Consider the following 144,179-nt stretch of genomic DNA (forward strand, 5'->3'; position numbering starts at 1 on the left):
TGAGGCCACGTTTTCTGGCAGCTCCTTTCTCCGTTCCCACATTCTTCTAAGCATGGCAGCTCTCCCTGTTCCTGTTCCTTCCTCGTGGTCCCGAACCCTGGGAAACCTAAGCCCCACCTATGTCTCCTCTGCCCAACTATATTGGCTGCTGGCATCTTTATTTGCCAACTAGAATTAACTGGGAACAGGGTCCCTCAGTGTCTTACCTGCAGACTTTCTTGTACAGATAGTTTTGGGGGCCCCAATTAACATTAGAATACAAGCAGCATTAGGCCTAACCCACTACAGATTGTTATATTTATGGACACTGTGCTGTGAATATATGCATATAAGCATCCATAGGCAATACCTGTTTCTTAAGTCAATGCTATTATCCTATACTTATTGCCATATTTATTAGTATTTTGGGACCTAGCACAGGACTAGGCACAGGCAAAGCTCCCTGTGATAGCTGGGTACTGTCCCATTATTTGGATAAACCAAATGATATCTCTTCCCTTTCTTCATGATGGCTATTGAAATAATTTCTGTCTCTTCCTTACTGAAAGTGAGTCCTAAATATCTTTTGTATATCTTCTTTGAGGTTATTAGTTCTGTAAGAGAGAAACTTAAGGTTGTTGAAGGCAATCATATTAGGCTTTTCCAGTTTCCTCTTTATAAATCTTTGCAAACCCAGGTTTTATCTCCTGCCTTGGCACGTGATGGGAATGTTTGTATTAGAGGCTCACCAAGAACTTAATCTTGCTCCATTATGCAATTTTTATCAATCTGATGGCAAAATAATAAATCAAATGGTTTTAATGCCTTTGCTCTTATTTTTTTCTTTTTCCTGTCTCTGCAAGTGATTCACCTCTCAGTGACTTTACCCACTCTCCTCCATGATGTCATTACCAGTGTGAATGGGTCCATCAAGCTCCTAACAAAAGCATAGTTTTCTGATCACTCATCTCTCTCCACTCTCAGAAAACTAGCCCTTAACGATGCTGTAGGAATACAAATTGACCAAGCTGTCTTATCAAGCTTGCTTTGCGTAACTGTGGTTTTACAAGATGCCTGCATAACTTAGTAATGGTCCGTGGCAAGAGAGATTGTCTGCTTTATTACCCTGTCATCAAACTACTATTGGTAGCATGATCCACTGTATTATTCGAAGCCAAGGTTGCTGGAGAGATAAGTCAGCGGTTAAAGTATGCACACTCTAGCAGAGACCTGAGGTGAGTTCCAGTCCCAGTACCCTTGTTGAGAGCCTCAGAGTTGCCTATAACTCTAGCACCATTCAACAGCTTCTTCTGGCTTCCTCAAACACTGTGTTCCTGCACACACACACATTCACACACATACACACACACACACACACACACACACACACATACACACACACACACACACATGCACACACACACAGACACACACACACACACACTCACACACATACACACACACACACACACTCACACACATACACACACACACACACACACACACACACACACACACACACAAACACACACACAAACACACGTGGGGCAGGTCGCCTGTGTTAGGAACCCTGATTCTTGATTGAGACCGGTTGAAGCCCCAGAGTACTAAACAAGATGGCAGGAGCTTCCCAAACTCTCGAGAAATCAGAAATGCTCACACTGCCATAAACAGTGCATGGTCCCACAGGGCGATGGCCACACCCCAAGTCCCTCCCCTGCACATAGACTGCACATAAGCTCTAGGAAGAATCAGGACTGCCCCATAATATGTAGACAAGGTCTTCCCAAGCTTTGGGGCCAAGCCAATAGGAAGCTGGTTGTCAAACTCCAAACCATTTCAAAAACTGTACTTATATGGAAGCTGGGTGCAAAAGTAAAGCAAGGGCATGTAGAAATCACTCCTCTGCCTGAGTTCCTTCGTTCTAAAGAGCTGGTAACACCTCTGATTGAGTAGAGATTTTTTTTTCTCCCGAAATTTCTTGCATCCTGCACCGGAGCCTCTCACTGGCCTGGTTCAGCTTGGCCTGACACCCAGTGCATCCTGCAAAGATCAGAGACAGAGCCCTGTTCTTACGACTCAAGCCTGAGTGATCTCACATGCCCTGCTGAGAACTGATCTCACATGCCCTGCTGAGCATCAGTCTCCTGCCCACCAGTCAGACCTAGTGGTGAAGGTAGCAAGGGCTGTACTCTCTCTCTCTCTCTCTCTCTCTCTCTCTCTCTCTCTCTCTCTCTTTCTCTCTCTCTCTCTTTCTCTCTCTATCTATCTATCTATCTATCTATCTATCTATCTCTGTCACACACACACACACACACACACACACACACACACATTCTAAAAACCACTACATACTGAGTGTTTTTGCCTTTTCATTTTTTTTGTTCACAAGTGATCAGTTCCTTTTATCTTTTCCCGATTCCTGGTAGCCACTGGTCTCTACCTCATAATTCTGTGACTAAATGACTAGATGCTAAATGACTCAATCCAGGTAAAGTGCACGTGTAGGGCAGGAGCTGGCAAGCAGTAAGCTTGAGCCAGTGAGAACTGTTACTAAAGGAATGAAAAGCAGGCTTATTTACTATATCTACAGTGTCCTGAGTTAATGCAATAAATATGTTGTGACACTCCTGCCCTGAGCACTTATCTCAAAGTCAGCTAGGGGTCCTGTGGGCTCTGCAAGGGCACATGGTGGGCTAAGAGGCTAGTGCCTTGTGGGAGGACACTGCACAATGAACCTAAGAGTTAAATTCTTCCTCTTCCCCTTCAACTCTCAAGTATAGCCTCTAGCAGAGTTTAAAGGAGCTTCTGTTTGTGCTCGTGGGAGAGTTTAGGGGTGCTTCTTAGGTCCTCTTTGTTCCAGCCAGTTGCTTTCCCTCCCCTGGGCCTGCCTCCAGCATCAAAATAGCTGGACCAGCTCTAGTCTACCTCAGTTTGCACCTGCTTTTGGCAGCCAGTTTGCACAGGCCTTGAATTCAAAATTTACTTCTCTAAATATTTTGTCTACCCAGGAGTTCCCATTTTGGGGAGAGCAAAGATTAAAAGGTTAATTATAATTAACTTTGCTTTTGTTTTTGTAGGACCTGGAGAAATGGCTTAGAAGTTAGGGGTATATACTGCTGTTGCAGAGGACCCAAGTTCAGTTCCCAGAACCTGTGTTGGTTGGTTCACAACCAGCTGTAACTCAATCTCTGGAGTGTCTTAAAACATCAGCTCTCTGAAGGTATCTGTACACAAATGTACATATAGACACATAAATAAAATAAAACTTTCCTGGATTAAAAAACCTTCCTACTACACTTTGTAAGCATAACCACCTCTTCAATATTGATAGTTTCTAAGAGTCATTTTCTGTAACAAAATTGGCTTTCCTGGCCTGGAGTGAAGCTCGGTGGTAGAGCATTTGCCTCACATGCCTGGGTTCATACCCAGCATTAAAACTGGGGAAAGGGGGACAAGATTCACTTCCATTCATTTTTGTTTTTTGTTTTCATATTGTTTAAGCTCAAACAAAATTCTATTAGGCTCCATCCTGAGTCTCCAGCAAGAGTCACGGAACTTATTAGAAATACATTAGATTGAACACTAATTAGACTTTTAAAATGGAATAATTAAGCAGCATACGATAGTTTAAAGTGAAAAGGAAGTGTCAGGCTTTACTCTGCACTGTTCTAACATCACACCTTACTAGACTGAAACAGTGTGAGTACTGGACCAAACCAACATCCCTAGCACGCAATGCTTCGTGGAGGAGAAGTGTCCTGGGAGACGTGTCATAAAGTGATTTTGTCACTGTGTGAACATCATAGTATGTTATGAAGAGCAGATGTCTTCAGTGTCACTGGGCAACAGTATCTCACGGGGTTAACTTATAACATCTGTTGTAACACTGCCTATGATTGATGTCTTCATTAAAGTTTCTATTGCTGTTGTGAAACATGACCAAAAAGCGTGTTGGAGAAGAAAGGGTTTGTTTGACTTATACTTCCAGATCATAGTCCACCATTGGAGGAAGTGAGGACAGGAACTCAAGCAGGGCTGAAACTTGAAGGCAGGAGTTGATGCCAAGGCCATGGAGGGGTGCTGCTTACTTACTGGCTTACTTCACATGAACTGCTCAATCTGCTTTTTGATAGAACTCAAGACCACCAGCACAGGAATGGCGCCGCCCACAGTGGGCTGGGCCCTCCCCACAGATCACCAATTGAGAAAATACGATTTCATGGAGGGTCCGTCCTCTCCGATGACTTAGGTTAAGTTGACACACAAAGCCAGCCAGTATGATTGATCAAAATAACATCCTCATGTAGTTCACAGCTATATACAAATATTAACAAATTCACACACGTGTTCACATACACACAGAGATGCACACATACTTCTTTCTTATTCAATACATACATGTATTACCACTCACTATTAAGGCAACTGCCAGCACTATTAGTCATTTCACTTTTCAAGAAAATTTGAAGGTCTGGAATGGCTATTCATTGGACATCGGTGCTAAATACTGGCCACCACAATGTGCGACTTGAGCAATCTGAGGGGTGCTAGCTTTATGTGTTTTAAAATTACTTTTATATTTTAATTTTTTTTTCAGTGCTGGAAATGCGATCCAATGCCTTGAACATAGCATGCAAGTATTTTCTAGCTGAACTATACCCACCAGCCCCAAAGCTCTGTCTCTGTCTCTCTCTCACTGACTCTGTCTCTGTCTCTCTCTGTATCTCTCTGTCTGTCTCTCTCGCATTATACTCTGCAGCCCTGCCTAGCCTGTAGCTTATTATGTACACCATGTGAGCAACACCTTGTGGTAAACCTCCCTCCTCTGCCTCATGATGCTAGAATTACAGCATGTGCCTCCACGCATGGCTTCCAAGAATACCTTTATATTCACAACACTGTTGCCTCTCAGCTTGTATTCTTGACTTGTTTATGGGATGTTAACAGATGACCATCTTAAACAGTGATCACGTTTGGAGAAAGATAAGAACTTACATTACATTCAGTTACACTTTAAACTCTGTCCATGTCCCCCAAACAGAAATAGCTGTTGATGAGAAGAGCTGCCTCCTCTGAAGCAATATGGTTAGACTCAGTCTGACCCTCTTCTCTCTTGGGCAATCCTTCATGGCGCCAGCCTCAGTTCTCTCAGCTCTATTACACGAGTTTAATGGTTAGTAATATCCCACATAATGGTATCTTGTGGCTTTGTTTAATGCATTGGCAAATAAGTTAGTTTCCATTACAAGGGCAATATTCTTTGCTTCTGTACAAGTAATGTTGCTGTGTTAAAGAGGAAGTTAATATGTATCTGTTAATATATAACTGTTACATGTATCACTGCTTTGTTTGGATGACCACACATCATCCAAACATCCAGTCTAGAAAAACCCTTTCTCCACACTGTGAGTAAATCAGGGTACTAACAAATCTTGTCCTCTGTGTCCACTGGATGGGTCCTCTTATTTGATTTATAATTCCCCACGACCAGGGTTCTACATCTTTTGGTGTCAAGGTCATTGATTTTTGCCACAAAGCATCTTTCCACGTATGATGCTTTCTTTTTGCTTACGTTTTCCTGACAATTCTTAACAATTTAAAGCCTTGTTTAAACAGCCAGTTTACTTTTAGTTAAAACATCTCTCAATTTGATCTCAGCTTCAGTTATGGTTTAATTCACTTAATTTTTAAAGTACAGCAAAGTGAGCCATCTAGTTTATGACTCTCAGAAGAATGTGCATGTTTTCTTCAGATGTTCTTCACAGTAGCACGTGTTAGTATAACATTTCACTGCTGGGCAAATTGTATCGCTAAGATGTTTAAAGACCTGCCCAAACCCACAAAGACAATATTGGGTCTGGATCTCAAGGTGCCCAGATGGCTTTCCCAGCCAGCCAGCCCCACTTTTCTTCCAAAGGGGACTTTCAAGTCACAAGTCCTTCCTAGCCTTTGAAGGAAACAATGAAGAGGTTACAAACAATTCAGTTGGAGATCGACTTGAAGAGGAGTGAACCTGGGCCGCTCTGACAGAGGGATGTCATTCCACACTTTCCCACGGGCCTGGTTGCCTGTTTCCAGAAGCTGCCGATAGTATTCCTGTCAGTTTCTTGTCTATTTACTGATGCCGGGCTCGAGCTCAGGTCCTAGCACGAGCTAGGTAAGCACACTCTTACTGTACTGTTGTTAGACCTCGTTCTACTTCTTCATTTTGAAATGATGGGAGGGTCTCGTTCAATTTCCAGGCAGACCATTAATGAGTGATCTTCCTCCTTCCACCTCCGTAATCTGGATTATATTAAGGGAAAGCTGGGGTCTCCACCTTGTGCCAATGGATGGGGCTGTCTGCTGGAGATGTATATCTCCTAATAGCTGGGTATCTGGAACCAAATCTAACACTGGTTTTAGCTTCTTCCTCCACGCCAATCTCCACACACTTTCAAAGTTGTCTCTTCCTTTACTCTGCAAAGGCATTAGCTAGTCAAGGCCAAAAAAGAAATGGGAATCGCTTCAGCTTATGTTATCAGAAGCAGACATCCCTTCGCAGGTTATCTGAACTGTCACCGGTGGGTACCCCACCTGCCTAATCTCCACAGCCGGCTTTTCCACATTCTCCGGGCCACCCAGCAGAATCCCCCTAGGAAGTCGTTTGCTATGAAAACTGCACGGTTTCACTGGAGGGGTCGAAAGCACCTGAGCACCAAGGAGAAAACACCCAAATACCTTAAGCTAGTTGGTTCCTGGCCCTGCCCAGAGCCTGCTGCTGCAGAGCGGGAGCTTCCTGAGACCCGCCCAGAGATGACGCTTACTGCGCAGGGCTGGCGTTAATCTACAGACCTGCCAATTTCAAGAAAGGACGGAATTGTCTGCGAGCAAAGACCAATTCTGAAAGAGAGGCGAAGCCCAGGGGCGGGGCTCCAGGCTCCGCCCAAGGCCCGGTTTTCCGCCCAGCAGAACCAGTGCAGCACTGCTGGGACCCTGAACGCTGGCATAATGGACCTGTCCTGGGCCACGCAAGAGAGTGAGGCAGTGGCGGAAAAGGTGCTCCGGTACCGGCGGGATACGTCGGGCTGGAAGAAGTGCCGGGAAGGCGTGAGTGAGGGACTGGGCGGGAAAAGGAGTCTGGAGGGCTTGAAGTCCTCCAAACTCCCAGGTTTCTACTCTCCCCGAGATTATCCGCACCCTGGACCCCAGAGGTGGATTGAAAGAGCGATTCCACTGCGAGTGGTTGCTCTCTTGGACTCCTGGACATCCCTGCCCCTCTCATTTCGAAACTACTCAAGGTCATCTGACTGCTAGGAGGTTAAGGATTGGACCTGAAACTCCAAGTACCAAGTCTTTCCTCCGTTCTTTATTGCAGAATCCCTCCCCCGGGACAGCCAGGGAAATAGTTTCCTTCCTTGATGCTTCTGATTTTTAAAAAAAAAAAAAAAAAAAAAAAAAAAAAAAAAAAAAAAAAAAAAAAATCCCTAAATTGCTTAAGAAAACAAAAGTTTTTGGTGGCATTTAAGGGACTGGAGAGGCTCCCACAGCTCCAGGAATCATCCAGCCAGGATCTCTCCGCTCCTCACCTGCTGTAGGGGCAGCTACATGCATAATGAATCCCATCTGTACAGGAACAGGTTGGGTGACCTTGGAGAATCGCGTCTTGAGATCGTATCTCCGAGATTTCCTCTAGCTCTAAAATTCTATAATCCTATGCCTTTTAACAGAACGGAGTTTCAATTTCCTGGAGGCCATCTGAGGAGTTCCCAGGGAATCTGTAAGTGCATACTTTGAACAAAGTTTGTTGGAACCTTGACTCCCTTCCTGGTGTTGCCTAATGAAAAATTCCAACCCACTCTGGCCTTCGGTGAATAGTAATCATCTTCCAGAAAGGAATTAGCTTGTGTTTTGCATTGTTTCTAGCAAGCTGTGTTCTGTGAGGGCTTTGTACCTGTTTGTGCAGGCTGGAAGGGAGGTGGGCTAGCACATTTTAGGGCCTTTCCTGTCAGCCAGCCCTAGAACTCAAACAAACATGTAATAGTCCTGAAACAAAACCGTCAGATAAACAAATTTAATTGATGCTTTGGGTCAAACTCCTCTCTGTTCCAGGTACCGGGGAGAAGGGATCCTGTGTGGGACACCAGAGGAAGTGTGGGATTGCGTAAAGCCGGTTGCCGGGGGTCTCCGGGAGAAGTGGGATGACAACGTGAGCAGCTTTGAAATTGTGCAGAGCATCACTGATGTGAGTATCTCTGCCGATGTGATCTGCAGGCTCTTGTCCTGCTGCTGCGGCACCCTGAGCCCACCTCTCCTGAAGAAGGATCTATAGCATCTGTAGGCAAGAGGAGTTCCATGCAGGCCAATCCAGCCTTGGCCCTGGTGGGAAACAGTATGTCTCTGAGAGGTCCAAAACCCCTCACCGGAATCAAACAGGGAGGCAGGCCCGGGTTAGACTAACATACTTAGTTAGAAGCATTGTCTCTTGACAGAGCTACTTTGGCCCTTTAACCACAGTGGGACCACTGCAAGTCTCCTTCAGGAACATGTTCTTCCTGCAGACCAGCCCTGCCCAGCAGAAAGCCTTGGTATATGGCAGCATTGTTCTGTAACTGCCTTGTCTAGTGTGGTAGCCTCAGTTCCGTGGGACACAGAGCATGACAAGGTGGCTGGTTCGAAGAAATGAATTGTTTGTTTTAACAGATGTGACTGTGTATTGAAATAGTGAGATGAGGGAGGTTATGGGAGACAGCTTCCCGTCTTGATGAGCCTGTCCTGGCATCACCTATAACTGTAAGATGGTGCTTCATTTTGGACTATAGAAAGCTCAGAAGAATAGGAGATTCCGGTGGAAACAGATATGTGAGCAGCTCTAGGGGAGCAGAGCTGTGTGGTTTGAATGGTATCTTATCATTGGCTTCTGGGATCTGTCCGGCGCTATCGCGTCTGGTGCTTACGTAGTAGGTGGTAGCATTGTGAAACCTTACAGTGTTTTGCAAGCCGTGGAACCAGGTGTCTTCTCTGGCCCAGAATCCTCATTTCTGTTGGTCTATTGTCCATAGGAGTCTATGTCAGAGTTGTCTGAAGGATGGGGCAAAAACCCCTAGTAGGAAAGGTCGTTTTATGTCCTTAGCAGTCAAAGATGGAATTGAAATACAATGAGGATGCTGCTGTATTTCAATTCTTTCAGCCCTGTGGTACCAGGAAGAGGAGAGTGAATCTCGGACACTCAAGTGCCTGGGATACTATTTAGCTGTTGCTTTCCCTCAAGAGACTAATAGGTGTCCTGGGCTGGGAATCAGACTCTAGCACATTTGTATGTAATTTGAAGTTACCTTTAATTTATGACAAGTGGTTCTTTCTTTCTTTCTTTCTTTTCATTTAATGTTAAATCACTTCATTTATAAAAACCAGCTGGTCTAACTGGGGACATTTGAAGAACCACAATAAATAGATATAATTTTCCTATTCTGGATTAAGTGACGCCAGCATTAGGAAAGAAAAAAATGCAAAGAAAATATACAAATTATTATGCATTAATGGGTCTAAGTTGAGCAACCCTGGTTAATGCCTTTTATATATTATGTGAATGCGGTAACAGAAGGATTTGTATTTTGTGTATGTGCTAGACATGTGTGTATGCACACATGCTCATTTGTGTATGGAGCCCCAAGAAGTATGTCCTGCAGTTACTCTCTGCCTTTATATACTGAGAAAAGTCTCTTGCTGAAGCTGGAGCCTGCAGTACTAGCCAGCTTACTCCAGAGATTCCCTGCCTCTAGTTGTCTTTGGGAATTACAGCAGAACTAACACTCCCAGTTGGCTTGTGTGTGGGTTCTAGGGAATCTCAGTTCTGGTCCTCACACTTGCACTTTACCTGCTAAGCTGCCCCCAGCACCCTGCATATCATCTTTTGGAAGCTAAAGTGGCTCCGTCCCTTTAGCACACTTGCACCTCTTGGTGTCAGCTCAGTGGCTGGTGGGACGAAGAGAATGAAAATCTTGGACATCCATAGGCTGATATCTGAGCAGCTGTAATGGTGGTTAGCCTGTCTTGCTTTCAAGGCAGTTAGTTACTGGTTCTATCCCTGCCCACAAGTTCCCGTCCTGAAACCTGGGGGAAGAAACAGTCTGACAGAGGTAAACAGAAGCTGCCAAGTGAACACAGATAAAAGCCAGAAGGAGCTGGTTCCCCATTGCTGCATACCTGTAATCCCAGCAGCCATGGAGAGACTATTTATGAGTACCAGGCTAGCCAGGGATACGTTTCAATTCAGTAAACAAAGGAAGCCACCAACAAAAAGTGTTTTTCTTAATCAGTATGTAATTATTTTTCTTGATTGTATTTCTTAATTGTATTTCCTTTATACAGCCTGCCCTGGCCAGCCTGGAGCTCAATATATAGACCAGACTGATTCCCCTGCTTCTGCCTCAAAAGTACTGGGATTATAAGCTTACCCTACCAGGCCCAGCCTCCCAGTCCATGTTTATCCCTCATATAATGCATGTGACTTTTTTTTAGATATCACCAAATTTTATTAGAGATATTTTTGTAAATTAAAAAAATGTTATTATGTATGTACTTCTTTTGATCACAAGACTTTTAAGTACTAGATTGAGGTATGAGTGTAATTTATTAAGGTAACATCAATATGTTAGAAATTTGGATGAAGAATGATTAAACACAAGGAGAAAAGACTTTTTTTTTAATCTCTGCATGAGATATGTGGGAACTGGTGGTTCTCATTAATTCATGTGTCCATGAAGAGATCTGACTTATTGCCAGAGAAACACATTCTGCAGCCAACACTAGGCACAGAAGGAGAGAAAGTACAGACTGCTGGGGAAATTATGCATCCTGAAAAGCAGAGAAGCCATCGACAAGTCGGGCTCTTGTTTATTAAGTGAAGCAGTGGACGTCACAGGGCAAAGACCCTTTAGGGTGGCATTCATCAGCGTGATTAGAACAGCCTTCAAGCATCCTAATTCTTAATAGAAGATGGGTAAAGGGTGCGTGGATGAGACATGAACCTGGAGTGAACTTAGGTCTGTAACCAGTGCTTCTGCCTTCAATATTCTTAAAAATAGACTTCTCCCTCGGGCTCCAGATGGAATCAGAAGAGGTCATGGTTATAGAAAATAACCATTATTTCCGCTGTGCCTGCTGCAAGATACAGGAACTCAGAAATGAACTTGTTTCTTAGACTGTGCTTAAGGAAGGGAAACTGACGTTCTGAGCCCAGTGTGGGGCACTATGGTCAAAGATTGCAGTCTGAATTCCTGAAGATCGGTAGCACCCCAGGAGATGTGCCCAGGGCAGTGCAAGCTAAGATGGTACTAGATAAGTAGGGGAGTAGACCCATTTTGTAGAGACACACTGTTCTTCGGTAAGTTCTTTTATAAAGAGACATGGAGATAAAGTCCTTTGGAAAGTGATGAAAGAGCCCGAGTGCCCCCGGGCTTCCTTTTGTCCTGCTTGAAGCTCCCCATATTGCTCAAGCGTTGCATCTCCCAGGTGCTGCGTGTGTGTCTTCAGCAGACCTGAGCGTCCTTTGTCTTGGCAGATGCTGTGTGTGAGCAGAACCGCCACGCCCTCGGCCGCCATGAAGCTTATTTCTCCCAGGGACTTTGTGGACTTGGTGTTAGTGAAGAAATACGAGGATGGCACCATTAGTTCCAACGGTAAGTGGCAGTAGGTGTTTACTGGCCATCCTAGAAGCTGGGCTCTGTCTTACACACCTCCAGGTCTTCAAGGAAAGCTGGGTGATGCAATGCTGTCAGCAAGCTCAGGTGTTCCATCCTTGTCCCTTGTAGGGTTGAGATTTTATGCCATAGGGTTTAAATGGGGAGACCATATGCCTGGGCTTTATTATGGGGGCCCCAGATTTTGTCAGTGCTGTTTTTATTTCTGCTGATCTCAGTTCATGTTATGAATGTGCAGAGAGCAGCCAGTCTCTGTGTATGTCAGTGTGTCAACTCCACGGGAGCATCTTAATCATGTTAACCATGGTTACTTGGTGTATCATCCCTGCCCTCTGAGGAGCAGAGCCCAATAATTCCTCTGCATCTGCCTCTAGTGAAGGTGGGGACACAACCTTCTTTCTTTGAGCTGAAATCTGAGAGAGAGGAATCTTTCTTCTACCCTGAGCCTTATATTCTAGAATGATACTTCTTCTGAAACTCTTTTTTTTAAAAAACAACTTTATTTTACAAAACAAAGATAAATGTACAGATTTTAAACATTTTTTGCTTAAAATTATACATTTTTGTCAGTACTTTTTTTCAGATTTTAACATAATTTTTACATAAAACTATATGAATATATTTTTTAGTCAGTACTTGATTTTTTTTCAAGGTTTGATTTTATGCCTTGAAAACTTAATAGTTACAATGAGCTAAAGTACATGTAAAACAAAATGTAACATGGAAATAGTTAAAGTTTTCTTGTTTTGTAAATATTTTTTTTGTTTTGTTTTGTTTTCTTTATTTCTTGGACTTCATACAGTCTGTGAGTTTTTCTGGGGGAGTGCAAGCCTCTGGGGTTAGCATCCCACTATCAGTGACTGCATATTATGTCTGTTCTTTTGTGACTGGGTTATCTCACTCAGGATGATATTCTCTAGATGCAGCCATTTTCTTAAGAATTTGGTTAAGTCATTGTTTCTGTCTTCTGAAACTCTTAAAGGTTTGGAGAATACTGTGTGTGGTAGTGAGTGCGTGTGTGTGCATGTATCTAAACATGTGTTGGGGGTAATAAAAATGCATGTGTGTTGTGTGTGCATGTACCTGAGTGTGTGTGTGTATGTGTGTGTGTGTGTGTGTATTGGGGGGGTGAGGATGCTATTGTAAGCCCCCGAGGAGTCTTAGCTCAGGAGCTTGACCCACAGAACACAATTAGACAATAGACCATTGCAATGGCAAGAGGTTTTAATTCCATGTACAGGGGGTTGCTCATCCTCGCAGAGGGAGTCAACCCCAAACTCAAAAAGCATCCATCTTTTTTACTTTTTTATGAGGGAGGTGAACTACTGTTTTACCATTGGTCAGCAGTATAATTTTCAGAAAGAGGAGAGGAAAGGGGGAGAAACTTTGGCAGTAAGGTTGTTGACAATTTGCATTCTCCTTGGAATTCAGTACAGGGAGGGGTGGGGGAGCTGCTCCTAAAGCAGTCATTTTTGTTTTATTTTAACTCACCTTGGTCAGTATAGCTTGACCTGTCCACTAAAACTTTTTTATATTTTCAGAACCTTGTTTATATATTTTAAAACAGCAGTTTTGTCCTTGTTCTGTTTCTCAGAATTGGGTGATTAGAGCATGAGCTAACTATGACATGCGTCAGGACCCTATCTAGGGCTTTCTAGAGGGCCAGGTGGCTATCAGTCAGTATATTCTGTGGTTTTTCTGAGAATTACTCTGGGTCATTGTTTTTATTTGTCAAGAACAGGCGGGTCTCATAGCCTTGGGATGACTGGAAAGTCTCTGAGTTTGACTTTAACCATTTCTGTGTCTTTAGGGTCTCACATTCTAGTAAATTCTGTCTTTGTCAATTTTCTCAAAAAAAAAAAAAGAGGGGGGGGTGTTTTGGAAAAGTCTCAGAGCCCCTGAAAGTTTTGTTTTCAACATCAACACACGTGTGTGAACTGGAGTGAGTGTGAGTGTAAGGAAAGAGGTTGACAGGAGGCAGAACCCTTTGCCGGCATGCGGGCTTCAGTCACTTGGCCCTTGCAGATGAAGGATCTTCAGTGCTGGTGGTGACTCTGCTGTCTACAGGTGAGTACACCAACTTCATGAATGTCTTCCAGCTACCCACGTGGAGCATCCATTGTGTCCCCCAAAGCCTGGTTTTGTGAGAGGATTTAACCATCCATGCGGGTGCTTCTGTGAACCGCTGCCAGGGTAAGTGGGTGGAGAGCTTTGATCTTGGACCCAACTGTACCCACCACTGTGAACTCAGAAAACAGGCGCTTCGACTGGAAGCTACAAAAATAACATCAGTGTTACAAAATGCACCATCACACATAGGCGTGCATGACACGGTGTGCCACTGTAGGTGGCACCTGGCGAAGTGGTAAGAAGGAGTGACCAGATTAACTTTTGTAGTTGTTAAACTCTGCCTCCAGGTGCTACGGCTAAAGGCATGTGCAACCACCGGGTGTCCAGCCTCACAGGACAGGTCAGGCAAATGTCCCAGTCCCTTTGCGCAAATAAGCAAACTGGGAGTTAGGATAGTTACTTAATGTGTCAAAGGCCAAAAGTGCAGTGCGCTGCCTGGGATCCAGATATTCTGGACTCTCAAGATACCCATCTGAAGATCCTAAAGTAGTGGGACCAGATTTCGAACGCTATGTTCACACAGTGACCACCTTCCTGTACAAGAAATGGGACAGATCTCGGGGCACAGACGACACTTCTGAGACGGTGTGGGAATCAGCCCTGGGGAAAAAGTCTGAAAATTCACTCACAGACAAAGCTGGATTTCCCAGGAGCTCTCTGGGTAACAAGTTACCTGAAGGTCCCAGGTTTATAATGAGCACCACCCAAGTTAACAGGGGAAGCTATTGCACCTGTTCATGGGTCCCTGCGTTTCCTGCAGATAGCCAGAGGGGAAGGTGTGGGCTTCCCAGATCACTAAAACCCAGACAGAGCACCCCCACAGAACACCATGTCTGCTAAGCTGGCTCTCCAAACAGCTCTCGGAAGGCTTTTCTTAAATGTCACAAACTTTTGACAGTAGTAAAGTACACACATGCACATAGCTTTAGTCCCAGAGGAGGCCAGACCCTCTGGTGTGGGACTAGAAAACTATCCTTAACCACTTTTCCTTGCTCTGTTCCCAACACTCAGATGCTAAGACCTGCCTTGCTCTGGCAGGTTGCAGGGCATATTACAAGGAGTGTCTAGACAGTAAGAGCAGAGCCCTTTCTCCTTGAAGCCGAGTCTTAGGGCTGGCTTGGGGAACACAGTGTGCAAGCTTCAGATTATGTAACAATGGTGATGATCCAGGTTCTATAAAAGGGGTGGGTAGGCCAGAGAGGTTAAATTACCACCCCAAGACCACAGACGGACTCAGCAAGTGAAAAAGCCACAGCTTAAACCCAGACGTCTGTCTTTTCATGGTGACTATGTTTTGTTTTGCTTTTTACTCTCTTAAAAAAAAAAAAAAAACACAGAAAACATCTGTTCTCTGAGAGCTTAATTCTGATGGGCTGGGAGAAGATAAACAAGGCACAAATGAAAGTAATTATGTTATCTATACACTAGGAATGGCTTACTACATGTTAGGTGCTGTGTAGAAATCTAAAGGGTGATGAAAGGAACAGTGGGAGTGAGTCACCCCAGAGGTCACCAAAATCCTCCCTGGTTGGAGCCTCATGTGGCACAGTGGCCTGTGCAGGTGCAGGGTTGCTCTTGGTGAAAGGAAGCAGGCGTGGGCACAGGGGAACAGCATGGGAAGAAGCCACTGTGTTGGATCAGTGGAGCCAGGGGAGAGGCCAGGAAGTAGTCAGTGAGGAAGCAGAGCCAGGCAGACCCCGTAGACATTTTTGTGTGAGTAAGCAGGAGCTGTAGAGAGGTCTGAGCAGCCATGCCGTGACTTCGGTATAAACTGCTTTGGGTCCAGAGTAGGACTGTGAATCAGAGCAAGGGGCCACACTGGAGAGTGAGGCTGTGTCCAGACCAGATTTGGAGGTGTCTGGGCTCAGGCTATCTATGGTAGAAGAAAAGCATCTCAGAAGGCAGGAGACTCTTTGGAGGAGGCAGCATCAGGGCTGCATTTGTGATGTGCCTACTGTATGCAGGGAACATTCTCTGTTGTGATGAATGTGTCGGGACAAATCCCTGGCTTGCTCCGTGAAGACAGTCATGGAGCCTCCGAGAGTCTTTATTCACTTTGACTTACTACATGTGCCTTTCCCCATGTGGTCTGTCTCTTCTGTGATGTTCTCCCATCAAGCCCAGGACTCCCCAGAGAGAAACAGTCGGTAACTCAGATTTCTTACTTACCTTTCAGGTTTCCAAAAAGAACACAGCTGAGAGACTATGAGGAATAGGCTGAGTCCTGGGTGGGGTGGGAGCAGAGAAAGGACCCGAGAATCAGTGGGGGTGGTGAGGGAGGGAGAACATGGACACTGGCAGAGCTGAGGATTTGCGCCCTCTCCCTCTGTCTCCCCTCCCCCCCACCTCTCAGCACAGGGGTAAAGAAATGCCTGTCCTAAGTAGCCTGTGCTCTCCTCTAGTGCTCTCCTCTACTGGTCCTCTGTTTGTCCTTCTGAGACCTCAGGAGCTGTCCGTACAGCCAGAGGCAGAGACTGTAGAGTCCCATGTCAGAGAACCTCTGAGGTGCAGTACTGTGTGAAGTTTCTGATGAGACCAAAGCTGTTGACATGGTTTCCCCAGACCTGGCCACTGCAGAGTTCTACGCTCCTACTTGGCCATGACTCGCTTCCTGTTTTGTGTGGAGCTATCTAAAAAAAAAAAAAAATCTGTTTACAAAATACTAGTAAATGAATCGCATCTTAAGTAACATGGTGTGAAGAATAATCAGCTTTTCTTTACACACACACACACACACACACACACACACACACACACACACACACACACATTAAACCTGAGAAGTACGGCACTATTTTCCAGTTGTGCCAATTTCTTTCATGTCAGACTTAATAGATCTGTGATGAACCACATAGGCTGAAAACTCATCCGTGTGTTTCCCAGTAAGCGTGGAAAGAGTCTTACTTAACCTTGCTGACCTTTGGAAAGGGCCCAGCCTTCAGGTGCCATAACAGGACAGGCCCTGCACCTCTAAGCTGATGATGTGTGCATCTCTAAGCTGATGAACAGCTCCTTCCACACAAAGTCGGGGGGGGGGGGATGGGCTGGCAGTAGCCAGAAGGAGCATCTGCATCTGTCCTACCCAGGGCATGGCACCAGCTCCCCAGTGTGTTCATAGCAACTGTATAGTGTATCCCCTGGAGGATTTGCTAGTATCCAGAACAACGAGGTTGAGAGGAATCCTGGGCACTGAGCCCAGAGCAGGAGTAGAAATGGCCACCATGTCTGGGCCACTTCTGCTGGCCATGGCCCTGTGCTAGACGCTTCCATGATACGTATCTAACCCACCTCTGCTATCTCTTTCTCAGGGAGCCAAACAAAACCAACCTGGTCACATTTTTCCAGACAGACCTGAGTGGCTACCTCCCTCAGAGCGTGGTGGACTCCTTCTTTCCTCGAAGCATGGCTGAGTTCTACCCCAACCTTCAGAAGGCCGTGAGGAAGTTCCATCACTGACAGTCGCCTACAGGCAAGAAATGCCTATGGTCCTTCAGGAACTCCATCTGTTGAGCCTCGAAGAACACGGAAGAGCTGCTGTGGTCTTTTGAGATGCCATAGTAAACAGCAAATCTCAGGGTTCCCTTTCAGAAGAGCAGCCCAGCCCCCCACACCATCCTCCTTCCTCTTGGGTTTGGTGTGGAAGGAGATTCCATCAGCTTGATGTGATGTATACATACACCTGGCAGGCCAGGGCAGGTCCTGCTAAGGCCACCTGAGAGATGGCTCAAGTACTCTTCGGTTCCCCTTGGTCCAGAGCCCTGTGTGCTGGTCTTAAAGAATCATTACCCATCGTGGTCACTAAGTCCTGCCTCCTCTGGCATCTGCAGTTCCCAGATTCCTGTGTTCCTTTCCTGACAGGCTTTTGTATACACGGTGTTAGCACAAGACTTTCCCCCTTTACAAAGATGTCAACTTGGGAAGTGGTGTTTTAAACCACAGGATAAGCCTTAAGGAAAAAACACTTTCAGTCTAACTTTTGTGGTATCTTCCATCAGAATCTTTTCCTGGTTTTCCTGTCATGGTTAAGGTTCACATCCCCCATGAAACCAGTTTATATCTGCCCCAGGCCAATTTATATCTTTGGGAAGGAGTATGAGTTCTTATGGCCCATGTGAGGGATTCTAAGCGGGGCCAGCTGTTCCTGTGTGCTTGCCTGAATCTGGGGAGGAGCACCCCTTGGTATATACCTCACTATGCCCACAGCCATGATGGTGAGACAAGGGTGGTGGGGTTTCCTGGCACCATCAGACTTTGCTGCCTATAGGAAGAAGGGAAGAATGTCTCCTGTGTTGTGAGACTGTACACACCTACAGTATCTAACAGTGACCACAAAGCCTGCTGTCCCTTTAGGGACAAATGGGGTCCCTTTAGCTTTTCAGATAAACTTAGACTCTTGCCTTCCATCATATGGGGAAAGAAAAGATCTCTGTTGGCTGACGTTGTCTTCAGTCCAGCCTGCTGCTCCCCTTTAGTAGATTTTAATAATTCCCTACTCTTTCTCCCTTTGTTCTTCTCACTGTTGTGGTCGGGGCAGCTCAGACTTAGTCAAAGGGCTCATTAGGATACAGTTTCATTTTGATGAGGCTTGTTCAGAATTTCCCACAGTCTGTATAGATCTGTCTGGCTTTCTTGCTACTGCCCTATTCCCTGGGGTTTGGATGCTGACTATTGATCTCTTTCTGTGGTCTCCCTCTCCATATTAAGTTTTTGGTTTTGTCTCCATATTAAGGTTGCTTCCTTGCTGAACCATTATTTTGGATGTGATCCACCTTGGGTTTTTTGAGGCAGGCTTTATCATTGGCGTTAGACTCACCCAATAGGCTAGATTGGATGGCCAGCAAGTTCCAGAGACCTGCATCTTTCTGCTTCCCCAGGTCTGGAATTACACGTTGAATGCCACCACATCTGGTTTCTTTGGTTAGTTGACTGGTTGGTTTTACTTTTGTTTTCTTGCTTCTGGGGATTAAGTTCAGGTCACCATGCTTGCACGGCAAGCATTTTACTGACAGTTATCTCCCCAGCCCCCACACCTTTACTGTTAGATCAAATGTACCTTCTATTAAACCTAATAGATTGATATAAATGGCACCTTTGAGTTCCTCATCTACTTTTCTGCTATTGGACAGAATTCAGAGTTGACAGGGGAAGTAAGCGTGCCAGCCCCAGTGACTTGCTTTCATTTTTCAGCTTTACCTGATGACTCTTTCCAGGCCTTCCCACGTCATCTGTATTTTATGGAATGACTGGGCTGACCATCTGAGTCCTTGGCCCAGACCTGGTAAGGCTGTACTCGCTGTGGTTAATTGAGAGGCACGTTGAGTTGCCCTGAGCTTGGCTCTCAGTTGTTCAGAAATGACCAAAGCAAATATCCCGGTCATGCCCACAGTGTAAACACACTAGGCAGTTGTTAGTGCGTTTGTTTGTTTTTATTCCTTAATGTACCATGTTTTAAAGCTCCTGGGCCTGCTTATGTCACAGGAGAAATGGCTAAATCTCTGCCCTACCACATTCTGGCCAGACAAGCTGTTTACTGCTCTGAGGCTCAGTACCCTCCGATACACTGGCGCAGGACTGCCATTGGTGAAGCGCTGTGACCACAGATGACCATCACTTAATATCAATCAGAGTGCCTGACATGTGACAGATAGGACATTAGTAATAATTTTATTTTATGCTCATACCCGTCCCATAGAAATCTGTCCACACCTTAACTCACACTGTATTTCTCTGTCTTCTGGTTCCATTCTTTCTAGGATCTCAACCCAACCAAAACATCTTGTAAGTGTTTGAAATGTTCGTCATGACATACAACATCTCACAGAGCTGTTTCTAACATCTTCCCTTTCCTTAAGCCCAGGCAGGATTCCGCCTGCCCTCAGCAGGAGTACAACAGAAGCAATGTTATCAGTCTTCAAAGGCAGGTCATTCACAAGGCGCACCCAATCTGGCTGCGGTGTGCCTGGGCAGCATGGTGCCGAAGTACCAGCCATGAAAAGACTTCCCAGTCATCCCCCAGAACCTCTGGGGGAGGCACAAGTAGTGATCCATCCTTAACTTGCTCTAGTTGATGCTGAGGAGCTCCCCTCCAAGACATGAGATTCGTGAACGAAGAAAAAGCACTGCCATAGGGTGGCTTTCGTAGTCCCTAGGCGACTTCCAAATCAGGCCATGCGTTTCATGGCAAACTGCAATACAAGCTTTTTATTACGGCACCAGAATATTGTCACTGCACTCTCTGTACAGTCTGTGCGGTTTGTATCAGCCACCTCAGTGTGACTCTGTCCTGACATTTGGAACAACCATCTTGATGGGCACTGTGCCAGAAGGTCCAAACCTGAGCAGCAGCTACCAGAAGCATACCTGGGCTTTCCCCGGTGGGTGAGGTGGGCAGCAGAGACCCTGAGAATCAGCAGTTTCTGGAGCTCCATGCTCCTGTTTTGTCTTAGCACTGCCATCCTGTCTACGAATCTGTGGCAGCCGGTTTCTGCTTGCACTGGAGGGCATTCCTTCTGATGACGATAGTGACAGGTCCATCAGGTAATGCCTTGATGACATTCCAGGCTTCAAACCGTGTAAGACCTTGCACAGCAGTGCCAGCGAGCTGCAAGATCTCATCCCCTGGCTGAACCGTCTCACCCTGTTCCGTCCCTGTAAAGAAGAAGAAGATGACAGGTGGTCTTGGGCTTTGTGGGTAACGAACAGTAAATGACAGTTTCTGGGGAGCCAGGAAAGCTTACAGGTGCATTGTACACCCATCTTTAGGATTCTTAAGTGAGGCATTTCACGGCATGGGTAGCACAAAGCTCAGCCACCAGGCTTAGCTCTCTAGGACAAAGAAACCTACAGCAGACAGTCTGTGCTGTTTTTAAGGGAGGAGATAGCAGGCAGTCCCAAGCCAGAGCCTAGTTAGAGACTTCCACAATTCCTAGAGAACTCCTGGGGTTCTGTGTCCTCCCTAAACTGCTCTAGTGATCCCCTGATTCATACTGACAACCTGCTTCGGGAAACATCATCCGCAAGGGTTGGAAGGAGTGTGAGCTACTGAGACATTTGTGAAGCAATCTGCACAGGACTTTTGGCTTCCAACAGCCTGGGAAGAGCTCAGAATCTACTCTGAAAGACCTAACCCTGCATGGTGACCACTCAGTCAAAAATGCATACAGAAACCACAATGTCTTCTTTTACGGTTTATATTGAACACACACAACACACACACACACACACACACACACACCATTCATGACACCCTGGCCTTAACCAGTAGTGAATAACTAGAATAAAAATGAAAATATAACTAAGAATATTGAGCAATGCAGTGGGCATTGTGCTGGTGTTCTGCACAACATTAGAACCCAGGTCTTACATTTGATCAATGTGCCTTTATCCACATCCCTGTCCCCTTGCCCAAGGCTTACAACTAAGAAGTGGCAAGGCGTGGCAGATATATTTGCATGGCAGCTACAAGGTATTCATAATTTGCTCAGGAAAACCCATATCCGGCTGACTCACTTGTCAGATCATCGAGCAGCCCAATCCATGACGGATAAGACATCAAATGGAAAATAAAGACAAGAATTGATGAATCCAGGGCTAGGGTAAATCCAGCCAGGCTATCAGACAAGTGCCAGCCCCTGGCCTTACTCAAAACATTGAAATCTTACGCATCATGGATTAGTTGGCTTGTTAGAGACAGACACACTCAGCTAACCCAGGCCTTTTGTTGACTTCACTATGTAGCCGAGGGTGACCTTGAACTCCTGATTGTCTTGTCTTCACCTCAGTACTGTTGTAGCTGCGTCATTTTTAAGTACATTGCATGGGAATAGTATTGATCGCTCTCAATAACATCTTGTGGTGCCTCAAGCCTTGCGTGCCTCTTTCTAACCTTGGTCCTGCAAAGCTGAACCAAGCAAAAAGAGATGTTAGGACAGGGCTAGAAAGAGGCAACGAGTCCCCAAAGCAGAACTGAACACTTAGGAATCAACACCTGACTAAAGAGTATGGGAACCCACCATGGCCAAAAAGGTTCTCGGGAGCTCTGGGTTTGGCGGCTGTTTGCTGCGTCCTCACAACTGGAATGTACAGAAGGAAAAAAGAGAAGGAGCCTACCTTTGAAAATCCTGTTTACGGTGAGAGGCTTGTCACCATGCAGGGAGCCCCTTCCTCCCTCCAGGCTGAAGCCCAGCCCTGCAGAGGTCTTCTCCAAAGTCACTGTGCAGACAGTGGTCTCCACTGCAGAGGAAAACATGGGCTTGGTCAGTGGTGTGTTCTCCTTTCAGGCCTAGCTGCTGCCCAGGCTGATGCTGGCTGCTTAACTACCTACAGAGAGAGACAGGGACACACGCACACACACATACAGAAACAGACTCACATCTCTGCAGCACACCAAGTGTGCTAGGAAAGTGTGATGCTGGGGCCACACATTAACACACAGCGCCACCAAGCATGTATTTAAATGACCAAAGTCAGAACGTGGCCCAAAAGTCTCTCCCCACACCAGCCCCCACTGCACTGGGAACACTTACAAGATCCTACAGAAATGTCACTGGCTGCTGAGGCTGAGGCTGCGGAGTCGGAAGAGGAGTTCAGGTCATGAGTGACCTCCACAGTTGCCCTCCTGGTGACAATCACAGCTTGCCTTGGGTCCCGAGCTTGGCGAAGGATAGCTAGGGCATCATTGTGGGTAGCGCCCTTGAGAGATTTGCCATTGATGGAAAGGACCTCATTGCCTTTCTGAATTGTGCCTTCCTGGGAAGCCAGCCCGTTTGGAAACACTCTGTGAACCTGAACAAACCAAAGGAGTCAGGAGCCACAAACCACGCATATCAGATCCCTTTTTGTGCCTACAGTGCTGGCAGAGGCTTCTGAGCCAGGTATTCAACCAACCTCCAGAGGAAGTTAAGCCAAAGGCAACACAGACTGACTATATCTCAGGGCGGAGCAACTGGACTGGGCCAGCATTCCTCCCTTTCCTTCTCTAGTCAGGACAGAGACCACCAACAATGATGGCCAGTGAGTACTCTTCTCACACAGTACCCTTGCCTGATCCTATAACTCCAGCCACTCCCAGGGAACATCTGCCTTACCTACTCTAGAGCACATTTTGGAGAATGGTGGTTTCCTGGAAAAGCTGAACCTAGAGCTTATTAAGGGATATTTATGAGAACAGGCTTTTAGGATTGAAGAAACTTGGTGACACCCAAATTTTAAATAAAAGCTCCAAAAATGTTATTTAAAGATGCTAGCAATCCTACAATGCCAATTTACATCTCGGTTCTCTGAGTGACCCGTGTAAAACATGGTGACTACCCAAATGCAGTTCAGGAGAATTCAACCCTTCCAGATGGATGTTTATGTCCCATTTTCTATCGGAAGTACTTGAGTACACTCTCCTAGGCTGCCTAGACATCCTTATTCTTTAGGTGGTCCTTTTCTCTTTTATGCATGATGTGCAGGATTTAAAAAAAAAAAAAAAATCCCTTACAGCCAGAAAGACAGCTCAGTGTGTAAAAATGCTTTGCCACCACACCTAGAGGCCTGAGTTTGATTTTCAGATCTACACCACCCACATGGCCTGAATCATGAACTCAGGAGAGCCAGAAATCATGTTTGTCAGCAACTGATAACCAGAAGCAGTGGACTAACAGCAGTAGCCCATGCTGGTCAGATCGACTAGGACAGGTCAACGAGGAGTCCGCAGAGAAATGCCTAGAATAGAGGTCTGCTCACCTCCCGTGCTGTCCCAGCTCTAGGTCCTGCAAAGCAGGAGACTGCATACATAGGCTCTGCAGATTCTGAGTGAGCGCTGTGTTACGTGTAGCCTGCACATTGAACAATAGTCTCTTCTACCCCTTGGCTGGATCCTACTGAACTCAGCCATCCAAAAAGTCATTTGAACATTTTCAGTTATCAACTGTCCACTTGGACATTCTCATCCTTCAAGTAGATAAGAGGAGGATAGGCCCCCACCTTTTCGAAAATTTATCTTTCATGGGCTCCTCTTTACATAGTGTGGAAAAGTCAACATTCCTAGTCTAGAGGATTCTGAAACTGCCCTGTGACCCTAAACTGTACCTATCTAAACCCTAGTGACTGCCATGATTTAAATTTCCAGAGGAAGTTATGTGGCATTGTACCAAAGTTGTCCTCAATTCATATGTGTGTGCACACATATGTGTTCACAGGAACATGTATGTGCACATTTATGTAGAAGCCATAGGACAACCTCAGCTGTCACAGCTTAGGAAGTAGTTCTTTGTTTAAGACATGGCCTCTCACTAGCCTAGAACTTGCCAAGTAGGCGAGGCTGGCTGACTCTCAAGCCCTGGGAATCGGCCTATCTTTGCTTCCTCAGCTCTGGGATCACAGATGTATGCTCATGCCCAGCTTTGCTTGAACATGAATTTTTGGCGTCAAACTGAGCTTCTCATGCTTCAAGGCAAGTGCTTTATTGACAGATATCTTTGAGTCTGATCTCCATGTTTAATGTATGCTCTAGATATTTCAAAAAATACAGAGATTAGGGCTTTACGCTGTGCAACTTTCCCATTCAGATGTTATGGTATAGAACATGTGTGTGCACACTCGTGTGAATGTAGGTACATATATATTTTCCTGTTTCCTTTGGTGGACTGAGGCTGTTCTGGGTGCAGGAAGACCTTTGTTAAAGGCATATGATGCTGAGAGTTAAACACAGATCAGAGAGAAGCCCATAGTGTGCCTCTTGAGAAGAATGGTCACAATGATTTTTCCTTTAAACCTCCTGTCTTGACCCCTGCCCAGTGGCCTGGTGTACCCCCACACAAGACCCTTCCAGGCAAGTCTTCTTGTGCCCAGCAACACACTCTGGCTCTGACATGTCCATCCCTGGACCACTCACCGTGACCACCTTGTTTTCTAGATCTGCTCCCCCTGCCAAGCTGAATCCAAGGCCAGCACCTTCTTCCTTGTGTAAGATGGTGACATGAATGCTGTCTAATTGCTGTGGATGAAAATACATACATTCACACACACAGTACTGCAGCAGTGTGAACAGTTTAACACATTCTTTAACACCACACTGGTTTGTTTTATTAAACACCAGCTGGGCCAGTACTACTACCTCCTCAGACTTGAGCCTCATCACACTGGAATTACAGAAAGCTTAGGAGGGTAAACAAATGTATGCAAAACAGCAAGCCCAGCTCTCTCCTGCTCCTCCTCACCCACTCACACCCACCTCCCACAGACTGGGCTGCACATTCTGTGTCAGCTAGAGAGCCCTGCAGGCTGGAAGACGCTGCTTTACCACGGCACTGTGAGACAAGGGCAGGTGGTAGGATTTGGGTCAACCTCTCAGAGGCCAGTACTTTTTCACAGCTGCTCCTTCTTCCCCAGGCTTAGCAGCAGCTAAGGGTCCAGTTGGCATCTTGCTCTGTCATACATGCACGTACAAATGTAAAACAGGCACACAGGCACAAACAAAAACTCCCAGTCAGGAGTCAGGACAACTTTCCTGACTGGCAAACAGGTTTTGTTTGTTTGCGTTATTTGTGTGTGTGTGTGTGGTGTGTGTGTGTGTGTGTGTGTGTGTGTGTGTGTGTGTGTGTGTTGTTTGGTTGGTTTTTGTGTTTGTTTGTTTGAGTTATTTGTGTGTGTGTGTCTGTGTGTGTGTGTGTGGGTGTGTGTGTATGTGTGTGTTGTTTGGTTTGATTGGTTTTTGGTTTTGTTTGTTTGAGTTGTGTGTGTGTGTGTGTGTGTGTGTGTGTGTGTTGTTTGGTTGGTTTTTGTGTTTGTTTGTTTGAGTTATTTGTGTGTGTGTGTGTATGTGTGTGTGTGTGTGTGTGTGTGTGTGTGTGTGTGTTGTTTGGTTGGTTTTTGTGTTTGTTTGAGTTATTTGTGTGTGTATTGTGTGTGTGTGTGTTGTTTTGTTTGGTTGGTTTTTGGTTTTGTTTGTTTGAGTTGTGTGTGTGTGTGTGTGTGTGTGTGTGTGTGTGTGTGTTGTTTGGTTTGGTTGGTTTTTGGTTTTGTTTGTTTGAGTTGTGTGTGTGTGTGTGTGTGTGTGTGTGTTGTTTGGTTTGATTGGTTTTTGGTTTTGTTTGTTTGAGTTGTGTGTGTGTGTGTGTGTGTGTGTGTGTGTGTGTGTGTGTGTGTTGTTTAGTTGGTTGGTTTTTGGTGTGTGTTTGGTTAGTTTGGTTTTGCTTTTCTTTGTGTTTTTCGTGTTTGTCCTCTGGGTGGTTGCCATACTGGAAACAAAGTCTTCTGCTGACTTTATACTGACAGCTCTGAACCTGAGGTTTTCTTTCCAGCATATTATCTTTCTTTATTTCCAGCACATTACCTATATTTCCAGCCTATTATCTTTATTTCCTGCATATTGTTTGTATTGGTTCAGGCCCTAGGGACTGATTAGTGATTAGTGAGACCCTGGGAGGGAAAACCACAGCCCTAAGGCATCCTTAGAGTTAACTACCACACTTTTGACCTTGGAAGGGCAGCTGTGACTCTTTCAAGAGTCACAAAAACAGAGACCTTCCTTCTCATTCTTTATTATCCCAGCACAGGTGTAGGTAGAGAGCCTAAGAGGCTTCCAGAGAGTGACATCCACAAGACTGTCTCCTGAATGCTGGCTCCAGCTCTGGCTGGGCCATTTCATCTCTACACACCATTGGCTGTGCTCAGCAACTACATGGGAAGAGGAGCTGTCAGGACGGTGTAGCTGAGGCACACAGGCCCTGCTGAGCTCACATTGAGGTGTGCAGAGGGCATAACGAAAGCTTCGAGGAGAGAACTCACCTCATCTACACCATTTACCGCTGGCAGTACCACACTGTGTGGTTTCTTTCTGAACACTCATGCCAGATCAGCAGCCCATGGATGTTGACATAGCACTGGGCTTTAGCCTAGACTGGGCTTGAACCTAGCTTGGGCTAGAGTCAGTGCACCCTGGCTATGTGACCATGGGCCTCCCTTCTTATTCATAAAGTGTCAAAAGATGCCAGGACAGAAGGTCTGGCCACATCCCTCCAACACACACACACACACACACACACACACACACTGCTCATCCCATCCCATATAAGATCAGATGCTAACACTTGCTGTATCAAGGGACATGGTGTCCCTCTACCACTGACAGAACAAAACCTGACTCGTTGCCAGCCAGCACCATAACAAACCTCAAGGACCATGGACTTCTTTAGCTACTTCCCTTCTGCCTCAGCTAAGATGACACGCAATAGCCCTTGTCACTGCAGAGGTGCACGCAGGAAACCTACCTTCAGCGTCGCCTCGTCTAGAACTCTCACTTCCTCAATGAGTTTTCTCAGTTCTTCTGCACTCAGCAAGGAGATAACTGACTGGCCAGCCTGAGAAGAACAGTGGCTCCTGTCCTCGGTGTCCCCTGGCTCTGCGAGACCTTCCGAATATTCTCTCAGCTCTGAAAGGCTTTCAGAAGTAGAGATAACACAGAGTGAACAGCAAGATTCTTGATCAGCCCCATCCTGCAAAGAGCTCTGTTAGCTGCAAGGTATTCGGGAACTCTGTTGTGGGATACGGCATACACTCTCTCAGCGGCACAAACAATAAATAAATCGCAGCTGCTTCAAGAGGGAAGAGCCAGCCCCAGCGCTGCAGCCGAAGGCCTCAGATCCCCTACTAACCCTCAAGTATATGAAGCTGGTCCCACTCACCTCCTGACTCTAGCTAAAGACGGAGCAGGGTGTACAAGTCAGGGCTCTGCTCACGGAATCAGAGGCTGAGCTAAAACAGGACTAAATGTCCTAGTCCCTGCCCGGGTCCTGGGCTCATGTGCAGAGTAAAACAGGTTCTTATTGGAGAGCAACTCCTGGTCCCACCCAGAGCTCCTTAGGTTGAGAGTGGACCTTTCATTAGCCTCCTGTTTCTTTTGGGGGCAGTTTATCAGGGGTCCTGGTAAACATATCTCCCACTTCTCATCCCAGCTAAGGACCACTGTTATGTAAACTACTCCTTAACATGGAAGACAGGGCTCCAATGCACATGTGTACACATGCATGTACACACACTCACACACACACACACACACACACACGAGATGGCATGATTGTTTTAACCAGTGTATCTGAGAACTGTTTAAATGCTATATAATGTAAGGGAGAAGAATGGGGAGGGTGGAGCTCACTCACTTGAGAGAGAATCCTGTGTCAGAGGCCACGGCTTCACCAAAACCCTCTGCGGTGGTGCTGTTGTTGCAAGGTGACTTTAGAGACACCCTCTCCTTGGGGACGCAGGTGATCTGGCCACACGAGACTGAAGACGGAAGGCACAGAAGGGACTTCATGACAGCGGATGACAGCTGACTGCTGATGGAATACAGCTTACTGGCCTTCTCCTCCAGCTGCGCTGTCTCGCAGGACTTGGTCCTGGTCAAGGGGAAGCTCCGTGCCCGCTGACTTGGCATCTTGAGGCCTGGTCCTTGAGTGTCCTCAGTCTGTGTAGCCAGCAGTCTCAAAAGAGGGTCTGAAGACAATGCTTTTGGGCTGGGCCGCTGGGCTGGAGGAGGAGACTCAGACATCCCTGGGTCCCTGACCTCTGAGGAGTTAGGGAAAGTTGTGGACACAGGCTCTACCTCTGTCTGCCTGTGTTTAGCAGTCACTGTAGCCCCTTGACCCAGGAAACCAGAAAACCGTCCCCCATATTGCTTTTCTGGAAGCTTGGTGGTCTCCCCAGAGCTGGGCTGCAGGCTCAGTCTCTGGACTCCTCGATCTGGAAATTGTGAGGAGCCAAAGTTTTCAAAGGAGCTGATTCTTTGTCTGATGGAGGAGGTCAGAGACTGTGGCCCTGAGGGGTCCCTAGAAACTTGTGTTGGCTGAATGGCTGAGGCTACTTCCAGGTGTCTTCTGGTGTCTGGGCCACGATTCCTCAGACCTTTCAAGCTCTGTCGAAACCAGGCTGGCTTTGGGGCTACTGGGGGCCCCTTCTTCACAGTGCTGCCATCTGCTGACTTGTAAACTCTGGGAGCACCATTGGTAGTGTCCATTTTTGACAAGCCCCCGTCTGGGTGGCCCTGTGTCCCATCCTCGTCACCAAGGCTGCTGTTGGGCTGGAGTGGCATATGGCTGTGGCTCTCACTCATGATAGGGCTAAATAAGTTTTTGATACAGTCGGAAATTCTAACCCAAGGGTCTTCAGCAGTGGTGTCAAAGCTACAGTCCATCCGTGCCTGCCTCTTCAGCAGGGGGTGTTTTCCTGGGGATGCTGGAGTCTCTGGTAGGCAGAAACAAAGCCAGACCTGAGCATTGTACACTGTTAGGGATTTTATTTCTAAATTCAAGGTACAGTGCTGAAGCGCTCATGAGCAAAAACAGTGAACGTGGTGGGCACTGGCTTCAAGGCTGTCACCTAACGGGGTGCCAACAGGCAGAACTGGAGAAACAGAGGAGAGCGCCATGGATCATTTAAACGGCCTAGAACTGGATGTGTTCTTGGGGAATTTCTTCTCTGCCATTTTTCCAACAGAAGACTATAGCAGTCAAGATGGATGAAGGGCCACAGTTGTCAGAGTCAGGCAAGAGCACATGTCACCTGACTACCTACTCTAATGTCATCTTCACCGTCTAAATAATGTACCAAAAAATGTAAAGTGAAAGCATTTTTTTTATCTTTTAAACTTTCACTCCACAAATATCAAGTTGGCCACCATATTTGATTTGTATTATCTATGCTGTTCAAAAGCAAGAAAGTGGGCATACCCGTGGGTAGGGTGTATAGTTTAGTGGGGGCTCCTTCGTTTCATAGGCATATCCCATTCCTATGGACTTGCCTGCTTTTGAAGTCACAAAGTCATATGAGTGTAAGACTCTGTCTACACACAGGTCATTGACCAGCCTGCTTGAAAACTACATTTTCTCAGTTAAAAGAATTGATGAAACTGTTCTCAGGAGAGAAAAGCACCGATTTTGGACTTTGGCTACACACTGGACTGAAGGTCCCTTTCTCAGTTCTCGGTTGATTTATCTGGCTGTCACCTGGACAATGGGGATGTGGTAAGCCTCACAGGGAGTTTCATCATCCTCTTCTTGCCCATGATGTTCTCAGGCTGCTATGTCCAAGGGGGTATCACGGCAAAAGCTTTCCCAGAATAAGATAACATTAAACCCACATCTACCTGTATGGGTGGGGAAGACTCTGCACTCAATTCCCTTCTTGAGGAACAAGGGAGGTTGACACATGAGCCCTAGCAGTCAAGAGGAAAGTCACTGGGCCGTTCTCTGTGTCCAGCCTCATCCTTCCCTACTTACAACCAGGCTGCTTGGACTTCATTTCAGGGACAGTCTTCATACAAGAATGCACCCTTGTTTTAGGAGCTCTCCTTCCTACCTAGCCTGAAGAGAAACAGAATTCTGCTGATACCAAAGAGGACCCATGCAGGATCATAAAGGTCTGGGTGGGTACTAGTGACTATGGACTTCAGCAAGTAAGTCTAGCCCTCTCAGGATCTCTCCACATTTACAGAATGTCCAGCTATAAGGGGCTAATGTGGTAAGAATTAAAGAGTCCAAGGTTCTACAGGCAAGTCCTCTGCAAACATGGGTGTATCCACAATCAGGTGACTAAGAGAAGGGAGACCGGTCAGGTGGAGTCTCCCTTGGTGGGGCACCTCTCTGGATGAAATTTCTAGATCATTCCATTCATAATACCCTTATCTCTCCAGAGGCAGTTACAGGCTTGTACTCTCCCTACTTACTCCTTTGTGACACTGGGTGATCCTTGGGTCAGGAACCAGCCTTTGGCTTCCCTTTATCCTTCATCTTGAGCAGCAAGCACAGCCTCACATACCTACCATTCACTGTATGTTAGCTGCAGTGAATCACAAATTAGGATTCTATATGGCCTTTGATATTTGCTCACTTGTGAATGGGCTGACAAAGGCCAAACCGATTGCCCAAAATCACAGCTAACGATGGGTGAACCCAGGATCCTCTGTTCTTTCTAATAAGCTGCTAAGCAACCATGATAGAAGGATTTCCTAAAGTATCGCTTGGACCTACCATTACTACCCACCTCCTCAACAGTGTCCATTAGAAAGCACTGCTCCGGCTTTTCCTGTGCTGCACTCTCAGATTTGGGCATAATGCATGAAGCCTGCTATGCTGGCTTGCTGACACCCAGATAATGCAGCTTCTCAGAATAGCTGGGCTATTGAAATCTTTAGACATCTGTCCATGTAGACCCTCCGGAATGGCCTGCCTTCCCGCCGTCACTCCCACTCCTGAATCACTGTTTCAACCAGGAAGCTTATCTATCCCTCTAAAGAACACTTCCGCTGTCCTCTTGCCCCTGCACCCAGTACACCAACCCCAGCTACAGGCTGTGTCCACTGTGTCCACGGAAACACTGACCTTAGACCAAACTCTAGCTCTACTTGATCCACAGAACTTTCTCCAGGAAGATCTTCCCTCTGGAAGATCCCTATGGCAGCTCACCTGGGCTGGCACTCCTCGTTGGCTCTCCTTCGGTGGAGGATGAAGTCTGTGTGCTGACTGCAAGTCCTGGGCAGCAGGCAGCGGTGCAGGGGGTTCTCCCTGCAGTGTCTTCCTGTAGCAGCAGTGGTAGCTGCTCTCTGGTTTCCTGTGGTGTAAACAGGAAGCCAGACTGTGTCAAAACGGTAGTCTACAGCTGCAAGAAGGCAAGGCACTCTTTGATTAAGACTTGAGAGTGAATACTGAGACACCTTTAATGGGAAATTCACAGCAGCCATGAGAAAGGGGTCTCTTCCCTCCTGGGATGTTGCTATACAGCTAACCCCTCTTAGATGCTCCAGGTGTCCCTAGGTTTCCAATGACCTGTTGTGTCCAATATGGCCATGCATCATAGACACAGAAAGTTACTGGCTGTCTGTGATGGACACAAGATGTGGGGATAAAAAAAAAAGTGCTGGCACAATTTGCTTAAAATAGCATGTTAGCCAACTATCTAACTCAAGGAGGTACACACAGGAGCCAAAGGAAGTGTCTTCTACTGTTGTCTAACTTAAGACCTAAGCCCACTCAGAAGAAAAGCATGTCCATTGCTTGCCTTGCTAGTTTTAAGTTCTTTAAATTACATTATTCATTTATTTATTGTGCTCACAGCATAAACTTAAGTATCAGAGGACAGTGTATAGGAGTCATTCCTTCTACCAAATGAGGACTGAACTCAGATCATTAAGCTTGGCGGCAAGCACCATTACCCATTGAGCCTTCTTGTCAGCCCCAATTTTGATTTCATTTGAGGCAAGGTCTTATGTATCCTTATCTAGCTTCAAGCTCTCTGTGTAGTCAAGAATGTCCCAAGTTCATGAATTCAAACCAGGCACTGCCATACTGTCTTATATGGTGTTGGAAGTCAAATCTAGGCTTCTTTTCTACTAAAACAACACTACCAACTGAGCTCCACACAGAAATTCCCAAACGTAGTGCCTAGTCAGCACCTGACTTCTGGCTTCCCCCGTAGCACCTAGGGTAACATCATAAATTTATTGTGATTTTTTCCTGTGGAGAGGGCTTTGTCTCATAATTCTCCTTAAAATAGCCACCTGAGAAGCTGAATTAGGTACCAAATATTCATCTCTTTAGTTAGAGTTACTACAAAGCCTGAGTGAGCTTCAGGGGTCAGAGGCACAGGGTCAGCAGAGGGAACGTTGAACCTCTTAGTAGCACCAAAGGCTTGCTAGAGAGATGCTTTGCATTTGGTTCTGGATCAAAGCTGAGATTTTCCTAGGCAACCAAGCATGATAGTAAGTATGGTGTCCTCTAGAAGAAAAGGCAAAGCCAGGGCCATATAAATGATGCTTCTGGTGTATGTGTTTGTATAGAAGGGATATATTTTACTGTGCTGGGGCGGCTCCCAAGTCTTGTTCATTCAGGAGTCACCTCAGTGAGGTGACAGCCATCCATGTCCACAGATTGTTAGGTGATTTTACAGAGAAGCATATTCAATGCCAACAAACCATTTTGGAAAAGACTTTGATGTAGGTCTGTGGTGATTTGAATAAATGGCCTCCAAGGCTCATATGTTTGAAATTTTTGTTTCTCAGTTGGTGGAGCTGTTAGGGAAGCATTAGGAGGTGTGGCCTTGTTAGTGGAGGTGCATCATTGGATGTTTCAAAAGCCTACACCATTCCAACAACCCTCCTCTACTACATTGTTGTCTCAGCATGTAAGCGCCAGCTACTTCTCCAACACCATGCCTGCCTGCTAACATTCTTCTCGCCATTAGTCATGGGCTCAAACCCTTTGGAACTGTAATCCCAATAAGCTCTTTGTTCTCTATAAGTTGCTTTAGTTGTGGTGTTTCTTTACAATACTAGAAAAGTAACTAAGACAATATCTGTATGTTTATCTTGCTTTTCTTTTTTAAATTAACTTTATTTCTATAAAAAAAACTGACAAATTTAAAAAATCATGCTCTAAAATTAACCAGACCCAAAGTCTATACAACATATATATATATGTTGTATATATATATATATATATATATATATATATATATATATATATATATATAGAATTGAACTTTGAAATGGAAACCATGAAACATCACATTAAAATTTGCATTTCCAGGGTCAGATATACTTTTGTACTTAGTTGCCAAATATATATATGTATGTATGTATGTATGTATAGATATATATACACATATATACATATATGATCACATGATCACTAAAAACCTTAACTTTCCATCCTCTTTCCAACTTCTCACTTCCTGCATTCAGTCCTTCCTCATCCCCTTACACTCAGCTTCTCTTGTTCTTTCTTTTTGTGATATTTCAAACACATGTACAATTGTTTATATGTATACACATAGTATTGGCTATATCTAATATATTCTTTTAAAAAAATGTACATTATTTCTGAGACTATATGCCCTGGGTTAAGAGTATACATCCTAAGTCCACCTGTTTTCCAGGAAAAAAAATTTCTTTAGAGCAGAAAAGTATTCCATTGTATGTATGTCCTTTCCTTCCCTTCCTTCCTTCTTCTCTCTGTTTTCTTCCTTGTGTGTTTGCTTGTACGTATGTGTGCTTCTTCCTTTGAATATATGGATGTGGAAGCCAAAAGGGGCAACTTGAGGTATCGTTCCTCAGGAACTATCTACTTGTGTTTTGAGATGGTCACTCCCAGTGATAGGCAAATAGGCAAAGCTGACTGACCACAAGCCCCAGGGATTTGTGCCTCTCAATGCTGGTTTCCTGCTGTTGTTTTTGATGTGAGTTCTTAGGATGTGCTCAGAACCTAATGATTCTCTGGAGCTCCTTTACCAACTACCTGTCTTCTTGGAACCCATGTTTTACCTTTTAATCAACACCTCTGAAGTTGCATTCTCTCTGGGAAAGGCCTTTAAAATTAATCCCAAACTTAATTTGATTTCTACCCAAAATTTACTCAGGCAAATGTTTCCTGGCTCAGCACTTGGTGGATGAGGAAACATTAAATGGGAAACATGGCATATATATCTGCTTGAGAAGGGTCTTAGGACCCTAAAGAAAAAAGACTACAGACAGAAACAAAAGAAGAAGGTAGGAGAAAAGAAGGGGAGGGGGAGAAAAGGGAGAGAGAATATGGTTTGAACACTGAACCACAGGCAATAAGATCTGTTGAGAAAGGTCTGGGAGTGGCCAAGAATGTGTTAAGAATGGTACAGAAAGCCAATTGCTTCCTGTTTTCTGTCAGACTAGAATCCTGTCTTTGTGATCTCTCTGCCAGCATAACAATGCTCTGTTAGTTGTGTGAATAAGTTACGCAAAGATCTGCTGGCCACGTGGAACGATACGGAGAGGACTGAAGAGCAGCCACAGAATGGCCTTTGTGTTAGCGTGGACCATGTTGCTCGTGTGGACAGGGAAGGAAGCCAAAGGCAAAACAGATTGCTCAAGATGTGGGATGCTGAACCGAGAAAGCAGGGGGGAGGGGGAGGGGGAGGGGAGAGTAGAGAGGGTGATATGGGTGGGTCGGGGGAGGTAGAGAGAACACATGAGCACATACATGTGTGCTCTCCTAAACATCTTGGCTCCTTGCCTGGCCTTCTCTACAGAGCACCTGCTTCCTCCCCTGGCTGTCTTACTTGGCAATGCTCCCTGCCCTACATGCAGCTCCACCCAATCAGGAAGCCAAAGAAACTCATCAAGGCACCTGTTCTTCTTTCCTGGGCCTGCAGGAGAAAAGCAAAATGGTGACCCTTTCACCAACCTCCTTCTGGTTTGCCTTCTAGATTCGGTCTTCTAGACCCAAATGAAGTGTCTGCTGAATGGGATGTTGGGGAAGCACATCCACAGAATAGCCCGCCCTCTCTGGTTGCTAATCAGTCCCGCCCCTTCAACTGCCTGAGAGTCTGTACTTCCTGTTTGGTAACTCGGCTCCTCCTTCACTGTGTCTTCACCAGGGAACTCAAGAATTTCCTCCCCCAACCACCTCACTGAAGCTTGTCAGTTTCTTCTAGGGGATTTCCAGAGGCATTACTTAACCCACAGCAGCCCTCACTGTACCCCTCAGCAATGCAAACTTAACTAAGCTCCTCTTCCGCATATCTGGGATTCTCACCCTCAGACCCTGGGAAGGATGAACTAAAACAATATGCATGAACATATCTAGCATGCCTATGGTGGTTTGAGTAGGAATAGCCCTCAAAGAGCCATGTGTTTAAATGCTTGGCCCATAGGGAGTGGCACAACTAGGAATGATGACTTAGTTGGAGTAGTGGTGGCTTTGTTGGGGGAAGCGCATCTTTATGGAGGCGGGCTTTGAAGTCTTCGATGATCAATCTATGCCTAGTGTGGCAGTCTCCTTTTCTGCCTGCAGATAAAAATGTAGTAGAAAGCTCCTTCAGAAACATGTCTGCCTACCTGGTGCCATGTTTTTCACAAAGACAATAATAGACTAAAACTCTGAAACTGTAAGCCAGCTCCAGTGAAATGTCCTTTAAAAGAGTTGCAGTGGTCATGGTGTCTCTTTACAGCAATGGAAACCCTAACTAAGATAGTGTCCTTTGATAAAGGGCTCAAGTTTCAGCAGCTGCCTTCCTGTCTACCCACCATCCTTGAGGAGAGAGGATAGAGGAAGAAGGTCTTGACAGGGTGATGGAAAAACAGCCACTTGCAAGAGAGGGCATGGTACCGTAGCCTGCTATATACACGAAAGGAAAGATGTAAGTCTCACAACAGCCTGTAGAGGGAGGCACTCAAAAGCCAGCTAAAGATCGTAAAGTTAGAGAGGATGGTTCCCCCGGTGTTCCCACCTACTGGAAGCAAAGGAAATAGGGAGAAATGGGGCCAGTTTCTCAGGACACCTCAAATTCCCACCGGCAATCATTCTCCCTCTCTTTTGGTTATTCAGGTAACTACTTGTGAAAAGCAGAGCATCTCAGATTCCTGGGCTCCCCACCACAGAGTAACCCTGCGGCAGATCCACCGAGGCACGAGTCACGTGACCCATGAGTGTTACTGCTGACAGCTGGCAGGTCCGGAACTTCCGTTTTGGTTTTGCGAAGTTTTACATGTCTCTGCACAGTGGACTTAAAGACAGCGCTTCTCTATGCCAGAGTACAGGAAACCTGCAGACATATCGAATGCTCAAAGGCAGCTGTGCACGTTGCAGGGGACACAGGTCCCACTGCGCACACCTTCCTACCTGGCTGCAGGTGGGCAATGTGTGCCCAGAAGGATCTGTAACCTCTTTCTCCTCCAGTTTCTTCTGAGGCTTGGTGTCATTTTTAAAGTATTTTCTGGGTGGAGGCTTGGGTTTGGAGGATGTCGGCTTTCTCACCAAAATCTCAAAAGATTTCTTCAGTCTCAGTGGTGGGTGACTATCTCTTTCCAAGCTCTCAGGAAGGTGTGGGCTCTCCTGATGAGGCCTGGAAGGGACCCCTGGACACGGCTCTTGCTCTTCCCCTGGGGGCAGGCTGGGACTGTGTGAGCTGTCTTCCCTCTCTGAAGGCTCTGGCTCCGCACCTGCACTGCAGGGACTTCCCCCTGGTGACCCAGACATGTAGCTGCTGTCACTGCTGGATCGGACCATGATCTTCTGGGCCCTTCGATGTGGGGGCGCTGAGTGCTTGTCACGTTCTTTCTCCAAGGTGGGCCTCCCATGCCAGCTGCTCTCCAGCCTTTTGACACCTGCATGGCAAACACAGGGAAACATCCTAGCTGAGCCTCAAAAGGCCAGACACACTTGGCTGGAGCCAGGAGGCCTGCAGACAGCACCCAGTGCACCCCACTGCTCGGTGGACAGCACCTCAGACTTGGAGCCCGGGTAACCTTGGGTTCAGACTCCAGTGAGTTTTCTAACTTTGAGTTGAGAACATCATTCAACCTTCCTGAGCCTGCATGTGACAGCCACTGGGAATCACACATCATGCAAGGGCTCAGTGCCCCAGCTCTAGGAAGACTGGTGACCGGCTTCTAGCTGTGAGCCTTTCCAAGGCTTCGCAGCCACAGAGAGCATCATGCCAAAGTGGGGTGATTCCAGTTTCAGGGTCTGGTGGAGGTGAGGGCAGGTTTTACAGATCTACCCATTCCTGCCAAATAGTTTTAACTTGAATGGGTCATGCTAGCTGCAGAGCCTCGGCACTGTCCGGACTCAGTTCCACCAAGCTCTACTCCTGTTAAACAGTCTTCTACAGGAGCACATCCCCAGAAACCTGAAGGATGTCTTACATGCAACACTCTACCTGGGAGGAGCCCAGCACTCCACTTGTGCTGGTTTGAAAGCAGCTGCTATTCTACCATTGCTAAGCTCTTTTTTGAAACTCAAGAATAAAGAAAGAAAACATTTGGAAGGGCTTTGAACCTTACACTGGAAGAAGTTCCATTTTCTTCCAACGAAAGAAGGGAACCACAACCCGTCCTCTTCCCTCTCTTTCTTACCCCACACCCCGTGGTTTTCTCAACGGTGTTATCTACACATCTCTAAGATGTTGGGTGTTTTTTTTTCTAGTGACAAATGATCACAGGTACACATTTCCTGAGGCTGCAATTCAAGGCACTTGGAGCCACAGAGACCCGGTCACTCGTGGATTCATTCAGTAGAAGAGAGCCAAAGGGACCCTCGTGAGAAAACACCAAAGCCAGTGAGATTCTCATGCAAACACACTTTAAAGGAAAAGCTTTTGCTCACAGAATATTATGTATTTGAGAGACCCAAGTCACTGAAGGAAAGCATAAAAGCTAACAGTTCCCTGCATCTGATCATCTTCTCCTCTGCCACTGTTAACAGCAGTGACAATGTTGGGATGGGAGGGGTTGCCTGTCAACTCCCCTGTGCTTCTGAGCATATGGGACGGATGGATTCCTGAGTAGGATATAGTGGAAATAAAATGGGATCCAGCCATTTCCTCTAAATATTTTTCCACATACTCCAGTTTTCGGCCCATATCAGGTTGTCCTAGCATGTGGATGTCCCAAAGTGAGGTAGCTAATGGAACCACCTAGCAAGTCAGGAGTCTGACCAGTTTCTCCGTCACATGACTTTGGCCAGAAGCCTTCCAAGGCCTCGCTTATTCTGATAACATGTACATAAAAATTATATGTGAGGCTGAGGCGACATAATATATTAAATTAAGATTAATTAGTAATGACCAGTGCCTATTATTATGGAGTGGGGGTTATGAGTTTGAAGCCTACGGGGCGCTATCTAGTCAAGGCCTACAGTTACATCCATCAGACAATGAAAGGGGCTGAGCTGACGCAGAGCACCTGCCACATTTAAATTTGCCCACACAGGGGAAAAAAGATGTGAGCCAAATTTCACTGGAGGGCTGCTGTCTTTCAGCTGTCATCTAATGTCAAGCATGATTACCACCACAGCTGCTCTCATACTGCTGAGGCTGGTTAATGGCCAAACCCCAAGCTTTCTAAGGAGACAACGTTTCTCAGGTAAACTTGCACCACTTTCCTTACCTTCCAGGCTCCACTGGTGCCTGTCCTTTCCAAACTTGACACCTTCCACGGCCTGAGCCACAGCTTCCTTGAGTTGCTGTTCAGAAACCTGGAAGACATCCATGACCAGCTCACGAAAGAAGTGAAGGAAGGTCCAGCAGATTCCAAAGACTGTACCTGCAATGCCCCACCCATGGCTTCTACTTACCACTCTGCAAGAGCTGACAAATTCACCTCCTGGAAGTGCCCTGGGCAACATGCCCTCCCAGGGTCTTCCTGGTGCTGATCAGTGTCTATCAATAAAGGTGTCGACAGTGATCACCTTGGTTCTCCAACCTTCTCCTCACCGCTGCAAAACTCCCAGCACCCATACGGTGGCTAACCATAGTTTGCAACTGTAGTATCAAAGAGCATGACACCCTGGTTTGGTGTCCTTGTGCACTGCATGAACACAGCACACAAATAGAAGTGGACGAACAGCCGTACACATAAAGTCAGAAGCAAACAGTCAAGTATGAGTCTAGGAATCAAGCAGACTTACACTTCATCCCAGTTTCTTCATAGACCAGATGCATACACTAAGACATACAGCTTATTCCTCTAATCTATGTTTCTTGTTCTATAAACAATAACAGTAAAATCTTCACAGTGTGGTAAGAGGGTACTTTACAAAGTAAATTATTGGTCATATGATAAACAAAAGATAAAAACAATAAATAGACTACCGAGCCTGAAGAGATGGGTCAGAAGAGCACATGCCGTTCGTGTAAAGGATGAGACCTCAGTTCCCAGCAGCCATGCAGGGTGGCTGACAAACTGCCTGCAGTGACTCCAGTGCCCTTGGCCTCCGAGTGCACCTGCTCTCCCATGCACAAACCCACACACAGGCACATACACGCACAGAAAATTTTAAACTGTAAAATAAATTTTTTAAAAAGTAGCTAACACCAAAAATTTAAAGTATTCATTTAAGGACATATTCAACGGACTGAAAAAAACAACTTTCAAATGAAAATAAAACTACTTACAAATTTACCTAGTGAAAAGGTAAAATCCGGACAATAAAGAACAATTAAAAAAAACAAAATTTGTTTTAAAAAATTAAACAAAAGACTTGGGTAGACATTTCTCCAGAGAAGATATACTGATGTTCACGAAACATTTGAAAAGATGTTCAACAATGCTAACCCAGGACAAAACTCTCAATCACAGAAAAATAATAATTCATATCCATTAGGGCAGCTACTCAAATAGACAAACAAACAAAAACAGAAAAGAATAAATCTTGGGACTGGAGAAAAGCCTCTGTGGTTCAAAAAGCTTGCTGCTCTTTCAGAGGAACAGAGTTTGATTCCCAAACTCGCACTGAGTAGATCCAGGGCAGTCAGTGCCCTCTTCTGGCCTTTCCAGGCACTGTATTCACACACAGAAACATACACACACACACACCCCTGCTTTCTCACACACACACACACACACACACACACACACACACACTTCATAAAAACATAATAACAAGTCTTTGCATGGGCACAAAGAAATGGGAACTCTTGTGTACTGTTGATGAGGATGTGAAGCAGTTCAGTGTCTATGGAAAACAGTATAGACAATCCTTAAGTAACTAAAAGAAAATTTGCAGAGGAGCCACATCTAGGCAAACACACAAAAGACAAATAAACAAACAAATACCAGGTGCTCATGTCTCTAATTCCAGCACTCAGGAGCATGAGACATCAAAAGATTGCTTCAAGTTTGAGGTCACCTTGAGCTACATGGTAAGTGTCAGGACAAACTACAGTGTGTGAGACTTGGTCTCAAACCAACAAGAAATGAAAAAGTACAAAGAATATACCTTCTTCTCAGAACCTCATGGCACCTTCTTCAAAATGAACCATATAGTTGGTCACAAAAGAGGCTTCAACAGATACAAGAACATTTAAATACTCCCATGCATCCTATCAGATCACCATGGACTAAGGCTGGTCTTAAATAACAAACAAAACAAAACAAAACAAAAAAATACCACATACACTTGGAAGCTGAACAATGCTCTACTTAATGATAGCTTGGTCAAAGAAGAAATAAAGAAATCAAAGACTATTTTAGAATTTAACAAAAATGAAGGCACAACATATCCAAACTTATGAGATACAATGAAAGCAGTGCTAAGAGGAAAACTAATAGCTCTGAGCACCTTCAAAAAGAAACTAGAGAGAGCATAAACTAACAACTTGACAGCATACCTGAAAGCTCTAGAACAAAAAGAATCAGATACACTCAAGAGGAGTAGGTAGCAGGAAATAATCAAACTCAGAGCTGAAATCAATCAAATAAAAACAAAAAGAACTATACAAAGAATCAACAAAACCAGGAGCTGGTTCTTTGAAAAAAAATCAATAAGATTGATAAACTCTTAGCCAGACTAACTAGAGGGCACAGAGAGTATCTAAATTTACAAAATAAGAAATGAAAGGAAAGACAAAACAGAAATTGAAGAAATTGAAGTCATCAGATCCTACTACAAAAGCCGATACTCAACAAAACTGGAAAAGCTAGAAAAAATGGATAATTTTCTAGACAGATACCAGGTACCAAAGTTAAATCAGGATCAAATAAATAATCCAAACGGCCCCATAACCCCTAAAGAAATAGAAGCAGTCATCAAAAGCCTCTCAAACAAAAACAAACAAACAAACAAACAAACAAAAAGCCCAGGACCAGATGGGTTTAGTGCAGAATTTTATCAAACCTTCATAGAAGACCTAATACCAATACTCTCCAAACTACTGAAAAAAATAGAAACAGAGAAAACACTACCCAACTCATTCTTTGAAGTCACAATTGCACTCATTCCTAAACCACACAAAAATTCTACAAAGAAACAGAGCATTGGAACACATTCTCTCACAAACACTGATACAAAAATACTCAATAAGATTCGGTTGAATCCAAGAACACATCAAAACAATCATTCACGATGATCCAGTAGGCTTCATTCCAGGGATGCAGGGATGGTTCAATATACAGAAATCCATCAACATAATCCACTATATAAACAAACTCAAAGAAAAAAAAAAACCACATGATCATCTCTTTAGATGCTGAGAAAGCATTTGACAAAATTCAACACCCCTTCTTGTTGAAAGACTTGGAAAGATCAGTAATTCAAGGCTCATATTTAAACATAGTAAAAGCAATATACAGCAAACCAATAGCCAACATCAAACTTAATGGTGATAAACTTGAAGCAATCCCACTAAAATCAGGGACTAGAAAAGGCTGCTCTCTCTCCCTACCTAGTAAATATAGTACTGAAAGTCCTAGCCAGAGCAATCAGACAGAAAAAGAGGTCAACGTGATATGAATTGAAAAAAAAAGAAGTTAAGATATCACTATTTGCAGATGATATGATGCTAGTATACTTAAGTGACCCCAAAAATTCCACCAGAGAACTCCTAAATCTGATAAACAACTTCAGCAAAGTGGCTGGATATAAAATTAACTTTAACAAATCAGTACCCTTTTTCTAATCAAAGGATAAACAGGCTGAGAAAGAAATTAGAGAATTGACACCCTTCACAATAGTCACAAAGAATATAAAATACCTTGGTGTGGCCCTAACCAAGCAAGTGAAGGATCTGTATGACAAGAACTTCAAGTCTTTAAAAAAGGAAATTGAAGTAGATCTCAGAAGATGGAAATATCTCCTATGCTTGATTGGAAAGATCAACATAGTAAAAATGGCCATCTTGACTAAAGCAATCTACAGATTCAATGCAATCCTCATCAAAATTCCAAATCAGTTCATCATAGAGTTAGAAAGCACATTTGAAAATTCATTTGGAATAATAAGAAACCAAGGATACCAAAAACTATTCTCAACAATTAAAACAAAATATAAATAAATAAATAACTTCTGGGGGAATCACCATCCCTGACCTCAAGCTGTAATAGAGATCAATTGTGATTTAAAAAAAAAAAAAAAAAAACTGTATGGTATTGGTACAGAAACACGTAGGTAGATCAAGGGAATAGAATTAAAGACACAGAAATAAACCCGCACACCTGTGGTCACTTGATCTTTGACAAAGGAGCTAAAAACATCCAATGGAAAAAGGACAGCCTCTTCAACAAATGGTGCTGGTTCAACTGGCAGTCAGCATGCAGAAGAATGCAAATTGATCCATTCTTATCTCCTTATACAAAGCTCAAGTACAAATGGATCAAAGACCTCCACATAAAACCAGGTACACTGAAACTAACAGCAGAAAGTGGGGAAGAACATAGAACACATAGGCACAGCGGAAAACTTCCTGAACAGAACACAAATGGCTTATTCTCTAACATCAAGAATCAACAAATGAGACCTCATGAAACTACAAATCTTCTGTAAGGCAAAGGAAACTCTCAAAAGGAAAAAATGGCAACCAGCAGGTTGAGAAAAAGATCTCTACCAATCCTTCATCTGATAGAGGGCTAGTATCCAATATATACAAAGAACTCAAGAAGTTAAGCTTTAGAGAATCAAATAATTCTATTTAAAAACGGATACAGAGCTAAACAAAGAATTCTCAACTGAGGAATATCAAATGGCTGAGAAGCACCTAAAGAAATGCTCCACATCCTTAATCATCAGGGAAATGCAAATCAAAACAACCCTGAGATTCTACCTCACACCAGTCAGAATGACTAAGATAAAAAACTCAGGTGACAGCAGATGCTGACAAGGGTATGGAGTAAGAGGAACAATCTTCCACTGTTGGTGGGGTTGTAAGCTATTACAACCACTTTGGAAATCAGTCTGGCAGTTCCTCAGAAAATTGGACATGGTACTACCTGAGGACCCATCTATATCACTCCTGGGCATATACCCGAAAGAAGCTCCAACATCTAACAAGGGCACATGTTCCATCGTGTTCATAGCAGCCTTATTTATAATAGTCAGAAGCTGGAAAGAACCCAGATGTACTTCAACAAAGGAATGGATACAGAAATTGTGGTACATTTACACAATGGAGTACTACTCGGCTATTAAAAACAATGATTCATGAAATTCCTAAGCAAACAGATGAAACTAGAAGCTATCATCCTGAGTGAGGTAACCCAGTCACAAAATAACACACATGGTATGCACCCACTGATAAGCGGATACTAGCCTAAAAAGCTGGGAATACTCAAGAAACAATTCACAGAGCTTATGAAGCTCAAAGAGAATGAAGACAAGAAGGTGGATGCCTCAGTCCTTCTTAGGAGAGAGAGCAAAACACTTATGGGAGGAATAAAGAGACAAATAGAGGAGCAGGGATTGGAGAAAAGATCATCCAGAGACTGCCTCATCTGGGGAATCCATCCCATATGCAGTGACTAAACCCAAGCACTATCAGAGCCATACTGATACAGAGGAGAGTGCTTGAAGCTAACCATTGGACTGAGCACAGGGACCCCAATGAAGGAGCTAGAAAAATAACTGAAGGAGCTGAAAGGGTTTGCAATCCCATAGGAAGAACAACATTATCAACTAACCAAACCCACCACAGCTCCCAGGGACTAAAACACCAACCAATGAGTATAAATGGGGAGACCCATGGCTTTAGGTGCACATGCAGCAGAGGATGACATTCTCTGGCATCAATGGGAGGAGAGGCCTTTGGTCCAGGGAAGGCTCATTTTCCCAGTGTAGGGGAATGCCAAGGCGCTAAGGTAGGAGAGGGTGGTTGGGAGAGGGAGCACCTTCTAGGAGGCAATGGGAGGGGGAGGGGGTATGAGATTGGAGGAAGGGGATAACATTTGAAAGGTAAATGCAGAGAATATCCAATAATTTTTTTTTGAAAAAAGACAAAGAAAAGAAAAAGTACCTCAAAGCCATGTATATACCTCATGTCCTTTTTTTTCCATTATCACAAAGAAGTAACTCTCCATTGAAAGCTGAGCACCTGAAGACAGTGCAGCACATGCATACAAGGGGAGTATTTGCCAGCCTTAGACAGGAAGGCAGATGGCACAGGATGCGGCACAGATAAACCGAGAGAATAAAAATCTAGATGTCTTAAGGCTGTAACCAGAGAACAAATGAGTTGTGGTTTTGCTTATTGGCCGTATGGTGGCGAAAGTGAAAAATAATCAAGTAGTTACTATCAGCCCCGAGGAGGGAATCCTTTAATGGGTAGAGTTCAGTTTCTCAAGACAAGAACCATGGGGGTTGCACAGCTTCATACCACTAAACTATACACCTGCCTGCCTGCTTTGCTGACTCACAAGCTGTGCTTAAGACACCTACTGAGTAGCTTCCCTTTCCTTTCAAGCCTTGGTTTCCTCATCTGTGAATGGGAGTGGGGAACAACCCAACATCTTTAGAGCTTGGCAATCACAGCCCCCAAACAGTGGGAGTGGCTATCACCAGGCTGCCCCAGGTAGTCTCACCTACCTGTCAGCATGGCATCAAGTCTAGGTCTAGCCTGGAACTCACAGAGGCGTCAGTCCTCGGGGTAGCTGCCTATGGAGGGTCTCTATCTTGACATCCCAGAGATTTCTAAGCCCCATCATGCTACCTCCAACTCCTAGGTCACTCTGTCCCTTCCCAATCCTTTCGTCATAGTCTGTCCCTTAGCCAAAGCTGAGTAGCCAGGAGCCATTGCCAATTCTTCACAAGTATGGCTCCTCATTAATTTTTCTCTAGTCTCTGCCCAGACCTTCAGTGTAGTTCAGGGCCTCACCTTTCTTCAAAAGATTCTATGCTCCACCTACTCTACCCTATTCAAAGATTGGGAACAATAAAATATGAATCTGTTGCACCTAGAGCTAATGGCCTGTAGCTCCTCACTGAATCCAGAAAAGAACACAGACTCATCAGCAGTGTGAACACACTTTTAGTACAATTCCAACTCATCAGCAGTGTGAACACACTTTTAGTACAATTCCAGCCAACATCAGTTCTCACTCTTGCCTGGTCCACAAAGCCTGCCACCTGCTTAACAGCTATGGCTCACCTTTTCAGGCTCTGACTTTGAACTTTGTATTCCCACTTACTGGGATGGTTTTCTGCAACCTTTGTCTAGATAAAACTAATTGCTAGTGACCTCTGTTTTAGTGAACCCTCCTCTTCTGTGTGGTCTCTTTATTGAGGTCATGTGCTTATTCTGGGCTCCACACCATCATATTGCTCACCTCTGAATCCTCAGTGCTGAGCTCCAGATATTGTCACTGTGAGTGCCCACCAGATGCACACACAAATAGATCTCTTACACTTGCTCCATGGACTCTGGGTTTCTGTTTTCCTGTCCCAAAATTTGTAACTCAGCTGTAAAATTTTCCTAAGTTGATATCAATTTTTTCTGCTGTCAGTGGGTCTCTGCTACAGAAATTTGTTCCCACAAAAAGTCTGAAAGTGTTTGGAGAAGTAAAGATCAAACCCTAGCCAGCAACATCTCTGCTTCTATCCAGTTCTTGCTCTGACTTTCATACTGAATAAGTCAGCCTGGGAAGAGAGAAGTCCAATGGCACATTACCTGTGGGTCCGGATGTCGGCTAACGATGATGGGAACTGGGCCAGGGTCACAGTGGCTCAGGATTGTGTAGACTTCGTTGAGGGTCATGCAGTGCACTGGAGAATCATTGATTTCTACAATCTCATCCCCACACCTGCAAAAGCACCCAGAGGAGTCTCAGAAATACTAATGACTATAATAGAAAGAGGGTCACCGCTCAGGAACCCACTCCTTGCCAGGCATTTCATAACATCACAATGAATAGACTTTCTTAATCACTTGACCAAAATTCAAAACAGGGTGGGTGAATGTAGCAATCTACTTCTGTCTCTATGGACTACCCAGAAACCATTGTTTCCCACCCAGAACAGTCAATACAGTCAGCAGGTCACCCGTTACTCCCTCTTCTTCTTCCATTGACCTGATCAAGATGGAGGTCATGGTTTACCCTCTCTGGCTGACCAACCATAATGTAATTCATCACATCCTGGGCCTTAGTGTCCTCAGAAGTAGAGTGTCTTGGAGGAAGGACTGGGCAGAATGTGCTAAAGCTAAAGAAATCACCAAGGAAGGATGCAGCGGAGGTCCTCGCAAAGAGAAGCAAGAGCAGCAGCCAAGGAACTCATTTTAGTTCCAAGATGGGTCTCACTGGTTCTGGCAACTGCTGTGGTTTAAAATGGTACCCACTGAAGACCTTTGCACCAAAGGCTTAATCCTCTATCGGCACTACTGAAAGGAAGTGAACTGAGGTGCTAGGGCCCAGTGTAAGCCCCTTGGTTACTGGGGCTGTGTCTTTGCAGGGACCACTGTGACTTTGCTCTCGCCTCTCTGTGAGCATTCCAGACAAGAGGTGAGTACTTGTTTTACCTCTAATGTGTTTCCTTATCACAGACCCACATACAGTGGGACCAGACACAAATGGATTTTCCAGAACTGTGAGCCAAATTAACCTTTCTTCTTGTAAGTTGATTGCCTCAGATATTCACTACAGTAACAGAAGGCTGTTTAACACAACCACTGAAATGGAGAGAGAGAGAGAGAGAGAGAGAGAGAGAGAGAGAGAGAGAGAGAGATGGAAAAGACAGAATTGTATCGCATAGTTGATATAAACTATCTCAACTGGTCTTATGGCAACTTGGCACAAGCTAAAGTCATCCAAAAGGAAGGAATCTCAACAGAGAAAATGCCTCCAAAATATCAAGTTATAGGCAAATTTAAAAAGCGTTTTCTTAATTGTTGATTGATGGAGGACGACCCAGCTCACTGTGGGTGGTGCTGCTCTTGGGCTGGTGGTCCTGGGTTCTACAACAAGTCAGGCTGAGCAAGCCAGTGAACAGCACTCTTCCATGGCCTCTGCATCAGCTCCTGCATTCTGTTTCCTGCCTTGCTTGAGTTCCTGTCCTGACTTCCTTCAGTGATGAACAGTGATATAGAAGCAAAGGAAAATAAACCCTCTCTTCCTCAAGGGACTTTTGGTCATGGTGTTTCATCATAGCAATACTAACCCTAACTAAAACAGGACCCAACACCTTCCACCCTCACAGATGGAGAAACTGGGCATAAATGGTGAAGTGCCTTTCCTATTACAACTCTATTGGGGAGGGGCACTTTACTGTAAAGGGCCAAGAGGAAATGTTTGTTTTGCAAGACATGCTGTCTGTGTAACAAATGTTTAACTAGGTCATTGTAGGTGACAGCTACAGCCAGGAACTGCAAACAAGAACAGTGCGTGGCTGTGTTCAGACAAAACTTTGGTGGAAACAAAGGTAATAGGAAGTAATTTTATAAAGTCAGCAGCCGGGTCAAACTGAGAATGTGAGTCTCCTGACTCCGCGTTCCCGGCTTCCTCCTGTGTTTCTGCAGAGCTGACCCCACATCTTGCCAAGATTATTTGTACTCTCTGGATGTGAATTTTTAAACAGGTTTCTGAATTTTGAAAAATCGAAGACTCCTGCCATGCAACGTGAACACTCTCCACCTTATGGTGGGCCTCGGATGGGAGCAGAAGAGATAAAACAATCATCCCAACTTTGAAGCTGAGTCTGCCAACCCTGCAACTGGGCCCCTATTTCTGCAGCAATATCCCAAACACAGTAGCAGTGGTTCTCCTGCAGAGGGCAACACAGATCTATTCTTAGCTGGCCATCTCTATCCTGACCGTCACACTGGGAAAAAAGGAAATTGAAAACCAGAACAAACCCTTCCTGCTTAGCAAAAGTGTGTCCTAGCAACAGATGCATTTATAGCAGCACTGGCAAATGTCAGAAAGACTGCAAAAGTGTTGTAACAGGTTAGACTAAGGTAAATGATTCCTACTCAGATCACTTACTGATTGCAGAAGCTCTTTGTATGACTGTGGTTGTTTTGCTTCTCTCAGCTAGGATATGCATGGACACAACCCGTTGCTGAAAACACTCTGTTTGCCCATAGAGCTCACGGGTAAGCCTCGGAGATGCCCGTCTGTGACACCGTGGATTCTGTCTGTTGAATCTGAGTTAAAATATGCTTCTTTTCTATTTTTCCGTGCAGCCTGACATTCTCAGAAGTCATGTTTCTTTAACTGTTACGTGCACACAGACTTCTTAGGAATCAGGAACACTGGACTTAGCAGCTCTGGTGTAGGGCTGTGAAGACTGTGTATCCTGCTGTTGAGGTTTGGTCTGTTGCTGTGTATTGTAATGCTAAATACTGGCCACCAAGATCTGGTTGCCCCCAGTGAGGAGATCCTCAGGGTCAAGGAGATCCCCACATATACCAACTGATGCTATGTCACCTTGCCCCCCAACTTATCCCTGATTAGTCAATAAAGATGCCTATGCCTGTAGCTGGGCAGAAGCAAGGTAGGTGGGTTTGGGTTCCCAGGCTTGGGATTTGGGGCAGAGACCACAGGGGAGAGAGAAGAAGAACAAGGAGGACAAAGATGCCATGTGGTAGGTGGCTTGTAATAACATGCCCACGAGAGCCAGCCAGTTGTAAGAGCAGTCAAGGTGGAAAAGGACAAGTGATATCTTGGCATTATAACACGGAAATAGACAAATAGCTTAGAAGGGTGATATTTGCCCAACGCTAGTGTTTTTTAAGGCTTATTATAAATATAAAGGTTTTGTGTCTTTATTTTGGGAACAAAATAATCTAAGGCAGGATTAAAAACACACAAATTATATTTAACACACCAGGGGATTAACATGGCAGCTGCTGAGGTGTAACTGAATCAAGTCTGGAATTAGTCACCATTTCTCCTGATGTCAACCCAAGATACCTTGGCTGTAAGCCAAGGGTCTATTCAGAAAGAGAAATGAGGACTCACCTCAGCCGTCCATCGAGATGTGCCACGGATCCTGGTGACAGTGTGTGAACAAAGATGCCTGAAATGCACTGGAAGTAGGGGATGCTGCACAGGCCAATCCCAAGGCCAACACCTGCCTCTGGAATGCAAATGGAGGAAGAGTGGAAGATGTGAGCTTCCCTGGGGTGGGGGACTCTGACCCCTGACATTTTGGACTAGTCGAGTGTCCTGGTCACAGCATTCATCCCACCCCTGTGTGTGGAGTATCACTGTGCACAGGGGCCATTTAGGGACTGATTGGTGGCCAAAGCAGACAGTGAGGAGGGGATGTAGTAAGGTCAAGTGGATAAACACTAGGAAATGAGAAGGTAGAGATTGTAGGCAGGAGGATAGAAGAATGTGAGCTAGAGGAAGTGGGAAGAGGGGAGATTTGATTATGCAGAAAATGAACGGGAACATGTTAGACAGTGACAGCACACCCAGTCATGCCTCAGGGACTACACTTGGTGTAAACCATGTAAACCATGGATGATCATAAAGACCCAGGAGGAGGATATGGGGCGGAAAATTGGCAAGAACAGCCCAGGTATAGACTGGAGGCTGGGAAGAGTGTGCCATGCTATTGTAAGTCCAGAAAGGCCAATGTGCTTAGAATATACATAGGTATGTGGAAAACTGATGAACCTAGAAAACCTGCGTCCCAGACAAATGGAAATGCAGTATGTGGAGAGGGATGAGGTGGCATAGGGCAGGGACCAAGGGCCAAACTCAATAGGTTCTGTATGCCCGGGTATACAAAAACTGACTGACTGACTGAGAAGAGATGTCATGGGACAGTCGGCAATGAGGAAGTAATTTAACTTCCATCTTTAGCAGTATGCCTGGCTCTATAAGGAGAGAAAATTGTGGGTATTTAAAAATGAAAGCAGAACAGCCATTGGAAAGGTCCAAGGGGTAAAAAGGACAGCAGAGCAAAAACAGGAGTCCATGGAATATAGTCCAAAGGGATGAAAGGTAAGGATCAGATTGATAAACTATCTCCAGGGCAGCCTTGAATTGAGGGACTGGTGGGCAACAGGCTGCTTCCAATCAAGGAAGACTGGGAAGGACCAGACCTATGAAGTGGACGTAGAGGCACCCATGGTGTCCGTGAAGGTGACTGGTGTGAGAAAAAGTTGGTTGCACAGGGAGCATGGGTTCCGGGCAAACAAGCATGCAGGTGATGTTAGGGGACCTCCAGCATGGCAGAGGAGAGGGTTTGCTAGATTGGAAAGGCCTTGGAAACAAAAACATGGCCGCTAAGAAGGACAAAATGGAAGGTCCTTGAGGTAGGAAGGTGAAAGACCCTCTTCAGGTTTTCTTTAGGCACACATAGCTTATAAAAGGTGTTTTCACCTTTTGATGTTCCGTTCTTCGTTCTCCCAACAGTGCCAAGAGGGATGTCTATTGTGGGTCATTGTTTTCAGGTAAAAAGTATGGGCTGTGATATGCATTGTGAGCAGAGATCAAAGTCACTCCTGGCATTCAAGTCTCCTAACTAGGGCAAGAGCTCTTGGGCCTAATGGGCATCTGTCACCTGTGGGTCCTTGAGGCTTTCCCCAAGCAATGCTGAAACAATACGTGGGGGCAGAGGCTATGAAGTGGCTGCTTAAAGCAACTCACTGTTTCTAGCGTAGTCCATCAGGAGAAGCACCACACTGAGGCCATGCCTCACCCACATATCATTCACCACAGGAGCCCTATTGGCAGCGTACAAAGACAGACCTGTGGCCACGGAGTATTTGTGTCAGAGACACATGAGGGCTCAGCAAGCTCGTGGTGCAGCCAAGGCACTGAGACATACTTCAGACAAGGAATCCATTGTCTGATCCTGACCCCTATTCCCATACACATCGCTCCACGCTCATCCCAGCCTCCGCTTTCAAACCCCTTTCTTCCTCTCCGTCTTTCTATCTCCACCCCGCTCCACTTGCCTTCCTTGCACCAGCCATACTGTCTTCCCCTTTGTCCCCAGAAAGCTTGCTTATTACTGTGGCTGGAGCCCAGCTCTGCACCTAACAGTGTCCCTTGTCCTTTCAGTCACAGGTTAGCTTCACTTTGGCAGAGCAGGCCTCTAGAGCCTTCTAGAATTAGCTGTCTATCTGAACAGAGTGGTTGGCTGTGGATCCCTGAATGACATCTAAATTAAAAAAAAAAAAAAAAAAAAAAAATCTTGGTTTTCTTGAAGAAGAAAGAAAATGGGCCCAGAGAAGTTCAGTGAGCTGTTCAAGGTCTCAGGATATTAGCTGCAATGTCTAGAGACTGATTCATTGTAGGGTGTGTGTGTGTGTGTGTGTGTGTGTGTGTGTGTGTGTGTATGCGCGCGCCCGAGAGAGAGAGAGAGAGAGAGAGAGAGAGAGAGAGAGAGAGAGAGAGAGAGAGAGAGAGAGAGAATATGTGTGTTTAGTTCTCTGTTATGTGCTTGCTAACTATCTCACCAAAAGATATTGCCTGGAATTGGATGGCATGAATAAGTTTCTAGAAGCAGGATGAGGAGCCAGTGAGATATGGCTCAGCTGCCAAAGATGAACCAAGTTCAGTCATCACAACCCACATTGTATAAAGAGAGAATTAACTCCTGTTAGTTCTCTGTGTGGGATGTGCACTTGCATGTACACAGATTCAAACCAGAAAGAGGGGAGGAAAAGGAGGAAAGGAAAGAAGGAAGGAAGGAAGGAAGGAAGGAAGGAAGGAAGGAAGGAAGGAAGGAAGGAGGGAGGGAGGGAAGGAGGGAAGTAGGGATGAACAGAGGGACCTGATGTCAAGCCCTGCTGGATAAAAGGCATAACATCTGCTCGTCGACCTCATTCTGTGATGTTTCCATATGATGGAGGCCTAGGCAGCTCTGAGAGAGATGGCAAAAACTGGCACAGCACTCCTACCTTTCTTCAGAGACACCTCCACCATGATTCTGTAGTTGGGTTTGGCAGTTCTGGCAGGAGACGCTGGGCTTTCCAAGGAGAAGGGACTGCTGTCCTGGGCACCACAGGTGCTGGAGCTCAGGGAGCGGCACAGAGGGGGTGACAGGTGACATAGTGAAGGGGGTGTTGTCAGGCGGGTCCTCACTGTCAGGGTCAGCAGCCCCTTCTTGGCTTGCTGGAAAAGAGTGACAGTATCTGGAGCAGTTCCCAGACAGGTGAAGAAAAATTGCGATGCGCAGTAACAATGATGGATGCTTCCCAAGGATACGTATGTGTGTGTGCATGGGTAATATACAAACATGTGATGAGTTACACATGACATATACATGCACATACTCCAGAATATGCACGTAATACAACATATGATTTACTCCTGAATTGAATGAACTAACTGAATAGAGATTCAAAAGTAGCTTTTAATGATGTCTTAAAAACTCAAAACATATCCATATATCTATTAGTCTAAGTTCATGGAGTGCTTTGAGACAGCTTTATAAATCTTTAGTTTGAATACCTTTGATGTCAGTCCTGATCATACTAACTTTTGTAGAAGAATTTCTTTAAGGCTGTGCCCAGGGCCACCATTGGCCAGGCACCCCTGCAAAGGATCAATTTTTCATTTTGTGAACTTAGAGGAAGAAGGTGGTGCTGGGTTTGTTTTTACTGCCTATAGTCCCCAAATGACAGGAATTTTAATCCAACAACATAGCTGCTCTGGCAAGGGACTACATCTAAAGACCTAGGTGTGTGTAATCAGCCACAAACCTTTAATCCCTCTGGCTGGAACACAAACACACCCTTAGTATACATCTCTAAGATAAAAATTAGTTTATATGTGGAAGCAGCCATGTTTGAAAGTGACATCTAATTGAGGGGCAGAAAAGTGAAGAATCAGAAAAAGATTTGACAGATGAGTCAGAGTTAGGATGTGCCTAACTCTCACAAGAACAGCATAGGAAAGAGAAGCTCTTTGAGAGCAGAACAAAGATTCAGTTCTAGTCAGTGGAGTTGAATTTGCAGAGTTAGTGGGGAGTCAGGGAGTTCAGTGCAGTAAAGTTGAGTTTATTTTTTTAAGTAGGGTACAGATCAGTAGAGACAGCTGAAGCCAAAGAATAAGGAGGCAGAAAACTAGAATAAATTGCCACAGTGAGTTTGAGGCCAAGCAGATTAATTCAGTGAAAAACAGAGAGAAGCCAGCTTCTCGGTCAGCCTGGAGAGGAGTTTGAGCCAGGACAGGTGAATTGAACCAGCTAGCCAAAGTTCTGAAATAACTAGAAAGGATAAGCTTATTCAGCAGCAAGCCTCTGAGATAACAATTGCACCTAGCCTTATGTATACCATTTAAACGCCAGAGTATGGACACAGACTGAAAAGTTACCTTAAACTTCTGCAAAGCATCCTGGTGTGTTAGGCCAGCCATCGATTCACCATTGAGTTCCAGAATTTCATCACCTATTGAGAGACATAAAGACAGTCGCTAACAAGCTTTATTATTCAGGATTTCAGAATATGCTCGGGGGCCTTTTATTCTGTCCTTGTGTGCGCCTTCTGAACCTTGCTCTTGGCCTTTGGATTCACCATAGTTGAGCAGTGCCTGGGCCATCAATCAGCAAGGACCAACTTTGCTACTCTTAGATGTAACTCTGTTTCCTAGCAGCTTGCTGTAACTGTTTCTTTTGGCTCAGATACTGTTTTATGTGTCAGTGTGGAGGCTGCAGAGCACCTCAGAATGATGGGCTTCTGGAACCAAAGGGAACAATTACAGAACTCAACCCTTGTCAAAGAAGACTGTATGACTGAGAGAGAATATACACTGTGGATGTATTTAAAAATGCTTCAGCCCTAAGGGCTCATGGCTATAATTTGATTACTTAGTAATCACAAGCCTTAGGATCACTAGAAGTTGGAAGCTAGCCTGGGCTAGGAATTGAGTCCACAGCTAGCCAGGGCTATAAAACTAACAGAATCAAGTCATAATTAAATGTGAGCTGAGAAGAGAATATACAAAGTCAAAACTCGGAATACCCCCTCTTAATTTCATAGGAGCTGGCTTTAAGTTATCAAAATATCTGTTCCAAAGGGCCAGTAGCCCATGTTCTGGGCTTCTCTGTTATGTCCTCATTTGCCCATAGCTGGTGAGCACTCATAGCCAAATCTGTTTTACACAATTTTGGAGGGAAGGAGAAAAAAACCTAATTGTCAGTAGCTTTGATCTATATGGCAAGCTTGTCCTAGCCAGCATATTCTTTCAGGGAGTAGATTTGAGCATGTCACTTATCTAAGGATAGAGCCAGGAAATGACTGTTTGAAATTTTCTGTTTTTATTATTGCTATTAACAAATGCCTTCTACCTCCAAACTAATGAAGGTTTCCATACAAAAGTACCAAAACAACAAAGGTGAACTCTCTGGATTCTAACCCACACATCTTCCCTTCTCCTTGACTTCTATTTTCTTCCTCATCATGGCTGAGCTTTCCACTGGACCTCCTCCCCATCCCTATCCTCATCTTTCCTCCTCTCCTTCCTTTACACCTTCCCTGTTTAATGTGTTCAATTCACCTTTTCTCCAAAGAGCTCCCACAGAGGTCAACCTTCATGGCCTGCCAGACACTGTCAACTAGTGCTCACCTGGGCTCATCGCCTTCCTGAAGCTTATTTTTAACTCCTTTCCACTTCTCTCCTCTTTGGACTTTTCCTTTTCTCCAGTTGACTGAGACTAGAGACATTCACACATCCCACCACTCCCAGGCTCTGTTTTTTTCTCAGTGACTCTAGTCAATGGGAAGGTTACCATTTCAGGCAGTCAACAAAAGCCAGCCTCCCATGCCAGCCTCTGAACTTCTCTTCTGCTTCCTGTCTTTGACCAGCCCGCTGCATTCTATACACTGCCTCATGACTTATGCAAAGCTTCTAAATCAAGTGCCTCTCCAGTGATGAATGCAAAACTCCCATTGCCCACATGATATAATCTCGACACCCAGTGTTGCATAGTGCTTGGATTGGTAGTGTTTTCTATAAAGAGCGATAAAAATCATGAATATTTTAATCTTTGAGAGTTACCATTTCTCTAATGGTAGCTCAAAACAGGACTGAAACATCAAGGCAGCCATGGCTTTATATGAAAGAATGTGGCTGAAGTTTGAATATCATTCTAATTTGCACATGCCACAAAAATCAAGATAGAATGTTTTACAATGTACTGGATATTTTTTTGATTGATTGATAACCATCAGTTGATGTGTATGAGCATTTTGCCTACATGTATATCAGTGCACCACAAGTGTGCCTGGTACTATCAGAGGCCAGAAATGGGCATTGGATTCCCTGGAACTGGAGTTATGGGTGGTTGTGGGTCCTTGTTTGAAAGCAAACCCTGGTTCTCTGGAGCCAGTGCTCTGAACCACAAAGCCATTTATCTCTCCAGCCCTTGTAGAATGTTTTCACTCATGTAGAAAGGTGGAAGCCTCCCTTTGTTGTGATAGATGCCTGGCATCTAAGACTGTAGTGTTCCCCAGCCCACCACCCCCAAGATAGCTCAGATGGTTAGACTGCCGGCCTGACTTACAGACACTACCCTAACAAGAAATTGTTCTCTCCAATTCTTTTCCCTTTCTTTCCCTTCCTGCCCTTGAAGTTTGCTCCCTTGCTGACACCCAGAGATCTCTTTGGACCAAATTGGTTGCCCATTCATCCAAACCCAGACTTGGAGTGGGGTGAAACAGGATGGAGTGGGGTGGAGTGGGGTGGCTGGTGGCTGTGTTTCCCAAGTCTCCTACTTAGAGGGAGCATCTGTCCTATGAGATATGAAAGGAGCTGATATGAGGCAGGGGAGGCATAAGGGAGGACTGCCCATGGAGAAGCCATTAGCAGTTCAAAAGAGAGGTACTGTCTGGTTTTTCTGTGGATAAAGTCACCTGAAAAAGATACCTCTTTATTGAAGATTCTGCTGAATAACTGGCTATTCAGAACTATCTCACTGTGGAGAGTAGGAATGTTGCAGATCAAGACCCAAACTTAATTTAGGCTATCTTTAGTTGCCTTACTAACCCTGTGTCACTTACCACCTTTGTACCTGAGTACATCTTTCAGACTATCAGGACAGATCTTTTTGAACGTATTAAGATCACCATCTTACCTATAGCCCTTGAAGGGAGCCCCGCCCCACAACCCCAGAAGTTTACTAGAATAGCCTAATACCCATTTTGAGCTCTCAAGCTCTTTGATGTCCTGGAGACACTGAACAGTGCTGGTGGTCTCTCAACCACACCAGAGGAAGGGATGGAAACCTACCTTCCTGAAGCCGCCCATCAGCTGCAGCTGCTCCCCCTGCAAAAATGCTCTTCACGTAAATCCCAATAGGGCCATAAATGCTGTCCTTCCCCCCAACAATGCTGAAGCCCAGGCCCTGGGGAAAGAAGAGAGGGCTAGATGTAGGAATATTTCAGATGTTTCTTGAGCTGAAATGTCCTAAGGACCTGCCCTTTACCCCACAGAAAGGAACGGGGAGAAGACAAAGTCCCTTTAGTCCCAGGGGCTTTAGAGCTTAATCAGGCAAGGTGGAAGAGTAGTTCATAGCTTGGGCTGTGGTGTATCAGCAGTTTTGCCAGAGACTCACCCACAAAGCTGGCATTTCCCACACAGATGGAAGCTGGGTAGGGACTAGAACCCCATCCTCTCCAATCGCTTCCTCCTTCTGAACCTCGGTTTCAGGTTATAAAATAAAGGAACCTAATTCACAGGTTGTATTTAAAAATAAACGCCCACACCCAGAATCATTACCTTACACCTTTGGATTGGCTACTGTTTTGGGTCACCATGACCAAATGACTGGCCTATTAATCAGAAAGTGAGACTGTCCAGAGAGAAACACACTGTACACACTTCTCCCTTGTCACCTTAAGGGGCCTTTCCTTGTACTGCCTGTTGAGCTCCCAGGACTGAGAAGGAACAGGTGGCAGAGAAAGAGGACATCAAGTATGTGGTGGAGTCCCTCCCTAGAACATCGTGGGCATTAAGCCCTTACCCTACAACAGCTGAAGTGTTGGCTGTCAGGTAAGTTAAATGAGAGGCTAACTTATAAAACGGGCTTTGAAATGTGGCAGCACCTGCCTGTGCCCTCGTTATTTTAAGCATGTACAAGTCTGGTACAGTTTGCATGTGAAGCGTCTGAACACTTTGTGTTGTTTTGGGAGATGGTAGCACACTCCAAGGCCTTCGTGGAGGAACCAGGTCACTGGACAGTGAGTGTTAGGGTTTGTGGCCTGACCCTACATCCCATTCACCCTCCATTTCTGGAGCCACTGAGATACAGGCAGGGAGCCTCATGCTCCTGACACCGCAGGTGAAGCCAGCTTCTGCAGCCATGCTTTCTCTACTGTGGTGGAGAACTGTGCACTCCAACCATGAGCCCGAGTAGACTTTCCTCCATTAAGCTGATAAGTGGCCATAAAGGTACCCAATACAAAGCCCCAGGCATGAGGTAGCTTGCTTTAGGTTAGGCACAAGAGATACTGGGGTATTCTCTCAGTATTCATACTTTGGTTTCCTCTGTTGATGCTCCTCAGGCATGGGACAGAAATTAGTATGATGTGTCACCATCCAAACAGAGCAGGGTTCTTTCTGACTCTTCAGGATGCTCCAGCAGAGCCAGAGAATCTGTGCCCCTTGAATGAACCATATGCAAACGGAGTTTGTAAAATTTGTGTTTGAGTCCAACTTTCTTCTACCAACATCAAAATGTGGAGGTGAAATCCAGTCTTGTAAATCTATGTAAGGGATTTTAACTTACGTGTTAGGCAAGATTAAATTATGGGAATATCACATCAAGAAGGATAGGGAACCAGCTTGGAGAGTGCTGAAGCAGTTGGGAACACTGTGGTGTTCTTGGAGAGAAAATGATCGCTTAGTGGAACAGGAAGGAAGAGTCAGTGTTGTCTTAATTTCAGCAAGTAGGTGTGAGCTTGCTTGTGCCCTCTTTTGCACTGAGTGTATGATGACCTGTTCCCACTCTTTCTCAGAGCAAGTGCTGCCAGAAGAGAGCGTGTGTTGCTCCGGGGCTTCCTGTTGGTGACGATCTTTGCTTACCTTTGCTTGGCCTTTCATCAGCACTATGTTAGAAATGACTGACGCCTGCAGACTCCCAGACAGCTGCCCAAGTTGAGCTGTGCTCAGTGACCGAGTTGGTCTTACAGTGCCCTGAAATGAAGAACCCAAGAGGACAGATATGAGCCACCACCCATGACATTTGCCAAGAAGAACTCCAAACCTGTCTCCCAAGAGCCAGCAGTGTAAGACCTAGAAGGCAATTCATAGAGTGTCATTCAGAAGTGGTGGCTTATGCAGGAAGCTTTCCTCCAAGTGATCTAGCTGCAAACCAGCTGCAAAGGCTCACAAAGGCTTGTGAAGGCAGTAAGCCAAGGGCATTAACATCACACACCACACTGTCCCCACAATAAGCTGTGAAGGCCAAGCAAGAGCTTCAGCTGAGTTTGAAGCATCACCATGAAAATGTGTTCAGCTCAAAGCACATTTTCCAAAAGCCCTGCTTGGTGCTAGGTATGACGGTGCAGTAGGCAAAAAGTCTAGAACTCAAAGACTCAAAAGGGGAACATGAATTCCCCAGATAGGGGTTAACCAGCTGCATAAAATAAACAGAGAGTGTCAACAGAGAGCAGAACCCCTTGTGAGGAGCAGCGTGGCCTGGTGTTATGCTGAAACTTTGAAAGCCACATCCGTTTTCCAAGACGGTTCTCCTGGCTCTGCCAATTAGTAGAAGACTATGGAGAAGCAACTTTGCCCCTCTGAGCTTCAGTTTCTTACTGTGGAAGGTCATTTTTTTAAAAAAAAGACTTACCTGTGTGTGTAGCTTCCAGGAATAATTAACCATTCAAGTGTTTAGGCCAGGGCTTTGTCCCCAGGAAGTGACTAGACATCCTTCATTTTCTATCTGCTCCTTCCTATCCACTAAACCAATGTGTCAGCCTTGAGTGTGTAATGGGGCTGCAGGATCCCTGCTCACTAAGATCTGATGTTGCAAGGAAAGACACACACATAACTAGCCTGTAGGGAACATGGAATGCATTTGGGCTTCAAGACCATCCCTCCCAGAAAAAAAACAAAAAACAAAAACAAAACAAACAAACAAAAAACCAAGCTCACCTTCCCCTCTTGTCTTCCCTCTTCTCTCTTGCCCTCCACTCCTCTCCCCTCTTCTCTCTCTTCTTCTTTTTCCTCCCCTCCCCTCTCCTCCTCTCCCTTTCTCCCCTGCTCTCCTCACCTCTCCCCTCCTCTCTCTTTCCCTCCATTCCCTCCCCTTTTCTTCCTTTTCCACTCCTCCCCTACTGATCTCCTTCCTTTTTTTTTTTTCTGTTGCTGGCTTGAAGCTGCTCTTATTTGTCTACCCAAAGTTACCAAGATAGCCCAGATTTATAGCCCCAAGCCTGGACACACAAAAGGCTATCCCTTCCCCAATCCCAGAAACAACCCTCCTGGGATTCTGTTTTGCTGCCTCATTGAAAGCCCCTGTGAAGACAGAGTGAGACCATTTCTGGGCTTCAGTGATGGTTAACCAACCAATGTCAGTGGTCAAGAAATGTCCACATAGTCAAAATCTATTTCTGTTTGTCTCTGCCTCTCTCTCTGTCTCTCTGTCTCTGCCCCCCCCCTCTCTCTCTGTGTGTGTGTGTGTGTGTGTGTGTGAGAGAGAGAGAGAGAGAGAGAGAGAGAGAGACCCACACAATGGAAGAAAATAAAGCTAGGTTCCATAATTTGTCCTCTGACCTCCACATGCAGGCTATTTACTCCCCCAGCCCCACACACAAACACGCAGATATTCAGACACACTAAATAAGTAAATATTTTTAACACTAATGTAACTGCAAGTTCTAATTCTGTTACATACTAGAATTTTGATAATAAACTCCTTAGCTCATCAAAGCCATAGTGCCCTAGTTCTCCCAGGTCAGTCACTGAAAGCTTGAGAAAGGGGAGTTTCTCTATGTATTGGCGATTAACAGCATACAAGCAATGTGGTCCCATGTACCGGGCTCAAGAGGGTCTTTACAGACAGCCTTGCTAAATGACTTTTGCCCAGTAGGACGCTTGAGCTGACTAAGCAAGCTCTCTGCAGTCTGTGAGCAGAAAGAAGACTCCCCAACCTCTGTGGAAATAACACAGACCTCTGTCCTCCCACAGAGGCCCCCTCCCCTCCGTCTTACCGAAACCGGGTAGTCCAGTTGTTGAGAGAGGGACTTTCTGTTGCTACAGAGAGAGTAGGGCTGCCTGTCAGTGGGAGCTGCAGATTTCTTGGTTATTGGAAAATCGATTTCTCCGGAACTGTAGGGATTAACACCTAAACAGTGATGGGAGTGGGGAAAGAAACAGGAAGAAATCATTTGTGTGCACTCAAACACCAAGCCTGACAAAGAACAAAACCAGCCTTGCCAATCACCAGCACTCCCATAGGTAGGGCTCTGTGTGAGCAGAAACCATTCAGTACCCAGGATAGTTGGTGCGGTCATGAGGCTGCAGAAGACACAGCATCATTTTAACTCCCTCTTCCATAAACCTGGTGTTGCAGGTGTAACAGGCTTCTTCACCCCTGTTCAACTCAGCAAGGGGTGATATGGTCTCCTGCATGTCACGTGGTATGCCACATCACAGTTCTGGTCCAGACTGCCAGAGAGTCTCCAACCCCAACCGAAGGGAGAGGAGACCGCACAGAGGTTCCTGAGATAGGAACCGAGTCAGAAGCCAAGCAGGGAGAGAACAAGTGGTCACCTGGAGGAGACCAGGCTGGGGGAGGCTGGGCCCAGGGAGTCCTCCAGCCCCCATACAGACCCACCACTGCCTCTTACACACTGTGGTAGGTACATGTCTTACTCAGGCAGACAGCTTGAGTCTTTGAGGATCTATGGAAATGCTAAGTGTCAGTGTCCTGGTCCCTGTGGGCTGCGGGGCTTTCCTGTCATTCACATGTGTTCCACCACCCGTCACGACCCACCTCTCAACCATCACAGTCAACTTGAGAACCTTTATGGTTGGCAGACTTAACCCAATGGCATCTAGAGCCGCCCCATGTGGAGACAAAGTGTGATGCCACAGGCCATTTAAATTCGTCTAATAGTCACATTTAAAAAGTTAGAGGAAGACCTGTAATTCCAGCACTCACATGGGAGGAAGGTGAGTTCAAGACCATCCTCCAGTATATACTGGGTTTTAAAAGCACCTAGGCTATCTGAGATCTTGTATGAAAGAAAATACAAATCTAGATAAAACAAAAGAAAAAGAGAGTTCAGGTCAGCCTGACCTACACGGTGTGACCTTGTCTCAAAGAGCCAAAACAAATAAAATAGGTTTAAAAAATTAAAATCAAAAGAACTAAAAGAAAATGGAGGCAATTGGTTTATTTATATTAATATATTTTATTCTGTTCACTAAGTCTAAGCTATGTGCCATCAACATACAAACAACATGTAAAAAAATTAATGAGATGTTCATGTTCTATTTTTTTTTCTTGTACTTAGTCTTCGGCCAGACATGTCATATAATTTTTTTTTTATTCTCCACACTGAGCTGCTGTGTTCTGGAGTCATGTGAGGCCAGTGCCTTGGCAGCAGGGCTCCGGAGGCCCAGGGAGGAACATTTTCCCAGAATCCTTCAGTTTGACTAAGCAGAGAGCCCAACCCCACACCAAGGACATAACGAGTGGGTGGCTCACAGGAAATTCAATCTGCATCAAGGTTCAAGAATTCCTTCCTGAAGGAGAGGGAAAGACTTGTTTATAAACAAAAGAAAGGAAGTGACTAGCCAGGTAGGGTCAGAATGAGGACATAAGATGCCTAATGAGGACTGAGAACACAGGTGGGGACCACATGGAAGAGGGAGATTTGGCTCTCGGAAGTCTTTTCAGAGCCACTGGTCCTCCACACCATGTAGGCACCAGTGGCTCCCAGATGGGCCAGGAGGGAGAAGCATGGGGAAGAAGGGATGCAGGGCCGGTAGCCAGAGGCCACCGAGTCTGAATCTGCAGACACACACACACACATTTATGTAAGTGGTTCATAGGGGTGTAAATCCCACACCCATCCTGGCCCTGATGGAGCCTGAGTCACACTCCTGCTGATACAGCCAATTACCAGAGGCTTTCAGGAGCCCAGGTCGCTTCTTACCTATGAGTGAGCAGACAGCTCAGTGGCTCTACTGCCGTAAGTCTAGAAAGTAGTCTAGATGTCTGGGTCCTGGCTTTCCCATGGCTACCAACTACACAGGATGGGGGCGAGGAAGAGACATACGTGCAAATGAATTTGAAGGGAGCGTCAGCAGATTGACACAGAACCATGGGCTCTCTAGTGCAAGACCCTGGCACCATGCTGGGCTGGGATCTGCCCTTCCTGACCCAGGTAGCTGCTGTGTTTTGGGGGGCTCTGCCCCTTCCCCTTCCATGGACTCAGGCCTGTATAAACAGAAGCCAGAGCAGGACATGGTTGATTCTCTAAAACATGTCTAAGAAATTCAATGTTCAATATTAATTCAACCGAGAATTTGGCAAATTAATAAGATAGTGATAATCCCAATAAAAAACTAGCAAGAGTCATCAAAACATGTACTAAATAAGGGAAGAAATCTTTCCATTTTCTTAAGAAGGTCTGTTTTCCAACCGTTTTACAAGCCAGTGTGCAAGCCATAGCTCGCATAAGTAACCAAAGGCACGCTTACACTAACAGCCAGATGTGCTGGAGTCCTGGAGGCCATTACCTCCCCAGAGGCCTGAAGCTAGTTGGGCTGACTGAGCCACGTCCAGGGAAGACAGGCCACTTGGGTGATGGACAGTCAGGGTACCAGGAAAGCAGTACCGACAAGGTTCTATCCTATAGCCAGTCACTCACCAATTGTACTGATTGGTTTTGTCACAACCTGACACAAGTTGGAGTTATCACAGAGAAAAGAGCCTCAGTTGAGAAAATGCCTCCATGAGATCCAGCTGTAAGGCATTTTCTCAACTAGTGATCAAGGCGGGAGGGCCCAGCCCATTGTAGGTGATGCCATCCCTGGGCTGGTAGACCTGGGTTCTATAAGAAAGCAGGCTGAGCAAGTCAGAGGAAGCAAGCCAGTAAGTGACATCCCTCCATGGCCTCTGCATCAGCTCCTGCTTCCTGACCTGCTTGAGTTCCAGTCCTGACTTCCTCTGGTGATAAACAGCGATATGGAAGTGTAAGCTGAATAAACCCTTTCTTCTCCAACCTGCTTCTTGGTCATGATGTTTTGTGCAGGAGTAGAGACCCTGACTAATGCACTGATGCTCTCAGTAACTGAACCCAGTTGGGAGGTGGGTGGTACTGTCTGACAGATCAGCTCCCAGGACATCAGCATGCCTGAGTTTGTGAACATGTGGCCTGTGAAAGTCACCAGGGGCTGTGGCCAGAAGACTCCCAGCTTGGTTTAATGCTGGGCTGTTACCACTTTGAAATTCTTAATAATTTTGAACAGGGTCTCTTTGTTTCTTTTTAGACAGAGTCCCAACAAAGTGTGTAACTGGTCCCAGATGCAAAGCAAAGCAGAAAAGCAGAAAAAAAGAAAGAGAGAGAAAGCTGTGCCCATGTGACAAATATTTACAAAAATAATAATAACAATAACTCATTGTGAAGTAGGTGATCATGTTTACTGCTGAAGGAGCGTCAGGCTAAAGTGTGGCCAGAGTTCTTCAGCTGGATCTACCCACTGTTTAAGCCAAAAGTCAACTCCTAGGCAATTACATTAGCAAGAAATGAAGTTACACGAGCCTCCAAATGGATACTAATCCAGTTAAGAATGACTCATAGTGACAGAATAATACGATTCAGAAAGCTAAGGAACTTCCCTAAAGTCACATAGATAATCACTTCCAAAGAGGCAAAATTCCCAACCCAAGCACACTCACCCTGGAGTATGTTCTCTTTTGTTTTGCTTTGGTGTTTTGTTTTGTGTTTTTGTTGTTATTTGTTTGTCTTTGATTTGATTTTGAGACAGGATCTGCTGTAGCCTAGCCTGGCCACACACTCCTGATCATCCTACCTCTAGCTATAAACCCCACACCCGGCTTTTAACCTACATAGTTGTTACTCTGTGTTCACAGAGAGAAATCGCCTCATGGAACCCCCACAGGTACCAGAACAAGCGGTGCTGTTCCATGTTTCGTATGAACTTACTGCGTTGTCATCACAGAATGAATGCATAGACGTGCCCTTCTCATGCTGTGTTATTTCGAAGACAACAAGAAGAAGAAGGATCTGCACATTTTCTATACAAGTGTAATTTTTTCCAAGTACTTCCCATCCATCTGCAGATATGGAGGCTAACAGGGTTACCCTTTAGAACCAACATAGGTGCAAATAAATTTTCATGTATAAAGTAAGCAATATGGATTATGCTAGTGAGAGACTGATATAATATCTATACCTATATATAATACATAGAATCTCTATATAATATATAATATAAACATCTAGAAAGAAAGAATTGGTTAACTAGATTGTAGTGTTCATAGAATGAAATTGTGTGTCTCCATTAAAAAAATAATAATAATAATGTTTAGAACGAAATTCCCAATGACTTGTGCATATAAGTTTTCTAAAGTCATATGGGAAGAGCATTAAATTAACTGAAAATGACAACTGGGTCAGAGCTTACTATTAGCATGGCTAGAGTTATGATTCACTGTGGTTTTAATTTCTTCCTTCCTCTGTTTACAGTAATCAAAAGTCCTGAGATCTTCCAGTCCAGATCTATCATATCTCAGATCAGGCAACAGAAGTTGTAGGGAGAGAGAGAAGCTTGCTCAGCCAGCAGCTAGAATAGCCACTCTGCCTCTTCCTTCCTTCCTTTCCTTCCTTCCCTTCCTTTCTTCCTTTCTTCCCTTTCTCCCTCCCTCCCTTCCTTCTTCTTTTCTTCCTTCCTTTCTCAGTTTCTCACCTAGCTAGAAGAACTGGTCACAGAGAGATGCTAAGGCAAGTGCTAACCTCTCTAACTGTCTGGGAAGCACACTCATGAAGAATGTTCTCTGAGAGATAAGCAGCTCCCATCCTGGGTTACCCTTGAAAGGGAAGAACCAGCCTCCTAATCTCCCCCACTGCAAAGGCAGTCCTGCTAGTCCTGATATAGGAGCAGTTAAGGTCTTATGGTAATTTGTTCCCCACATGCCTGTGTAGACCCATAGGTCTCCAGTTGGTGGTGCTGTTTGGGGAGGCATAGGAGCTGTGGCCTTATTGGTGGAAGTTTGTCACTGGAGGTAGGTTTAAAAGTTTAAAATTTTACATTACTAGTTCTCTCTCTCTCTGCTCTTTTCCTATGATTCAAAATGTGAGCTTTCAGCAGGCTGCTCCTGCCAGCATGAGCACTGTCTCTTCCTGCCACTATGGACTCTAGCCTTCTGGAACCACCATAAGCAAACAAACAAACAAAAAAACCCACAATCAACCAACCACCATCATTACATCACTAACAACAACAACAACAAACACCCTCCTCCCTTAAATAACCTTGGTCATAGGGTTTTATCAGCAACAGGAAAGGAACTAACACAGCCCTGTTTCAGAAGACATTTTGGGAGGATACTTACTGGTGGAGTTGCTGCGTGTTCTTTGGTGGCAGACTTTAGGAAACAGGAAGTTGCTACTGTGTGCTTCCGGTTTTCCAGTCTTTTCTTTAGAGGAAGTTGTAGAAGATTCCTGTGAAAACAGTTCCCGTTTTCTATGCAGCAAGTTAGAATTGACAAGAATGCTTAGCATAATGGGGTATGGGCATGGACCTGAGAAATACTTGTTGATTTGACTACATCTCTACTAAAATGGCAGGCACTTTGAGAACTGGATCTAGAACCACTTACAACCATTTTTTTCCTAGATACACATTCATTTACATAAATATTAAACAAATGCAACAAATGTTGTGTGCACGTGTCTGATTCTTCATTAGACACAGGGAATTCAGCAGTGATCAAGACAGACAAGGGGCTGACCTTGGATAACTAACATTTAGTAAACAAATATACCTAAGCAAATATAAAAGATCATTACTGAGAAGGGCAGTGTTCTGATATGGCTTAGAGAATGGTCTGAACAGAGAACCTAAAGATCTGTGCTAGAGACGACAAGGGTGACATTGTCCTGAGGTTCTACCGTAGACACTCATAAAATTATTGTTGAGAAAATATTATAGAGCTTCAAACTTTGAAACATCCATGCATTCTTCTGAGTACTGTGAATTGATTGCATTGCTGATTTCTAGTTGTCAGCATTGAATTTAGAACCTTAAAAGTGAGTATCAGTCAAATTGTTTACAGTTCTCTTTTACTTCTGCTTTACCATATTGAATGACATCACTTTTAATAGCAATAATTTTTTGTACAAATAGTTTCTAGGGCTGGGGTGATGGTTCAATCTATAAAATTGAGTAAAATTTTACTTGCTGAGTAAAAATGAGTACTTAAGTTTGGATCTCCAGTACCATGTAAAAAGCCAGGTGCAGCCTAGTCTGCCTATAACATGGGTGCTAGGGAAGCAGAGACTGGAGGACCCCTGGGGCTTACTGGGCAGGTTTTGCTGAATCAGTGAGCTCTGGGTGCAGCCTGAGATCCTGTCTCAAAAATAAGGTGTAGAGTAAATGAGGAAGATAGCCAGTGTTGACTTCTGATCTCTACACATATGCATAGGTGTGTACACACACACACACACACACACACACACACACATACAGAGAGAGAGAGAGATACCACATATACACACTATACGCAGAGACCACACACACACACACACAAACCACATCATATACACACAGCATACACGTGCATACTTACAAACACACCATATACACCACACACACACACACACACACACACGTACACACTCACAGACACACACCCCACACATATTACACACACACACACACACTCACATACACATTGTGCATACATAGCTCGCACACACACACACACAGAGTGAGTCTCCATTGTATTGAGTAAGTTAAACAATACAGTTGGTCTCATTTCTCTATTGTGGTGTGAGAAAAGACTCCAGAAGAACTTGTGCTCTCTTTTCTCTCCTTTCTCTGAGATATTAGAAGTGGAGGGTGAAGGGATTATCTTATTTCTGCTCCTGGGTCTGTTCTATTTTGTAACTTTACTATCTACCAAAAAAAAAATAGTTTCATCAGTTACTACTGTAACTCTGTGTGTGTGAGTGTGTATGTGTGTGTGTGTTTGCATGTGCATGGCATGTATGCATGTGCACGGGAATATGTTTCAGAGAACTTATAGGTAGGAAACTCTCTAAACAGCATGCCTGTGGCTGTTGAATTTGAGTGACTAGGTAAATGACCTTTGGATATTTGTCACTGGACCCGTAAGTTATACTTTAGACAGTTAAGGGATTTGGGGACAGGCCCTTAGTGCTACACTGTCCTATCTGAGAAGGCAGCTATGGCAGGGTTTGGTTAATTCCATGTGTCAAGTGGTACACTATCTTCAACATCTGGTGTGTTGCCAGGGAAGAGAACCCCCTCTGTCCTGCCTCCTGCTCACTACCTTTCACTTGGTGCCTCTCACTAGGTACCCTGTCCCCAGCAGCAGGGCAGCATTGAAGATACTGCTCCCATCTGTCCCATTTGTTTCAAACTTTCCTCTGCGGTGCCAATTGTGGCGGGCGACTGAGCCCTCCTGAATTCAATTCCACCTGCATTATGGCATACAGAAGTTTCTCGCAGGTTCCAGAACACAGTTAAGCTCTGTCCATGAATGCTGTTCTATTTCTCTTGAATTCTGAAAGAATTTTCTGCCAGGTAGTGGACTTTGTAAGCAATCTGGAGACAGAATTCCAGTAACAGCTTTTAAAATTAAAGCTATATCCTTTTCGTCACACACAAAAAACAAAAGACCAATCAGTCCCCTTTTATTCCCTGTGTAAGTCAATGTGAAAATCAGAGGTTTAGCCTGGGCAGACTCCTAAGCGGTCATTTTTCTGTTTAGCAACAAATCGTGCTATGTTAATCTGAACAAAATTACCAATCTTCAACTGTGCTAATTTGGGATACTTTAAAAGCTATGAAAGCTAGGATCATATACAAAAGTAAGCTTGATTTAGTGGAATTCTTTAGGACTTTGATTTTCAAAATTAAGTATACAAACTGCTTCTTTGAGCATGTTGGAATATCCAACCTAATATCTAAGAGATAATTTTTGATTACAGCACTCAGGTAAGGGTCATGTCCCAACTCCAATGTAAAGACGCCTCTCCTGTACCAGCTCCATTTCATGCATGGTACTGTGACAGTGGCTGTTAACATGGCCTTGGGACCTTAGCAGAGCCAGCTAACTGTTCTACTTGTTCAAAGGTAACCCTTATTCTCAAAGTCCCATTAAGATGTGTATTCAGACTGAATATTTCCACTTCTAAATATCTCATATTATGAAAGTAAATGGTATACACACAAGACGCAGCATACAAAACTTGTCTTAAAATAATGTTTAAACGTTTTGTGTGACTGTACTTGTGTTTCCTATGTTTTAAAATACTTTACAATAGTGTAACCACAATAATATAAAAATACAGTAAGAAGGCCGAAATATAGATGCACAGAAATAACAACATTCATTCAAAAAATATTTGCTAAAAACTTACTATGTACTGGGCCCTCTTTCTAGTTGTGAGAATACACAATAGGAAAGACATGACATACAGGGCTCAGCTCTCATGAGTTAAAAAAATTTATTTGAATGATGAAATGATATCTCCTTTCCCTTTCTTTCCCTTTGTCTTGTATGTTCTTGCATTGGGCCTGTGTATGTGAAGACATTTATCTAACTCCTCAGTGCTGGATTACAAATTCACATCACTGAGCCTAAAATTCAGCCTTTGCTTTCTTAATATAGGTTCTGGGGATTTGACTGAAAGTCCTCCTGCCTGTAAAGCAAGCTCTTTTGGGACAACTGTTTTACCCAGTACCTTTTTCCCCTTTTGAGACAGGGGTCTCCTGTAGTGGCCCAGCCTGACTTGAACTCAGTATGTAGAGGATAACCTTTTATTTCTGATCCTCTTGAGTACCAGAATTATAGGGCCCAGTCACCACACCCACCCTAACAAAGTGTGGGTGTTTGTTACTTTGTAATCAGGCCCAAGCCAAAGTGTTAATATGATATTTATCTCAACTGTTACAATAGTAGAATCTTTTTTCTTAAGTCCCTTCTCTAAAGTAGAAATTATTTAGCTAGTCAAATGAAGATGGCAGAAAAATCACAGGAAATAGAACAAACCATTCCCTCCACACTTAGATTAAAGAGGGGAGAAAGGGAGGGAAGGAGGGGGAAGAGGGGGGAGAGGGCTCTGTTTACACGAGGGAATCTTTCTCTGAGATTTTCAGTGTTGGTTGAGGACGCCATCCTGGTCCTCCCTGGAACTCCATGAATTTCTGGAGCACATTCCTTCCTCATGACTGCTCTCCAGGGCTGTGGGACCTTTTACTTGACCTCCTGCTTTACTGTTCCATGTCCCCTAAACAACACCAACTCGGGTGTAAAAAGACTCAAAGCAGTTGGTCTTTTCCCTCGGCAGTGTGGTCAGTCGCAGTAAGCTTCCAGATAAGTGTGTGAAAACTCTTTGGGTACCACTGGGGCAGGGATAGAAACACACCGATGAATGAAGTTCAGACTTAAGAGCCAATATTACATCACTGCAGAAAAAAAAAATCTTGCAACCTATAAGTTCCTGAACAAGGCAAAGCACATGTTTTTTAGACATTGTGTGTCTGGGACAGCAATGCAGCAGTGGTCCTGTGTGCTCCGAGTTCATTTCATTGCCAAGCTGGAGGCTGAATAGATGGTAAAGTGTTTGCTGTGTGAAATGACAACATAGCCTGAGTCTCATCTCTGGAGCCCACAAAAATGCCTAGCATAATGGTGAACTAGTGTCAGTGCTGGCCGTATAGACACATGAAGATCTGGGCTCACTGGCCACCAGGTTATCCTAATAGGCAATCTCCAGGCTGGGATCATAGCCTGTGTTCAAGGAGGTCAATGGAATTTGTGAAGCTGACACCTATCTATGTCCATAAACCTCCACATGTATGTGTGTATGTGTGTGTGTGTGTACCCACACATATGCACGTGACATGACTATGTATATCCTGTCACAAGAGTTTCTTTTGAAGAAGAAGCTGGAGAAATGGCACAGCCGTTTAGAGCACTGGCTACTCTTCCAGAGAACTGGTGTTCAGCTCCCGGCAGCCACATGACAGCTGACAACCATTTGTAACTCCAGTTCCGGGGGACCCAATACCTTCCTCTACTGGGTAATACAGCATGTGGTGCACAAACGCAAGTGCAGGCAAAACAGAATAAAAGCAAATAAATCTCAAAACAAATTTGTTTTCATTTTAAGATGCTGAACTTGGCGACCTCCTCACCAGAAACGTGTGTCAAGAACGAGGGTAGGGTCCTGAGGCCAGCAGAGCTGACTTCCTCAATACTCTGAACTTCCTGGGTCACTGCTCAGTTTCCCTTTCTCTAGGCTGAGAGATGCGCTAAGCATCCCTTGCTATCACTTTCAGCTCTATACTTTTGAGTAATGGTTTTGAGAGATGGTTATATTGAAAGCCCCCCAGGCTGCTTCCCTTTCTGAGATTGTCAAGTATCAAAAAAAAAAAAAAAAAAAAAAAATGATTCATGGAAATCAAACTGCTTCCTTTGGCTCCCAGAAGATCCTGACTACTCTTAGACAAGCATGTCCTGGGTGGGGCAGCTTCTCGTGAATGGAGTCTCTGTAGGATCCCTGAGAGCAGTTCCACAGAGGCCGCCCTCTGCAGTACACAGACAGGATTCTGTTCTTGCTCCCAAGGTGGGGCCTCTCTCCATTCTGAGGCTTTGTCACTGAGGTCAAGAGGCCTTGAGGAACACATTCACCCTTGTTTTCATCAGAGACTGAGACCATGGCAGCCATTCTGTGGGCCATACACCCCACGCTTACCTAGACCCCCATCTATCTGTGTACAAACCAGTCCTCATGGGACTAAATAGCCTTGTCCATAAAAGCTCTTCAAAGTGCATTTTCAACATTAAGATTGGTCATATTGCTTTTAGAGACCAACAGCTAACTCTAGAAATGGAAAGCTATATAGTCCCCAATGGACTGAGAGGATGAACCCAGGATGATAGTGAGGAATTCTGAGGCATTGTGTCTTACAAACCAAATAACAGGCTCCTGCAGTCTGGTTCTGGGGCAGCCACCTGGTCATAAGGAAGATGTTGCTTAGCTGCTAGTCTCAAGGGGAAGGAACAAGCCCAGTCAAGACTTCCCTTTGATATTCACCCTTATTCACAACATGATCACTGTCACCAAGTCCTAATTCCATCTGCTCGTGCCACTTCTGCATGTCCTTTCTTGGTCCTGCTACAGTACAAGGTCCAGGCTTAGATCAGCCTTCTACCGTGGTGTTGATGCCTTGAAAAGAATCATTCTAAGAAATGATACCTGGAAAGACATGGTTCTATATAAAGAAACAGGACTCCTGTCTCACACCATACCCACACAGTAAATTCAAACTACCCTATGTCTATCAGAAAGAGGCAGAACAGTACAACTCTACGAAGAAAATCAGGCAAATGGAAATGCAGGCCAAAACCTTTCCGGCCCTGAGTTGTCTTGGGTCCTGGAGTTTGCCATAGCAACAGAAAGGAAACAGAATGTTAGTCATGCCAATCAAAGCCAAGGTGAGACACTGCTTCACACCAACTCACGGGTTATGGTCACACATATCCACTCTTCCCACCAGCAGAAAAAATATACGCAAGAAATGAGCCAGAGGCTGGGGAAGTGCTTCAGTGGGAAAAGTGCTTGCTTTGCAATACTAGCCCCTAAATTCAGTCCCCAGCCTGGCATGGTGGCACATAGTTATAATTTTACTTCTGGGAAGGCAGCCATTCTTGCAGTGGCTTGATGGCCATTCTAGACTACTCAAGATCCTGCCCTGGAAAACAAGGTGTTTTCTCTCATACGTGGATCCTAGCCTGTAATATATACATGCACATATAAATCGCTGTCAGTGTGAGTACAGGATATTATTTAGGAAGGTCAAGACAGGGTGATATTAGATAATGGGGAAATACAGACTACAGGTAAATGGGCACAGGAGTTGCAGAAGAAAATATAAAGCTAATATTTTTCTTTTCTAGTTTCAGCTCCATCATAGTTTCTGTGTGTAGAGGAGGTCAGGTAGTGAATAAGTGTATAAAAATGCAATTGATAGTGAACGTCTAAAACTCTAATCCAAGAGCCACAGTTTCAGAATGGCCACTCTAACAGTTCACTGAGATGTATAGAATTAGCAACTGAACATGTCTTTGAGTGGCTGCTCTAATTTAGCTGTGTGATGTTTTCATTTCTAGAGTTCATTGAAATAAAGTAATTGTATAATAAAATAAAAAAAAAAGAAAGCCCTCACAAGATAAATTCAACTGCATTGATAGGTTTACATTGTATCACCACCTCTAGGCCTATCAATAAAAGCTGCTCATAAAAGTTACCGATTTGTATCAAGCAAATATCAGGCAGACTGTGAGGGTTTTCAGGGATGATTAGTACCATGAGGATGTCAATTATTGGGAATGGAAATTGGATGACCAAGTTCTTCAAATTCATTTCAGTTTTTTAATCATGAGACCAACTCCATTCGCCTCTTCATTCTACTAGCCAGTTGTTTCATTTGTATATTAAAATGTTTTAATGCATAAAAAGTGAGGTAGGTGGCACCTGAGAAGTAGCACTGTAAGTTGACCGCTAGCCTGTACATGAATGTGCAAACAGGCGAGCCTGCACCCACCCACAACATGAATCTTCGCATGTGTGAACACATACATTTATAACCATACAGATACACAACGTTTTGAGTCTCGTACTAATGGTAGAAATGTAAGGCAATAAAACTGATTTGGAAAACAGGCTGAAGATTCCTCCAAATAAATTGTTTTGTTGTGATTTTTCAAGACAGGTTCCCTTTATGTGGCTCTGGATGTTCTGGAGCTCACTATGTAGACCAGGCTGGCAAAAATTCACCTGCCTCTGCCTCTGCCTCTGTGCCTCTGCCTCTACCTCCGCCTCTGCCTCCACCTCCGCCTCCACCTCTGTGCCTCCGCCTCCGCCTCTGCCTCTGCCTCTGTGCCTCCGCCTCCGCCTCTGTGCCTCCGCCTCCGCCTCTGCCTCTGTGCCTCCGCCTCCGCCTCCGCCTCTGCCTCTGCCTCTCTGCCTCTGCCTCTGCCTCTCTGCCTCTGCCTCTGCCTCCGCCTCTGCCTCTGTGCCTCCGCCTCCGCCTCCGCCTCCGACTCCGACTCCGACTCCGACTCCGCCTCCGCCTCCGCCTCTCTGCCTCTGCCTCCGCCTCTCTGCCTCCGCCTCTGCCTCCGCCTCCGCCTCCGCCTCCGCCTCCGCCTCCGCCTCCGCCTCCGCCTCCGCCTCCGCCTCCGCCTCCGCCTCTGACTCTGACTCTGACTCTGACTCTGCCTCAAGTGCTGAGACTAAAAGCATATACCACTTTACACAGTATAATTTGTCAAAAAAAAAAAAATAATAATACAATATCATCCAACAATTTCATTTCTGGTATACTGTCAAAAGAACTGAAAACATATACCCATGTAAAACTTTACACAAATGTCTAAAGAGGAAGTGTTCATAGTATCCAAAAATAGGAAACTATTCAGTGTTAATTAAATAATAGATAGATGGCTGTGGTGTGTTTTATACATTATAATAGTATGTGTCAACTAAAAGTAATTAAGGGCTAGTACAGTCTGCAAAAAGATGAATGGAAAGTGTCACAGTAATCAAAGTAAGTTAGTGGAAAATATCCTATACATGTAACTCCACTTATGAGGTGTCCAGCACCATGCTGAAAGGAACATAGTAAGTATAACCATAGTCTCTGAAGCTCGAGTTCTGATGAGAAACAGGGCTGTGACAGGGGTGTGGGCTTTGGGGAATTTCTAAAGCCTATGGGTTTCTTTTGAGGTGGTAAATGGTTTTAAAGTTAGCAGTGATGGCTGTGCACTTCTACAGGCATGCTGAAACCACAGAATATTATTCATTTAATTATATGATATATGAACTGTATAATAAAAACATTGAGAGCGAGCCAGAATGGTGGTATGTGCCTACAGTCCTAGAATTTAGGAGTCTGAGGCAGATGTTTCTATAGCACCCATGAATGTTAGACTAGCCTGTGTTTCACAGCAAGATCCCATCCTATCTGTGATGGGAATCAAGAACCCTAGTCTCCAAGGAATATCAACCCACTTCCCAAACGATTCTCAACTCTGTCTCTCTATATCCTCAAATCCTATTGTAGGAAATAATTACATAAAACACACGTAGATGTTTGTCGAAGGGTGTCCGTGTGGTGACACATGTGAAACAGAAAACCCTGGCAGGTGGGACGTTAAAGGACAGGTGAGGACCACGCTTTCCCTGGTGTGCTGATCACTGACTGTGTTTCTTCAGCTAAAACCAAGTAACTGTTTTAAGTGGGATCGAAACCTGCCGATGAAAAGGCACCACCGTCGATCAGAGCCTGCAGCTGGTGGCTGCACTAAATGTCATGGAACAACTTGAAAGAAAAGCAGTGCCCGGAATCTGCTGTGGCTCTGAGCTCATTCGATGCATGGCTGAATTTGGACTTTATAACCCAATGAGATGAAATGGAGCAAGAGAGATCTCAGCTTTTTCCTCAGACTAGAACCTAACAGGACTTTATCTTCGCATCAAGAGGACAACCGAAAGGATTATCTCCTGATTTTAAGTATGGGCTAGAGTGGACCCGTGCCATCCTTGAGGTAATGAAAGGAAATTATAGTCCGGACACAGCCCTGCAGGGAAGTGGGGAATTCCCCGAGAATTGACAACTACCAGTGAGCACTTGCAAGAGCTTTAGCCCTAATTCATACCACATGGACGTCTCACAACCCTCCAGACAAGAACTTGGTGAATTCTACTCCAGGCTAATGATGCCCAACTACCCCCAGAAGCAAATGCGAATCCTCTGCAGGCTGCACCTACAAAACACCCACAGATCCTGTCTCAAAATAATGGAGAAGTCGGGGAACTGAAAAGATGGCTCAGCGCTGGGACAGAGGAGCCATCAGAGAAAACAGTTCAATGGAAATAAAACTCCCCGGAGCATGGCCTGACCAGAGAAAGCCACAAGAACCACACACACACACACACACACACACACACACACACACACACGAAAACCAGACACCACACAAACTGCACAGCGGCCATAGCACATGCTGCAAAACCAACAGGCTTTGTGTTTTAAAGACATCAAGGCAGTGATTGGAAATTCAGAGGAGAAACTGAAAACTTCTCAGCAGGCTCAAAAGAGAACTGAATAAATTAATGCTCAGAAGTAAACAGGCTGAACGGGGTATTAACACAGCACTGAAGGGAAGGGAGGAGAACTGGGACATAGTTTTGGAAAATACCCACACGGCAATACGAAGGAACAGAAATTCAAAGCAACATGCTAGACGGTGACAATCATATATACTTAACATTTCCAGAATGAAGAGACTTTGTGTCATCCGTCTATTTGTCCATCTACCTACCTGTGTCTACCACCTGTCATCTGTCTCTCATCTATTATTAATCCATCTATCTATCTATCACGCACTTATCTATCTAATACTTCCCGTGACAATGTCTGAGAGACATCAAACTCATTAATCTCAACAAATCCTAAGTAAAAGAAATAGAAATTAAAGCATAACAAAACTTTTCTGAGGAAAAGTAAAAACCCTCAAACAAAAACTCGGCTACTTAGTTTTTAAAAGCAGTAGGCAAGGGTGCGGGAGATGGCTCAGCGGGTGAGGATACTTTCTGGGCAAGCATGCGTCTTAGCACTAACGTACGTGTCAGACATGGTCCTGTGTGTACCTCTCATCCCAGCATTTGACAGAGGGATGAAGACAGAAGTATTGCTGAGGACTTGACAGTCACCAGTCTAGCTCCAGGTTCAGTGAGTGATCCTGTCTCCAAAGAATAAAGAAGTTGGGGAACTGGAAAGATGGCTCAGCAATTAAGAGCACTCACTGCTTTTCCAGGGAGCTAGGGTTGAATTCCCAGCACCCACAGGACAGCTCACAACTGTCTGAAACTCCAGTTCCAGGGGATCCCATACTCACCTCTTCAGGCCTCTGCCAGCACCAAACACACAAGTGGTGAACAGATATACATACTGGCAAAACATACTACCCATAAAATAGAACATGTGTGTGCACACGTGCACACGTATGTGCGTATGTGTATATGTACATATGTGTATGTGTGTATATATGTATACATGTGTGTGTGCTCATGTGCATGGCATGCATATTGCCCTTTACTGTCATTTCTCTAAATCTGGACATAAAAGCCAGGAGTAAATGCTAAGCAATAAGTCTGTGCACAAAGATGGAAAAAAATTAGTGAAAATACCAAGTGAAAAGCCCCTACACAATAAAATTCATCAATTTTTAGATGTTCAAGCTAAAATGCATTACAGATGATGCATTATAAGATCTCCAATTGGTCACTAGCAGTGTGGATGACATACGTGTGTGTGTGTGTGTGTGTGTGTGTGTGTGTGTGTGTGTGTGTGTATCAGAGAATGATAAAACAGAAATCTGACATCCTCTTCCAGAGTCCATAAACACATGCATCTACAATTACACCACATGCACACCACATAAACAAAACCACACACACACAAATAAATTAATTGTTTAAGAGCAGCAAGAGGAAAGAAATGAGAAACTGTCTTCCAACAGGAACCAATTAACTCACTTCTCAGCAAAAACTGTGTAAGACAAACAACAGGAAACAAGTCATTAAAAACCATATGTATGTTTACTTATGTATGTGAGGTGGGGTTAAAAGGAAGGAACAAAAATTAGATTAAAATCTGGGTCCCTACAAACATCTACATACAAGCAGTACTAAACAGAACTAGAGGGTTGTGTTTATATGTTAACTCATTTATTTATATGTACATATATACATATATATGTAACATTAATAATTAACAAAAAGGAGTCAGTTTGAGAGGGAGTGGGGGATATAAAAGACGTGGCAGGGAGAATTGGTGTTAGTGAACTATACATATATGAAATCAAAAAAAAAAAAACTAGAACTCAAGCTTTAACAACAAAGAAAGAAGAAATAAATACTAAAGAAAACAAAACTTGGTGTGCTTTATTCATGTTTATTTTGTGTGCTTGGGTGTTTTGCCTGTATGTATATGCGCCAAGGACGTGTCTATCATCTACAAAGACCAGAAGAGGGCACTGGATCCCCAGGAACAGAGTTACAGACGGATGTGAGTGTCTATGTGGGTGCTGGGAGCTGAACTTGGGTTCTCTGCAAGAGCAGCCAATGTTATTAATCTCTGAATTATCTCTCCAGCCCTGACTAATCTAATTTTTTATTAAGAAGAATTAATAGTGATTGATCTGCTCAATAATAACTGATTTAAATCACGAAATAAATACAATGGTTCTGAAGGTGCCCACCCATGCTGCACAGCCCCAGGAATGGTCTGTGTAACTAAAAAGAAAATAGAGCATGACACCATGGCTAAGGCAGCTTACGGACGGAAAGGTTCGGTTTTGGCTCATGATTCCAGAAGATTAAGGCTCCACCATGGTGGGCAAGTGTGCAGTTGGCAGTAGCCCGAAGCAGGATGCTGGGCTGACATTTTGAACTGCAAACAGAAGGCAGAGAGAATGACCTGGGAATGGGTCCAGGCTTTGAAACCTCCACGTCCAACCCTGATGATGTATTTCCTCCAAAGCCTCCCCCAAACAGCACCACCAACAGGTGACCAAGCATTCAAATGCCAGAGTCTGTGAGGGACAATCTCATTCAAACCCCATAGAAAGCTGGCTGCTAGGTCAAAATAGGCAAAAAAAAAAAAAAAAAAAAAAAAAAAAAAGTATAAGGGTAACTGCAGAACGTGGAGCCTTTTAAAACATACACAAAACACTCCCAAAATAATCACGCAGGATCATCAAACAATTTTGGGCAATACAAAGAACTGTAATGTCACAATGGCTACATCACAAATAAATTAGGAGGTATTAAAGAAGTTAAATGGAGAGAAAAGAAACAATACTAGCTTCGGTAGTTAATATTGGTAAGGTGGCTCAGAGTGTGTCTGGGTGGTGTAGCACTGGGGAGACTTTCTTGGTAGCACATCACTTTTCTGCTTGGATGATGTAATGATTATGGCTGCATTAAAAGCTACAGAGAAGTGCACATGCATCATAGCAATGTCAAATTTGCCACTTTAAGACGTTTACCACTGTTATTTTTAATGATGGATATGCGTATGGACGTGTGTGGCCATGCACACGTGAGTGCAGGTGCCCTTAGAGGCCAGAGACGTGACATCTTCTGGAGCTGCACTTACAGGTGGTTGTAAGCTACCTGATGTCCTCTGGAAGAGTAATGCGTACTCTCAATCCTGAGCCCACAATTTGCCATTTCTATGTTGCGTGACTGTATCTATCAGTAATTGGGATGTGCTTTGTTGAAAAGTGTGAAGACTTGGACCTCCTCTGTGTTCGCTCTGCAACTTCCTGTGAGTCTACAACCATTTCAAACGCAGTAAAAATGTATTTCTGAAAGTCCTTGGAAAATACTGGTGCATCTGGAAATCAAGGAGCATCCTTCTAAGAAACTCATGACTCAAAGGAAAGCATATTGGAAACGCAGGATACTTAGTTCAAACTGGTCGTGAAGGTGTACTTAGCAAGTCCTCTGGAATACATCTAAAAGTTCAGCAATATGTGTAAAAAAGTTACTACCTTAGGTATTTCTATTAAAAAAGAAAAGATTAAAATAGTTAATGAGATCATCATTAAAGAAAATTGAACAGAGCAGATAATTAGGAATTTCTAGAATAAAGATGAGCATATAATAGAGACACTGAACCAATTAAAAGTTGGTTCTGTGCGAAGCTTTTAAAATGTTAGTGCTGCTCCAGAAGAGGTCCAGGGGGAAAGACAAAGACCAGAAATGGCATAAAGGAACATAGCCACAGATGCTGCCCCAAAAGTCAAGCGATGGCAAAGAAACAGAGGATGCTTTTGAGCAATCAGATGAAATTGGGAAATTATGAGAACACATGCTTATCAAAATCAATTCCAGAAAAATTAGGAAATCTTCGTGACCTTGTAAAAATGAAATAAGCCGAAAAGTAAGCCTCCCCACAAGGAAAACACTAATACCAGATGGCAAAAACTGTTACAGATCATTACAGAAACAAGTAACTTGAAACTTTGGTAACTAAGGACCACATCACATATTTTATGAGATTTGTTATGGTCTGAATATAAGCAGTCCCTAAAAACAAAACACAAACAAAACAACACATGTGTTGAAAGTTCCAGTCACTCACTGAGAGCCTAATGCATTGTGGCCTCTACCTCACCAGTGATCAATCCATTGATCAGTTTATAATGAGTTACTGGGATAGAGAGTAGGCAGAAAGTGGCTAGAGTAATAGATCACTCAGAGTGTGACATTGGAAGATGTAGCTTGTCTCCAGCTCCTCCCCTTCTCTCTCCCTCTCTCCCTCTCTTCCTCTTCTTCCTGGATGCCAGGAAGTGAACAGTTTAGACCTACCACATGCTCTTTCTAGGATGCTCAAGTTCACAACAGGTACAATAACAAATGGCATCCGCTGACACTAGATGGAAACTCCTGGAACCATGAGAGAGAATAAATATTTACACTTTAAACTGTTTTCTCCAAGGTACTTGTCACAGAGACAAAATATACAAGGCTAGAAATTTTTCAGTACATGGAAAAGAAGCGCACCATGATACTAATCAATGAAAGAAAAGAACACAGAAATCTCAGTATCATCATGAGGCGCACAAAAGCTTGTAGCCAGAATAACAATGTGGGACACACAATCTCATACAAGAGTTTAAGATCACAAATAAAAGAGTAGTCAGCTCCATCCAATGATCCAAAGAACTGTTCAATATTGGGGAATACATGAAATAACTTATAGATTAACGGATGAAGAAGAAATACCAAATAAAAACATCTAAAATCAAACTTTAAATAAGTTCCCAAAGCTACAACTTATAGTTATAACTTATACAAATCCGGCGTTTGATTTTAAATTACCTATCATACCCAAACCAAAAGAGATTTCAAAATGAGTAAGAAAAAACATTCACAGATTTCAACACTCAGATAACAGAAATATTCAAGTTAACAGCCAAAAGTCTTTGAGCAGAAATCAAGAAGTTTTGTGAGAAAAAATTGTGTGATTAAAAACAATGAAAAAATAAAAAAGGTTCAGAAGAGCCGTATGGAACAGGAATGATCAGATCAAAATCTTAGAATTGCAATGTTTATTTAGGAAACTGAATATACCACAGAGGACTGGCTTGGAGGACAGAGGAAAAAATAAATTAGAAGCTGGGACAAGAAAATTACTAAATATGATGTCCATAATATTATTTTTAAGAGTATAAAAAGAGATCTGCTTAAAAGCACTAGATAAATCAAAAATACAATTCAAATAAATTTGTGAAATTTGAAAGGCAGAAGGCGAAGTTGAAAAGTAGCCAAGGAAATAATGATTGACTACTCCCCAGAGAGAGAGAAATGATGGATCTGAGAAGCTGAGAGAGATGCAACAGATAAACCTAAATAAATCCACATGAAGACATGCTGTGCATATATTAAGGAAGATGACCCGAGTTAAGAAAAAAACTGATCATTCCTTCTTGTCTGTGAATCCTAACATGTCACACACGTGTACCTATCTGAGTGTTCATATACTAAATGCAAAATCATTAAAACATTCGGGAGACTGAGAGATGGTAAAGAGAGGTGCTGGGAGAGGGCAAATGACCCATGTGACATGAAAACAGAAAGGAGACTTGGGAGAGGACACAGGAGAGAATTGAGGGGCAGGGAGGCTGGGGAGTGGGAGGACAGAAGAATGTACTAAAATACTTTGTTTTAGACTGCCATAATGATATCTAAAACCTTTGTGTGCTAATTTTAAATGTTTTAATTTTTAAAAAGGCATTTTAGTTAAATTCACCAACAAATGTTGGGAAGAATTGACACTTAACAACTTTTTACTTTCATAAGCATGGTATACAAACATTTCCACTATTCAGGTAAGCTTCCTTTAATGTCAATTTAGCAAATTTTGTCATCTATATATCATATTATTTTCTAAACATTATGTAATCATAAATATTATCTTTTTTTAATAGTGCCGTTTCCAAATTGCATCTTTCTAGCATATGGGGTGCAATTTTTAACTTTTTTTCTTTTTAACTCACATTCTGTTTGTTACTGTAGATTTACATCAAGTTATAAGGAGACAATGCGGAGAGATATGCATGCCCTTTCACACCATTCCCTTCAGTAGTAACACTCGCAAGATGGCAGTCCAGTGTCACTGTTGGTCATCAACATGGACACCACCACACAGAACTCTCCTGTTGTGCTTTACAGCCAAAATCTGGTCCTCACCTCTAGCATTTCCCCTAGATCTTCTGAACATCTATAGTTTTATAGATCTTCCAGGGGCTTCTAAGTCCAGCCACCCACAGTTACCAACAGGCAAAGCAAGAAAGCAGTCAAGAAAACGAGATTCTCAGTATGTTAAAACAGTGGGGAAAAGGAAGGCCTGTGGATACCTAGAGTGAATCCTTGACACAGATGGGTCTAACATGCTATCCTAGGACTATAGCACCATCTCCACCCTTATAAAGAGGACACAGAAGGTACCCAGGTCACCTAGCTACCGGGAACTCATGTCCCTACTCTCCAAAAGCATGGCAGAAAAGACCTAGGTCCTACAGCTTCTCCAGTCCTCTTCTTGTGCAGCCAATGGGCATCCACTGGGCTGCAGGATGTTCCCTCTGCCTCACCAGTCAGAACCTCACAGTGTGAGTGAACAATCTGGTAGTGTGACAAGAATGAAACCCAGTAGAACAACAAAACTGCAGTGCCATGGCAACAGACATTCAGAAGAGCCGACCGGAACTATGTGCTTCACCTACCTACCCAGAGTGCTCCACAGAATAGCATCATCTCTAACAGAACAGCCAACGTGTCCAGCGTGCAACTGAAACCCAGCATTGAAAGCATCAAGAGCAAGAACACACTATTTGGGGAAGTAGACAGTGAGTGAATCCCTAGAAAAAGCCAGGTACTGGGGTTGTCTGACCAGAACTGTAAAGCAGCTGCCATCAAAATGCTTCCTCCACCACTTGCAAATTCTCTAGAAACAAAGAAACATTAGACATAATCAAGGTGTTAAGTGGTGAGTAGCAAGACTTAGGCTTCTTCTTAGTACTAGACAATGCCGCAAAAAGAACCACAAGAGATGCTAGAACAGAACGAAGCTAGGCCAAAGAATCAACATGATGGTACCTCATAGCCAATCCTCTAAAATGAGAGGCAAAAGCAAGTGCTTCAAAACAGGTAGAGGTAAGTGATAGAGCTCTAAGGAAATGCTGTCACATCTGAGTACACAGAGAGCAGAGGGAGAGATATGCCAAGATCTAGGCACAGAAAATAAGTGTCATCCAGAAATGTGGTGTGTTCAAAGCTCCACTCCCAGATAATCCCAGCACTAGGAAGGCTGAAGCAGGAGGATTATCATAAGTTATCATAAGTTATATATCATTATGTAGAGGTATATAATGTCTCAAACAGGCAACTCCTTTAGGTACAAATGAGAAACAAAAGTTATTCTTACATAGGTGAAAATAAAAAGAATGTATTAATAATCAGTCTATTATTAAACGTTGGCTAAAGCAGAGGTTCCCAACTTTCTATGGCCCTTTAAGACAATTCCTCATGCTGTGTTGACCCCCAACAATAAAGTTATTTTTGTTGCTTCTTCACGACTGTGATTTTGCTGCTCTGATGAGTCATAATGTAAATATCTGTGTTTTTGATAGCACCCCCTGTGAAATGGTCATTTGACCCCTCCAGAGGGCGTAACAAATTGAAAACTGCTGGTCTAAAGCAAGCTTCCAAATATAAAGAACTTGATAAAATGGCTAGAACCTTCAGAAAGGAAGTAAGAATGTTGGGACATGTGGGAACAGAATCAGACAGAGTATATTGTCTCCAGTATGAGTTTAGTCATATTAACGCTTGAAGCAAGCAGCACATCTTCTGTAGAAGTGCTCGTGGTATAGAAGACATTCACAGGAGGATAGTGGAAACATTAGGAGAACCAAGGGACCCATGCTAGCTAGTTTTTGTCAACCTGACACAAGCTGGAGGCATCTAAGAAAAAGAAATCTCAGTTTAAAAATTGCCTCCATCAACTGGACTGTAGGCAATTCTAGAAGGCATTTTTCTTGATTAGTGATTAATATGGAAGGGCCCACTCCACTGTTACCTGTGCTGTCCCTAGACAGGTGGCTCTAGGGTATATGAGAAAGCTAACTGAGAAAGCCAGGAGGAGTAAGTTAGTAACCAACATTCCCCCATTGTAGATGGTCCTACAACTGTTCATATTTTGATGTTAATTCCACTTCCCCAAGAAGTACTGCCTAGTCATGTACTCAGAACTTCATCAGAACTTTCCCATTTTAATTAGTAAAATAAAGTCGAGAGCCAATGATTGGGCAGGGTAAGGGAGGTGGAGAAAGAGGGTCAGAGGTCAGAGAACAGGGAAGAAGCTCCAAGATGGACATAGGGAAGGTTGAATTAGATCCAGGTGGGCTTAATTGGCGTTAGGTAGCTATGAACATTTAAGGATTTTATAGGTCTTTTATCTCATATAGAAGGTCAGTTTGTATCTTTATCCATTTGAGGTAATCTTATTGTGTAGAGGGTTTGTGGATTGAGAGTTTGACATATAAACCTGTATGAAAAGCTATTGGGCCTTAGAGTCATGTTTGTGCTGGGCAGACTGGTAATTCCACCCAGGTTGAAGAGAGTCGTGCAGGCAGAGTGAGATCTGGGGCAGCTTGGACAGAGCAGCAGAGTCCATGTGCCGGCTCCATACTAGAAGCAGTGCCCGTGGAGTGAGACCTCGGAGTTGATAAAGAGAAAAGCTATTCCATTTTTAAATATTTACTGAAACACCCCATGACCTCTGCTTCAGTTCCTGCCTCCAGGTTCCTGCATTGAGGTTTCTGCCTTTGGGTTTCTGTCCTCAAGTTTCTGCTTTGAATTCCTGCCCTGACTTCTTTCATGAATATAAGTTGAACTAAACCCTTTCTTCCTTAAGGTACTTGTGGTCATGGTGTTTATCTCATCAATAGAAACTTAATTGGGCCAGGGTATAAGTGGAGGGTTTCAAGAGAAGGATAAAATGTCAGGAGGCAATTTGACAAGTCATGTGTGGTGTAAATGACCATACACCTAGCAGCCATGGTGTCAACTATAACATAAACCCTCAAAGCAATCTTTTAAAAAGGAACATTTAAAGGGTGCTCAAATAAAGCAAAGAAGCAAAAGAAAACAAATGGAGAAACAGCAAATATATAAAAAAATAAAATCTACTTAAGTTCTCACATACAAATTATTACTTTAAATGTAAATAGATACTAAATAAATACTAAACTGAGAGGTTAGCAGAATAGATGCAGATTTGTTTAAATTAAGCTGAGACTGGAAGGCATGCCTGCTATCCCAGTTGCTTCAGAGGCTGAGGCAGGAGGATTACAAGTAAAAAGCCTGAGTGAGATGTAAAGTGAGTTCAAGTCCAGCCTGGGGAACCTAAAGCAACCCTGTCCCCAGGTAAAACCTGAAAAGAGGCCTGGTGGTGTAGATTTAATGCAGAATGCCCTAATCCTGGGTTCAGTCTCCAGCACTGAGAAGTAATGTACATAGCTCTCTACAAGAAACTCAGAAGTATGGAGTAAGCAAACATAGGTCAGCAGTGAAAATATCAAACAGCCAATAACCAACAATAAGTATGGCTAGCCAAATGCCATTCAAGTAAGTAATTACATTGATTCCCTCAGGTATTTTTGATACAGTCCTAGAAAGCTGACTAATACACTGGGCCTTACAGGGTGACCCAGGCTTGGTTCGTGGGTATTCCAGATACAGGTGTCCATATAGCAGCAAGGAGTGGACTGTGTGCAGAGGCTGGGAAAAGACGTGATGGGCTGTAACTTACACACAAAGGACTATGGTAAACACCAGGGTTGGAAAGGTAGCAGTTTCACTGACTTTTCTCAGTCTCCTTTATTCTCCTTCTACCCAGGAAAACCCTTTCCTAGCCAAATGGTGTCTTGCCAAAATCAGGGAGACTCAAAATGCCAACTAATGAAGCCAACTTCTAAAGGAATATTTCCAAATGTCTTCTAGCATTGGAAACAACTAGAAATCACATGGAATTTGGGTGAGCATCAGCAAGTGGGCATGAATCATACCTGTGGGCTGTCCCTCCCCACTTCCTGCACATGGACCACCCTTGTCTCCCTCCGAGCTCCCCCATAGACTCTGGGGACCCACCAGCTCTATGGGAGTCCTAGAAACCCAAGCTTCCCTCGCAGTGTACCCACAAGCGGCTTTTCTGTGGCAGGAAGAGACAAGCAGCCAGGGTACAGGGTTTTCTGCTTGCCAAGAAAGCCTAGTCCTCAAGCCACAAACTGGGCTGCTCACAGGCAGAGGGATGAAGGAACTGGTCTGCCCAGGGAGGCATTGATTCCCCCTCCCTTCACCCAGCACATGCCAGAGATGCAGACAGTTAAGCTGACTGCACAACCCCTGAGTCACTCTATGTGAGTGGTGACTTCACCTAACCAGTACTTTAAACTTGTATAGAAAAGCAGGATGTGCCACACTGTGGATCAAAGCATTGCGCATCGCCTCAGGAGGGCAGCTGGAGGAGTAGGACCTCCCACATGTGTCTGGCCTTCTGGCTGCTATCCTCCTCCCAGACTGAGCACCACTGACTCTACATCCCAGCCAGAGAGTACTGACAGAATGTCTAACGTAAGCCCACATGTCGGCTCAAGAAAGGCCAATGCCGATAGGCTCTCTGTCTAAAGGGTGGCCTCATTGTGCCGATCTATACAGAGTTCTCTCCATAAACTCTTATAAGGTAGTTACTCTGAGTAAGTTCTCAGTATCAAGAAGATCTGTGTGCCACAGTTCCTTCAAACAAAGAAGAAGGAGGAGGAGAGGAGGAGGAGAAGGAGGAAGAGGAGGAGGAGGAAGAGGAGAAGGAGTAGTAGTAGTAGAAGAAAAAGAAGATGAAGAAGAAGAAGAAGAAGAAGAAGAAGAAGAAGAAGAAGAAGAAGAAGAAGAAGAAGAAGAAGAAGAAGAAGAAGAAGAAGAAGAAGAAGAAGAAGAAAGAAGAAGAAGAAGATGAAGAAGAAGAAGAAGAAGAAGAAGAAGAAGAAGAAGAAGAAGAAGAAGAAGAAGAAGAAGAAGAAGAAGAAGAAGAAGAAGAAGAAGAAGAAGAAGACCAACTCCAGAGAGTACCAAGAGAGCAAAGGGGTTTTCAGGACAATGTCGTGATGAACTAAGAGCCAGCCAGAGAGAAAGCGAGGAGCAAATTTAGATGGTAGTATTTTTATCAGGAGCACTTGTATACCAAGTCTCTCTCTCCCAGAGGGAGGTGTCCTTCAGAGCAGACACAGCACGGGTATACACATCTCTGGGCTGCCAGGGCTTGCTGGAGGAGAGTGTGAATAGGAAATTGTGGGTACCCACTTGATTAAACCTAAGGCCCTTGTGATGAAAGACAGAAGAGATGGCCAAGAGTCAAGATGGACCTCAAAGCAACCACTTTGAACTCTGAGAAGTCCAAGCACTTAGCTGAAGCTGGGCTGCAAGTTCTTATGGAGGCTAATTTAGCAAAATGGAAGGACAGAAGGAGGGAGTGCCTTGACATTCTGCTCAAGAGGAATTTTAAAAAATACTCTTTGGGGCTAGAAACATTTCTTAGTTGGTAGAATGCTTGCCTGAAATGAAGGAGGGTCTGGATTCAATCTTCCCCATTGCTTAAACTAGGTGTGGTGTGTCACAGAGGTAGAAGGCAGGAAAATAAGAAATTCAAGGTGATCTTTGTACGCATAACTACGAAAGAATGAAAGACAGATACAGACAGACAGACAGAGGAAATTAGTTTTAAAAACAGTATTTCTGTGGAAAAAGACAGCCAGTCTGAAGTGTTCAGAAAGCCCACTCACTTTCTCCAGTAAATGCTCTAGGTCCAGTGGGCTGAGGGTCTATTGGGAAGCTGGCCCAGGAGCAAGTGGCCACCATGGCCTCGGTGCATTGCCCAGGCTAATCACATTCTCACAACCATCCCTGCTGCCTTTGCACTTCTGTAGGCAGGAGTCAGCTCAGTCCTGGGTGTGCCACACAACCTTCCAGTGACACTTTCCTTTTTCCCTTCAATTTTAACTTGGCTCTTTAAGCCACTTCCTCTTTCTCGAGTTTCACATTCAGCGTCACGGGGCCTCTTCCAGATGTTGTTTGGAAATCAGTGTAACCATGGCACTGCTGGAGGCTGGGAAGTCCATCCAGGTCAACTGAGTCACGCTAAGAATAGGGTAATTCTGTCAGGGAGAAGGAAACCCAGGCCAGGGACTAGAGTGTCCCCACTGGAAGGGAAAACGGGGATGGCTGTGAAGTGCTCTGGGGACCCTCAATAACCAGCAGTTGACAGAGACAGACACAGATACTTAGACCCAACCACTGGACTGAAGTCGGGGACTCCTATAGTTGAATTAGGGGAAAGACTGAAGAAGCTGAAGGGAGGGTGACCCCATAGGAAGACCTGCAGTCTCAATTAACCCAGACCCCTGGGAGTTGCCAGAGACTGAGCCACCAACTAGGTACCATACATGAGCTGATTCGAGGCCTCAGGCATATATACAGCAGAGGACTGCCTGGTCCGGCCTCAGTGGGAGAAGACACACCTAATTCTGGAGATATATGAGACCCCAAGGAGAGGGTAGGCCTGGGGTCTTATGTCTGTGTCTCTGTCCCTCTGTGTGTGTGTCTTTCTGTCTCTATGTCTCTCTTTCTCTCTGTCTCACTGTGTGTGTGTGTGAATGTGTGTCTGTCTGTCTGTCTGTCTGTCTGTCCTGACATACCACGCATCCTTTTTCTGAGCTGCTGCTCTGGTTGAAATGTGCAGCTAGGGGTAACTCCTCTCCTGTCTTCAGACTCTTCACCCTCCTATCAACAAGCCCTTCTAGCTTTGCCTGGACTATAAGAGTTTCTACTCTGACTATTTTCTGGGACCCTGCCCCTACTCCCTCAGTTTAACCCACATGATTCCTGGCCTGGGTTATCACGGCAGCCTCCCAAGAAGAACCACATCCCCCCTACTGTAGGCCAAGCTCCAGAAAGTTCCTGTGAAAACAACCTGATCATGTCACTTTCCTGCCTCCCACCACTACGATAAAGCACCAAAGCTTTGCCACAGCCCTGTCTAGGACAATGGCTGCTACGATAGCTTGACATCCTATTACTTCCTGTGTAGTCCAGGTTTGACTTGAACTTGCAGCCACCCTCGTGAATCAGCTTCCTGCGTGCTCCTAACACACTCTTTTCATCTTTGCTGCATGTACTGTCCCTCTGTCTCCATTGCCCGTCCTACAAGGGTCACATGACCCACTCCTCCATGTTGAAATTGACTGAAGGGACCCGGGAAACATTCACAGATTCTGGCCATACCTTCATGAAGAGCATCTTCCTGCAGAGCTTGCCTCGATCACTCCCAGCTGCTTGGAGTTGAGCAGCCTCTGAGGCCAATGCCAGGTCTGGTGTGTTGCTGAGCCCAGCCTCCGATGTGTCCGCCAGCTGCGTGGAGGAGTGAAAGAAACCCTCCTTGCTCTGGCACAGTGACGTTTCAAAGGGGTTGAGGTACTTCTCATCTGGGCTGGAGCCATCATCACTGGTCTTGGCATTACAGAGGATCAGGGAACGGGAAATTGAGCGAAATTTCGTGGATTTCCGGCTCTTTCCGGAGTGGCCGTGGGGTTCCATCCTCAGAGAGGAAGCGAGGCCACGCTTCTTCCTGTCCTGTTCGGGCCTTGGCCGGTGAGTGGCAGATGAACTAGGCTTAGCTGCCACTGCATGAGTCCCTAGAGGAAAGAAGAAATGGGAAGTCAGCTGAAGTCCAGGAATTGAACTCCGGTGCCCATGGAGCAGGGCAAATGAGTCCCTGCACCCAGCCTGTCGGCAGGGCAAATGGAGCTTAGATAACTCTAGGAGTTAACATCCTTTTCCATATCCCAGGGTCACAGAGACCAAGCCTAAACTCTTCATCCAAACCTGCATCCTATAGACAGGGAAACCGACTAACAGAAAAAAAGAAATGTAAATTCAAGGTGCTAGCAAATGAGCTAAGACTCAGAGTCATAGGAAAGGCTTAGGAACTGGGTTGCTCCTGAGGACCACAGCTTTGCAAGGCTTTTAGATTTGGAAGCTAATCATTAAATACAACTCTAATCTGTAGATCAGAGCAAGGAGGAAGTCAGGGAGTGGAGCCCACTGCCCTGGTCCCTGTGTTCTCCTTAGTTTCTCGTAGAGTTTCTCCTACAGTGTCTCCAAAAGAACTCAGGAGCCCAGGGTTCAGCCCAGTGACTGATGTATGTGTTCTGATTTCAGATGAAGATTCGCCAGTTTGCAGTGGCTGCCCCGAGTGCAGAAGCTTCAGCACATAGCTTGCTCTTGACAAATTCATGTGCCCTTCCTCGGACCCTAAGTCTCAGCCTGGCCAGTATACCACATAGGGCTGTGGATGCCTGCACTGTCAGCCACTCCCTTGGTTTATAACCCCAGCCTCATAACCCTAGTCTGGCTCCCCCATCAGGCACATAACCCAACCCAGTTTTGCCAAGAGGCACCTCTCATGGATTTGGTGTCCATGAGATAGGTGGCAAAGCGGCCTCATGCTGTAGCCAGACAAGCTCTGACTTGGGTCCAAGTCACAAAATAAAGCCTGTTGCCAGAACAACAAACTGTGGGATGTTCTTGCAACTCACCCTGCTGTTTGTGCATATGCAGGATGGATGTATCAGCAATGCACAGAGCTTACAACATTTCATGACATAGACATCTTCACATGTCCCCCAAAGAGAATGACTTCTTAAGATACTGTCTGAAGTACCTGTCAAACACACATGCATGTGTGTGTGTATGAAAACGCACACACACACACACACACACACACACACACACTGTAAATGTTAAAAAACAAGACAAACAAACAAAAGGCACCATTGCATCTTGGGCTGACAAAATGAGATGTCACAGTAGATGAAGCCTGATAACCTTGGTCTGGTCCCTGGAACCCACACAGTAGAAGGCTGAGGCTTCCACGTTGTCCACTGATGTTTAAGCTCCACAATATACTATGGTGTATATGTTCATAGCCATACATGTACACTAAGTAGAAAACAACTGTTATTTTGAAATTTTAGCTCTATTATTCGTTTCATTAGGGAGTCCTTACCCCATATCCCACCACCCTTTATTCTTTGACTGTCTAGTTCACATGATAATAGAATTGCAGCCATAATGGACCAAGCCTGAAGTGACAGCTGTGCTTGGTGACATGTTTCCGGGCCCCGAAGGCCAAATTCACTCTTGAGCAGATTGGTACAAGGAAACCTTAGTGGCCACCAGCTGGGCTCCAGTACTGGCCACCAAATGTGCTGTTTCTATAATTACCTCTGTCATTCACTCAGTGACTTCAAAATGTCACTCCTGTAGTGTGCCAGGAGGTGCTCTGAATGCTTTACCACTTAGTCCTCATAAACCCCTGTGGGCTCTGAAACTGTCCTCTTGTCACAGAAAGATGACCAAAGCACAGGGCAGTGACCACCATGAAACTATACAATGTGGCTAGATCCTCCAAGCTGGCTCTCCACAGCCCGGACTGCCCTGCTCTCCTTTGCTCTGTGACACCTACTGTGTGGGATCTTGATGACCTGTGCATCAACCCTTCTCCGTCCCTAAAACTATGTTGTAGTCCAGGCGCTGTGGTGCCTGTAATCCCAGCATTCAGGAGGTAGAGGCAGGGGGATGAGAACTTCAAGGTCAAGCTCAACCATGTAGTGAGTTCAAGGCTACCCTGGGACAGATGAGGACCTACCTTGGAAAACAAATAAATCTGGTTCCTTGTTCTATTCTTGCAGCTGCCCTTCCCGTCACCCATCCTGTGACTCTTGAATGAATGCTCTGTGCCACACTTTCTCTCCTTAACTCACCACTGCTTCCAGATCCGGCACCAGGGTTTGCTTCCTTCCCCTAAAGCCATGGAAACTCCCCGAATCAGTTCCACATTGAGTGTGTCCACAGTCTCAATCACAAAGCCGAAATTAGCTTTGTTTGGAGAGGATTGATCTGCGTCTGTCTGTTCGTGGTTTGTGAGTTCTCAGTGCCTTTTTCTTCCTGTTACTTGTTTCTCTTTCAGATATCCCCTTTCAAATCCAAACCATCACAGCTGCCCTCAGGCTGCCGTCTCCAGCACAGGAGGTCCTCAGGCCTCTGTCCTTTCAAATCCCCAGGGCTTGAGTATATAATTTTGTGTGTGTGTGTGTGTGTGTGTGTCTGTGTGTGTGTCTGTGTGTGTGTCTGTGTGTGTGTAAGTGTGTCTGTGTGGGTGTCTGTGTGTGTGTGTGCCAGAACTTGTATGCATTAGCCATTTAAAAGTTAGAAAACCAGTAAGTTTTATGTTAAAGTCCTTCTAGAGGTTTCCAAAACCAGGCAAGGAAGAGCTAAAGGAGAGTTGCTGAGCACCACTGTGTGGAGAGTAAAACTGATATGGAAGGTTCAGGTGTCAGGCAGATGGGGTGAGAAGTGGAAAAAAGAATGAGGAACAGAAGAACAGGAAAATGTGAGCAGAACCAAGTCTAGATGCTGTCACATGGCTGCTGGATCCAGCCATGCCTGAAGCTATACTGTTTATTCTGTTAGGTGAATCAACACATTCAGGTTTAAGCTTAAAAGTATATCTTCCTGAAATAAAAGTCTTTGGTTTACTGCTCAAAGTCTAACTAAGTCCTGGAAAAACAATGACTTCCAGGAAACAATGTGATTTCTAGGCTACTTCAACCCCCAGCCAAAGCTTGCTTTTCCCTCCCTCTATTTCCACTCAGAGCAGCTGGATCTTAAAGTCTTGATCTACCAACTTCCACAGACCTGCAAATTACATACCCCATTCTCTTTGTCCCCCACATCCTCTCTTCATCTATATGGTCCCCAGCCATGACCAGTCACTCACTAGGCATCTTCTAGAGCAAAGAAACTATGGAGTCCTTTGAGATTGAGGTGCAAAGCTGCAGGCTTCCTTGGCTGGGGACACAGGCTGTACGGACTTAGGCCGATGAGGCTCAGATTTCATGGTAGAAACTGATCATCCCATGAGTGTGTCCAATGAGTACTGTCAGCTATCAAAAGCAAGCTCTTCTACAAGGAGTGACCATTTCTAAGTTTGTGTCCTCCTGGGAGATGACAGAGACCATGGGGTAGAATGGAGAAGGCAGAGGACAAGGCATTCACCCTCCATCTGAGAGCAGAGACTGCTCCAAGCAAGCCTTGCCATCCCAGACAACATGAATGGGAAAAGAATGCAAGGGTGGAGAGACCAGGGTCTCACTTCTGTGGAAAGGGACTTCCCTCTAGGCCCAGCGCTAAGAGAGACAGAGAGAGGAACGGGAGTAATTGAAAACATAGCATGGTAGTCACGTGGCTCAGCTTGGCTTTGGCAATTGTGCTTGGGACATTAGAACTGGCTATTGCTCTCTTGTGGAACCAAATGTCAGTGGTGCTGGGGGCCAGCTGGGCCACCCCTCCTCAGTCCTCTCTGAAAGTTCAAACGAACTTTTTTTTTTCTTTATTTGGTCCTTAGCCCCAGGATTCCTTGACAGTGTCCTACTAGGTTTCCTCTGTCCCTGGCAGGCACTGCACATGACTTCCCTAAGGTTCTCTACATAAGAAGGGCTTCCGGATGCAACTCCTCAGGGAACCCCCTGCCTTCCCAGTCCAGGATAGGTCAAAGGACTAGAGAACTGTTCTCACATGTCCTGGCCAGTGTCCCTCCAAACACCAGAGTAAGACTGGTTCTCACTGCCAGGCCTCCCAGAGCACAAAGGTGCTACATAGTCCCCTTTTCTGTCATGCAGGAGATTACCTGGTAAAGAGGAATGGGGACCACTGTCTTCATCGTTACTCGGATCACCTGACCATAGCTGAGCTGCTCTTTATTTAGAGTGCAGTGACAAGGACTACGGAGCTGTGACACTTGCTTCCTTTAGAGCCTTGAAGAAAATTGTTGACTTCAGGCTAGGCAGCAAGGTCTGTAAGTCCTGCTTCTTTCCCCCTCTCCTGGAGTCCCTCACATCCTCCTCTCTCCTTTCCCCTCTTTCTTCCCCATCCCCCATTTTTTGTCCTCTGCTTCGTCCTTCTGTTCCTTTGTTTTTTCTATCATCTCCCTCTGGATTTCCCTCATCTGCTTGTAGCCAGTGTACTGGGCAAACCCATCACTAGAGCTGCTGCCTCACACTTGGATCTGAGTGAAACACCGTTCGCCTGGAGAACTGGAGCGGACTGTAAATCACCATGTGGTGAAAGGGGAACCCTTTGATAAATGTGTTTGGAGTTTCTGCATTCTCCCACAGTGTCCTATTTCAAAGGCAGTTTTGAAGTCTGGCCATTCCAGCCCAGGGGGTATATTTTTTTTCTTAGTCTTGATCTGAAAAGTGATTCAGAAATAATAAATGAAGGGAAGAGGTGAGTGTCTCTTCTCTGCCCCCCGAAAGGTCATTAATAGAATTAAAGGATCCACAGCTGAGTCTGACCCCGTGTCTATACATACTGAACACAGGGTTGGGAAGACATACAGCATCTCTGGGCTCTTGTATCCCCACTAGTCAAGCTGACTATGTTGGAGTATTAAACATGTCATTTTTTTCTTCCTCTACCCTAAGAGATGTCTCTTAGGAGAGCAACTGTACTCTCTGGGGCTCAGTGCAACACAGGAGCATTGCATATAGTGGACCAATAGCTAAAGAGCATCTCAGAAGCTCCTCCCACTGACACCTGCACCAACATAGAAATACCATCCTACTTGGGACCACATACTGGAGAACTTTAGTGATACGACATCAGAGTGAAAAGAAGCCACATCTGAGCTTAAGAGATGTCTAGAAAGACACTCTGGAAAGCACCTAAGAGCCCAGGGTGAATATCTCACATCTCACACAGGTGCTGAACTTTTGGCATATGGGAAAGTGATCCTAAATGACTAAGGCACAAGCAGGGCTGGGCACCTTTGGGTAACTTAGCACCACTTAAGTCCAAGGGCACAGGGCCAGGCGGGGCAGGGATTCCTCTTGTGTAAGCCACACCAACATGGCACCGTGACACAAGTAAAACATATAATTCACCTTGAAAAAATTATGCCTGTTACTCGGAGGGGCTATCTCAGGCTTAGCATTTGTGACTTCCCCACTTCCAGACACCAAGCAGGATGTTACTGCAGAATCACTTGAGTGAACGTCTACATGAAGCCACAGCACACGTATAGTTATGGCAATGACAAACGGTATCTGACTGGAACATCCCAGGCTCGACCCTGGAGCTAACCTTATCTGAATGGTGGGCCTGACACTCACTCCTGCAGTAATAAGCAGCAGCGAGTCTTGTATGGCTTAGTTACCCATGAAATGGGGATGGTTTTACCACCCAATGGGAGTTCTGAGAGAAATAATTCAGACTAGGACTTAAATTTGTTTATTTTCTTAAGGTTTATGGATGCACACACATTCAAAATAAGCAAGAGCCTAGCTAAGGATGGCCTACCTTGCTTGGCTATCTGAATTAATAAGAAAGGAAGGAAGAGCTAGGCATGACAGCACACACCTTTAATGAGAGCACACAGGGGGCAAAAGCAGGCTTATCTCTGTGAGCTTGAGGCCCTCCTGTTCAGCGTTTCATGCCATCCAGAGCTACAGAGAGAGACCTTGTCTCAAAAGAAATAAGGAAGGACATGAAGAAAGAAACAAAGATAAAAGAAAGAAGAAAAGGGAAAACAGGAAAAATGTAAGTAGCTGTGAACACACTAAAGGTGTCCCGATGGGCGACTATGTTAAATGGACATTGTGTGGGATGCTACACAGCCAACAATATGAATTAAACTGATTTCCATGTGTAGATATGGTGGAAGGTTTCAAAGTCGGTTAGCTAAGAACTATTACGAAAGCGTTGTCTAAACTCAATTTATGAAAAAAAATCACATAACTTTATGAATAAACTAAAAACTAGTAATCACTTTGGGGAAGTGAAGAAGCCTTTTGTTTCTAAATAATTATTTTCTGTGTTTGGTTCCTTTTTATCAGTCACAGCTCACCATTGCAGCCAGAAAAAAAAAGTTTTTCAGGAAACAAAAAATATAACGACACATCTAATTTTCAATCATGTGGTACTGACCTGGAGGTTTTATTCCCACTGGCTAGCTTTTATGGTGCTAGAAGTCTACCAGAGACAAAAGTAATCAATATTGCCTTTCTGTGAACACTGGCAGGTACAATAATCCCAACAAGACACCACCCCACTCCCACCTCTGATGCAATAGTGGTTATTTGGAAACATTTTCTCATTGGATCTAAGTCTCTCTCCAAAAGATGGAAGCCATACCTAGCACTGTTATCAGGGCCAAGAACCTGTGGCTAGACGGGTCATAGGCCCCATAGGAGAACTTACATTATTATTCTACTGAATGGACATAGTGTTAAACCAACTCTCAATGACTTCTCATCATGCCCATAGATTGTTGCATCTGTCAATACTCATTAGAACAGCATCTTCCTGCAGTAGACAATGATTACTATAGAGACTCCCAACTCAATGTGCAGAGAATAAAGGACTGGAGTGCTCTAGCCTCCCTCACACCAATATCACTCCCTCCCCACAAAGCTCAGAGATCATTGTGCAAAGTGCATCGAAAAGGGTGTAAAGGCCAATAGCAGTAGCTGTCAACAAAAGAGTGGTTTCCAGATCAGCTTGGTAGTTGTATGGGCTCAAACCACACAAAATCCCAGCATGGATGGAGAATGTGGGCAGGGACTCCCACGCCTACTGGTGAGGCTATGTATAGCTGGTGGCTTCTGGGAGAGGAAAGCCAGTTTACATTAAGAAAATGACTGTTGGTAGGTCAACTACACTCCAGGGTATGGCCTCATACTCAAGAGACTTAGTGAACACAAATTGAATTTGATAGACTTTGTTAAAAAGACTCAAAGTAAGTGGGTAAGAAGGTGGGATCTGAGAGGAACTGGGGAATGTGGGGAGTGGTATCAAAATAGATTCCATAGAAAAGTCTCAAAGAACTGAAAAATTATTATTTAAAACATTTTTGCAATGCTTAGAATATTTATCAAAGTAAAAAATTTGTTGGAACTAAGCTGAATAAGAAGACATATAAGTACTCCAGTTTCTGAAATATAGTCATGTGTCATGGAGTGGTGACCGGCTTTACCAAGGAGCTCAAGGAGCTAATCTCTGACCTTCAAAATCTACTGAAGGCTTGTGTGGTTTGGTTTTGTTACCTGTCAAATGGCCATGATAACAATGCATACTTCTCATGATAATAAAAGGAAGGATAGAAGTTTGGTTTCAGCCCTGTGTTTAATGGTTGTCATCATGACAGCCATCTTTGTCACTACTACTTAAAGCTAAGTCACCTCAAAAGTCTTCATTGTCCACCATCTATTGTCGTTTTATAACTAGTTAGTTAATTTGTCTGTTTTTCTTATTTCATACATATTTTATTTTGTATGTATTTCATATTTGTTTTGTATAAAGACACATAAGACCTAAGCAGTTGCTGAGACACAGCCATAGCTCTTTTACTGACTCAGGGGGTCATTAATTGAAGCGTTGATCTTCAGTTTAAACTCTGTTTCTTTACAAGAATGTCATGGTTATTGTCAACTAATTTCCAATTTTATATCCTTTAGTTTCTTGGGGTTTTATTATTAGAAAATTCCAGCTTAGTTGTTATGTGGCCACAGGGATGTGTCTTGGACACTATTTGTTAGCATGTGTTAAGGGTGACTTTGTAAGATGGCATATTCGATGAGTAAGTGTTATAAGTATCCTTTGAACTATCACATGCGCAGAGAGAGACTGACAGCTCTTATGTCCCCTCCCACCTCATGCACACAGACTTCATTATCTTCTTTTGATACTTTCTTCAGTGATGAGAAAGTCGATGAAAAAAATGTTGCCCAGACATCACCTGTGCAGTAAGTGTGACAGTCCTCTGCCTTCTTCAGCAACTGCTATGACCAGTCCTGAACTCAAATGATTTGGCTGGAAGTAGCAACAGCCATCTTGAGGATGAGGAAAAAAAGGAAGGACAGACATGTGGGACTGGACCAGCCACCTGCCCCTTAACCTTGCTGTGGCTTGAGGATACATGGTTAGGAAAGCATAAGGCCAGAGAATGAGAGGAGAGCTCATGGCTGACTGAGCCAGGAGTCTTTACCTTAGACATCAGGGAAATGGCCACTGTGTCCAAAGAAAAGTCAGGCATACTCCAGGATATAGGGCCACACCCTTCTCTGTCCTACTGAGGCCCTAGAATGCTACTCTTTGAGCTTTTATGATCTGATTCAAAGTTTGAGCTTACATTTTATATCATGGTATACACCATTAACCACACATAAGATACACAGATAAGTAAATGTTTATGGATTCATAAATAAACATATGTAACTATAGCAAGACATCATCACATAATACCATTATTATGTTATGAATTAAAACATTAGAAATTTCCTAGAAAAGATGATGGTGGGGGAGATATGCTACAGGGGTTTCAAGCCCTAGCACCCATACGAGTGCACAGTGGGTGTGGTATGCTGCCCCGTAATCTCTAATCTTCTCGGTACTTGGGAAGCTGAGCCAGTTCCCCAGAGCAAACCAGTTAACTACAGTAGTCAAATGGATGATCGGTAGACAAGCTTGCCTCAGTGAGCAACTGAGGAAAACAAACCCTACCCCAGCTTCTGAGCTTCACATGCATAAGCACACACATAACAGACACCCACTCGCATGCCCCAACACAGGAACACGCACACAAACACATTTACACACATTTTATACACACATACAAAAAAAATTGATTTTGTGAAGAATCTTATACATGTGTGAAGCCTGCCAATTTATATGTAAAAGAGAATTTCTCATCAACTGTATTGATTTCAATCGACTGGACAGTCATATTGGAAACCATGAGCATAAAGCTTCCTTTGATGCTTCCGGCCGGGTCCTGTGGTGTATAGCTTGGAGTTCCTATGTGCCCTCGGATGTCTCAGCAGATAACTGATACAGAAGGATCCTGACTGCAACTGACCTTTGTCTGTCACCTTGGGAGAACTAAGTTCCCTGATGGTCCTTTTCCTATGCCGAGGAAAGATGAGGGAAAGGACAGCGTTACTCACGGTTAGCCTGGCCAGGTGAGCAGCAGGGAGGGGGTGCTGTTCCCTGACATCCCAGCAGCGGGGTGCGCCTGTGAAAATGCCAAAGAGCATATTGGTGGTGGCCTCCTCCCGCTGGCAGAGCCGGGCAGCTACATCCTAGCTGCTGCACCTGTCCATTACAGATGCACTTCTGCTCCCGAGGTGCAAGACCCATGAAGATCCCTCTTCCGCATGGATCCTGACATCGGGTCACAGTGCAGGAAGCTAGTGGTCTAGGAGTTGCTTCCGTGGCATCTAATTCTCTCCTCCAGGGACAAGTGTAGCAGGCACCACGGCTCCTGATTGTCTGTTTTCCTTTCCCCAGGCGGTGTGCTCACGCACAAGCTGCGCTCAGCAACCCCATCTGCTCTGTGCTCTTTCGGGCAGAGACCTCTTCGTGTTTCTGGCAGACACCAGGCAACCTTGTCTAATTACAAGACTGACATGGATGGGTCCCGATTTCTACAGAGATCCGAAAGAACTTGGAGTCCATTGCCGATTCGAAGCTGCCTCCCAACCAGAAATATGGGGCTCTTGGAGCCGTTTGTTTATTTTCACTGTTTGGATTTTTGTTCCCCATGTATGGGGCTGTGGGGTTGCTATCAGAGACCATCTCACATGTGGAAATGTATTGCCAGTCTCAATAGGCAGTGCAGACACAAGCAATTCCCTCTCCTGATAAAACGTGTGTGTGTGTGTGTGTGTGTGTGTGTGTGTGTGTGTGTGTACCACAATGTGCACATGTTCAAGAGCTATCTACATGAATGCACTTGCCTGTGCATGCACTTATAGAAATAAGAGGTTGACTCTAGCTGTCTTTCTTCTGTGGTTAGCCACCTTAGTTTTTGAGATGTGATCGATTTCTCACTGAGCCTGAATCTTGCTGTTTTACGTAGGTTGGCTGGCCAGCAAGCCCCAGGATCTCTCTATCTCTGTCTGCCCAGTACTAAGCTTATAGACAGAAGCAGTGAACCCTACTTTTATGTGAATGCTGAGGATCTGAACTTGGGTAGCAAGCACTTTACCCACTGAAGCATCTTCGAAGCTTTAAAACTACTGTTGGTGTTTGCCGATCCACACAGAGATCAGTTGCTACCATTCACTGTGGTTCAGGCACTTGACCATATGGAATAAGGCAGGGTTCTTTACAGCCTATTGGGGACCATGGACACAGATAGTTACTATTCCTGGTGTGGGAGCTTTTCGAGTAGAGGCTTGAATTAAGTACTTTGGCTGAAGCAACTTTTTGAAGCATCTCACCAAGGACCTACCCATGAGCAGAGACTTGGAAGCTGAATAAGGGGTCAAGTAGCATGACCCTTCTGAATTTGGTTTAGACAAATCTATTAGTGGCTGTAGAGCCTAGGGGTGTGGAAGAGAGGACAGTGATGTCATAGCCTATTAAGACTTAAGGTTCTCCTCAGGAATATGACCTCTCTGTGTTATTAACAAATTCAATTCAAAGTATTCCTCCTGCTCTTCAAGTTCTTGTGTCTCTCATGGTGGGATCCAGAAGACAGGGATAGAGAGAGTTGGAAAGAGGGCAGGTCCTCAACTTGTGGCTTTCTCCTAAAGTAATTCTGCCTTAGTTCTTTGTATGAGCACACAGAAACTAATTCTAAAATGATTTCTTAGTTGAATTAAAAATCTCTAAGAAATTGTGATCTGATAGCTTTTGCAAATATGTGTGTGTGTGTGTGTGTGTGTGTGTGTGTGTGTGTGTGTGTGTGTAAGTATGCACATGAGGAGACTAGAAGTAAACTTTGTGGATTGGGCTCTCTTCTTCCACCTTTACATAGGCTCCAGGTATTGGACTCTGGCACTAGGCTTTTGTGAGAAGTACCTTTATTAACAGCTGTCTTCTCAGCCTGAGTATTCTTCTGTTATGTTTTTACTCTGTGGATATATGACTAGCTTGTGTTTGTTGAGGTGTGTCTTGGGGCAGTGACAAGCATAAAGCCTGGAGTCAGAGGTTACAGTTAAGGCCAAGGATATACGCCATCTTAGCTGAATGAACCCTACCGTTCATGTGAAGCCACACCACCAAATCACAAGGACAGTGTGAAAAGCTATCAGCAGTGTCTGGGGTTGGAAGAACGCCTGAGAAAGGTGAGGCAGGAAGCACCATTGTGGAAGAAATCATTGGGTGGGGCTGCAGCAAGGTACAAGGGTACACTGGTAGCTCCTGAACAAGAGACGGGCTCTGGGATCAGAAGAGTTGGCTACTGTGTAACTGCAGGACAGAGAAAACAGAGGTCTGATGACCTTCTTCCAAAGAACTGAGAGAAGAATTAGAGAAACTGTGGAGGACAGGGACCCCAGGAAGTCCCAGCATGGTTTCAGCCAGCTCCAGGGATGTAGCTATCATTTTGGGGGTAGTTCAACCAGAAAGAGACAATTTTCCCAACTAAGAGCAGAAAGAGAGATGCTGCCCTGTGACTTCAGAGCATCTGCTTCTCTTCACCTTCATATTTATCACCTAAGTCCCCAGTAACAGGGAAAAATTACACTATGAGACAGAGGGTTGTATTAGCATCACTAGGAAGGGACCAGAGCAGGAACTGGTCAAAAGCAGAAGCAGAGAGCCAAATGCTCTAGTGATTCTTTTCTCCCCATCAAAGCTATCAGATGTGCACACTCTCTGTACCCATGTGGCCAGGTCAACAGGGAAGCATCCTTCAGGTACCCAAAGCCTTTTAGCCTCCCTTCCTCTTCCCAACTGCTTCCACACCCACAGCAATAAGGACAAGACCAGGTTAGGAATCAGAAACACTAGACCAAACCATCCAATCACCCACCATAACTAGAAAAGCCCCATCATGCAACATGGTGACATGGGGAGGCTTACACAAGCAGCTCTCCCTGCTGAGCTTCCTCTGACCACCTCCAAACAGAACATATATTTTTGCAACCAAATCCCTCCCCAGTCAGGCCAGAAGAGTCAGCCTCCTTCTACAGGACATGATCGCTGTCTCTACACAGAGTGAAGGACCTTTCACTCACCTGACCCTCCTAGTACAGCTCTTCAAGATGTCACTGCCTTTGCTTCTTTCTGCAATTGCAGAGACCAGAGCATACAGTAATCTGCACTGCCAGGGCTCCAAGCTCTGATTGGACTAAGTGGGAAATACTGTTCTGTCCTACTGAGGCCAGCCTTGAGTCACATCCCGGCTTGGGGGGATGGCACACCCTATCAGATGCTGCCACCTGCTCTGGACAGGTGACTCTGGGTAAGTGAGTCCAACCTGGCACAGATTTGTGTGAATACTCCTAGACAGAGCCATCTGACATCTCCACATGAAAGGCTTGGCCCAAACAGGGGATGGAAAGGCTGAGAGCTGAGCCTTAGAATAAAGTCCACCATCTGGGCAGGCCCTTTTCAGACCACAGTGAGACTCCTCCTCTGTCCCGGAGTGTCCTGGACATTCACAGGCAACCAAAGAATGATTTGAAAGACAAGAGGGTTATAGACCTGAGATTGGCACCTGTCAGGAGTTTTCCATAAATATTGCTGCCCAGTAATCCTGAGGACCATGCACCTGAGTCTCCAACTATTCAAGAGGCTGAGGCAGGAGGCTCACAGAGTCATGGTAGTGCCGTGATCATCATGATCATGCATTTGCGTAGCATGAGCAAGACTTTGAGTTAGATTCCCCAGCACAGGATGAAAACAAAACAAACAAGAATGTAAATGAACAAGAAAAAAAATATCACCACATGATCCTACCTGCCACTAAGTGCTGTCATGGTGTCACAAAGTCACCACTCGAGAGCTCAGTGCACATCTCTCACTCTGTGCTGTGCTTGGTGACCTTGAGTCACAGCTACTCATTAGATCAGCAAGGTTAAGACACTTTCTCCAAGGTCACGGCTAACGAACTACCACATAGGGGCTCTAAACAAAGTGTTCCTGACTCCAAACCCAGCCCCTTCTTCTGTCTTGTACCAGACATTCCTTAACAGATGAACTGACTGTAAGGATTCTCAGGCCCCAGCCCCACCCTCCAGAAGGCATGACTAGCTCTGGAGGAGCCAGAGTATTCCACATAGTACTGAGCATGTTCCATTTACAACCAATTACTTAACTTCCATGAAGCACATTGCAAACCAGTCTTAAGAAGCATGACCTTCCTGTGTGCTTATTGTCATGTGGCCAACATGTCTTTCTCCCTCTTGTCCCTTCAGAGAGGCTGAGATCTCAAGGTGATATCTATTCCATCTGCCCAAGAGAATGCCCCCACATCCCTCTTCTAAGCACAGCCTCGGAGGGCAACAGGCTAACTCTTATGTGGCCTCTCTGGCATGCTTTTTGACACTCTACCAAATGTTCTAGGTCCTATGTGTCAATGAGGGAGTGGGAATAAACTGTAGGATGCCCATGACATCCCATGCAAGACGACTGTGGAAGTCCACCCACTGCTAGGCAAATAGTGTGGTCACAAAAGACATCTTGGGAGGGCAATCTGAACATAAAGTTGCCTTTGTCAGTAGGCACGAGGACAGCCCCCTATCCTGGAACTGGGTCTGGGGGAAGGTGTAGGAATTTCTGAAGTGCTTGCAGATGGGGATTGGTCAGCACTGTTCTGCTTACCTATAGTGTCTCTTGAGGCTATCTAAACGGTGTAACTGGGACACCAATAGGTGTTGTTCACTGCGGCTACTTCCCTCCGGCAGAAAAGCTGAAGAATCTGAACCCTAGACCTGAGGAGGGTCCTGGAGCTTTTTGTGTCAAAGCCAACCCCTTTCTATTATCTGGCTTGATTCCAGTTTCTTCATCTCCCTCAATTTTCAGGTAATCTATGTTCTTTTAAGACAAGCTCATTCCCAAGTATAGTCAGAGCTCTGACTGATCCCCCCATTTATAGGCATAATCAGCACCACAAACTGGAAACTCCATCACACCTAGGACATATGACTTTCTGAAGAAGAGGACTGATTCTCCCTCTCTGCCCAGCAGTCCACAGGCCTCATGGCTGCCCAAAGAAAGCGGGGTGGGGGAGGAGATCCAGGAGAGCTCTGACCTGGTTACAACTCAGAAGCTGAGTTCGGTGAGTCAAACTCCTGTGCTTGCTCTAAAAAGCAAGATCAGAAACATGAATGTGTAGGGTGTTCCTGAGAGAGAGGGTGACATTAAAGGTGTAGGGTGTTACTGAGAGAAAGGGTGACATTGAAGGTGTAGGGTGTTACAGAGAGAGAGTAACATTGAAGGTGTAGGGTGTTACAGAGAGAGAGTGACACTGAAGGTGTAGGGTGTTACTGAGAGAGGGTGACATTGAAGGTGTAGGCTGTTACAGAGAGAGAGTGACACTGAAGGTGTAGGGTGCTACTGAGAAAGAGGGTGACATTGAAAATGTAGGGTGTTACTGAGAGAGAGGGTGACATTGAAAGTGTAGGGTGTTACTGGGAAAGAGTGACATTGAGCACATGCTAACAGCCCCAGGAATGCGTGACAGTGGGAAGAAGCCTGAGTTCCTTGAGCTTCCTGCCGTTATTCTTTTGCCTGTGAACCTCTTGCTCACTGAATTTCACAGTCACCTTGGCCTTTGAACTAGTTCTCCAACAAGCCAAGCCCATGTTGCTGCAGCCATTCCCTGATCCAAGAAAGTTCCCTTTCCAACTTTCTCTGAGGCTGGCTTCTTTCTAAATACACCCTGCCCTGTCCACTCAATCTCAATTACACCACCCACAAGCTCTCTACCCTACTACGTCACCCTTATTTATTTCCTTTGGGGAACCCTCCACCGTTGGAAGGTGACCTATTAGCCTATATGAGTGCCGTGAATCATCAATCTACCCACATCTAGAATGCAATCCCCCCAGACAGAGACCAGTGCCTGTGAATCATCAATCTACTCCCCCCCTCCAGAATACAATTCTCCGGACAGGGACCTCATCTGCTTTGTTCACCACAGGGTCCCCCAAACACGTCAGGCCCACATAAGGGCTCCATAAACATTTACAGAATGAGTCAACACATAGCTGAGTGAATAAATAAACCACCAGTACCTCATAACGGCTCTCCACATTTGTTTGTTCTTTACAGTTTACAAAGAGCCCTTACATCTAACTCATGTGATTAGACTCAGGTTAAATTGCACTTTCAAAATGTGCACTTCACTCCCAGCCCTCCGAGGCCTCAGACTGGGGAAAGGGGTTAACATATTCCCCTCCAGGGAACAGAGTTTAGTTACAAGACCTTTAGCCCTGGGCTTATTTTAGAGCTACAGGACAAAGGAAACCACCTGGAGGTGCAGATCCTGAAGTAACTGAGGTTCAGTGTCAAGCTGAGAATGGCCAACCACTATAGTACTTGTAGCTTAGTTAGCCTTTGGGAGATGCCACAGCTCCCATCCTTGCCCTTAGGAGGACCCAGCAGGATGCTGAGGCCAGATGTGACCCCAGCCTCCCAGCCTCGTCTGAATGGCCTTGCCCTTTTAACCCGACTTGAAGACTTGTGCACTTTGCCAAGCTGAGCTGCTCGAGATTTCCGCCCGTGCCACATCCCATCTGTTGAACGGTTTTGGAAAGGGTTAACACAAAGCTGGAGGGAGTGGTCCCAGCCTGCTATTTTAAGGACAAGACTGGGGTGGTTTACTAAGCACCAGCACCCTGCCAGCCCCTCCACCTGGAAAAAGAAATGAAAAGCCAGTTCTTACTGGCAGACATACAGGGTGAGAAAGCTCGGAGCCCCACCCAGCACAGCCCTGACAAAAACTAGGACACTACTGGGCCCCCCTGACTCCAAACTAAGAGAGCTGGCAGAACCCCTCATCTTTTCCAGTTTTTTAAGGGTATCAGAGGTGTTCCAAAGGGCAAGTTTGGGTCCTGAGATGTCATTTCAGACTGAGAAAGATACAAACTAAGAAGGGCTGTGCCCAGTCGTGCCACGCGGTAACTAGCCCCGCACTCTCTGCCCACACAACTATCCGAGGAACGCTGCCTCCTGCCTCATATCAGAAAACAACATTTAAGAGATGAAGAAATCCTTTCTTTTCCTCATTTGTTATTGACTGACTCGGTTTGTAAAAATGTTAAATCTCTGCCAAGGTCGTAGGCTTGTCTCCTACAGATTTGCCTTTACTTCCTCCACCTCCCATGGTCAGCATGACCCACCCCCATCGACAGAGACTTGCCAGCTACTGTTTCCCAGCAAGCTTGTATATTTTTCTAGTTTTTCCCCAGTCCCCTCCTTCAGGAAGCCCTCCTTGACTTGGCTTGGCAATTACATCGCCGAATTTAGGGCTACCCTCCCATCAAAGCACTCCGTGCCTGTCTTTTTCGCCTGTGTATCTGCTTTATGCAGTAGCTGTAGCTTCCCTATGCCAGGGGCTGTGGCTCAAATCTCCCTAGGCAGCCTTGGAACCCAGTACACGCCTGGTACAAAGAGCATGCCAAAAAACTGTTAGATGAAGGAAGGGGTAAGAGAAGGAAGAAAAAGAGGAGAAAAGACAGGGAGGAAGGAAGGCAAGGGAAAGCAGAGAGGGGAATGCTGAGGTCAGATCCAGAGACATGGGCACATGGTAGACAAATAGGAGGCAAAACTTGCATCAAGCTGGGCTCACACCCTGGCAACAGGAGGTGGAACCACCAAACAAAACAGTACCGGCCCTGGAGGCCAGCGGCCTGTGTCCTCAGAGCTGCTGTGTACTGCTCTGTGACTGACTGCATTCTGAATGCCAGATCCTCTTTTGCAAATGGGTTGTAAGTAACAGGGCTTGAAGAGTGTCTGCTGGCATACCGGCAGCTCAAACGCCAGCTTTGCTTCTACTCCCCAAGCTCATACAGGGCCCCTTGGTTCTCAAAGAGAAGAGGAGGGACCAGCAGGGCATAGCAGCCACAGCACCCTGTAACTGGACCCTCTCCCTCTCTGCTGAAAAAGTCACTCAGATAATTGAAAGCTTGTTTACCAACACCACCTGCAGCCCTCTGAGAAAGGACCCCGGGTATATATATACTTTCCAGTAAAAGCAGCTCTTTGCCTCCAGGGCTGGGGACAGGCCGAGGCTGGGCTGCGTCAAGAAGCACAGGGCAGCCTCAGGAGGCAGATGCTCAGGATCCACAGGGGCCCCCAGGAGGCCCTGGGAGAGATGTGGATATTCTTAGAGCCTCTATGTCTTTCTTTTGTCATGCCTGATCAGATCCCATGATGCGCCTGGGCCATTCTCTCTAGAACTTCCCTTTAGCCCTTTAGTTAAAAGGCGCCTCCCTCTTGGAGCTGCCCTGAGCTGCAGAACCTGATTTGCACTAGTACCCACTGTGAGCCCTGCCTACCCATTACAGGTACGGATTCTGCCTCCAGAGCTAAGAGTCAGTGAGGCAGGTGCTACATTTTATGTAAATAGGCCCTCAAATTTAGTGGCATCTTTTACGACCACCCAGCAATTTGAAAGTACATACAAGGGCTGGAGAGATGGCTCAGCGGTTAAGAGCACTGACTCCTCTTCCAGAGGTCCTGAGTTCAAATCCCAGCAACCACATGGTGGCGCACTGTAATGTAACCCAGTGACTTCTTCTGGTATGCCTGAACACAGGGTACTCATACATATATCAATCCTTTAAAAAAGAGAGAGAGAGAGAGAGAAAACAAGAAAGCGCATACAAAAACGTTCTTGTGTGATGGCATTTGGGTTGGGGATGGCATGGGATCTCATGTAGGCCAAGCTAGCTTCGGATTCACAGTGTAGCCAAGGATGACAATGAACTCATCTTCCTGTGTCCACCTCCCAAGTGCTGGGATTAGGGGATTGTGACACCATGACCGCTTCAGATGTGCTAGGGATCAAAGCTAGAGGCCCGTGCATGTCGGAGAGGCTCTCCACCAATGGAGCTGCAACTGCGGCCCAGCGCTCCCTAACAGTGTGCCGCTCGGCAGAACACACTTCTCAAAGCGCGCCGAACACTGGCTTAGGACGCGGCATGGGGTTCACTCTCTGTAAAATGACAAATGTGGAGAACGCTCTATACCTTCCGGGGCCTACTGATGCCTGACACACATGGAAGTACATCAGAAAGATGGAGCGTGGAAGGAAAAAGCGGGGCTGATAGACTGGTAGACATAGCAAGGGGAAGATGATACAAATGGAGTGTAGCTACCGGATACAGGCATGGTCTGTGTGCCGTCTCCAATGAGAATGGCTGCGGGCACTTGTTGATTTAGTCACCAGGGAGAGGCACCATTTGAAAGTGCCTGGAGCATAGAGTGCTCTAGACAGGCTGTGTGTTACAAATGAGTCTCAAGTGCCTTAAGAAAGTGATTTCACTGAGCATGACGTAGAGAAAGTATGGTGGCACATATGCAAAAAGACATAATAAAACCTGTTACATTATATACTAACTTTAAAAGCTAATGAAAATTAAAATTTGCATATATTAAAAAAAATCCCGAAGTTCAATGCATTTCTCTCATGAAAACCGCAATGAAAACTTTCTCCTGATAATTAATATTCGACTCATTCCTGATTATTTTCAATAGTGGCATTCTAAATATATACTTTATTATTTAATATACCAATTAATTCTTTTCAACACAGCTACTATTTTTTGGATTTGCTAATACAACTTTCCAATGCATAATTACTTTAAAAATGTAAACCAAAATGCAATAAAATGAACATTACAAGCTGTGTCCACACAAAACAAACAAACACATTGCTGTACCATACTGTCTCGGGAAGCATTACAAAGCTCTGAACTATTAAAGACATACATAGTGCCTCGTACAGCTGGAGTTCTTCCCTGGAGCAGAGAAAGTGCAAAGCAAGAGTTGCCAAGCCAACCCCCTCATGCCTAGGGCCTTATGCAGAGCTGGTGTTTGCCTTATAGGCTGACCCCCTGCTGGCAGCTGCTCCATTCACAAGGATTCCCCAAGGGTCTGAGATTCTATTTTCTAGCAGAAAGATTAAGACATCTGCAGTCCTGTGACCTCGACAGATACAAAGCAGCCAGAGCAGTCACTTGTACACTGGTACTGCCGCAGTGGTTTCTGGGGTCATCTCTAGTCCATCTCCTATCTAACCATTTTGCCATCATGGATTCTGAGTTCTGTAATGAACAAGAACTTATCCAAGATCACGTTGCTCTGTAAGAATACAAGTGGACAGGTTGGATATTTCTAACACCCAATCTTCTGGGCAGGTAAACTTGAAAAGAGCAGACATTCAGTCAGATTGCCTGAGAAGCTGTCACCCTTTAAAGAGCCTTATCCCATGATTAAGACATCCATTCCCACAGTCACATGAAGGTTGCTTGGGAAAAACTACAGCTGAACTCTTCTAGCTTTTCTCAGAGTCCTGAAGCTGCCTTACCCATGATGACAATGGTCCAGCCTTGGGGGTAGCCCTCAGGCAGCGCCTTTTCATCGTAAGGACAGCTAGACCGTCCAGAGCCAATGCTGAGACTCCATCATTGTCCTGCCATTCACCCTGCTGTGTCTGTCACCCTCATGGGTGCTGTACCTACAAAACTCTGTGGGGGAAATTCCCATTCTCACAGCTCTGTCCCAGAGTCTGTTGCCAAGGAAACCTCCATGAAGGATACAGCCAGAGACAGAAAGCGAGTAAGAACTAAGAAGATGTTTCCTACACAACACTGAATACCAAGGCAGTGCTTGCTGGAGTAGATTTCCCAGAGGAAAAGGACACGTCCGCACGGTCATTTTTCAAGAAGAGGCGGCCTTTTGAATGGATGCCTACTCCCTGATATTGCTACCGCATTCATCCAAGAGCCCGGGTACCTGCAACAGTTGCTGGACCACCTAGGAGAGCGACTCCTGGGGCCTCACATGGCCACCCTGTTATGTCCATGCTGTTCAGGACATTCACAGACTTGAGCTCTGTTGTTGTTTCTCTCACCTTGTGAGGCAGGAATGGATTATCCCTGATCGGAAAAGGAGGAAACTGAGTCATAGCAATGGTGAACAACTTTTTAAGATTAGGAAGCCAGCTCCTCTTAGAGCCACAGACACCACACCCCTGGTTGGGTGGTGGCCTGCCCTCTAGCTTTCCCCCCCTGAATTCAAAGGGTTTTGTGAGAGCTAATCAAAAGAGCTCAAGAGTTTTACCCATATCTTCCTGCAGCTGGAAAAGTCAGGCTGTGCTTTTGACGTGCCTCACTCTCCTTTTTTAAAGAAAACCATGTGTACACTCTGTTTGCCAGAGTTAAGGCTGAACCCAAGCTTCACCAGCACTGACTTTCACAGTTGGGCAGAAGGATTAACCTTGTCTGCCCAGAGCCTGTTTGCGGCTGTTTCTGGAACCTACGCAGGGCACTGTCGTAAGAAATGACATCATCTTATAAACGGTACCTGCAAGGAAGGCAGCACCTCCGGCCAGGGCACCCAGACTTGAGGGAGAGGTCCTCAACTGTTCCACTGACCTACCCCACTCCACATTTCTACCTTATGTTTCCTCTGCTGTGGGGACCCTGATAGCTTCAGCGTTAGATATAGATAGCCCTTCTCCTTCTTCCCAGCAATAGCCACAGAGGAGGCCAGCTGTGCTGACCCCCTTGAGGAGGGGGTAGCTCCTGTGATGTGCACATTACCTCTCCGCCAAGTGCCTGGAGAGTAAGAGCCAGCCAACAAGGACAAACAGACTCTCAGCACACATGGGTACGTAGTCACACACAGGCTGCACCAAGGAAAACAGCTTTCCCATCCCTCCGGGAAGATGTCCAAAAAGATGTCCCCAGAGACAGATATGAAGAGGCTGCACTTACCGGCCTCCCTCCTGGGGATGATGGTCCTGGGTAAACTCATGAGCAGTGTGGCTGGTGACAGTCTCCGACAGACCAAGCTCAAGAATACAAGGATCCGCCGCTTCTTTGGCTGGGAGTCTTTGAATGGGAGTCACAACTACAAAGTGACTCTCTCCTTAGAACTGTTTTTCCTCGGCAGGGAGAGAGGGAAAAAAAAATCCCTTTCCTACTGCCAGAAAATCTTTAACGTTTCACAACAGTCGCTTCCAACTCCAGCCTCCCTGCGAAGTGAGTTGAGTATTTCACTGGACTGGAGGGAGCCCTCGGATCCTATCCCTCTTCCCTCTGCCCGGACCACAGACTGAAATGCAAAAACCTCAGTCTTTCCCCGTGGGCTTGGAGAATGCTGAAAGAGGGCAGAACCCAGAGGGGTCCGGCACGTGGAAAATGTGCCCCACTATTAGGGCCACCGAATCACTCCTGTGTCCGCGCCCCCCCCCCGATGTTTCCAGAGAGTTCTGCTGTGTTTGTGTGTTTGCACGGGACAAACACAACACCCCCAAATCGTAGCCCCATGTTACAGTGATTCATTTTCTCCCTCACACACACAGCGCCTGTTCAATCCAAGTGGGAAACGCCTTTCATAAAATGTGCGCAGGGCCTGGGCAGAGCAGCTGGTGCTGAATGCAGCCTGTGTCCCCAGAAGGGCAGAGGGGCTCTGGGGAAGGTGGAGGCTGACTTTAATCAAGACAAACAGAAGGCACTGGGCTCCTGCCCCATGTCTGGAAGAGGAGGGATCAAAGAACAGGGGCTCCAGCGGACTGTTAAATGTCATCAGCCTCCTCTGACCAATTTCCTTTTCTACTGGGTAGTATTTTTGGACTTGGACATGATGTGCTGTTATTTTAAGTGACCAATTTGACTGCTGGCTTAAATAAATGCTTGGATTTCTTCACATAAAAGACAAAATAAATCCATAGTAAGTAGGCGAACAGAACTAAAAGTGGGGAAAGTCAAAACTGTCTCTTAGGCCCCCATGCAGTTCTGGAGGTACCTGGAGTAGCCTGGGCATCCCTGGAACAAGCTCCTAGAAAGGCCACATCAACCCCTGACACTACTCAAGTGTCTTCCAGGTCATAGTGACACACCTGCACACACACAAATACTACTTAAATCAATGCACACACACACAAATACTGCTTAAATCAATGCACACACACACACAAATACTGCTTAAATCAATGCACACACACACACAAATACTGCTTAAATCAATGCACACACACACAAATACTGCTTAAATCAATGCACACACACACACACACACACAAATACTGCTTAAATCAATGCACACACACACACAAATACTGCTTAAATCAATGCACACACACAAATACTGCTTAAATCAATGCACACACACAAACACTGCTTAAATCAATGCACACACAAATACTGCTTAAATCAATGCACACACACACAAATACTGCTTAAATCAAGGCCTCTTAAAACTTTTTCTCCTCTCAATCCCTTTCACCCAAGAAATATATACATGTCCTTGGGAACACACGTATTTAAAATAGATGTTTAAATCAAACATTTATCCAAAGGTCACAGAGAAGTTTATTTTAAGACAATTCATTGACGTATCTACCATTTTGCTATTTATTAAAGAAGAGAGCAATTCTGCATACTAAGGAAAATTATGTGATTGTTACTTTTACAGCGAGGGTTAAATATTGGATGAGCGTTTGATGTTGGAGAGTGGAAAGCATCTTCAACCTTTTAAAACTGTTCAGTTTTTTTTTTTAATTTTAAGATCATCAGTGCTGAGAACCCTGCTTAGCATAAATATGCAACCAGAGTAGATTTGGGGAAATTTCAGAAATGGCTAGAAATTCTGCTCCCATCCCAAGATTCAATGCATGTAATAAACTTTTGATAGAACTCAAAACAGCAAGTTTAAATTGGTTTATTGAAATTTTCATACATAGTTTAATCATATTTACCTCTCCTTCCCACACCTCCTCTCTCTCTCTCTCACTCCATTGAGGTAGATTTGCTCCGCCCATGTGCTCTTGAGTGTTTGAGCATTTACTGGATGGTGGTTGATGTACCAGGAACTGTTCATCCCCATAAAGAAAACTGATCGTTCCTGCCCAGCAGCTATCAATTATCAATAGCTCCTCAGCTAGAGACAAACTGTCCCCTTTCCATGTTGTCATTTGTCTTGATATTGTGCAAGCCTTGTGCATTCTGTCATGATGTCTGTGAGTCCGTAGGTGCAGCTGCCCTGTTGTATCCAGAAAACACTCTTTCCTTGTGGCCACTCAGCAACTCCTACAGTCCTTGTTCCCTGAGCCTTCAGAGTGTGATGCAGATGTGCAGATGTAACACTGCACAGGTTCACCTCCTCACCCTGACAACTGTGTGTCTCTCAGACATCTTTAAATCAAGCATTCCAACACATACAATCCATAGGTTTTCAAATTTAATACATGAGGCTTGATGGTAAAAAAGCATTGTCTTCGCTACCTGTCACTAACCCATTACATTTAAAAAAAAAAACAGAAAACGTTGGATGTGTTGTACAAAGCACTATAATCTGTGGCACAGTCTTCTGTCTGAGCCAAGGCTTTTCAGACAGTGTTTATTGGCATTGTGTGGCTGATTGTGTTGAGACTCTATGAAAAATCTTAACTTTTGTAGGTGTTTGATTTAAATTAGATTTTGATATTACGTGTTCAGAAACCTTTTACTCTTGGTTCATTTTCCTACAACCTTCATGTTCTGTTGTGTGACCCCACATGCCATAGGTATCCACAATTTGGAGATTGAGGCTTGCCTAGGGGTTTGAGACCCACTAATTGAGGACCGTTGGTATAGGATCATTATTGTCTCTCAGGGCAACCTTGTGGTTGAAAGGCCCCTGCTATCAGAACCTGAGGTCAGAACAGCTCTTGGAGCCACCCAGAGTGAGGTTGAGGACCTAGAGTAGTACTTCCTGCTTCAGTTCTACTCTATGCTGATCAAGTATTGGACTTCCCAGGTGCTGGTCCTGTGAGATGCATCAAGAAAGCCCCACCTTGCCTGGTGTTTCCATGGTCTCCAACTGCAGTGGCCCTGGAGACAGGCTGAATAAACGGGAGATGTAATGACATTTACAGTCATGGGAAGAAGTCTAAGAGATTGTGCTAAGTGGGCAAAACGCTTTACAAAGCAGGGTGTATTGTTCATCCACCTACATGACACAAAATAAGCTTGGAGAAGAAAAGCAGAGTTGCTTTTTATTCTCATGAATATTCCTTTGTGCATTCCAGGGCCCAGTGCCTTAACCCCAGAATCTAGGAAGGAGCCATTGGTTTAATCCATGCCAAACAAACTAATTAGACACCCCGGGAGGGACATGTTACTCAATGGCGGGCCTCCCACTTCCCTCTCACTCCCATTGCACATCTGGATTGCTGTGTTTCCCCCAAGCATTATCACAGTATGAATTACACAGACCCCCAAGACACTGTTCATTGTCCACAAAGGTCTGTGCACCAGGTAACCTTCTCTGTCCTCAAAAGATGTCATCATTGACTTTCCATCCATGGGTGGCTTCCCATGCACTCTTATAGACAGAGCTGCTTGTGCATGTAGTGATAGGGGACAGCCTGCATGACAAGGACTCCAGGAGATTTGAAGATGGCTAAGAAGAGCCAGGAAAGTAGTTCTGGCCTCGTGGTGAGCATTAAACCGTGTGCTTTCAAACCTTGGATGTTAAAATCCATCTTGTAAAAGAAATCAATGTTCCTGCTTGCATTAGTGATTTTCGTTGCTACAAGAAGATATCTGTCGAGAAGAAACTCGAGGGAAGAAGGATGTATTTGGGCTCACAATTTGAAGCTATAGCATGAGGCAAGAATGTGAGGCAGCTGTTCACATTGCATCAGCAGTCAGGAAGCAGAGAGATGAACGTCTGTGCTCAGCTCACTTTCTCCCTCTTGCTCAGTACTGGATCCTCCCCCATAGATGGTGCTGTCTACAGTCAAGACAGGCCTTTCCTCCTCAGTTACACTGTACTGGGAACTTCCTCACTGACATACCTCATAGCTGACCAACCCCTTCTCAACCAAGAAAAACTAAAGAGCTGCACCACTGACAAAGCCCTACCACATCTGTCCCCAGATAAGTCTTTGGTACCCAGACTGGTCCATCATTTCTGGAGGATCTAAGCCACGTGTTTTAATAGAACCACCTCTTCTCTCAAAGATCGCCATACATAGGGAGCAAGAGCTGAGATGCACCAATGTGAAATTGTTCTGGTTGGATGAATAGCAGGAATCGAACTGCTGCCTTTGCCCCTAACATAGCAAACCCCAGAACTCTGTTGAGCACCTGAAATGATTTTCGGTCTGTAGTGGCCTTTTCAATACAAGCATGGGAATGCTGAGACCTAGAGGAGAAATGAGTTGCTTAAAGACAAGGAATCACAGAAACAATTATTAGTCCTAAAGACCACTGCCCACCTCTCCTCTACTACCAAAATCCAACTCAGTCCCCACTGGTGGCTAAGGAGTGATTAGCTATATTACCCTGTCCATGAACACAATAAACATAAGCCAAAGACACTAGGGCCAGGGGCTGCCTTGTCCATAGGGGTCCCAGACAGAGTACTACCCAGCAAGCTGTAGAAATGGTTCCAACTGACTTAAGTTACCTTCCATGTGCTGTGTCTTATGTTTTTAAAATATAAACTATTTCTGAAGAATAAAACACATAATGTCTCATTCGATTCTGGAAACCTTTCTTGTTTTCTGGCAAGTGTTTTTTATTATGTATGTTTTGCATCGTGTGTACATACATACATGCACATAAATTCATATTCATCATTATTCATCCATGGCCAACGCACAAAATTTCAAAATACTCTGTGAATTGTGTATGAATTCCCAAGAGTAAGCATGGGTCACTGTGAAAAATTTGCCCAATCAACAAGAAATTAGTTTGATGTGGTAAAGGCTTCTTGGCACATACATGTCCTAAGCCAGACATGATGCTTCAGTGTCCCAGCTGGACATCCATATGTCCACGCTAGCACCCTCTTCCATCCTCGTGGGTCTGACTCAAGTCAGCTCTCTGTTAAACTAAAACACTACAGCGGTATTGATCAGTGTAAGGCTACTTATCTTCTTTCTGTCCCTGTTTCCTCCCCCACATTTCCTCAACTCTTATTCCATCCTGTCTCTTTCTCTCCAGCTTCTTTGCAATGAGAATGGCCACTATTTGGAGCATTACTGGAAACTCCCACACTGCAGGATCTCTGACTCTCCTTCCTGAACAATAGCTTGTCTTCTTTCTTCAGGGATGAAGTGTGCTGACTCTTACTCTGACCCTTTGAATTTAAGACAGAAGCTGTCACTCACCATAATTTCATATAATTACATGGTTATGGACAGGATATTCTAGACTGGACCTGTCAGTGATAGACTGTACACACACACACAAACACACACACAGCACAACACACAGGCCTGCACTCATACTTGTGTGTGTGTGTGTCAATCAGAGAGGTGACACCACATACAAACTCAGATAGAAATCCACGAAATAAGTGGGGAGCCAGAGAGTATCCAGAGAAATTCAGAAACAACTTAAGAACCAGAACCAAATTGAAGGGCTTATCCTGGAATATCGTGGCTTTATTCTCTTGAAGGGTTAAAGAGTAATTGTCCACGGTTTGGAAGTTAGAATAGTCTTGTTCTTCCAACCCGATATCAGCCTGGTCTGAGAGTTGACTCTGTGGGCTCAACTAGGGAAAGCTGGAGGAGGCAGAAACATGGCTAGAATGTTGGGGTGGAGACAGCCATAAAATGAAGAGACCAGGAACAAAAATCTATTGTCTGAATCCCACTTCTTCAGAAGAACTGGATTTATATAGAAGATTACCAACCAGAAAGAAACCAATGGTCTTTCTGTAGCACTCAAAGGTATAGATAAAGGTTACAGAGACTTAGTAATCAGTTCACAAAGCAAGTCCCAGAGCCAAATTAAAAATGTAAAGGGCAAAATCAGAGCTAGGAGCATAGAGAGTGGGTGGTTTGCATGACTTTAAGGTCAAGCATGAGAATACAGGCTGGACCTCATGTAGAAGATGGCATTAAAAACTACAGTCCCACCAGCACAGCTACTGAATTGAACCCAACACATTTCCTTTCATTTATACAGCTTACAGAGCTATGAGAAGTCACCATTGTGGCTCTGAGGCCCCAGAGCATCCTTAGCTTCACCCTCAACTGGGTTTCTGTCCCTATGATAGTGAGTAGTCACAGTTCCTGAGCAGCTTAGCCATCACCTCCGTTCCTGACTCTTTGTTTCTCCTGACTACCAAGCACACAACCCTAATTCGCTCTAACGCCTTTTCTTTTCCCACTGGCTTGCCCCTACCTCCCTCTGCCCTCGAATCTCAGTCTGTTCTTGTCCTCACATGTTGTAATGATTCTGTTATAGCTGTCGCTCTTCCTGACCAAGGGGGAGGTGTTCCTGAAGCCCCAGGACAAACTCCTCTCTGTGGTCTTTGGCTTCCACCTTGCTCTTCCTCATCCACCACTATTCCACCACCCAGTCTTCCATGCTGATGCCTAAGGGACTTGCACCCACACTCTATAGTCTATATGCTATGCCTCTAAAGTACTAGCCTTCCCACCCACCTAACAACAGAGAAAATGTCATGACACTTCCCAGCCACGGAGTATTCTGAACACTTCCTTGATCCCTCATCTCCCTGAGCCAACACTAGTAGCAACTCATATTGCAGAATCTTTGGTACTTTTTGTGTTGACCTTAGTAAGCAGGTATATTGAATTTCAATTTTATCACACACAACAACAACAACAAACAAACAAACAAACAAAAAACAAAAAAACCCTAGCTACCTTCATTTACTCAAAAGACATACTTGCGTTGCCAACTAAGCGGCATGAGGTTCTGTCTTTTACTCACAGGGAGAGAACAAGGAACGATACTGGAGCTTGGATAAGGAGCTCCACTCTGGGATGTGCAGGAGCCCATCAGAGGAGAGAACCTCCACATGAATGAGTTAATTCTGATAGCCATTGACTGGGCTGATGGGTAACAGTGTTAGGGATAACTGAGTGTCCAGGAACCAGTATGTGTGAAACACAGAGTGGGTTTAAGAGACTGGACTCTGATACGCGGAGATTGTTTCTGAGCCATTCTGGTTTCTTTCTCCTAGCATCGTCCATATTCCCAACACCCAAGTCGATGCTTCTGAACTGTCCCAACTCTTTTTAATTGTATCAGTGTGAAACTCAAGTCCTAACTAAGTCAGTTGTTTAGATATTGGCTTCTCTTTATTCCTCTGCTACTTTCTCCTTAAGGTTCTTGCACTATGAATCCAGGGTAACCCGAAGAATCTCTTACCTTCTCTACCTTCTGCCCACCTAACCTTCCTCAGGTTCTGCCTCTACTGTAGCCATAGAAATTAAACCTATATAATTTAGTTTAGTACTCTGAAAGGCCATATACACGATTCAATAAAAGCCAAGTCTGGAGAATTTTGCCTCTAGTTCCATGTATAACAGCTGCCATAAGATCCTTCTGACCCTAGTTTGGGAACCAACCCTGCCCCTACCCCTGCCCCTGCCCCTACTCCAGACTCCACCCCACACCCTGTTCCAGACCCTTGTAATGGACCATATTTCCTCTGGTCCCATAAGTCCCTCCATTTCTAGAACCTGCCTTGGATACCTGTCCCATAATGCCCTGGGTCCAACACACCAAAGTCACTCTTTCCAGTCCTTCTGGTCTTGGACTGAGTTAGAGTCTTACCCTCACTACAACCCCTGCCTCTTAGCCTTGGCTTCACACCATTGAGGTGATACACAGTCTGTCATCCCCTCCTTGGGATTACAGCTTGGTAGGCTAAAAATTCATACAAAAAGACAACCAGCATGCATAATTCACATACCTGGGTTCCCATTGTAAAAATACAAATACAATAAACCAGAACAATATGTCTCCTCTTGCAATCACCAATCCGTCAGTAATATTTTCTAAGGAAACAATTTAGATGAAATTCAAGAGCCAAAATTCAAATGAAGAATTACAAATGTTTTCAATGACTTTAAAGCATCCAAATAAGACATAACTAAATACCTGAGTGAACTTAAAAAGAAGGGTCATAAAATAATCCAAGTCCAAGAAAACACAAATGGATGAAAGAAATCATGAAGACAACATAGAATATAAAAATTGGATTCAATAAAGAGACAGAAGAATAAAGAGAACCACTAAAGAAAACTCAAAATAAAATGAAACAGGAAATAAAAAACATTATATATATAAAAAGCTCAGTAGAAAGCCTCACCAACAGAATGAGCCATGTTGAAAACAGAGGGATAGAAAACAAAGTAGAGAAACTGGATCATTCAATGGAAACTTGGTGACACCTTGAAAGACAAAATCAGCTGTGAACATAGAAAATTAAAGATTCCGTGGACAAAGGCGTAGTTAACATTGTCAAAAACCAAAAAATTTCCAAACATAAAAAAAGAGATTTAAGTAGAAGACGCCCACAGAATATAAAATAGACAAGACCAGAAGGAGGGAAATGTTCCCCCATAACATATGATAATTAGAACATATATATATATATATATAAATATATACTAAATAAAAGTACTAAACGTTGCAGGAGAGGAGACCCGATAAATGCAGACTCATCAGAATAACAGCTGGTTTTTCAATGGGGATTTTTAATGTCCCAATGGCTTGAGACATTCTAAGTTCTGAAAAATCAAAACACTATTATAATTAAAAGAGAAACCAAAACGCCCCACAATAAAAAGCCGACTAAACAAATATAGGACAACAATCTAGGTCCAAAGAGAATCTTGGAAAGATTACTTTAGACTGAAGGGGGAGATAAATACATGCAAGAGTACACAGAAAAAAATAAACCACACCAGGAAAATTAATCCCAAAAAGATCTAAGGAAATATCACAAAACTTACATATTCACATAAATTAATATACATCTTTTGATAACTCTCAAAATAGATGATGCTGGTTCTCCAATAAAAAGACATAGGTTCACAGGCTTGACTATAAAATAAGATGCAAAGTTTTGCTGCCTACAGCACACCTCCTCAACAATGATAGATACCGTCTCAGGGTAAAAGGATGGAAAAAGGCACGCAAAGCAAATAGAACTACAAAAGCATATCTATTCTAATATCAGACAAGAGAGACTTGAATCTAAACTAGTCAGAAGAGACAGGAGAGGTTGCTTCATACTCGTTAAGGGAACAAGCATCAAGAAGATACTAGAATTCTAAACATAAATGCACCAAATGATTATGGATTATACTACAAAAATACCTGCATATCCATGTTCCTCATTGCTTTAGTCACATTTTATAGGAAATGAAGGCAGACTAGATGTCTACCAGCTGATGAATGAATAGTGAAAACATCATGCATATATACAAGTAAATTAGATTCAGCTATAAAACATTGTAACTGCAGAATATGTAACTAAACGGTCAAAACTGGAAAAACTTGCACTGAATGAAGTAATTATGGCCCAAAAGGATGAATGCTACATGTTGTCTCTTATGTGGGGATCATCGCTGTCCTAGTCAGGGTTTTTATTCCTGCATAAAACATCATGACCAAGAAGCAAGTTGGGGAGGAAAGGGTTTATTCAGCTTACACTTCCGCATTGTTGTTTATCGCCAAAGGAAGGCAGGACTGGAACTCAAGCAGGTCAGGAAGCAGGAGCTGATACAGAGGCCATGGAGGGATGTACTTACTATCTTGCTTCCTCTGACTTGCTCAGCCTGCTTTCTTATAGAACCCAGGTCTGCCAGCCCAGGGATGGCACCACCCACAATGGGCTGGGCCAGGGATGGCTCCACCCACAATGGGCTGGGCCCCCCTTGATTATTAGTTAAGAAAAAGTCTTACAGCTCAATCTCATGGAGGCATTTCCTCAACTGAGGCTCCTTTCTATGTGATAACTCCAGCTTGTGTCAAGTTGACACAAAGCCAGCCAATACACTAGCTTTGTCTCTTTTGTTGTGTTTGTTTAATGTGGAGTACCTGTGGGTGAGACATGGGAAGCTAGAAAGGAGACTTCAGGGATAAGGGCTGCCTTCTAGGAGAAGGGATAACAGAACATAGTTAAGAGGGGGAAGTGGAGGGATTGGAGAAATGAGTATGTTGGGAGACAATTATCCAAACCAAAAAGTGTGTGAAAAAAAAGCCACATAGAAATGGACTCTTTATAGCCCACATTAAAAAAGACAGACATGAAAGGGATGGGAGTCATCCTGTGTAGCTAGATATTGCTGCTCCTAGACCCAGTGGGCTACTCAACAAAATTCTCAGTCTTAGATGTGGAACACCTCCACAGGTATTGGTCAGGAAGACCCCAAAGGCCCTCAAGACAATGCAGGCTTAGTCAGTGTTCTGTGTTACCCACTAGAATTAGAGAATACGATTCTATACTCTGAAAAATCCCACACAGCTGGGTTGTAAGGCATAGAGAAAACAAGATATAACTGAGCAGAAAACTTCCTGTTAGATAACTTTTCAAAGTGCTGGAAGTTGGTCCCTAGGCTACTAAAGTAGAAAAGGTATCTGTGATATTACCCAGCTGTGAACCCTACAAACCAAAAACCTAACCTGCCAAAACCGGCCCACCTATACTGGCCCACAAAAGTGGCAAGACTTTCACAGAAATAACAATTCTCCTATGCCTGAATTTGAGGCCTGCGCCATAGGAGGAAACCCATGTCTGGTAGTTTAATCCTAGTTAATAATCAGTGACTTGGGAGGCCATAGGCCCAAGTGTGGAACTTTCTACCGTTGCTTGAGTAAACTGACACAGCATCAAACTACCTCCTAAATCAAGGTTTATATCTATACTCAAAAGCTATTCTCTGCCTTAGAGAAGTCTTTTTAGTGAATAGCAGTGGATTCAGAGACTCATGGTTGCACAAGATAGTTAAAATAAGTGATATTTGAGGACTCAGCACCAAATAAGGTATCACATCATCCTATTTAAGACTCAGGAAACATTGACTAGGAGGGAGCAGGAAACGTGTAGGAGCCAGGAGATAGATGAAAGATAGCAAAAGGGTATCCTCTCAACTCATAAGACCATTGCTGCCATTAACTTACAGCAATTTCAATTACTTACACTGGAGCTGGCCCTGTCAACAGTCAACCATGAGAGGGGTAGAAGCTTATAGGATCCTTACTGATGAACAATTAGCGATTGATAGATTCTAAGAAAAGGGGAGCCATTGTCAACTATCTATATCTATTGCTTAGCCCCCCAGGCTATAACAGATAACCCAAACCCATGTTCACACTGACAAGGCCTAGTTAAACTCAGTGAGTCAAAAGCTAAATTAATAAACATGAGCATAAGAAAAAAGATCTGTAGAGGAGGCAGGGTTAGCAAAGAAGGTAGGTGAGAGAGACAGTATCTAATAAGAACATCTATACAATGGTTAGCCTTCTTCTTGAAACGGACCCTGTTCCACCGTGTGTCCACTCTGATGCCCACCTGTCTCAACACCAGGCTTCAGCCATGTTGGCTGTGGACTCATTATTCCCAGTGTCCTGTCCTCCCTTCTTCATGCTTCTACTAGCTGCTTCCTTCTCTACTTTGTCTCACCTGACTGTCAGCTCGGGGATCACTGCCATGAAGCCTCCTTTCATTGTAACCACTACCATCGTCACCACTACTATCATGTCCCTTTCCATGCTGTGTAAGACTCTGCATATTCCCGATGCTGTTTCTCCCATTCATAAGTAGTTCCATCTTCTCTGAATTGGAAAGACATTGAGAGCAAGACAGAGATCCAAGTCCTTGTGTCTCCTTACACAAAACATTGTCTGTCATACAGCAAGAACACAATAGTGTTATGACTGAGAGTCTGACTAATGGTTCTGGTCGCTATGGTCCTCATGACAGGGAGAATATCTGGAAGAGGACCATGTTTACTTCCATTGGACAAATGGAATTCAGAATCTGTAGGCCATGAAGAGTAGAGGTGCCCAGTGGATATACAGAGGCAGGAACTGAACGTAAGGAAAGAGACCTGAGATAATGCTAGAAATTTAGCATCATCTGTCAGAGAAGCTGGACAGGGTGGTATATGCCTTTAATCGGGAGGCAGAGGCAGGTGGGTCTTTGTGAGTTCAAGGAGATAAAGGCCAGATTGTGAATTCCAACATAATGAGTTCCAGGACAGCCAGAGCTACATGACAGAGAGACTCTGCCCTTCCCCCCAAATCAATACGTATTATATTATATATAATTACATAGGAGTAATAATGGACCTTAGAAATCCCAATACTCAAGGGACAGCAATTAAAAGGCAATCGTGTATCTGGCAGAGGAGAAAAGTATGGGGTTGGACACCTGTAATCCCAGAATTTGGAGGGAGCAACGGGTGAACCACAGGGATCTGCCTCAGTTATATAGCAAGTAAGAAGTAATCCTGGGCCACACAAGACTGCCTCAAAACAAAGAAGAGGGGGGAAATTTAAAGCTCTAATACAGAAGCCAAGAAAAGGGGAGAGCCCATTATGCATGCTAAGACTTCATGGGCTTTGAGACAAAAAAAATAAAAATAAGCTTCAAGAACCTTTGGCAAATGCCTTTGGCCTCCCAACTGCTCTGGCAAGAAAACTAGCTTTCAACAGCCTGTTGAATTAAATGGCTTTCGTTTCTAAGGCTCAGAGGAGAAATGTTTGGGGGTTTGCAGAGGACATAATAAATTGGTATATCTGTTCAGTGACTTCACCCATGTCCCCAACCTAGTGTTAATTTGTACAGCCCAGAGTCCATTTCCCATCATTCACAATTTCTGTGTATTTGAACGGAAATACAATCCATGTGTTCATGATTCATTCACTCTTTATGTAACCAAATGAATGTTGGGCTCTAGCTGTTTGATGTCCAGGAGGCCATCTGAACACTCTTTGCAGCCAGAGTTATAGACTGCCAAGGAAATTAGGAGGACAGAAACCTTGGCCAGTCTCATGCGAAATCAGAGGCAGTCAGTCAGCAGGGAAACAAGGAATCGCACTCCCAGCCACGTTCTCACCCTCAGACTCCAGACACCAATGCTAAATGAGCCACATCAACAAACAGGCAATGCCTGAAAACCCATTGTCACTTTTCTGACTCATCTGTCATGCACATGACGTCCAATTTTAAAATTATAAAGAAAGTTTTTCTGGTAATTTTTGTTTATTATATCCTAAGGATAAATCTTCTAATGCAGAACTGAATCAAAGGCGGGAAACAAGATATCAAGATGCATTTCAGAAATAAATAAAATATGCTGTTTTCTTCCCAGGAGGAATGAGTTTGTCTTTCCCACAAAGCCTTCCAAAGTATGGAACATTAGCAATGAATCAATCCAATAAAATATTATAAAACCATATAAAATTAGCTTCTCTGGTTAGTTTACATAAGATGGCAAAATATTTGTAATAGAAGTACAAAACTGCATTATTTAATATAGATAGTATATAAGCAGAAGCTGATTTTTTTTAATTATAACATAGATGTGATTTTACTACTCAGTCAGTCCTTCCAAGAGGATTGACTTGGTGACTCAGAGAATGAAGCTGTCCACCTTGTGTTTCCAACCTCTCAACAAAATCCTTCAACAGAAAGAAAAAAAGTTGTCAGTAGTTATATCAGGGCGTAGCCACTGGTGGGGGCCCAGGCTCCAGCAGTTAAACTCTGGTACAGTGGTCATGGGCGGGGCATGTGAGAGTAATGGGAAATGCTATATCTATTAGAAATAACAGCTCTCTGAAAATGCCATTGTTGACCCAGACACCACTTAAAGCTTCCATCGACACTCAACACTGCTACACTGGAAGTACAATTTCAACATGAGGAGCTGGAGAGGTGGTTCCAGAGGGAAGACACTTGTGGCTCTTGTAAAGGACTTAAGTTCAGTTCCCAGAGCCCACTGTGGGTAGCTCACATCCATAACTCCAGCTGCAGGGGATCCAACTCCCTCTCTTACCTCTAATGACACTATATTCAAACACATACACACACACACACACACACACACACACACACACACACGCACGCACACACACACACCCCTGATATTTTTAAGTTAATTAAAAGACTCTATGTGAGTTTGGGGAGCATAAACCATGTTCACCCAACAATCACAAATGAATCCCAGCATTCAGTGCCTTAACACAAAACACTGCATATTCACAGAATTAGAGCAGTGTCTAGCTGTGGCCTATCAAACATACTGAAGCACTGAAAATTAGCAAGGCTTACCTCATTTCCCTCAGCTTTCCACAGTGGCCATTTATCCCTTGTTTATCAGAATACACAAACACTGAGTCAGCAGGTAACTCAGTTACTTTTATACTCATGTTCTTCTCCTGTTTGAGTAGTCTCCACTCTGAAACTTACCAGTTCCAGTGCCCAAGGCTCCTCCCTAGGCCCCATCTTACATTCCTTTTTGCTCTTTGAAACATTCGAATATGATGACTTACTTTAAAATAGTCTGATGTGCCCTTCGCCTTTGTATTTCTGTTTGCATTCTTTCCCTAGACAGCCTGAGTCTCACAATGCCAGAAGGAACAAAACAGCCCTGTGGGCTAGATTACTGGGAGAAAATTTATTTCTCTGCTGATTTTCTTAGACCCTTCTTTTCTAGCTTGTCAAAAAGACAGGTCTAGATAGTCAGTTTCATAATGCAGTCCATGAACTAAAGGGAAAAAAAAAGAAATGTTTGGCTTCAGAAGCAGAGAGAGCTGAGCCTCACTCTGGTCCCTTGAGGTAATGGGCAGGATAGGGAATTTGGTTAAATAAATAAATAAATAAATAAATAAATAAATAAATAAATAAAATTTTTAAAAAGGAAAAAAACTATCACAGTGCGTTGATGTCCAAGCTAAATTCACCTCTCAGACACAGTGTCAGCAGGATTCTGCCTGTGCAGTCTGGCAGCAGCCCAGGTAAACTCAAGTTCCAGTAAGGTTAGGAACAGTCCTCCAACAATTCCCCAAAGTGGGCTGCTCTTCATTCCCTGGAATGTTCCAGCTTATCAAAGAAGCTTTGGCTGAAAGCTTCCTGGAGGAGGTCCTTGCTACAAGGATATTGTGGCCAACCCTGAAGGCAGCCCCAACAGCACTGGGGGCCAGTGAGAGGCAAGGTCAAAGAGGAAACTGTAGGAAAGTGTTTAACAATACCCTGCAGGGCTGCTCCGGGGACTGTGAGGACCTTGGGCTAAGCTTCACAAATAGGTTTCTCTGATTCAACAAGAACTGAGAGAAGAGAGGAGCTACATCCCTGTGTGCCTCTGACATGCCAGGCAGTATAACCACAAGCAAGGCGTTCTGGAATTAAATTAGTACCTGTACACAATGGCCTACTCAGGAACACTGGAAGAAAGTGATCAAAAATAATTCTCGATGCTGTTAAGTGGGTTTATAAAAGTCAGCAATTAGAGGTGAGCTGAGGCGTCTAGAGGACATTGATGGCGGCTGTCTATGTCCCTGTGCCACCTCCATAAGAAAGAGTAGGGTATGTTCCTCTACCTCAAACTACACAAATGGTACTCCAAAGAAGCACTCACCCTCTTCTCTTGTCTTGTTTCTTATGTGAGGAAGCCCAGGATTTTTACTCACTTCCACCTAGAAAGACTAAAGAGAGAAAGAAAGGACAGAAAGGAGTGTTGAGTTGCCATTTTGATGGGAAAAGGGGAAGGAAGAGAGAAGGGAAGAAGGCGAGAACTAAAGGAGGTGATGCTGGCAATTTAGGGGTTCAAAGAATCCTTGACTATTTCCTACAGATCAAGTATGCAAAGCCATGCTGTGTTATTATCTGGAGTCAAGACGGTGTCCTCGGGAAGGTAGGCAGTCCTGGGTGGGCAGAGCACCGCAGCACGAAGGTAACTGAGCAAAAGGTTGAACGTGATATTCAGTCACTTTTGGTAGCAAACCCCTACATCAAGTCCATAGAGAAGGTACCCTACACAGCTCACCCAGACACTCAAAATAGTCAGCTTGGCTTTGTCTCAAACCCTGAAAACACTGGGGCTTTTCCTCTGTTAAATGCTTTCATCAAAGAATGTACCAGGCATCCTAATCTCCTACCCTTTCCTCAAGCTTCAGTCTTAAAGCATCAGAAACGGAGTAGATGATGCAGGTATTGATACAGCCATGGCTGAGATCAAAGCTCAAACTCAGCACCAAGGTTAGAATCTGATTACTACACGAAAAAAAAAATTGAGACAGCATCTTGTGTATCCCAGAAAAGGTTTAGCATATGACCCTCCTGATCCAGCTTCTGGAGAGCTGCAACTCAAGACTAAACGTTATATTTTAATTCCTAGATTGAGGCTAAAGTGCTTTGGAGAATAAAATAGTCAACGGACACTTTAAAAAATGTATTTATGTATATGAGTGGTTTGTCTGCATGTACACCTACATGACAGAAGAGGACATTAGATCTCATTACAGATGGTTGTGAGCCACCCTGTGGTTGCTGGGATGTGAACTCAGGACCTCTGGAGGAGCAGTGTTCTCAACCACGGAGACATCTTCCAGCCCTTCAACCATCACTTTACTGAGGATATACCTTCTTAGAAATTCTTTGCTTGCTTGTTCTACACCAGGCTAAAGAAGATGAGATGAAGGGGGATTAAAAGGTATAACAGACAATAAAAGAGAGGGGGAGGGGAAGATTGCCCATGTCTATAGGTGCCCACACTGGCTTTTTTCTGAAAGCTTTTGATACCCTCCACTCCCTGAGGACTTTCTCTTCATGCAACCATGTAACAAGGAATTAAAACCAAACATTGGCATCCCAAGAGAAGCCCTGCAAATGGTACTTGGAGCAGCAGACTCTCCACGGGCTGGTACATTTTGCCTCTCAAAAGTCACAAGACTGAGCTGCAGCTTCCTCCAGCATCTCCTTCTTAGTAAGATACTATTTTAAAAGCACCTTTCTTCCTGCTTCAGACCACCTCCTATGGAAGGGGTCAGAGTCGCTTTCTCCTTTATTTATGTTTCAGGATACCTCTAGTTTTCCCTATCTGAGGACATCAGTGGCAGCCATTTTCTTCTGTTGGTGACTAGTATATAACACGCTCTTCCAGAGGAAGCCAAGGAAGCGTGTAAGGATGTAGAACTCAGGGGCCTCTTTTGCCTCTCTTTCTAATCTTTTCACAAAAAAAAAGACCAGATCTGAACTCTTTCCTCCCAATCCTTACAACCCCCAAGCAAGCCAGGCAATCTACGGACCCTGGCAGCTCAGTGCAAGGGTGGTGCTGCTTCCTGTCGGTCTGTTTGGAAGCACATGTAAGAGACATGAGCAGATGTTTGGCAGATGTTCAACCTTATTCCCAACAGCCAACAATAATATATTGCAGAGACTATGAAAGGAGGGAGGGGGAAGTTGCCCAGCAGTGAGGACAGCCACAAAAGGTACCATCTCTGTCCCTTTAGGGTGGAAAGAAGAAGGGGGGAGACATTCATGTGTGCCTCCATGTGCTGGGAGTTTACAGCTTAGTATGCACAGCGCCAGGATTCTGGAGTCCAGCCCTGTGTTGACCAGTCTGGTACATCAGCCACCCTGGCAGAATACACAACCTAGTGCCCAGAAAGCCTGAGAAAGCTGCAGGCATCTGAGTTACTCATTGTGGAAAGGGTAAGGCTAGGTAACCTAAAACACAGCCCAAGGACTGCCGCTGCAAACACAGGGCATCTTGAATGATTTCTTCACTAGAGTTGAATTGGTGTTGGTCAGGACAGGGCTCCGGAGACCATCTTCTGGCTGTCCAGAACTCATGCACATCTACCTCTAAATACTGTCTGTGAGCTGGAGGAGTGTGACGGGGAAACTGAGTCACCGGGTAATGCAGTACAGCCTGTATAGGCTTCTTACAAGTAAAACAGGATTGGTTACAGGATACTTAATTAAGTAGGAGGCTGTGAATGTAGTTCAGCTCACAGTAGACAAGAGGCCAGGATTCAACCCCCAAACCATGAAACAGAAAAGAAAAAAAAAAGCTTAATTGGCAAATATTTTGTCTAAGACACACAATGTGATAGTTTGAGAGTGACCACTCAGGCTGAACACTAGATACTTCTAGAACACTCTTTCAGAAAGCTTATCACTTAAAAATGCATTTACCCTCTCACAACTTCACACATACAGCCTGCACATTCTCTCTCTCTTTTTTAAGAAGCGTGAGAGGCCAAATATTTAAAGGGATGCTCGGTATCATTGGTGGTCAGAAAAATGAAAATCAAAACGTTAAAAATTCCATCTCACCCTGGCTAGACATGGCACTATTGAAGAAATAATAAAATGCTCGTGGAGATGTGAGGCGAAGTTCTTTATGCACTGAACTTTATATACTGCTGATGAGAACTTAAACACAGCCACTGTGCACAGGAGCATAGAATTTCCCCATCAGACAATATAACCACCATGTGACCAGGGCTAGACTACTTCTATATAAAAGTGATAACAGAGGCTCCTGCACACTGTTGGCTGCTGTCACACTCACCACAGTAGCCAAGTTATGGGATCAACCTGGGTGCACTGAAATGGGTGGATAACACAGATAGGGAACAGTGTAAGTTCAAAGGCAGCATTGACCATGTAATGAATTGCAGGCTAACCTCAGCAAAACAGTGAGACTGAGTCAAAGACAGAATAGAAAACAAAACTATCTGAGGGGAGGAGGGAGGAAGGGAAGAGGGAGGAGGGAGGATGTTAGAGGGATGAGCCAGTGGTCAAGAGCCTTGGCTGCTCTTCCAGAGGATTCAGATTTGATTCCTAAGCAGCTCACATCATCTGACAACCCCTCTGGCCTCTGTGGGTAACAGACACAATAGTGATAGACAGACATTTGTGCAGCCAAAGCGCCTGTACACATAAAATTAAAATTACAAAAGGAAAAGGAAAGAAGCCACCATCTAAATACCTAACAGAGCAGGGCTAGCTGGGAAGAACAACAAGTGTGTTCTGCTATCTGACATATCAGCATTGAGAAACTGAGGCACGAGTTCAAGGAGAGCCTAAGACATATCAGAACATGTATCTTCTCAGAAGATATATCTGTCTCAGAGAGACAGAATTATTATATGTTATATATCATTATAATTATATAAGAGAATAGAATCATTTCATTTATTGGGAGACACGTGGAACTGGAAATCATTATGCTAATAGAAACCTGGGAAACACAAAAGATGGTGTTTTTTTTTTTTTTTTTTTTTCTCAATATAAGGGAACCTCAAAGTTAAGAAACTAGACCTGAGAAGGGCTTGGGGGCAGGGAGGGGAAGCAAACACATAGGAAGGGGGTGGGAGTATTTAATGAGATAAACACATGTATAGAAATCTTATGGTGAACCCATTAATTCAGAGAGTTAACCAGTTAGCATATGTTAATAATTAAAAGAAAAAAAGAAAGTCTGTCCTTTCATTATAATTCAAGGAATTGCACGATTAATAAAAATTAAATATTGCCAGCACTATTTCCAAACTTTTCCATTAATGTTTTTAAAATCAGCACACCCAAGTGTTTTGAGTTATATGAGCAGCCATTAGCGGCCTAGGGCTCACTGAGTTACATGTTGCTTCGTGGAGTCCTAAATGAGCCACTAGCAGAAATTTACAAGATCTTTGGCATTCGTAAGGAATGGGTCTGCTTCACTGCAGATGCTCAGAAGGAACTGAACGTTCAAATTTCCTTTTTGAGCAAATCAAAATTCTAATCTTAGCTATGTTTTCTTTTTCATTTAGAAAATAACTATTGGAACTTTATGGTGAGGTGTCTCAAAAAAAATGCAGTAATGGTGCCATGCAAAAAATTCCAAGTTGCAGGAAACTGCTGAAGAGACAGGGGGACCAGTTTTCTTTTCATTGAAGCATTCTCAAATCAAGGACATTTTCAAATATGTAAAACTTAAAAATTATAAAGCGTATACGTATATATACATATATTGTATATAAATATATTTGTTAAATATATGTATATCTCTATATGATGGATATATATTACATTATATGCCTATATAAATACATATTTGTATGTATATGTTTATCTATGTCATTATATATATGTGTAATGTATATGTATATGATGTATGTGTATATATATCTTTATGATGTATGTGTATATGATGTGTGTATAATGTATGTATATGTATGTGATATATGTGTAAATAATATGTATATGATGTATACATATATGTATGTATATTATGATATATATGTATATGTGTATGTATATGATATATGTGTATGTGTATATGTATATGATGTATGTGTATGTGTATCTATAAGATGTATATGTACATGTATATGCATTTATGTGTATATATGTAGATAGATACATGTTTATGTTTATGTACATACATATATCTACAAATTGATGTCATTCATGCTATGCCAGTCTTTTTAAAATCACTACAGTGGTGACTATGAGCCTTGGAAGCATACATAAAGCTTGGTCCTCATGTAACTAGAAACTTGTTTCTAGCTCAGAGCATCTGAATCCTTGGAAATCACCTTTCTCTTCTCTGCTTCTTCAAGACTCCGTGTGAGAGACCTCACTGAATCTGTCTTTCTGTCCTTCTGATTTCATTTAGGATAATGCTCTAGGTTTATGTATGTTGTCACAAATGCTTCTAGTTCCACTGTGGACGCCTCCACCCTTCTCTGTGGCCATCTCACCATTAGTGCCTGCTGCCCCAGAGTGGACTTTACCTCAGCTGGGATTGCTCTTCAGCCTCCTTCTCTCCATTCCACTGATTGCAGGCATGGGTCTTCCCACCCAGCTCTGATGATGTAGAGATGGAGACCCCCTTAAACAGCTCAGTTATGGACACTGGTCACCTCCTGCATGATTTTGGAAGACCATAGCATCCCTCTGAGCTCCTTTTCAAAGTTATCACCCATCCCCACACTTCCACTGTGAAGACTGGGCACAGAGTCATGCAATAAGCATTCGGCATCCTGCTCTGTCCTCTGTCAGTAGCAGGACATATTTGCAGCAGGTCTTGGTGTATAACTTGAATGCACAGCTAAAGTCACACCTTAGAATACATCTCAGCATTTCTGAGTTTCAGTATTAGTAACCCAGTCAATTTCAGGATTTCTGTTTAAGAGAACAGAGTTTGATAGTTGCCCAATCTGCGTGACTCCCTTGTTACTGATCATGTGACACAGGCTCTGCTAACCTATCTTGTGGATTTTCTGTTCTGTAAATTTCAAATAATTTACCTATATCACAGGCAGTAAAAATTAAGTTGATTGCCATGGGAGTAGTGAAACAACCAAAAGCCTAGCACGCAGCAAGTGACCAATAAACATTAGTGATGGTGACACGGGACAAGACAGATCTTCATTCTCTGCCTTCAGGAAGCTTATTGTTCAGCACAGTAGTAAGGGAAAGAAATACCATTTTGATTCATGATGGAAGTTGGTGATAGAGAAGACAATTCATGTGTAGTGCCAGACGAGTCTAGTATCCCCACATTCCCAAGCTTCCATTTGTGACGTAAGGAGAAAATGTCACAAATGAGTGGCCATAGTATGAACCAAGAAATGTGTTCAAACAGGGCAGCGGGTGTCAAAAGCATGCATGTGCACATAGGCAGCTGTTCAAAGGAGTTCATTGGGTTGTAGAAGAGAAACAAACGCTAAAACTGGGATGTCGTGGGGATGGAGAGATGGCTCAGCTCTCAAGAGGACTCTCAGCTCTTGCAGAGGATACAGGTTCAGCTCTTGCAGGGGATACAGGTCCAGCTCAGTTCCATACAGCTAATGACCCTCTATGACTCACTTCCACAGGATTTGATGGCCTCTTCTGACCTCCAAGGGCACTTCACACATGTGGTGCACATACATACTTACATGCATACAGGCAAAATACTCTAAAATAGAAATACACTTAAAAATTAAATTAGCATCCGAAGGTGGCATTCAAGATAAGCAGAGATCCTCAGCTGTTTTGCTGAGGCCAAACAGCACTGACAAGTGTTGGTGACAAATGACAAATGGATACAGAAAGCGTAGCATGCATAGCCTTTCCCAGTCTGCAGAGATTGTGTTGATGGGTGACGGTGCAGCCTATGGTGAACAGAGGTTCAAAGAGGTGCCCTGTCTGCCCATAGCCACTCCTCTAGAAGGTAACCAATGTCCTCACTGAGTCCTTTGGTGGCCCACTGGTCTCCTCCTGCGTCTCAAAAACGTGTTATTTACTCTCTGAACAGCTCTGGGGTGAGCTAGTTGGGGCTTGGAGAGAACATGGCCAGCAAGGGGCAGACGTGGCTTTGGAATTGCTTATCTTGAGGAGTTCTGAGCCTGAGGCTCGGGTTGGTGAATGGGGAACGGACAACTCTGAGATCTGGATGAATGTCCATCAAATGCCCAGGGCTGAGCTTTAACTTGAAACTTGGGCATGCACTCTCCCAAAATCCACTTTTACGTATGTTTATGTGTCAGACACCATATTTTTATAATTTAAAGCTTTTAAAAGAAAATTTATATTTTCCTCTTAACAGGGTAGTTTTTATGATTCTCTCCCCCTTAAAACATTTTTGGAAGCTAGAAAGCCCCCACATAATTTGAAAATAAGCCCAACTAATCCAGCCTTTTCTAGGATTGACTTGCTAACATTATTAATGTTGGCATCTTGTGGCCACCGTAGGTAACTGCATGCCAAATCAGGAGGGATGCCTGACTGCCAGATGACCCCCAGTTTTGCTCTTCAAAGTACTTTGCAATTATGAAGCTGATCTGGTGCCACCCCAAGTAACATCTCAGAGGATCTGCCTCTGCCCCAACACCCCGGAGGTCTTGTGACTCCCTTCCCTGACTGGGCCTTTTCCCCTTCTGGGCTTTGCCAGATGAGGCCATGAGCTGCCGCAGGATCTGACTCCTGACAGTTCTGCCTGCTGCCTGCCAGTGATGACACCCACTGCTATTTTTCTCCTGCTGTGTTTTGAAAGGCTTCTTTGATCCTTGAGTGGCTTTTGTTCCTTTGCTTCTTTCTTTTTTAATAATTCAGTTGAAGCCTTCCACCGTAGTTTTCAAGCGGGATGTGTATTATTTTCTTTTTCATTTGTAACAGTTTATCTATTGTCTGCTTTATGTATCCCCTTAAGACTAGGGTCTAGTAAAGCAGGCTTTCCCTGGGCCAGTAACTGAATTTATATTGCATTATCATCAAATATGTAAGTGGTGTTAAATAATCATTTCTTTAGGAAAAAAAACTCTAGATTATGAGTTTACTACTGGGGAAAAAAACAAAATATTTCTAATATTGCCTTTGGTGAAGAAAGAATAGTAAAAACTAATCCCAAGGCAAAGCTACATCTCATAACTACACATTGTTCTGCACAAAAGAAAATTAGGGGAGAAATGGCAGCATCAAAACATCAGTAAACTTCTGACCTCTTTACTACATAAACACAGCTTTGGAAAGGAGCATAGGCCTCACTAGTCCTATAAGCAAGGGGCTCTGAATGGGGGCACTAAGTTCTTCACAACTGGAATATCAGCAAAAGCTGATTTAATTTCAAATACGACTCACTCTCAAACACTACTTACTCCCCGGGGCCAGGCTCTCATCGTCAATTCAGTGATTTTAATATGGTATTGTTTTTAATGTCGTATTCATGGGGTTCTGCACCTACTGAAAAACTGCTTGGGGCACAACCAAGAAGATTGTTCATTTCTTTTAAGAGCTAAGACTGACAAGAGCGGATCCTGGGAGCCAGATGCATGCCTGGTGCATTACTTTGTGTTGATGCCCATGGCCTGCTCCACTGCACAGGTGTCCTCTGTGATAGGTTTGAAAATGTCTAGCATGGTACTTGACTTGTTCCTGGGATTTCCAGTAACCAGCATCCAGTGGTTCTTGGGTTTTTCAACTTTGTGTGAATCCAGATGTGTGTGAGCTGCAACCTCAACTTCCTTCCCAAAGTAGGTCCTGGAGCCAAAAAGAAAAAAAAAATTCCAATTAAATACAGAATGTAACACGCCATGAATATTTTATATTTTTTCATTCATGGACATTGTCCCTTCAAGAAAATTCCTCCTGAATCAGACTGTTCTACAAATCACTAAATATGGTACATTTTAAGGAATGTTTCACCCGTATTTGTAGAGACTTAGGCACATCGGGTCCCTCTATAGCCAACATCTCTGTTGGGAAGGACTTTAGTGAATAGCAACATCAAAGTTCTGCACAAAGCAAATTCTCAGCATTTTAATTCATAATTGTGATGTCTAAATATACCGGATATAATGTCAATCAATAATGTATGGGCAGTGAAGAAATCTCAGACAAGTAATTCTGAAAAACAATACACTAGGTTTCTTTAATACTAAAATTAAGTATTTGCAGAATCAAGACCGCCGACATTTACGTTTTGGCCAATCAAGATTCTACATATTAAACATATGGACCAACACTTGAACTTAAAGTAAATTTTGTCTTTTGACTGTCTTCATCAATTTAATAACCTGTTTCTGAATTACAAAATAAAACATGTCACTTGACAAAATGAGACGTTTGATGTGCCAACTTGATTAATCTTTGCATCACAGAGATGAAGTATGCAAATGGCGTTAGGCGTCAGCAAGCCTCGCCGCACATCAGACTTGTTCCCTGTGCTTGGGAGCAAACGGAAACAGCATAAGAATAAGTCAGCTTTGTTGCTTTTACTTCAGCATCTAGAGACCTTTACCTTGTACACCTAGACACTGATTTTAGTTGAACATCTCTGCTTTTACGTGCATGGCCCTAAACCAAGTAGGGCACCTGCCCCTGCCAGTATACCTTAAGAAGAGGTTCCGGTGGGCTGCCAGGGCCCGGTTTGTGTGTCGATGATAGATGACAACTTTTTCATTTGCCTTTTCAGGATGGGAAAATAAAGCACTGTCAGCATTCTGTCCAGTTTCCTAGAAGCAAAAAAATCTAGAAACATATTAACCTATTCATTTCCACATAGCACGTCTGTAACTCACAAGGCTGGAGGACTATGATGGGTTTGATGAGATGCATCATGGGAGATATCTGCATGGTAGAATGATCATTCAAGGTCATCATATCAAAGAAGACTTTTGACAACGTGAAATATAGCCGATGATATTAAATATGCACATGTGTGTGCATATAAGTGTGTGTGTGTGTGTATTCAGGAGTGGAATACTTACATGTTTGCATGGGTGTATGCACACATGTGGGGGGTGCCTGTGTACATGTGTGTCCATGCATGTGGAGGCCAGAAAGACACTGGGTATCTCTCCATTGCATTCCACCTTATTCTTTGGGAGAGCATCTCTGACTAATCTTGGGGCTGATCAACCAAATAAGCTATCCAGAGAGCCTCAGGAATTCTCCTGCATCTGCCTCCCAACACTGGGATTACAGGGTACATGCTGCCTTACATGTCTTTTAGATGGGTACTGAGATCCAGATACAGGTCCTCACACTTGTGTGGCAGTGCACAGAACTCTACCCACTGAGAAACCTCCACAGCTACTCAGGATATCATTAATATATATCCTATGCATATATATTCATATGCATAGAAAAATAGCACATAAAGTGGTTGCTTCTGGAAGATTGAGCTAATACTGATGGTTTTCATATCTGTACTTTAATGACTCTGAAAATGAATATATATTATGTTTATAATTAGAATTTCCTGGAGACTGGAGCTTGGTTATATACCTCATGCTACCCTAAGATCTGAAATGTTGGGGTGAACCACCACAATGGCCAAATAAATATTATCATATAATCCTGGCTCTTGTAAGATGAGTGCCATCAGAAGGAAAAGGGGAAGCCACTGGCTTGCGAGCTGGTATGGTACCCAAAGCCATGCCTTACTGGTGAGCAGAGTCCATTTTACAGAACTCTACATCAGTTAAAGTCACTATGATCATAATTGGTCTGGGCAGGACCAAAACCACCCCTGTCATGTATGAACTAACAAAACATTAGCAGTGACCAAGCCAGAAAATTCCAAGCAGACAAGCAGGGATACCTCTCTCTCTCTCTCTCTCTCTCTCTCTCTCTCTCTCTCTCTCTCTCTCTCTCTTCCCCCCCCCCCCTCTTTCTCAGAGGAAGAATAATGAGTCTCAGGCCAGTCTGGGCTAAAGAGTGAGAAAAGAAAGGGGAAGGGAGAGAAAAAGAGAGGAGAGGAAGGGAGGGAGGAGGGAAGGAAGGCGGGTAGAGGGAAGCTGAAGAAAAACAAAGGGAGGGATTGAGAAAGTGAGTAGAAAAAGAGAAAGGAAGAGGGGCAGGGATGGAGGAAGGGAGGGAGAGGGGGAAAGGGAGAGACAAAAGAAGGAAATGGAGAAAGAGCAAGAGAAAAGAAGAGAAGGGAGGAAGCAGTCTGAACTAATGAAGACTATGTGGATAAGACTAGGAAGTTGTATTATATGTTGGACTCTCATACATTACTGGCAGCCTGTATTGGGAGTGTGCAAAGCTCCTGGGTCTTTTGCACAGTGCTAAGAGTGGCTCTAACCTGCCGCCAGGGTTGAGATACAGGAAGGTAGAGGGCTGCATCAGACTGGTGCTATCTATATTTGAGTTGCAAATGAAAGAAAAAGACATAGTCTACTTGCTGTTGTGAGCTACAGAGAGCATCGGCTTGATTGGCAACTGTGAGTCACAGCCCGTCCTTGCACAGACCCCATGTCCAGTATCCCACATGCCAAGCTCACCCTGACTGGAAAGCCCTCATACTCCAGGCGCAGCTGGGGGTCGAGGAAGGCAGCCTGCCAGCAGTTCAGATGGGTGACATCATCTGTCAGAGTCACCTCCTGGAGCCAGGACTTCACAGAAGACTTCAGAAGGGTTCTGTGGTCGCTTGTTAGATAAAGCTGGAAACAGCAGCAAATGAACCATCTGAGTCACAGTTACCCAGAAAGCTGGGGAATGGGTGGCCAAAGGGACTGCACTTGCAAGCAGTTTCTAGAACCCTGTTCTTACCCATCCTATGAGAAAGCACAACTCTCTTTCCTTAGGAATGTGTCAGAATAGTATCTCCCCCCCACTTTCCCTTCCTCCCTCCTTCCCCATATCCTGCTTTTCTTTTTCATGATGATTTAAATGAGAATGGTCCCATAATCATACATTTGAATACTTGGTCCCCAGTTTGGTAGAACTGTTTGGGAAGGATTAGAAGGTGTGGTCTTGCTGGAGGATGTGTGTCACTGGGGTGGGATTTGAGGCTTTAAAAGTCCACACCATTTGTTAGCTCTCTATCTTTCTGCTTCCTGCTTCAAGGTTAGGCCTGAGCTGTCAACTATGGTACCAGTACCATCTCTGCCTACCTACTGCCATTCTCCCTGCCATCTTCATGGTCTCAAAACAATCTGGAACCATGAACCTCCAAATTAAATGCTTTCTTTTCTAGCTTGCCTTGGCCATGGTGTTTTGTCATGGCAATAGAAAATGAAGACATTTTCCATACTCCAGTTCCTGCTCTCCATCTCTTTCAAAACACAGGGCCTGCGTCTGCGTCTTAGAAACTATAAATAACATTGCTGAAACTGGGCACCTGAGATCGGGTACGCCCCAACCTGAAGCTGTCACAGCCGCACTTGCTTGTGAGTGACCCTGGCCATCTGGAATCCATGTCCCCATTGGGAATAGCTATCAGCTGCATGTTATGCCTTGCCAAAAGCCATCCCATCCTGCTAGAAGCCCAGAAGGTTCTCTCTTTGCTAGCTTAGCTCTTTGTTTCTTCGTTTTTCACCTTGAACACGGATGAGGTTTCTCCGTCTTTTAACAAGTTTTTAGTGGGTTTTAAATTTTTAGATTGATTTTATTTATGTTTAGTAAGTATGTATGTGTATTGAGTATTTTATCCACATGTATTTGTATGTGCCCATGTGTGCACCAAGGCACGCATCCTATCCCCTGGGGCTGGTTCTGAGCCAATGTGTGGATGCTGGGAACTAAGCCCAGGTCTGCAACAAGTGCTCTTAATCACTGAGCCGTCTCCTTAGCCCCTTGTGAATGTTTTTTGTTTGTTTGTTTGTTTTGTCTGTGAAGCTATGCTTGAGGTTTGACAAAGAAGTTATAAATGCATTTTAATCCTCTGAACACTCTCTACCCAGCAAGAGAGGAGATGCGCTGTGAATAAGAGGTTATCTTGCTATCCTCCAGATCTTGACTGTCCTCCGACATGACTGGTGATTCCCACGGTGGCGTTATTTGGGATACAAGGCTGAGTGAGAGGATCTTCTATGCTTGGAGGTGTTCCCCAGAAGCCGGAACAAACTAACAGGGCCTGAACCCTATGTGGTTCTGAGAATAAAAAGGTGGAGAACCTGTGCTGTGGAGAGAGGATGAGCGGACCTGGGTGGGGGAGGGCTGGGCTGCAGTGACACTCAAAAGACTCCAGGTAGGAGAGAATAACAAATCAAGACAGTGTTACTGCCATGTGAAGAGTCATAAAACCTGACCAAGATCTAAAGCGCCTTCCTAAAAGAAGTAGGAAGAAAAAGAAGAAACGTTTCCCGAGAGTAAAGCCTTCAAACTATTAATTTAAAAAAAAAGAAGAAAAAAAAGAAAAAAAAAGCACTCAATTTTCCAGTGCCAAGCAAACACAGTGACTTTTTTTTCCCTGCAAAGGTGGAGGAATGGGGAAAGATAATTACTCCATTTAACTCAAAGATTAATTCCCAATGTGATTCAAACAAAGAAGATAATGGGGGGGAAACAAAGATCTGTCAACGTGTATTAGGGTGCTGCATAATTACAACACTGCAGTCCCAGAGTAAAAATAGAACACTAGAGAAAAGCATGTGGTGCGGAGAATCATTTAATATATGCTTAGGGAAGTATGGCATGTCAGAAGGAAGAATTATTCAACAGGCAACACGTGACATGGATGGTCACTTGGGAAACTTGAATGAAAAGCCCTTTACCAAAATAAATCTCAAGTGTGTTAAAGAACAAATCTAAAAAAAAAAAAAAAAAAAAAAAAAAAAAAAAAAATGCCAAACTGAAAACATCTAAAAATTAATACTTGCTTTTTTTAATCAGATCCCTAACAGACTAGACATTAAAAACAATGCAAGAGCTCAGAAGTTGACATAGTAAACAAAAGCTCTTCCTGTACAAGCCTGCTGGCCTGAGTTTGGACCGAAGGAGCCCACACAAAACAGCTAGATGTAGAATTGTGCACATCTGTAACCCCAGCTCTTTTGTAGGCAAGATGGGAGACGGAGAGGAGAGAATGGCTTATGATTCCATGGGCCAGCTAGCCCGGAATACACGGTGTCACAGATTTCACTCAAAGATTCGATTAAAACAGCTACAGTTTAAAATTCAGGGGGGGAATATTAGCAACAAATGTGCAAAATCTAATCATCTATCAAAAGGCACATAAGTAAACCCAAATCAATACAGAAGCAAAGAACACATGGTTCCCAGGGCAAAAGATTGAGGGAGGCAAAGAGAGGAAGGAAAAGTGAGAATATGGGGGGGAGGGCAAAATTACAAGGAAGAATACAGGTACTGCAACATTCAAATACCCTTCCCTGTTTGTCCATTTGTTCAAATTAGCGAAGATTTAATTTATGACATTTGTCCCATTTGTGTACTGCTGCTGAGAGAACCAATTGGTGCCATCAATTTTAAAAGAACTGGTTACATGTTATCTTTAAGGACAAAAGACAAAAACAAAACAGGATCTGTCTCTGTAACAAAGACTGGAATTTGTGGCAATCCTTCTGACACTGCTTCAGCACTTGAGTGCTGAAATTATAGGAGTGTGTCACCATATTCAGCTTTCAATACTTCTTATTGTAATCACATTCTTGATATCAGTAATTCTATGCAAATTTATGAAGATAGACTTACTAACTAGGGTGAAGGGGCAGCTTTGATCATTTATACATAGATACATGTGGAACCTTGTTTTTGAGGTAAAAACAGAATGATGAGCCCAATTGGTTGGGTATGGTGGCACACTCCTGTAATCTCAGTACTCAGAAGGCTGAGGCAAAAGGTGCACAAGTTCAAAGCCAGCCTTAGCTGGTTAGTCAGACAAATAGGAGGTGAAAGGAAAGGGGAGAGGAGAGGAAACAAACACATTTCACTTCCTGAGCATAGAAGAAAGGCTTGGTGAGTATAGTACTGCCACACGTTACAGTAACGCATATTAGGCTCTCCCTAAACATAATTGTTAAGATGTGCTGTGGAAACACTGGAGTAGAAAGAACCTGGGTATTCATCATAGTCACATAGGGTTTTTTTTTTGTTTTGTTTTGTTTTTTTTGTTTTGTTTTGTTTTGTTTTTGGAAGAAGGCATATAGAAAAATATAAATAGAAGAAGCCAAACACTGGTGTGCTGATCTCTGGATACAACACCCATCCCCCACCCCCCACCCCGTTTCAATGACTTAGTGTTTTAACTTTGTATCTAAACTCAGGCTGCCGATAAACACCTATGTATAGCATAAGTTGACTGACACTGTTGGTTTGTTTCTGTGGCACCAAAAATGATACAATGTCACAACAGACATTTTACTAGAATCTCCCAATTGCTGAAATATGTTGGTGTTACTTTTCTCGGTGTCAGCAAATCATCACCACAAGACGTGGCTATCAGTTCACGGGGGGGAGGGGGGACTTATTCGGGCTCTCGTTTTAGGAAGTTAGTCTCTCACTATGGGGAAGACTTGGCAATGGGAACAGCTTAGGACTGTAGCAGTGTATGTGAGACCACTGATTACATCTCAACGGACCAGGAAGCAGATAGTGGTCCAGAACCTAAGGGAGCTATAAGGCCTTTCCTTCCCTGAAAAGCACCTCCTGCAGTCAGTCTGCAGCTTTCAAAAGAGCACTATCAGTTGAGAAATCAGTATTCAAACACGGGAGCATATAGGGACACATCTTACATCCGAACCATAACGACACATACATCCCAGCTCTGCCATTTCGTAACTGAACTTCTATGTGCCCTGCCCCCTTACATCAGAGACTCACTTGAAAAAGAAAATTGAGTTGTTATGTGTGAAGCAATTGTGGCATTGCCTGTGTGGTGCTCAGATTCTGAGTCACTACTCAAACGGTTAATGCACAAATACCTATGACACAGCTTGCCCTTGAAGTCCAAGCACCTGTTTTTCTGGTTCTGTTGTCTGTTGTGTTTTGTTGAGATAGGTCTCACTCTATAGCCCAGGTGAGTTTCAAACTCATGACAATCCTCCAGTCTCAACCTCTCAAGTCCTGAGTTTATAGGTGTGTACCACTCCCCTGGCCTATTATACTTCATAATCTCCAAAGTAAAGGAGGATTTCAGAGACTTCCTGGTTTCTGCAAACTAAGATTGTCCTTATTGCTTCTTAGGGGAAAAAAGTATTTGCTAATCAAAAGTTTAAATTGCCAAAAGTTTAAATTGCCTGAGCTGGGCTCAGTGATCCATGCCTATCGTCCAGATATTTGGGACACTGAGACAGGAAGATGGCTTTGAGTTTAGGAGTTCAAGATTAGTCTGGGCAATGCATGTACCTTGTTAGTATTAATGAAAAGTGACAAATGTCAGTTAACCCAATCTTTTAATTTACTCTTCAAAGTAGTATAATTTAACTTCTGACAACTAACTGTATTACATACAAAAAGACTTTTCTCTCTTTACTCCTCAGTGTTTAAGGATGGAGGTGTTGTTGTTCTTATATTTTTTAAATTAAGAGGAAAAGAAATCAGGTACAAATGCCCACTGGTACCCACAGACTGAATCCAGCAGAAACAGAGCCCCCATCTGCACAGCCACTTCTGGAGACAGCTTTTGGCCATCTTAGTAAAATCGACTGTTAGGTGGCAGGAGACACACAGGAGACTCACCATCTTGCCTTCCAGTCCTGCTGCTATGCCCAGGCAGAAGTTCTGCCCATATACAACCACTTGGCCCAGGCTGCAGTTGTTAGCGCTGTCACTGGAGGGTAAGAGCAAAGGAGAGCGTGAGGCCTACCTCATTCCCATGCTATTCTTGATAGTGTATATTCACATACCGTACTACCTTAAGTAACAGAAGTTCTTTTTCCTTCTGTTTTATTCATCCCAGACAACATCAGGAGAATCCAATGAGAATCACCGTCTGGACTCCATCATCAAATTATGCAACATGCGTTCAAATATTCTTGAGCACCAATTAAAAGGCTCTTTTTTTTCATATATTAATCTACTCATGTCTTTATTTGGGAAAATGCACAGTTTGGGGTTTTGGTGTTCTAAGAGTCTCACACTGAAACCCCTGCTGCTCTTGAACTGACATGAAACTCGCAGAAATTCTCCTGTCTTGTCTTCCTGGGAGTGCTGGAGTTACAAGTGTAAGCCACCACAGCCAGCTTTTAAAATCCCTTTTATTTCAGCCTTAACGTCTAACTAGTATGCTATCCCTGCCCTGCCCCACAGGCCAAACCCATAGCCTCACCAGAGTGAACTAAGCATGCCATGTTAGCACAAGCCAAGGTTATACCTCTGCAGGCATTTAATACAACCTTCCCTCATGATCGTCCAGGGAATAAAAGTGGTCATCAGCTTTAAATTGTTTTACCACAAATCATTTGTACTCAAGAAAAATTAAAGGAAGGATGCAGACAGCAGTTTCTATTCTTGTCACTGAAACATTGTCACAAAATCTTCAACAAAGTGAAAATCACCAGTTTTAAATTGTGATCGTATCTCTAAGGCTCTGTCGATCATTTCCAAAACCTCAAGTCAATTTTTAATACATGACTGCTTTTAAAAGAGCAAAGCCCGTCTAAATGCAACCTTTTATTAAATGCCATTCTTGTTGGAAACTAACGTTACATCAAGAACAATACAAGGAAGCACCCCTGTGAGCACAAAGCAAGCGCCCTGTAACATTATTTGCAAAAAAAAATCTTTCCTTGCTTCCAGGCAGAATATAAGTTTAATTCTTTGGATCTAATCATCATAAAGCAAGCATTTTGAATTGAGCACAAATAGCTACTTTTCCTGCTGTCTTAAACAAAAAGGTATGGGGGGGAAAGCCCTCAAGTAAGCTAGGCTTCGGTGGTATGCATGTCTCTGCCTCCCCAGTGCTGAGATTACAATTGTGCGCTACCACACTGAGCCTTTTTTTAAAAAAAATAGTAACAATAAGGGTTCTAGAGATTCTCACACATTGTCTTCTCATCTCAGACTGCTTTCAAGCTACAAATCCAAGATACTTCAGTGTTCTGAAGCTGAGTGGCTCTACCTCAAAATGGTGAAGGTGTTCCTGCCTGTCGGGACGGTGGTCTGCACAGCACTCACGCCACAGGGTATCTGTAAGTCATCAGTCAGTTGTGCTTTAACTTCATCTGGGCTCATAGACAGGCTCAGGTCTCCTTTCATAAACACGCCAGCTTCGTCCCCCGTGACATGGTCAGGATTCACAAGGATCACTTTATCACCATAGTGGACATATCCATCTTCAGATACCGAAAGCTGCATCTACAATTTTAATAGAAATTTTACGATAAGCTACTCAATTCCTTAGCTGCA

At 44.3% G+C, this 144,179-nt stretch overlaps 3 protein-coding genes across 3 annotated transcripts in view; 1 reads left to right on the forward strand and 2 right to left on the reverse strand.

The window, feature by feature from the left end:
* The first annotated feature begins 6,953 nt into the window (after positions 1 to 6,953).
* STARD5 (StAR related lipid transfer domain containing 5) lies at positions 6,954 to 18,306 on the forward strand. Its single transcript, XM_080914500.1, has 6 exons — positions 6,954 to 7,071; positions 7,692 to 7,741; positions 8,074 to 8,206; positions 11,525 to 11,642; positions 13,763 to 13,856; positions 17,102 to 18,306. Exons 1-6 carry the CDS (start codon positions 6,973 to 6,975, stop codon positions 17,247 to 17,249), a joined length of 642 nt encoding a protein of 213 aa, XP_080770626.1. The 5' UTR covers positions 6,954 to 6,972; the 3' UTR covers positions 17,250 to 18,306.
* Positions 18,307 to 19,482: 1,176 nt separating this feature from the next.
* On the reverse strand, positions 19,483 to 99,077 carry IL16 (interleukin 16; the record flags this gene model as incomplete). The annotated part of the gene is made up of 19 exons (XM_080913832.1): positions 19,483 to 20,441; positions 21,903 to 22,025; positions 22,319 to 22,577; positions 24,673 to 24,774; positions 27,050 to 27,218; positions 27,938 to 29,018; positions 31,238 to 31,382; positions 36,422 to 36,906; positions 38,689 to 38,776; positions 46,173 to 46,305; positions 49,459 to 49,576; positions 52,359 to 52,572; positions 53,776 to 53,849; positions 56,689 to 56,803; positions 58,483 to 58,593; positions 60,615 to 60,748; positions 65,993 to 66,101; positions 89,106 to 89,515; positions 98,885 to 99,077. 19 exons carry the CDS (start codon positions 99,075 to 99,077, stop codon positions 20,254 to 20,256), a joined length of 4,251 nt encoding a protein of 1,416 aa, XP_080769958.1. The 3' UTR covers positions 19,483 to 20,253.
* A 35,351-nt stretch (positions 99,078 to 134,428) lies between these two features.
* The window catches only part of CFAP161 (cilia and flagella associated protein 161), a gene marked incomplete at its 3' end in the record, with an annotated part of 11,123 nt that continues 1,372 nt past the window's right edge, over positions 134,429 to 144,179 (reverse strand). Inside the window, exons 3-7 of the mRNA XM_080914465.1 lie at positions 143,893 to 144,128; positions 142,512 to 142,602; positions 137,375 to 137,533; positions 135,477 to 135,550; positions 134,429 to 134,624 (exon numbers count right to left, since the gene is read on the reverse strand). Coding sequence (XP_080770591.1) covers positions 134,429 to 134,624; positions 135,477 to 135,550; positions 137,375 to 137,533; positions 142,512 to 142,602; positions 143,893 to 144,128 — 756 coding nt within the window. The remainder of the gene's footprint in view (positions 134,625 to 135,476; positions 135,551 to 137,374; positions 137,534 to 142,511; positions 142,603 to 143,892; positions 144,129 to 144,179) is intronic.

This window comes from Micromys minutus, assembly GCF_963924665.1.
Source record: "Micromys minutus genome assembly, chromosome: 3".
In the NCBI taxonomy this organism is placed as follows: domain Eukaryota; kingdom Metazoa; phylum Chordata; class Mammalia; order Rodentia; family Muridae; genus Micromys; species Micromys minutus.

Coding starts and splice junctions, on each gene's coding strand:
- STARD5 (XM_080914500.1), top strand. CDS start 6,973: ATGGACCTGTCCTGGGCCACGCAAGAGAGTGAGGCAGTGGCGGAAAAG. Junction 7,742..8,073: donor GAGGAGTTCCCAGGGAATCT/GTAAGTGCATAC, acceptor TCTCTGTTCCAG/GTACCGGGGAGAAGGGATCC. Junction 13,857..17,101: donor TTCTGTGAACCGCTGCCAGG/GTAAGTGGGTGG, acceptor TCTCTTTCTCAG/GGAGCCAAACAAAACCAACC.